The sequence below is a fragment of the Rissa tridactyla genome, chromosome 1 (genome assembly GCF_028500815.1).
Source record: "Rissa tridactyla isolate bRisTri1 chromosome 1, bRisTri1.patW.cur.20221130, whole genome shotgun sequence".
In the NCBI taxonomy this organism is placed as follows: Eukaryota; Metazoa; Chordata; class Aves; order Charadriiformes; family Laridae; genus Rissa; species Rissa tridactyla.
In genome coordinates, this window is record NC_071466.1 from 100,880,255 (window position 1) to 100,981,952 (window position 101,698).

At 42.6% G+C, this 101,698-nt stretch overlaps 5 protein-coding genes across 10 annotated transcripts; 2 read left to right on the top strand and 3 right to left on the bottom strand.

Moving 5' to 3' along the window:
• Nucleotides 1-3,147: 3,147 nt before the first annotated feature.
• Nucleotides 3,148-34,524, bottom strand: B3GALT5 (beta-1,3-galactosyltransferase 5). 6 transcript variants are annotated; one of them, XM_054188775.1, is made up of 4 exons: nt 34,398-34,524; nt 10,413-10,563; nt 8,351-8,540; nt 3,148-7,907 (listed from the first exon to the last, which is right to left on the bottom strand). In XM_054188775.1, exons 3-4 carry the CDS (start codon nt 8,441-8,443, stop codon nt 6,951-6,953), a joined length of 1,050 nt encoding a protein of 349 aa, XP_054044750.1. In that variant the 5' UTR covers nt 8,444-8,540; nt 10,413-10,563; nt 34,398-34,524; the 3' UTR covers nt 3,148-6,950. The 6 variants fall into 6 exon arrangements, with proteins under 6 accessions (XP_054044750.1, XP_054044753.1, XP_054044752.1 ...); XM_054188778.1 differs by having other exon boundaries at nt 34,401-34,497; XM_054188777.1 differs by lacking the exon at nt 34,398-34,524 and adding an exon at nt 16,309-16,436.
• A 2,737-nt stretch (nt 34,525-37,261) lies between these two features.
• Nucleotides 37,262-67,149, bottom strand: SH3BGR (SH3 domain binding glutamate rich protein). Its single transcript, XM_054208682.1, has 7 exons — nt 66,964-67,149; nt 60,947-61,132; nt 53,054-53,134; nt 45,740-45,853; nt 41,140-41,169; nt 39,031-39,138; nt 37,262-37,767 (listed from the first exon to the last, which is right to left on the bottom strand). Exons 1-6 carry the CDS (start codon nt 67,006-67,008, stop codon nt 39,073-39,075), a joined length of 522 nt encoding a protein of 173 aa, XP_054064657.1. The 5' UTR covers nt 67,009-67,149; the 3' UTR covers nt 37,262-37,767; nt 39,031-39,072.
• A 7,538-nt stretch (nt 67,150-74,687) lies between these two features.
• LCA5L (lebercilin LCA5 like) lies at nt 74,688-83,932 on the top strand. The gene is made up of 6 exons (XM_054208666.1): nt 74,688-75,134; nt 76,599-76,736; nt 77,531-77,624; nt 81,182-81,291; nt 81,570-81,702; nt 83,370-83,932. The coding sequence occupies exons 1-6, from the start codon at nt 74,688-74,690 to the stop codon at nt 83,930-83,932; spliced, it is 1,485 nt and encodes a 494-aa protein (XP_054064641.1).
• Nucleotides 83,933-85,574: 1,642 nt separating this feature from the next.
• On the bottom strand, nt 85,575-93,638 carry GET1 (guided entry of tail-anchored proteins factor 1). Its single transcript, XM_054208697.1, has 5 exons — nt 93,448-93,638; nt 91,229-91,394; nt 89,802-89,869; nt 88,843-88,957; nt 85,575-87,242 (listed from the first exon to the last, which is right to left on the bottom strand). The coding sequence occupies exons 1-5, from the start codon at nt 93,535-93,537 to the stop codon at nt 87,169-87,171; spliced, it is 513 nt and encodes a 170-aa protein (XP_054064672.1). The 5' UTR covers nt 93,538-93,638; the 3' UTR covers nt 85,575-87,168.
• A 96-nt stretch (nt 93,639-93,734) lies between these two features.
• HMGN1 (high mobility group nucleosome binding domain 1) lies at nt 93,735-101,296 on the top strand. The gene is made up of 6 exons (XM_054208712.1): nt 93,735-93,961; nt 94,366-94,398; nt 94,494-94,523; nt 94,634-94,684; nt 97,710-97,841; nt 100,398-101,296. The coding sequence occupies exons 1-6, from the start codon at nt 93,947-93,949 to the stop codon at nt 100,443-100,445; spliced, it is 309 nt and encodes a 102-aa protein (XP_054064687.1). The 5' UTR covers nt 93,735-93,946; the 3' UTR covers nt 100,446-101,296.
• The last annotated feature ends 402 nt before the right edge of the window (nt 101,297-101,698 follow it).

Below are 101,698 nucleotides of genomic sequence, written 5' to 3' on the forward strand. Positions count from 1 at the left end.
GTAGGCACTATATTGGAAAAGCTGTGGGTTTTTTGCATTTTCATGAAATGCATCCTTATGACTGACATCTTACTGCTCCCTTTGGGCATTCAGTTAAGATCACCGAGTAGAAATGGCAGGTGGTTTTTCTTAGAAATAAATGTCTCTTATGCTCTCTATCTGTGATACGGAGTCTGTGACTGAAAGCTGCCCTTTTGCAGTAAGGGAACCTAAGTCCCTGGCAGAGATGGTTTCAGATATTCAATTTCTCTTTATATAGCAGAGTGATGGAAGTGCTCATGAGCGCTGCTGCGTTTTGGCTTTCTCTTATAGAAGGGCAGTAAACTTTAGTTTTATATTCAGCCATTTCCTTTGCAACTCTTGTATACAAAATAAGATTCCTTAAAAGCTTAGAGAACTGGTGAGTACTGAAAAGATCTCAAGAATATAGTAAAGACTGATATGTTTATAAGCTAAAGTATCCAGTCCCCTCTTCTCCCTTTTTCATGCAGCACTTCCTTCAGCAAAGCTGGAGAAGGCAGTACTGCTCAGTTACTGTGGCCTCTGGCAGCAAACCTGCTGCCACTTGACTTATACCTGCAAGGCATGATGGGTCTGGCCTCAGCATAAGGGAATGGCATGCCCAAAATGGGGACACCCACATCCTCAGCACTGAGCTCTCCCTGCCAGCAGCAAGCGCTGCTGTTCTGCCACCTCCTCACTCCCGGCAGGAGCACGCTACACTACTCACGCACACCACAGCTCACTCCCACTCCTGCCTCACGGCTCAGCTCACTCTTCTTTTTAATTCCCTCGTTGAAACTTTACCAGCAGAAGCACATGTAAAAGCTTCAGGTCCCTTTATGTACTGGAGTCAAACATTTACTTACAACTGCTGTTCCAGCAATAACAATTAAATTAAACATGAAGGGAATAGAGCCGCCTGGAAGATCTACAAGCTGGAGGTGTAAATCACACCACATAACTAATTTATGACATTCTGTGCCCACAGCTGTACGCTGACGGCTTGTAAGTGTAAGGGCGGCTGTGATTTCTAAGTGCTTTTGATGACAGAAGAATAGGAAGCTGATTACATGGGCCTCTATCCCTGCACCCAACGTCATAAATTAAATGAGGTCAAGTTAGGTCAGTAGCTGAACACAAGGGATCTTGTGTATATGGTTCAGTTGGGAGGGACTTGGATTTTTTTTTTCCTCACAAAAATAATGTATTTTTGAATTTGTGAAACGTAAGGCAACAACAACATTATTTCTTAACCACTGAAATTGTCCAATTATATTTTTCAGTGAAAATGTACTTGAGTGGACTTTTTAGAAGGATGACCTTAAAACCACTTTATTACTAGGCTTTGGCAAAATCTCTATTTGGACAGCCAGAACGTGTGCAAATTCAAGTCTGCTTTTCAGACTGGATCTCCTATGTACTGCATATATCTAAGTCTCATGACTCAGATGCTTTCCTCTATCCAGTGTGACACTTCTGGAAATATATTGGTGGAATGAACTAATGAGTTTAAGTCCAGCTGCAAAGTGAAACAAGCAAAATACACCAGAAAGGTAAGCAAAGAAAAAAGATAAAACAAAAAATAAAGGTAGTAAGGGAAACCTTTTCTAGTTATGGTTTTCAATTCATAACTGCTTGTGTTTGGCAAACAATCTGATGGGCTTCAGTCATTTGACAGTTCCCTTTTAAGTGATAGGGGAACAGTACTGTGCTTCCAGGCCTCAAGGAGCAAGCCAGTCAGCCACAGTCAAACAGTGCTGGCTATGGTGACACAGGCAAAACCATTTCAGGATCTTCCAAAAGGTATCAATTGTGGTTAAAATTGCCTTTTATCCATTCCTTTGCTATGGTTTTAACAATCTTGCATTTGACACTCTTGTGATTTGTAAAAAACATTCTGAACTCAAATCACAGTGTGTTTATAAGGTTTTGGTTTAAGGTGTCTTTGACATAAAGGTATACCATGAGTAGACCGGTAAGGGCAAGAGTGGCTACTGTGGCAGGATTGCGTGCTTAATACTTGGGAAAGCACTCCCGTTCTTGATGTCTTTCTCTTTTATGGGAATTATGTATTTGCTTTAGGAAGAGGAATCAACCAGTCATTTGAGAAGGCATTTTAGAGAAGGGGAGAAAATTCAACAGATTCAGGTTCATCAAGGCCAAGTGCCAAGTTCTGCACTTGGGTGACAATAACCCCATGCAACGTACAGGCTTGAGCGAGAGTGGCTGGAAAGCTGCATGGCAGAAAAGGACCTGAGGGTGTTGGTCAACAGCTGCCTGACTATGAGCCAGTAGAGAGCCCAGGTGGCCAAGAAGGCCAACAGCATCCTGGCTTGTATCAGAACTAATATGGCCAGCAGGACGAGGGAAGTGATCGTCTACCTGTACTTGGCACTGGTGAAGTCACACCTTGAATACTGTGTTCAGTTTTTGGCCCCTCACTACAGGAAAGACACTGAGGTGCTGGAGCGGGTCCAGAGAACAGCAACAAAGCTCATGAAGGGTCTAGAGCACAAGTCTTATGAGGAGCATCTGAGGGAACTGGGGTTGTTTAGCCTGGAGGAGGCTGAGGGGAGACCTTATCGCTCTCTACACCTACCTGAAAGGAGGTTGTAGAGAGGTGGGGGTCAGTCTCTCCTCCCAAATGAAAAGTGATAGAACAAGAGGAAATGGCCTCAAGTTGCGCCAGGGGAGGTTTAGACTGGATATCTGGAAAAATTTCTTCACCGAAAGCGTTGTCAAGTGTTGGAACAGGCTGCCCAGGGAAGTGGTTGAGTCACCATCCCTGGAGGTATTTATAAGACATGTAGATGTGGTGCTTAGGGATATGGTTTAGTGGTGGACTTTGCAGTGTTAGGTTAACAGTTGCACTTGATGATCTTAAAGGTCTTTTCCAACCTAAATGAGTCTATGCTTCTACTATTCCATTCATTTTAACTGGAAAAAGAGCAAGCCTCATTACTTGACTACATCCCAAAGTGTTAACACACTCACAACCGAAAAGATAAGCGAACACACAAAACTGTGGTAACAAAATGCTTTACTAAAATATCATACATTGAATAGTTAGCTCAACGTTCTCATGTTCTACGCAAATAATGCAAACATTGTCACGCATTTTATCTTAACACTATATAGTAACCCGCAGAAATCCAAGAAGAGCGGTATTCCTGTCAGATCCATTACAGACAGTTAGCCCTTGTGTTCCGTTCGGCTTTTTCGTAAGGCAAGTGTTTCATTACAAAAATCTACTCTATATTCTCAAAAGTGCCTAGAAGGGTTATACCTCCTCAATAATACTGAATTAGATGAGATGTGTTACCAAATCCATCATGGACATTTTTGAAAATCCTAACCAAAACTAAGAATATGTTAGTTGATGAGTTAGAGTTGTGAAAAATTTATTCATTTTTCTGTATTCAAAAACTGATCTTGTGTTGGAAGAAACAGAGTATGCTGAAATGCACAGCCCTAACCACCTCTAAGACACTGTTAGCTCTGTTGACTTTTACATTACTTACTACTAAATGAGAAGCAATGGAGTAAATTTTCAGAGTAACTTTTCAAAGCCATTCATAAAAAAATGATTTAATGATCATCTTACCCCAAAAGCATAAAAATGTTAGGATAGTGCACTACTTTTACAGATAAACTGCTCCAAAATTGCCTAAATTCTTTTATTATCCTCTACAAAGTTTTAAAAATAAGTATATCTACAGTGCAGTATTGTATTTACAGATCTAGTTATATTTCTGATCTGTTTGTGATGGTCTTTCATAGGAAGATACAGATAATTTGGCAAAAGGGCTCCTAATACTGTTTTGATTGTGTTAAAAGTCATGAGGCCTAAGCTGCAAAAGTTAATTTCATTTAGCTGATACATATAAACTGACTAGCACAGTGGCTTTGTTTAAATAAATTAATTTGCCTTACATGCAATCGTCTACTTTTCTTAAATGACCTTTTCCAGCAGGATAATCTTATATTTTACGTAATTAATTATTCATTTTCTATATTCTTATTCAAAGTAGCCTACTGAATGGAGAGAATTATGAAATCAGTTTCTAAGTTATGTGAGCACAAAGGAAATATTTATGTGTTGTTTTTTATTATTTATTTAATTAATTATTTGATGTGCCGCAACCTAAAGCGTTCACTTGGGAAGCTAACTTGCAAAAAGGAGAGAAACAGGCTGTCTGAATCCCTAACATTTCAACCTGTACCCATTTTCTCCTTATCAGAGATTTAGCAGTGATAAGCCAAATGCTTCAGATAAGCAGGCCATTAGATGCTTAACAACATATATTCAGTGAGAACAAAATATTTTGAACACGGTACTGAAGAGAGGCATCTTACATGGGTCACTTGAAATTACAAATAGACTCCCTGGAAACAGTATCCAAAATGGGATGGTTTCTTAAAACATGACTAAAGACCTTATTCCCAATGGCACGGTAGCTATGAATTTAGCCCCAAAAATATAGTGGTAACATCTACAAATGTGATTAACAGAGAATAGCACCATCTTCCCAGGTAGTAGCTATATTCAAGTAATTAGGAATGCTAATGTTCAGGTAAGACATATTTTAATGCCACTCACAAGCAGCCATCATTCAGGGAAGCAACCCAAAATACTGTCTCCTAATGGGAGACTTCACCCTTTGGCCACAAACTCAACCTGACAGAAGCCCAGCAGCTGTACCATCCCAGAAGCCAGGTGCCACCGTACTTCTTGGATCTCAACACCTAGTGGAGGTGATCAAGTCAACAGATCCATATGTAAATGAATAGCTATTCTGCCGAGATACAGGCTCCCTGGGACTGCATGGTTGGACTGGCCCTGCCAGCTGGGATAAGGTTGGCACCAGGCACAGAGGTGGAAGCGAGACCCACAAGGGACTGCAGGATTAATTCCCTGCAAACAGGAAGAGGCCAGGATGAACTTAGGCTGCACTATGCTGTCCCAGCTCTCAGACCCTCCCCCTGACAAGACAGGGAACTAGGAGAGGCCAGGAAGCATTCCTTAATGCTCAATATTTTTCCATAAATTAAAGCAATAGCCAGCTCGCACCTTGTGTACAAGAGCAATGAATGGCAAAAAGACATTTCTGCAGGTTACATGGAAAGAATCGTGATTAAAATGCTGTTGCCAGGCTTTATCCGTCTGACCCATCGCACCTACTGAAGGCAACAGCAAAAGCAGATGTGCTACAGCAGAGCTTTAAATCCAAGGGCAAACACATCTGCAAAGTTGGGGTGGGAGGTGGAGAGATGCAGTTCAACCCAGAGGTGGGCTGCTCATCCCCTGGCACAGGGTTCGCACTAGGGAAAGGCAAACATCTCCTTGGTCACCCATCCGACCATCTGGATAGATACATCCCTGCAAACACCATATATGCAGCCATTTTCTGAATGGGAAACTTAAAGAAGATTTTTCTTCTACCAAACAGGTTAATATTATTTCTTTCATCATTAGTTGTCAAAAATAAGTGCATGAACTCAGGTTTCTGTACATCAGAAGAAAATAAATAATATAATATTACTGTTATGAAACACTTTTCAGGATGGGGCATATACCTGCTGAAAATATTTATCCTGCTCTTCAGACACGGGCAAGTAAAAAGAGACACTTGGACAGTCCTCACAAACTTCAATAAAAAGAAAAGAAACAATAAAAATAAATAATCCCAAAGTGATAAAATATCTTTCCCTGTCTTTCCTCCATGTTTTTTACCACACTCGGTCTACATCCCACTTTTACTGCTCTCTAAAAAAAAACTTTTCATACATAATATAGGCATTCAATACCACTTTGCTGGTAAACTGACCTTTTCTTTGCATGAAAGCACATCAAATAGGAGTATTGCATAAGGCATGTTTTTTATCAACTCCCTCCTCATAGCCCAAATGTATTTTTCACAGCATCTACTGTAAAGACTCAATTCCTTATCTCTGAAACCTACAAACATCTCAGTGGTTTCATAAGTCTTTTCTTAGTAATGAAACAAGAAATGAGTCTCCCAGCCTGAACGATTACTTGGGCACATTTTCGCACTAGGTCTTGATTAAATGAGAAAAATCCGCCTGTCTTCTCTGCCTTACACACCCAGTTCCTCATGGAAAAATGTCTAAATCAGATGTACTGTTTAGCTCACTGTAAGTAACTCTAGTTTAGCCTTGGCAAACCATTTACAGTGGCTTTCAAGCAATCAAAGCGAGACACAAATGTAAAAGATGTCTCCGGGTTCTATTTTAATAGAAAGACCGGGACACTCCCCACTGAGCGTGGATCCGGCTCTACCACATATCATTTTCAGCAGGAGGCATGTATAAGGAAACAGATGCGGTAGCCTTACACATTCACCACGTGACCTACAGTACCTGAGGTTGTCCCAAGAGCACTGCATGGGCAAATTCTTCCGCCTCTGCAAAAAATGTGCGCAGAGTGAAGGAGGGATCTGTGCCAGTATGCAGTTCTGCCCACACAGAGCTGGCTGCAAGGGCAGAGCTGCAGTTCCCTGGACCAGGAGGTGAACGTCCTGACAGCTACAAACACCTTTTCTTAAATGCCTGCACAGATGGGTGCAAGTGCAGTAACCTGTCAAAGGGCACCAGGAAGAAGGTGCGGATTTTCTTCCGTGAAAAAAAGTGCTTTGACTTTCGGTTTGGCACTGCAGAAACGTTCCCAGTCCTGTATCAGTAAGATTTGGAGGGCAGGTTTGCAGGCTGCGTCTTTCAGAAAAAAATAATACTTGCAGCTTGTGTAGAGAAGGGATGCAAAGAGGTAGGAGTGAATGGGAGAGAAAGAGGTTTGGGCAGAAATGGAGATTAAAATAACCATTAAAAAAATCTTTAACGTGACGGAGTTAATTGGGAGTTTTGCCAGAGTCAAGAGCAGCCCTGTAAATACGGAACATTTCAGTTTGTTAATTCGAGAAGGGAAGGTGCTAGAGCACTCCTCCACGATTTTCTGTCACTAAGTAATTCCAGTAGCTCAGCTGCTCATATGGGTCTACTTCATGGCACATCACGATTTTCTTAAGGAGAGAAACAGAGAACGTAATCCTTTCTGGAAAAAACGTCTGCTTTGAATGAAGCTCCTCCAGCCGAATTTTTAATTTGGCAAGGCACAGTCCTATGAACACATCCTCCAATTTAATGAATGAAACGCTCTCTGAAACATTATAGATCTGACTAGCAACGTCGGTGGATAAAACATAACCAGTCCCGGAACAAAACGGCGGGTAGGTCTTTCCCGGATACTCTTCTCTACTCACATACCACTTGCTCTCTCTTTTCCGTATGGGGTACTCGTGCAGTTTTAAAAAGCCTGTGAAGAATCTAGTGGTCCTCTTTTTCCTTAGAAGGAGCTCAGTGAGATAAAAAACATTAACAAACACATCTGTGTCGGTTTTCATCACAAAGCTGGACTGGTAACAAAATCGGTGAATCCATTCAATTCCCATCATGGTCTTCAAAGTCAAATTATAATACGTGTCTGTAAAATTCTTTTGAATAATGTCTTTGTACTTTTGGCTTTCAGCAGTGATATCAGCCTGCTGGCTGACATTCACAGTGGCTCCTAGGAGGAAATATGTCACCAGACGCTTGCCGGCAACTGTTCTCTCCTGCCCCCAGGTTTGCCGGATGGCCATCCTGGCTTCGATGTGGTGGTACGAGGATGTCACAAGCAGGACGAGAAAAGGCGGGTTCTTATGACAGTCTATATCTGGGAGCTGAGAGAAGTTTCCTCTGATTCTCCTGAAAGTCTCCACAGGAAATATGTAGTCTTGGCTGTTTTCACAGAATATACAGAATTCGGTCAAATTGTTGTAAAAAACCCAGAAGCTAAGACAGCTGAGGCCCACGAGGCCAACAAGCAGCCTGGGTTTTCTGAAATCCTTCTGAAAGAAACAAGAAGGAACAGTACATTAAAAAAACTAGTATCTAGTTCCTTTCAGCGCTGTATTCCAAACTCCCTGCATAGGGATTTAAAGCCAGGTCATCTCTAATTGAAATCTACCTATTTCAGGGCACTCACCCACACACATTTCTCTTAGTCTCATTCCCACAAGATGTTCTGCTGGCAATCAAATTCACACTCGTGCTTACTTGACTCTGCCCCCCCCAAACTAGCATATCCTCAGAAATCCACACAAGCATGTCCACTGATAGCAGCTTATCCTGGCTGAGGCTTCAGGGAATGCTCCTCCCCATTTTCAGCACCTTACAAAGCATGACTTAGACCCACCAGGACCCTCACAAGACAGAGAGTGGAGAAGCAAAGTAGCAGATAGGTGCCCATGCCAGATGAGAGAGAATAACAATAGTGTTTTTGTTTAAATACCATGTTTCTCCATTTGTTTGAAAAAAGCCTGTGTCCCAGAGCCCGCAAGTGCTGCCCAACTGGCAGACACAGCCAGGTTCCTCCCATCTTCATCTTCTTTGCGTCCTGTGGGACTCTTGCACCGGCGCAGAAACTGTTACCGATCTTTTTGCTGGAGAGGCCATGAGTCACGTATTTGACGTTGAGGCAGCTGCTCAGAAAAAAAACAACAGTGGGTCAGATTATTTGGATGTTTTACCTTTTGCAGCATACCTTAAACGGAAATACAAACCCTATACAGATATATAAACACACACTGCAAGCATTTGTAAATTTATGAAAATTGTAAAATATATTTTATAAATTTTGCAAATCACATATGCCCACACATATCATTTCACAGCAGGGCCCTGCCTACTGCCAACAGGTAGGCAGTGCCCTCGATAAGAAATGCACACTTCCCAGAGCAAAGTCTCCTTTGGTTCTTACTGCGTGAAAGATGGAAAATACTATCTTTTGTCATCGGTTTAATAAGCAAAAGCAAATTCTGATTTATCTGGAGCTGGTAGGAATGGTGTTCTTTTTTTCTCAAATCAAACATTTGCAATTACCCACAGATGTACTTGTGGAGGGGATTGGAGGGAGGGCTTGCAAGGACCTGTATTGCACCAGTAGCCCCTTGAGCTCTCCCAGTTTGGTGTCCCAGCTGTCTCTGCCTCCCCAGCCGCATATAGGAGGGAGCCATCCAGACAACATGCCCCAGCTGCAGCTCCCCACCACAACCCCCAGCCCTTCAGAGCCAGGCAAGCCCCCGGACCAGGTGCAGTGGAGGAATCAGCCTCTCTGTCCATACAAGGCTGCGCCCCATCTTCTGTTGCAATCCCATTTCTTCCCTGTTTCACTCTCTCAATAGTCTTTCCCCAGTACAGCACCAGTTCCCCAAACTGCCCTCTCCAGGTAAACTCAGCAAGCATGTGGGAGTGCACACAGGTGCCTCACCTGACAGCCCAGCCTTTAATTTTTCCCCCTTGGAACTCAAGAAGAGAAGAGTTGCCCCAGATGCCCCCGAGGCCAGTGGGAGCCCATGGTGCAATGGGGGAGGCTGTTGGAAAAGATGCATTTGCAGAGGTACTGCCTTGGTGTCCCAAGGACCCAAGCTTGGCAGTACGTTACAGGGTTGGCATTTACTGAAAGAACACCAAGGGAAAGGGTGACAACAGAGACAACCGACTTCTTCTCGCTGAGGCCATTTTTCTCTTAAAACCATCAATTTCCTTCTTGTTTTCAGGTGAATAGGGAAAATTTTGAAAGTTAAAACCCACTTTTTACTAACATAGGCAGGACGGTTCCTTGGGCTGCTTAAACTGGCATATCAAGGAATTAAATCACCCCGGTATTGGCTTCATCCCTCTGGGATGCTGAGCCCCTGTCCCATCCCTCACCCCACCTGCACACAGCAGGTTTAGCTTCCTGAGTGAAGCAAATGCTCTGTCTTCCCCTCTGCCTGGTATAACTGCTATATATGAAGAACGTATGGAAAACAATGGCTTCTATTATGTTTCAACAGGTCAACATGGCTGTGACTGCATCTAGCAAATCCACCACCATCCAACCTAAAGTGTCTTGCTCTACAGCAGAGATATGAGAATAGGTTAGGTGTGATAAAGCCTGTGGTTTCTAAATTATCCATCACTATATTTTTCCTCTGTTGCCTGCATCTGACAAACAATGCAGTCTGTGATTCAAGATTTCGAGCCTGCTTCCATATATCTCCATGGAACAGTCCTGGAGATGTTAGTATGAAGTGAACATTGGGTCTATCTACAGGAGGTGGTCCAGAAAGCAATGGAGACTTATTAGCAACCAATCTCTTTTCTAGAGGTCATTTTGAACAGCCTCCAGTATTTTAGTATCAAAACAAATCTTTCTGGTTTTATAAAAAATCCTTTTGCATGAAGTTATACTTGAGTTTTCTCTCTGATCTGAGTCAGAAAGTGCAGTTTGTAGCTATCTCAAAGCTTTTCCCATCTCCTATTGTTCCAACTGCAAAATATTTTGTGTAGGGTATGGCCAAAAAAATTACCTTCTTTGTGTCCCAGAGAGTGGTTTGTTTAAACTGACTGGTGCGGTGTTTCGTGGCTCTGCGCCGATCCAAACGAGGTTTGCACTAGAGCCTGGGACCCAAGCGATGTGGGCTACAGAAACCTGCAGCCCGGTGCTCTTCTAGCACATGCCTGAAACGAACACATGAAGAAAAAAAGGTAGTCAAGATCTATGATCCAAATCAGCAGAACTGCAGCCCTCTACTTCGCAAGTACCTGTTCCCACCAGTGGCATGAACTTCCTCCTGCGTTCTGCCGTGGTAAGCAGGTTGGCTATAGGGTCTCTCTGTTCGCACCACTGACCCTGGTGTAACTCCTTCGTGTTTCACAGTGACAGGACTGTGGTAACTCTTGTGACAAAGCCTAGCTGTTCCACCAAAATTAATCTGACACCTCCTTCAGGTGTGTTAATGAGTATAATTATCTAAACGGCACCAAGAGATCAAGACTATGTGCCATATAGGTCAAGAAAAGCAATCTGGCCCAAGGCAGAGACAGGTAAGTAGGTCTAGAGTCCCCCTGAGAAACAGATTCAAAATACCAATTTAAAGAAATAGTCATCTTAATTTTTCTGGGGCAAAGCTACAGTCATCCACTGAGTTCAGTGAACGATCGGCATTGGCTCTGCACTGAGGTCTCACACATCAGCCAGGGAACGACCCAAAGCTCAAATGACCAACGTGCTTTCGACCATCTGCAAGAGTCGCCGCTTCGTAAACAGAGACACAAGCAGCTGCGACAAGGCTGTCCCAAGAGCAGAGGCTTGATTTCAGTGCATAAACAGGAGTTACGACCTCAAATACTGCACAGTTAAAGTTGGCAGCAAAGTTCCCTTTTTTCTTTCCTAATAATCAAAAGTAACGTGTGCCCTGGTGTAAGTACTAATAATGCCTGCTAACTTTCGATTTTCCTCAGAATAAAGCCTCTAAATTGCTTTCTCAGAAGCTCAGCGGGACACGAAGAGGGATTAAACACGCATGGATAATAAGAAAATGTGAAGTACAGCAGGAAACTTCTTTTTTTTTTCCTAAATGCAAGCATTTCAGAGGAGCAGAGACCAACTTGGGGCTTTCAAAGACGACGTCTCTGGTGAGGCAGTGGGTTCAGCAGTGGCTGAGCCACTGTTTTTATGGAAAGACAGGTGGGTAGCCGGGTTTCCCCCTTAGCCCAAGCTCAGAAGTCAGGGAGGGGTGGCACAGTGCCTCTGGCCCAGCAGCTTTCAGTTGTCCCCCCGCTCCTGGAGCAGGACGCTGCCCGGTGCCTACCAGACCTTGTCAGGAGCAGCAGTGCACACTCAGGTCCCACACAGGACTACCGAAAACAGTGGTGGTGAACCTCTACTCGAAATAAAGGGTCTCAAGGGGACAGACTACCCTGCTTCATCCCCTGGGAGCCCTGGCTGGCTCCTCCTGCCCCATGCGCTCGGTCGCAGCATCCTGTGGAACCTCCCAAGCCGGTGGTCCTGTTTCCAACCAGAAGAACTGCACGCGAACAGCCACCAAAGCGATGAGGCTAAATGTCTCCTTCCTGGCACTTTAAAATGCCACTTTTCAGAGGGAGGTTTTTACGGCAACGTGTATTAACAATGTCCTCTCCCAAACCAAATGTCAAGACTGACAGGGAAGAAGGATGTAAACCTGAAAAGGGTACAGGACAAGGGAAAAACTTTTTCTGGTGCCCTCACACAGAAAACCTTTTTCCGTATGCTGCCTATCACCAGTCTCTGCTATCCTGATTCTCTCTCCTTGTCAGCCTGTCAGCAAGTCACAGCAAGACACTGTTCATCTATTTCATACGTGCCAGTTTCTATCATTTAAGCACTGAGTTGCTAGGCGCTTTATTTACAGCTAAATCCTCTTCCTTTTTTTTCGTTCCTTTTTTTTTTCTTTTTTTTTCCTTTCCTCTGTTTTCTTGGTGGTGGGTTTTTTTTTTTTTTTGGTCATTCTTTTATCTGTTTGATTTCTTTGTCTTTTTTTTTTTGCTCCTGGGGGAATTAGCTTTCTAGCTCCTCCCCAGGCACCTCTGCACTACCCCAGCCCTGTCATGACCGGGTGTGCATGGGGAGAGTGGCTCTGAGTGGGGGGGTACTTTTAATGCTTAAAATAAGCCTGTGGCTCTCCAGAAAGGCCTCGATGTTTTACGGTCGGGGAGCTGACTCTGGGGAGCGGGTGAGCCATCCACCTGCGGTGACAGACCCCCAGCAGGAGTCCCCATCTCCAAACCCGAAGCAATCAGTTAGGCAACAGACAGAAAAGGAGCATTATTGTTACTGATTTGCAAATCCTACCATGTTGCCTGGCTTATGCTCTGTCATTACATTACTAATACCCATTTAGCTGATTGACCCTGTAATTTTAACAGCAGATTGAATCTTCTTTGTGGAAGGTTGAGCTGGTTTTATTTACCATGTTGGATTTTAATAAGAAAAGAAAAAATAATAATAATTAAAAAAAAAAAAGATGAAGAGTAGAAACAAGTCAAGTTTTGAATTTAATCGTTGTAGAGGGAAAAATATTAGAGTGATATGTTAAATTCTAGATTAATATTAATCCCAATGAAGTGCCATGCATATATACATAACATAGGTGTATACAGATATATACATACAACCGTATTGTTTTTAGCAGTGTGACCAACACAGCCTAAACACCGGTATAGTTATAAAAAGCAAAGAAACTTTTTTCTCAGCAATCAAAGAAAAACCATGACAAAAAAAAAAGAGACTTTAAAATATAAAATTACTTGCAATCCAGTAACGGAGTAAGAGTTCCTTAAAGATTCACCTCCTTGCCCTAGATCTCCTGCCATCGTGCTACGACACAGATGGCTTGCTGAAGAGCCACCTGACCTGCTGTAACTCCTTATGCCTTCAAAGAAGAAATTCCACCATTTCCTCCTCCCAATCGTGTTTTCTGTACTACAGAGGGTAATGTACTGGTGGTTAACTACATAACCTTAACACGGCAGCTCCCTCAGAGTCAAAGCACAGGCACAGGAGGAGTTTTTCATGCAACATTCACCCGTTAAAAAGGTGTGTCTTTATTATTACAAGGGAAAGAACAAACATTTGCAGGTCTCATCCACTTGAAAACACAGTCTTTCTGGTTCAGATATGGAAGTGTCAGCTTAGGTGTGGAGATTTACGTTACTAAAATGGTTACAATGGTTGCGCAGCCTCTGGGTTCTGCCTCTGAGACTACCCAGGCAGCCAATGCCTAAAGGAGAATAAAGACCACAGCGAATGTATCCTGGCAGAGGGAAGGCATCTGTGGCACAGGGATCTTCTGAATCAGAGGTTGCACCTTCCTCTTTATTAAAAAATTCATCAAGAACCATTAGCTCTTGGTGCACCTTGATCTCATCCACCCAACCGTGACCACTTGCTCATGACATTCATTTGAAAAAGTCAAACAGCATCCTCAGACCAAAATGCAGTTTTGCTCTCAAAACCAGCAAAATGTTTGGCAGGATGTTCTCGTAATGTCACAGGAAAGATGTGCTGCATCTGAAGAGTCAAAAAGAAGTGTATTTCCAGGGACTTTAGCCAAGTCAAGAAAGCTTACTTCTACTTTAAAATATCATTTTGTTTTTCTAAGCTGCCTGCAAAATTCTCTTGATGAATCCTGGCCCTAAAAAGCCCACCAAAATGTCAGCTTGGGTATTTAGTAAGCCCAGATCCCTTTTCCAGGAAGGAGAAAGAGGTTGCAGTGGAGGCTGCAATATGGGCTGCTAGGCAACCTGTTGCAAAGTTCATACTATCAATGCAGAGAAACTGTACAGGACAGCCATTACAGCCCAGCCCCTGGTGCGGGTGCTCTTTGTCCTTTTTAGGAGCATATTCGTACGGTTTTGACTTATTCCACTTCTGCAGGCGATCCAAACACAGCTGGCACGCAACCAGCAAAGAGGCACCCACTCCCGCAAGTGGAGAAAACAGCAGTGTCTCTGGGGTGCTTCCTCCTTGTTCTCCCTGAAGGACCTTTTCTCATCTTGGTAGTCATGTTTTCCAAACATTCAGCTGAAAAATCTTCTCTTTCACTCTCTGTCTTCCCTTCATCCACTGTGTACCAAATATCCCTTTCCAAGTTTCTCTTCAATGCTAACAGATTTGCTTCTTCTAAGGCTCCCTCTATTCCTACAATCTTCCATTTATCACTGATGCTAATGAGCATATTTAACTTTCTTAAGAATTGCCTCATGAATCAGCAATTTTACTACAATTACTACTTAACTTGCTATATTCCAAACTCCAGAGCTCATCAAAGATAAGCAATTGTCCACGATGGGATGAATCAGAGCAGCCTTAACCAATATAAACGCATGTGGTTTGTTGTGTTGCACAGGAACAAAATCCAGCTCACAGCCACTCTCTTCATGAAGAAATCAAGCAATGAGAAAAATTGTTCTTTAAGCTCTTGCTGCCAATGCTATGACTCCAAAAGCCTGATTCTCTGAGCTATAGGAGCACTGTGCTTCAAAAATTGTATGTACGGTGTTTTTGTCCTCCAAAACAAATAATTTATTTTACCCTCATTTACAAGTAGTGCTAGAAGTTGGATTTTTCATCTTAAAAAAAAAAAAAAAGTCTTTCAGACAGGATGAGGGTCTTGCTCTCCCTTGCAAGCAATCGCAAGCTGCATGAAGGAAGCAGGAAAAGAGCACTGCAGAGAAGAAAGAGCTAAGGAGTTTGTACAAAAAAATGTTCAAAACAGGAAAAATTTCCAATGAAGACATTCCAACCTCGCTCTTAGACGTTTCATAAACGAGTGCTGCTCGGCCCTGCCAATATCACTGTAGGGTTAGGACTTACCAGGATGCTACCTTTCAGATGGTTGGTTTTTTCCCCTATTTTAAGCTGGGGCAGCACTTGCTCGGAGTAGGCGAGCCCGGCGCTCGTGTCGTTCTGTGCCCTTTCGTTTCATGCTGACTCTTGGCACAGTCGTTTTTTATTGCTTGGAGCTTTGCTCTTCCCCCATCGATACCTTGGTCGAACTAAGTCTTTACATTTACATGTCTATTAAAGAGGCAGTCTGGTACTTTTGGAGGGTAACGTTCCTGGGCATCCTTTAGTTTCCACCCAGGGCAGGGATAGCCCAGGAACAGCCATTCGGGCTCCCCTCCCCGCCCCAGCCCTGCGCCAAACACTCACCAGAAGGGACGGCGTCCAGCTCCTCTTCTGATTAGCAGAGATAAGGCAGAAAGCAGAGGAACAGAAATCCCACTGCGGGGCCTTAACGCTGGCAAACACTTCGTAAACAACTACTTGGCTCTAAAAGTGCTGATTATTCACAGTAATGTTTTCAGGATCCGGCCCAATGGCTGCTTTTTTAATTACTTACCTGTACCTCACAGATCTTCCTCTTTTTAGGCATTTTATCCAGGGTCTCAGCAAACACGCAGGACAGCGAGGAAAATATTGCCCTGCGTTTGTCCTAACTGATCCTGGTCTTTATCTGGGGACAGGCTCACAGGCTGCCAAAACATTTTCCCGTCTCAAAACACACACTACCTTCTTACCATCAAATGAGTATACTCCTCATGCCAATTAGCGTGATGCACCTCATCATCCCCTTTACCAGGATGGGCATTGCAGTCCAGAGACCTCGGCCGAGCCCCGGGCCACCATGGGGCCACACGCTGCTCAGCTCAGGCAAGTGGCTTCCCCGGGTAGGGAGGTCTGGACTTTGATCCCAGTCTTCGAAGCGGGTTTGCACCTGCCACCTCTCTTATCTTGCTCTCCTAACCCAGCTGCGGAGGTCAGAGAGTTTGGGAAAGTGGGTGACTCATGTCCAAGGACACATCCATAGGCAAACGGACTCTCCCACCCGTGGTCATACCTGCAGTTGGAGTTCAGGAAAGAAATGGGCAGCTCCTCACCTCAGACGCCTGCAGCACATCCTCCGGCGGCTCTGGCCATGTTGCTGCAGCGAGGGAAGAGCAGCTTCCTACTGGGAAGTGCTGGCTCCAGTTTGGGAAGTCTCCCCTGATCCCCCCGCAGCCCGGCCATCCCCGGCCAGGCGGTGCATGATCTGTCTGTGTCTCCGGAGCGAGAAGGCAGCGATGCGGCAGCGGCAGCGGTAACCTGAGCTCCCTGCCTGTCTCTTCCCTCTCTCCCTCCTCCTTCCCTCCCTCTCTCCCTCCCTCTCCCTGCCTCCCTCCCTCCCGCTCTCCCGTAGGTAGCAGACCAACTGTACAGCTGCAGCTCCATCGGCAGGGAAGGGAAAGTTAGGAACTGTCTACAGATGTTTTTATTTTGCATATTTTGGATGGGAGGGGGGAGGCGATGGCCTCCCAGGCGCCGGAGCGGTGCTCACGGAGCTGGAAATCATGTCAGAGCAGAGCCAGCCCGTGCCAGCGCTGGGAAAGTTCAGCTCCGCGCTCCCAATTAGGAGCGATACTGCCTTGATTTGCACAGTGGGAGAGAAATCTCCCTCTGCTAAAAAGGCTGCATTGAGGCACCTCAGAGTCACGGGATTTTCCCTGATGAGGAATGACAACCTGGTGAAAAGGGCAAAGGGGAGCAAACACCACCCTGCACGCACCCCCGGGCAGCATCAGTGGGGTGGCAGCACCCCGACTCGCAGTCCTCGGTCCCCACTCTCTGCCTGGTCGCTTCCTCACCCCTTTCCTCGGATCCCTGTGTTTGCTCGACCCCGACACTTTGCTGTTTGGGCACCAGTTCGGGTTCAGGGCAGCGCTCGGCCCCAGGCAGAGGCAAGCCTTTGCTCTAGGGCTTGGCCCAACTCCAGGGGAGACGTCTCACCCCCTTCCAGGGCCACTTTCAATACATCTTGATGCAAGTGGAGAAGTGCAGCATTTTTACCTTTGCCTATATGCAAACTGTCACCTGGTGATAGCAATCAATAACAGGAAGTTTCACATGACAACGATTATTGAAGAACATAGCTTCAAGGAACTACATTTCTCTCCTAAGTGCTGCAAGCTCAAGCAGGAAAGAGTACTTCCAAATAAATGTTATAGATAAAGCAGCCCATTTAATAGCAACACACCCGCTAACAATTTCAGGAGTTGGAATTTCTAGCAAGAAATATTTGCCTTGATTTGTCATTGTCATTTTTGAAACAGGTTGTTCTAGCGCAGCATGAAAAACGAGAGACGAATCAATCACTATGGGCTGCTGGCAGCTCCCTTTCTTCTCCCCCTCCGCTCCAAGGCTAGAGATGGATAGATGTCGTGAAGGAGACATAGTTTGCTTATTCTAGTTTGCAGGAGGAATACAAGAACAGAGGTTCAGATCCAATGCCAGATTTGCTGCAGAGAGGGCTGCTCCAAGAAGCATGAGGTTTTGCTTTTTTTTTTTTTTAAAGCAAAAAACCAAACCCAGGCAGCTTTAATTTCCTCTAAAAAGGAAGCATTAGCTAAGCCACCTAGAATGCCTGTGTCTCCTTCTGCATGCATGCCTATCTCTTTTGTGCTCCAAGTTCCTAAGAAAAATCCTTCCCTTTAGTTTTGGGAAACTGCTAACGCTTTCTTTGTCACAGTCTGACCTACAAAGTCCAAGAGACACGCCACACACAAAAGCTTCTGCAAGCAAATTTCCTACCCTCCGCCTGGACGAGGGACATTTTCCCATGGAAAATGGGAATCCGGCAGAGGGCTAGGGCTCACAGCTCTGCTCGCAGAGCTCCTGCACATCACATCGCTCCCCAGCTGCCCTCGGGGCTGGTCCTGTCCAAGGAGCTTTCTGAAAAGGGAATGCGTGTTTCATATCAAACCTGTTTCCATTCCCTTCAGCTATGGCCGTGACAGCTAGTGCTCCCAGCTCGCCACGTGTGTTTTAGCCGTTTGCCTCTCCGCGGCTTTTAACCTGCCCAGCTGTCGTTAAAGCCAGGGAGACTCGAGGGCGTTCGCTCTCTGGCAGGACTGCGCGCTGCTAAGTACACACTGCGCTCGGAGATTACACAGGGTAATGTCTGGGAGGGGCAGAAGAGGGAGAAAATTAAACTCTAAAATATCTAGTCTTTGCGCTGTGGGAAAAACCAACAAGCCAACAAGCAAAATCTACTTCTCTATACCTCTGATTCAGGATTGCGCTTGCTGTGTAAGTCCACCTCTACTCCAGGAAAGGATTTAAGCAGAGTAATGTAAACATATGCCTATATTTCATTACCAGTAAATTTAAGTCAACAATATGTCTACATGGAGTCAGGCCTCAGAGAGTGAGTCAGGGCTTAAATCAGTGTTGTAATTGAACTAAAATAATCTAAGCCTTCTCTAAAAGCACATAGCTTTAACCTGTCACATCAAATGAAAATTATATACTTAAACTATAATCTTCCTGTTCCCTTAGTCATCAAAAGAGGCTAGATCAAATTAAAAAACAAGAGAGCATGGATTACCGCTTAGCTGGGTGAGGAGGAGGTGGGGTTCATGGATATTCGGCTTGAACCAAGAGGTATTTCTGCCTTCCAAACCGGAGCCACCCCCAAACTCAGCTCCTCCAGCACCCCCATCCATATCGCTCCTTTCTCCTTCGAGCAGGAAACTGGCAGCCTGAAACCCCGATTGCGTTGGTGGCTCTATGTTGTCATCTCCCCTGACAAGTAACGTTTGTTGGACGTGGCCTTGCTAAGTGACAGTGCATATTTCCACATACGAGCTTGTTCAAGCGGAAGGCAGCAGGCAGAGATAAGGTCAGAACTGCAAACACCCTTCAGATGATGCCACTGTTTGGTTTGGGTTTAGGTTTGCTGGGCTTTGTTTTGCAGCAGTAAGAAAAATGTGAATAGGAGCTCTGTCCTTGGGTTTTTCTGAACGCTTGTGCTGATAAGACGGCTGTGAGTGCGGCAGAGAAGCACTTGCAGCTGAAGAGGGTAAGTGATTTACAGGGTGTATACTCCGTGTGGGTATGGGATGTTTCAACGGCTTTGTTACCTGACGGGAAGTTTCAAGGCTATTCACTTTAATGCAAAATTAAATCCAATTTTCGTATAGGAGTTTTCAAGATTTTTCCACACCGAATCTACACAGATTTACTTCAGTCGGGAGGAGGACTTTTGTGGAAACAACAGCATCATCCCTTCAATAAGCACAGTTTATGCTATAAAGGCATTAATAGCAGTGCAGATCAATCTAATATGCGGAAAATTGTTACCAATAAAACCTGCTTGTGTAGCAGCAAAATGGTGCCTACCCTCAGATTTACAGTATTATCATTCTACCGATGCAAAACCATACCTTGGGCAGACAGTGCAAGCGCTATTGGTAACCTAGGCACACCAGATACCTCACTACGCACGAAGCTTTATCTGTATGACAGCACCTCTGCTAGGGGGAAGGCGGGAACAGTGATCACTTCATTCTAACAAAATATGTAAAATTCTACAATAACATTGTCCTGGTCTGAGGTAAAACAGAACTAATTTGCTTTCACTAATTTTACTTTTCTGCTAAGCCTTTTCTAACTAACTGAACTCCCTGAAATTAACGGCATATTTTTCAGACAGTAGTGCGCTTCCAGAGCGATAAATCCTGATGTTTATAATTTACGCCAAGGAAAGGTACGCAGAGACGCTCCAGGTTGTACTTATTGCTATAACAACCAAGGTCAGCTCACTTTGTTAGTTGCCCCGTTGGAGGGTCAGAAGCGGAAAAGCATGTGGGGTCGCACCTGTGGGGAGGAGCAGACAGGACAGGTGACCCAAAACTCACTCTCGGGGTATTCCATCCCGTCTGCACCATGCTCAGTATAAAAGCTGAGGGATCAAAGGGTCAGTCTCTCTCTTCAATGGTCAGCATCAGAGGAGGACTCTGTCTGTTCATCTGCCTTCGATCCTGATCTATGTATTCCTGAATCCAGGTCCGAAATACAGTTCCCCTCCATTGCTGAGTCCAGCCTGGGATTTTCCCAGTGTCTGCTGGTGACACGATCATCATCCTGGGAACTTGCTACTGGTTTTGTGTATATTTAATTATTTTCTTTTGGGGTATTATTATATTTTCTTTTTATTATTAATATTTCATTGAAGTAGTTTAGTTTCTTTTAGACTCATAAGTCTCTTCCTCTCTCATCATTCTCTTCCCAAAGGGAGATGCTCTCCATTCTCTGAAGGGGAGAGAAGTAAAAGAGAGCATCTGCCATTCGTTTTAGTGGCCAGCCCGGCCCAAACAGCGACAAATGTGTACAAACAAGGCTTCAATACCTCCCAGCACCAGTAGCTATCAAAGTAAGTGGGTAGCTAGTGCTGTATGCCATTCCCCACAGCTGACTCCTGCACCAGTCAATGCTCCTGGGGCTGCATCTCACCCTACTTTAATCCTTCAGAGCACAGAGAGGTTTCTCCTGCTGACCTGCACCCACCCTGGGTCCCGTGTTTCCTCTTTTCCTTTCCCCTTCTTTTCCCCTTCCCTTTGAAACCTTACCTTGCCCTATCCTCTCTGTTGGGCTTAAATGAATCAGCAGGTGGGCTTTTAAGCTGTGTGCAGGTAAACTTATTAACATTTCTAAATCTAGGTATGCTTGTCTAACCGCTGCCTAAAGAGCAAAGGAAGCTGAATTTTTCTGTTTTCGCGTCCTGTTTCCACTCGCTTCTGCAGCACGGTGATGGGTACAGCTGCTGCTGGGTGCAGTCATGCGTGGTGGCACATGGAGAGGGTTGGGACAGGGACAGGGATGAGGTCAGGGAGGGAGAAGACTGTTTCCCTCCTTGGCAGGGCTGGGTTCAGTGCTATAGCAACAACAGCACTACCAGTCTACAGCACGCCAGTGAAAACAAGAAGTATTAAGGGCATTCTAAAGGAAGTTTACAGAGGGCAAGGCTCCCATTGAAAAAACTCATGCATACTGTTCATATGACTAAGTGTTATACTCATTCGGTGGCTTTGTAGTCTTTTGTACAGCAGATTGCGCCTGCTTGGTTCCGGTTGTAGCACGCTACATCCCAACAGGAAGCCACTCATGAAAAGGCTGGAGACCAAATACACACAAGACTCTTTAACAAAATAGTTTCGCGTTTGTAGGGAAAGATCTGAAGCTGCTTATAGCTGTTCACACCCTAACTTTGCATACATGAGTAAAGCTAATCAGTAAAAGGATATTAAAAAGTGGGTTAATGGAAATGCTTAAATATACTTATTGGGCTTTAAAAGTTTCTTTAACTGATCTTCACAAAGGATATGGAGTTCTTAATGTCAGTTTTGTTCGTGCATGCCTAATATCAGGTTCTACCCTTTATTTGTAAGAAAGCATGCTAGTAATACATGAAAAAAATTTTATTCAGAAATGAGAAGCAAAGTGTTCTGATTTCCTTTAACATACATCAGTAACGATTTTCTGCTAGCTAAGCCAAACTCTTACAGTCTAATTATTTCTGTATGTGACTATGAATAGGCCTTGCAAAGTATGAAGAAAAACTTCAGTGGGTCCAGGAGTGTCTCCACCTCCTGCTGAAGCTGTGAATTTATTTCTTAACCAATTACAGCACTGACTCAACGGAAGACCTTAGACGTGTGGAGTGTGACTTTTCATTTCATCCTGTACAAAAACTTCAATCTCTCCTCATCCTTTTGTCATTCTGGTCATTATTATTTCCACTGCTAATTACTAGTGGAGCCTGGAGCAATCCAATCTGCCGAGAAGAGCCGATGCTGCGCCTTACGGCGCGGTCTCCTGAGGATGGGAGCAGAAATGTGCTCATAGCATCTTCCTCAGTGAGTTGACGCTGCAGGCTGGGTGGATGCTGGCTGTGCCCGGTGCCATGCGGCCAGCTCTGGCTGTCACCCACCGTCCGGCTGGCACATGGCCCTGGGCACCATCCCACAGCTCTCACCAGCACTTGGTGGGGTTCGGCTGAACGGCAGTTTGCTTTTCAGAATGGAACCCCAGCTTGACTTAGGGCCTGTGAGCGACACAAAAACTTTGTGCTTCTACTGATAAGCTGCCTGAATAGCTAACCATTTGGACTGCAGGGGTGGTTTGCCTTATTTCTTGCTATGCTTTTGGTGTCCTGCCCAGGGGAGTCTGTCTCTCTGTCTCTCTGTCAGCAGACACAGATTGCTATCGAGCTGCCTTTTGAGTTTCTTATGAATAAGCTGGACAAAAATTTCCCTGCAGTTATCTTAAACTGCGAGTGAGTGAAGACAAGGCCCCCACATCTTCAGTGCCAGTGCAGCACAGGAGGCTGCCTGATGCTGACTGTGGCATGGTGGCTTTGGGAACCAGAGGTTTCCTCGCCGCTGCTGCGAGGACTCATTAGCCATAACCTCCATTAACACAGTGCTGCATTTGTCTCCTGTGCTTTTTCCATCACTCCCAGGTTTCTTCCTGAAGACCCTGAAGCCTTCTCTCCACCATGACCACTAGGTGAACCCCAGCTCCGCATGGCGCTCAGCCCTCTGTGCCCTCCAAGGATGGACCCAGCTCTGCCAGCCACAGCACTGTGGGGTTCGGCCACTGTTCCCTGCTGGCCTCACAGCTGGCCAGGGCTCAAAAGTTTCACCTACAAAGGTGACCTACATAGAGCTGCCGGCTCGCTCCTTGGTCCCCTCCTTGCTAGGCTGAGCGATCTGAGCTGATTACGTCCCTGTTTGCCGGGCTGTTTTGCAGGGTCTGGGCCCCGTTAACTCTTCCCATCACTTCCACATCCCTCCTTGAGCATGAGACCAGGGTCCGACAGAGTACCCTGGACAAAAAGGTACCACTGGTGCTCTCAAGTGCCACCGAACCTTCCCACATCCCTCCTGGTACAACATCTGGTAGCTGGGCTTCAAGCCATTTAGGCTTTAGCTAAGACACATGGCTTATTTCAGTGAATAGGGCAGGTTATGAAACGCTGGAGCCATCGGAAAGGTACAGCACAGCCTCCCCCTCCCTGCCTGTGCTGTTTCGGGTCTCTCCTGGACGGAGCCTTCAGCACATCTCTGTGAGGAGGAGTCTGGAGTGGCAAGGGCTGGACACTACCAGGCGTCACTACGTCTGCCCCAGGAACCAGTGGCTCCCCGAGCACCCCCCCCAAATGTCTTTTCTCACAGCAGGCACCGAGCACTGCCTTACGACCATGATGATAATCAAATCATATGCTCCAGGGCTTCGCCCTGCAGGAATAAGGAAAGCAGGGGGGTTGGCTACTGTCCACAGCACAATTAACTGGAAGTAAGCAGAGGCTTTTCATTCGTTTGTGTCTCTTTTCCTTGTCCTCCCTTTTCAAGAAACAAAAAAAAAAAAAAAAAAGAAAAACCCTCACAATTGGGTGCAGAACCCTGAGCCACAACAGCCGCAAAGCCATAAAGTGTGTGCCCGCTCGTATGCCCTCATTTCCCTTCAGGAAGGGGTTTCTGCCCCCAACCCCACGGCCTGACCTGGGGGCAGGGAACGGATGGGGCAGACACAAAAGATTTGCTTTTGTCCTGCACCATGGGTTATGTCTTGGCCACCTGACCTTCTGCGTGCCCATCACCTGCCTTCTGGCCCCATCTGCAGTGGTCCCATCCCGAGCAGCTCATTATTCCCCCCTTGCACAAGAAACCAAACAACAGCTTGCAGGGCACATCCACTCTATGGAGCCTTGCAAAAAGGCATGCACACAGGCTGGATGCTTAATGTCAACCTTTCTTCTCCCTGCGTGGCACCGTGTTATCTTCCACCTGTAGTAGCGAGGCAGTCATGGAAAGCCGAGGAGATGGACAGGAGTCACCATGGAGCTGTGTGAGTCCAAAGGAGGGAACCTGGCTGTTGGGATGCTCGTTGTAGGCTCAGCGCGGGGCAGCTGGTGCCTGGAAGCCCTCGTTGGATGAAAAGCATCTACAGTCTCCCCGTGGGGACGTGCTATGGATGAGGTGAGCGATGGCACAGATCACATCTCCTTCCCTCCTGAAGGAACGGCACCACCCAGACAAGGATGCAGTCCCTGGGAAATAACGGTTGAAAACCATGTTTAACATAACTCCCACTCCTCCCCTTCCAGCCTTATCTGCCTGCAAATATTTTCCCAGCATCTGAGTGTCGTTATCTGGTACGTAGCTTGAGATGAAGGTTTTGATGGAGCTTGACTGGAGTGCCAGAAAACTGCTCACTCAGTTATGGCTCTGACAAATGGATCCCTCTGAGCTGCTGAGTTTAATGTGTTGGTTTTTTTATTTATTATCAGTATGTTCCTGTTCTGGGCCGGTGAGAGAGCAAATGCCAAGGGGAAGGTATCCAAATAGTGTATTTTTGATCTGGCTCAAAACAAGGGCTGTTAACAGGAAAGTTGCAGGTCATTTGGGTTAAAACCACACCAAAGCTTCCAAATTCAAAAAACAAAGTACTATCTTCTCCTTATTTTGTCTCTTTGCTGCATTTAAAAGAAACACCAGTATTTGTCAGAGGGAAAATAGTTCCCAAAATAATTCCAGCACATTTCTAGAAAGCTCGCAGGATGCTTTTCACCAGAGCACCAGCAAAGGAGAGAGCCAGAACAACCGACCTGAATTTACCAGCGAGCGCTCAGCCGGGGTGCCACCTCTGCACGGCTAGTGAGGACCAGGGCAAGGGATGGTGACATGCCACCCTGCGTGGCAGCACGTGTCCGCAGCAGAGCTGCACCCCACCTCAGCAGGGCTCGGGCTGGCAGACGCACCATGAGGAGGAACGGGAGGTCCTGCTTGCAAACACAGCTGTTGGCAACAGCCTGGGAGGCGAGATGAGCCCGCGATCTCCTGGGCAATTGCCAACTCTACCCTGCCCGTGTCCTGATGAGTCCCGTAAAGAGCCCAGCAAAGGCACATAATGTTGTCCATCACGTTAAAATTTCACTGAGACATGAGGCGTGTTGTTAAATGCTCACCCTGATGGATGAAGCGGGGCTTTTGCCTTAGCAGACAGGTTTGACTCAAGCCTGGGGTTGCTCGTTGCCGCTATGAGGGACGGCCTGATTCCACCAGCCCTCGTGAGGCCACACCTGCCAGCAGAACTGCACCAACGCCACAGAAACTAAAATCAGGCCCAGTTTAAATCTTCAGACTTTTCACCCGGTGCTGAAGGCAGCAGAGCTGCATCAGCACAAGCGCATCATGGCTGATACGGGCTGTGGCTCTAGCCCGTACCCATGATTTCTAAAGAAGCACTTGGGGCACTACAACACCAGCAGGAACGGCTCCTACACCATTTTTTCCTGGAGCAGAAGGCTCCAAATCCCGCTGAACACAACAAGCCAATCTGCTGTCGGGCATGGCATTGGTATAAAATGGGACGCAAGGGAAATCTCACGCAATATTACTTTCAAAGAGGTTGAAAATTCAAAAAAACTTCTCAACAGAAATTAAATAATTTTTTACTTCATTCCTCTCTGCAATGTTTCCTCTTGGTTTCAAGATGAATTCCAAGGGGCAAAATACGTTTTTCACAAAAGGAAAAAAGGCTGGTCAGTGAACATTTATTTCGTTAAAAACCTGTAACTGATATATAATGCTTTGCCGTGTCAGCATCTGAAATAAAATGATAACAACTTTACCTTTTTTTTCTCAGGGAAACGTGGTTTATCAGTACAGTCCTCCATCCACCTGCCTGCAACCCTGCTCTACTCCACTACTTTCTGTTACCTAAGAGTATTATTTGCAATGATTTAGTAAATTGAGCAAAACCGCTGGTTCCACAAGTATTTATCAATGCCTTTTAAATATTTATACTTTAAAAAATGTACAGGTTTTTTTTCTGTGTTGGGTTTTTAGGTTGTTTTTTTTTTTTAAGGTGAGTGACAGTGAATATTGGTAGCCAGATGTCCATCTTCCCGTGATCTCCCAGGTACCTAATTCACACTTGACATTTCCTACATGGACAGCTTCCAACTTTTTTTTTTTTTTCTTTGTTGCTTGAGGGCTTGTCCAACACACGAAGCAGGGAAATCGTGGATGAGGACCCAGCCTGCGGAGCAGGGGGTGTGACTCCCTGCTCCCGGCCAGTGGGAGGCAGCTCCCCGGGGACCACCGGGAGCTCCAGTACTGAAGACCCCCATCCCAACGGGTGCCTTCGGTCTGTCCTTCACCTGCCACTAAAACATTCCTTTCTCCGAAGACATGCCCAGTTGGGGTGGGGATTTCCCTTATTTTTGTATGGTGGGCTGGCACTCACAGCACTTGCTCTTAATAAGAGGCACCCTCAGAGTATTTAAGAGTCACTAAATAGAATAAGTAGCTGCTGGGACAGGAAGCAGACCCTGCCGAGCTGAAAAGCCCTGATCTTTGTCCTCTGTCCTCTCGGCTGCCCGATGGCAGCCACGGAGCTCGGGCCTCTTCGCAGCCGGGGATGTCACGACTTGCGTGTTTAGCTTTAGCCCTCTTCCACTCTGCCCCATGAAAGACGAGCCTGAAGATGTGGACATCGTGGGAGTGTACACATGTCCAGCTGAGTATTTATATATTTATTTCTGATTGCTTGCTTGCCAGGTGACTTTTTATGAATGGCATTCTTTTAGTCACAAAAAAAAATTGCAGATATTTTCAACTTGCTTTTCTTATATGCATTTTGTCTTATCTCTAGTTTATATTCCCCTTCTCAACATTCCTTTCTCCAATAGAACGAAACCCTGATCTGCCCCGGATCAGGAAGTGTTGCATGTACCCAGACGCGGGGGTGTCAGCACCCCCCAGGAGCTCCTCTTTTGCATGAGTCAGGCCAGGAAAACTGGCTGCCCACAAGTTCAAAGCTTATTAATCTTTCATACAGTGCAGTAAAACATAGAAGAGCAATAAATGTACCTGTCCTTGTTTCCTCTTGCCCATTAAATCAACTCCCTGCTTTTCGGGATTCAGGAAATGGAATTGTAATTAAGAAAGGAAAAATTATTTCTGTCTGGAAGAAGTCCTCACGCTAACCACAGCAAAACACACCCCACAGCATTTTACGGAGAAAATTAACGTTGTCCAGTTGGTTCTGCCGCAGCTCCACAAAGGGCTGCTCAGCCCAAAGAGGGCATTCTCCCGCGCGCAGCCGCCGAGGGCACAGATCCCTTCTGCCAGTACGATTTAAAAGTCTCAGCATAATTAAGGATGCCAAACTCAAGTTTTCCTCTTCTGGTCCCCGGGATCAAATATTTGCCAGCCCTAGTGTTGCCACCAGCCTCCAGCACCCACTCGCGCACAGAAAAGCCGCAGAACCACAGCCGAACCCACACACGTGCCGGGATAACCCACAGCCTCGCTGCCTCCACGCCCCGGGGTCTGCCCAGTTGCCCCGGTTTGAGGTAGAACAGAACGAAAGCGCGACAGCAGTCCTCACAGAGAAATTAAAAACTAATAAAACGCAACAAAAACGTATGGCAGAGTAACAGTACGTGGTGGATGCCCAATAGAAATGGGTACCTCTGAATGAGCAGTATCGGACTGATTTCGCAAGACAAGGCAGCGTCTTGCGAAAACGAACCGTCACGAGCCCCCAGCTCCATCCTGCAAAAGGTATTTTAACCAAACAAAGGGGACAAGTCACTGTCAAAGCGTGAAGCCACCTCTCCGGTAAGTCATCTCTTAATGTCGCATTGCACCACTATTCCCAAGGCTGCTTCCTTCCACGCACACATCTGCAACAGTGCCTAATTGCAACAGGTGATGAACGAGCCGGCTTCCTTCCCGTTACACCCCATGACCCCTCACTGGGTAAACTATAGACAAATAAGCACAAAACCTTGGTTTATAGCAGTCACCGTTGACTTCTTGCTAGCAAGCAGAAGAGGGCTTTACACTCGCAGAGGCTCTCGCTGTTTCAGTGCAGGAGACTGAGAAAGGGACGTGGCAGCTCTTGCCCCTGGAGATGCTTCTCCCCCTTCCAGGGCAGGACCTGCTGCCCAGGTGCCACCCCACTGGGTGGTAGCACCAAGCCAGGAAGAAGCACTTGCTGCGTTTCTGCTGCAAGTTGGCTTCGCATCTAATTTGGAAATGAAAAATACAGCCTGACAGGCCACCCTTTAGAAGTCTCTGACCTTCACCCGTGGCATGTCGCTAAGCCCTGCTGCCGGCTTTTGGGACTGGGACGCACCCCGCGGGTGACCGTTGGGTGGGCCTGTCTGTAACCCAAAGAGGCTTTGTCACCCCCCGGGGGATTATCTCGGTGCACATTTCTGAGTCCTGCTTGCTGACGCCGACGGGGATCAAGTGTCCGCCAGGGTCTCGTGATGTTTGAATAGTAGCGGACAGGACTCCAACATGAACCCTTAAGATACCATGCACCAAAATTCCTGTGTTTGTAGCATGTGTCACTTGAGAAAAGATGTTGATGCTGACATTAGGAATAGTAACAGTCAGGCAAAGGTCACTAGAGGTTAAAAATGTCCTGCTAAGAACAGGAGCGCAGAACACTTTGCTAAGCATATATAGCACCGGTTGAATTCACTCTCTTCAGCTACCTCTTAGGTAGTCCAGGCATCCCTAGGTACCAGAATTCCACCAGTGAAATCCCGGTTGCTAACAGCAGCCAGTTTCTTTGCAAAGTCCTGCAAAGTCTCAGCTGTGTCACCACAGGGAAGAGCCACACAGGCGCGTGAAGGGCACCTGTCCTTCCCTGGCTCACCAGCTGCTTCCCCCCTTCAGGTGAGAGACGTTTCCAGATCCTGAAAGTATTCCTGCTGTGATCCCATTTCTCAGTGTGCCGGGCAGCCTGTCCTGTACGTTCAGGATATGCTGTTGTACAGTCAGAATTTCTCCTTGTTTCATTTTTCATGCAGTTTCTCATGATATATAACGTACGATGTGCAGCGTGCATCTGCTGAAGAGATTATTTCACCTTCCTCCGGAGTAAGTTTCTTCTCCAGATTTACATTATCTCTATTCCTGAGCACAAAACAACTTTCAATAGCCATCATTTTGGGGTATTCCAAATTTGAAAATTTTGAAATTTTGCTGGACTACATCAACCAAGGTCCTGTGGCCTCCTCTCATAAACTGGACAGGGCAAGACCTTGACACCTGAGACAGATAGATAGCTTTTCCCCAATCTCTCAGTGTGAATTTAGCCTTTTTGATTAGAGGTTCAAACATTACACAGTAGCTGCCTCAAAGGAGGTGCCACTGCAGTCCTTTGCAACGTTATTCGGTATTCCCTTCGCTTCTGAAAATAGCTCCTTAGTGCATCTACTTGTCACATTTCTCTTTGCCACCGCTGCATCACATTACAGCTCCCCGTGGCTTGGAGACGAACCTGTGCACAGAAACCTTTCTCCTCCTGTGCCAATCCCGGGAGGACAGGCTCCCAGCTTGCAGCAGACATTCTTATTTGCCTCCAAAGCACATGGTGCTGGTACTCCGTACCGCCAAATTTTATCTCGCTTCTGTACTTTGGGGTCTTTCACTTCTTTCTGTGCCACTGTCCTACTGGCAATGCTCCCCAGCCCCCCACCAGTGCCCAACTTCACCAGCACACGCACCCTGTGCTGGAGCCATTGGTTAAACACGGTGCCCAGGACCCATCCTTGGAGGTCTTCGCTACCTTGGGCACATCCCTGTCAGCCCACGGGTGTCTGTCCTTCCCCTCCTTCCCCACCGCCTCCTCCTCTCGCCGTGCTGGGCGTCAAGGTGGAGGTGCCCTCACCACCTCCAGCCACAGCTGGGAGATACATCACCCACCCCACCACAGATGGCATGGCTGGGTGACTCCCCATCCAGATTTTGGCCACTCAGGCCCCCAAGGTCCTGCCAGACCCCCTTCCTCCAGCTCCTGCGTCTGTCCACGATGGGCCACACCAGCAGCTGCTCTGAAACCAGCCCGAGGCTGGCCAGAAGCTGAGTATAATTTTCTTTTATTGCCTCTAGCTCGCATCAAAATCTGATTAGGAGCACATGGACGCCGGTATCAGACCCATTTAAGTTGAATGCAGCCAATATTAATGCAGCATGCCACATCATTAAAATACAGCAATGCTTTAATCCTTATGGAAAAGTACTGGAGGACATAGAAAGCCAAAACGCCTCTAAAAACTCCATGCTCCATTGTTGACTGCTGGGAATGGCTCACATGCAATGACCAAAAGATGTTCCCTGGATTTTCGCCCCCATTTTCTCTCTCATTTTTCCTGCTTTTCCTTCCCTCCACCCCAGACGAGGTGAGAAACATCACTGAGTTAGTGCCAAGCTTTCCCACCCGAGATGCTGCTGCTGAGTTAGCTATAGGGACTGCAGGAGCACCCTTTTTTGGGGGGAGCCCAGGAGAAGCAGCCATCAGCAGCCTGGCCCTTTCCAGCTGCCACCCCGCGGGGCTGCTGCGGCGGGGATTATGGACTAGGGTTTGGAACAAGATGATCTTTAAGGTCCCTTTCAACCCAAACCGTTCTATGATTCTATGATTATTGTCTCCCCAGCAAGAGGGATGCCGAAAGAAGATGCATCTGCTTTATTTATTTCTTTGGAGCTTATTGTGAAGGCAATTTACTTCCATTAAAATAAAAAGAAAGAAAGAAAAATCCCCACGGTGGGGCGGGGGGGGAGGGGAAACACAGGCTGGGCAGCAAGAAAAAAGGCGGCTCGTGTGCTTTGTGCTGCCCAGCAAACCCTGGGACTGCTAACTTTATCAGGGTAATGCAATTTTGAAGGCTAAAGCCGGCGATAGCAGGCGTCACCACTGCTCAGCAGCTGCTCTGGCTCTGAGCTTCGCCAGCCGCCTCTGCTCTGCCCCACCAGGGGCTGGGGGGGGTGCTGGGGGGTGGATTTAGTCGCACACTCACACACAAATGTTCCTCTGGCACAGTAAGCCACTAATTAAGAAAAACTATTTAAACTCTCTTCTAGCCTTTACTGGTCAAACTTCGTAAAGCTTGAAGGTCAAAAAAAAAAAAAAAAAAGAAGAAGAAAAAAATTCCCAGAAAGCTGGAAATTGGAACTGACAGAAAAATGGCCTCCATCCAGCATCCCGTCCTTAAAGTCAGGGGAGCAGAAGCCGCCGTGCTTTGCTACCAGCTCTGCAGCCATCGCTCCGCGTGGGCCACCAGCTGAGATTGCTCTGCCTGCTCTCACCCCCACCTCTATCCGCTCCCACCCCCAATGTGTCCCCGCACCTATCTTGAAGTCACCTCCTGTGCTCACCGGGACTCCCCTGCCACAGCTGCAGGACAGGCAGCACGTGATGGCAGCAGGAGAGATGAAGTCCTCCCAGCCCAAAGAGGAGAATGGCTCTCGAGTGCCCAGCTTGGGCCACCACCAACTCAGCTTAAACTACCGAGCGTTGCCGTCCAGAGCTGCTTGCAGCAGCGACAGGATAGTTTTTATCCTAACTCTGGAAGCAGCGTGCTTACCAGCTGCCAGCACGTCGTGTCCGCGATGGGAGGATGGTTTCCTCGGGCCACCCTCCAGCTGTGGGTACCTCCCAGCCGTCTGACGGGACCGAGGAGGTTGACCCTCCCCAGGGGTCCCTCTCTGCTGCGCCAAGGTGGGGACAGCAGAAGTGGGGGGTGCATGGGGACTTCCTCCATCTCGTCAGCTGGGCTCTGAGCTAGTGACTCGGGAGAGGGGAAAACACCCACAGCAGCACGCAGCTACGGGGCTTCTGCACGGGGTGTACCCCGGAGTGAGGTGGGTTGACGACAGGTTTCTCTTCAGTCTTTGATCTGCTGAGCCTCACGAGATGCTTTTCCACTCCTATCAGCAAAATCACAGCTAGCTAACAGGAAGGAACTCCGTGTGACATCCTTTCCTACATACATAAAAAAGTAGCTTCTGCAATTTCAGAAATACGTTCTAAACTTTTTCAGTGATGTAGGAAACCCAGATGAGTTCTGTTCAGCTTCAAAATGTACTGCTTAGTCAAGATGTAAGCCATATGAATCTGACTAGATTCAAACAACTATAAACAGATGCGTATTTTGGAGGACAGCTTGTGACATAGGTGTGTGTAGATACATGCTTGTTAAACTATGAGAGAATGGAGACACTGCCACACTTGGTATTTTCTAAGAGGAATCCCCAAAGAGCCTTTTTGCAGGTTCAATTCTGATCTAGGCCAGTGAGCAACAAAGAGAGAAAGGTGACCATTTCTTTCAGCCATTTCTTCTGCAGGCTGCTTAATAGAAGAGTTAGGTGAGAAAGCAGTGAAGATATAATGTAAAGGAGAAGGTGGTTTTGATAGTTGTCAAATATCAATACTATGGAAAAAAAAGTACAAATTAACATTTTTCATGTGGAATGGACAACTCAGAAGCAAAAAACCTTATCAAAGGAAGATGCAGTTATATTTTCATCTTTTGATCAGTGCATTGATTCTTCAATTTTATTCCCTTAAATATTCTACAAGTATTTTCTCACTTTCATAAGGAAAGTAAGGTGCAAGGAAGTTAACTGACTAGTCTGCGGTCAAAAATGGCTTTGGACAAGCTGGTATCAAAACTCAGCTTCTCTTAAACCTGGTGACAACTTTATTCCTCACAAATCAAACATCCTGAAAGAGAAAGGTATTGTTCCTTAAAGAAATTGTGATCAGTGTAAAGCAGTTCCAGGTGTTCTCAGAGGTTCAACCTTCATCACTCTGAGATAAGGATAGTTCTTTATCCCTGGAGGTATTCAAAAGACATGTAAATGTGGCGCTTCAGAACATGGTTTAGTGGTGGAATTGGCAGTGTTAGCTTTATGGTTGGACTCAATGAGTTTATGGTTTATGGTTGGGTCTTTTCCAACCTGAATGACTGAAAACATTCAGTGACAGAAAGTCATGGCCACATGCAAAACCATGGTTGGTATGGTCTGAAGCAGGGGAATGCACAGCAGGTACTTCCATGTCTAATTTGGACTCTAGTGCCCTTGATTTGTGATATTAAGCATGTCATCCCACCTCTGTACCTTATTTCCCCATGAGCAAAAGGGAGACAGTAACTCATTAAGAATGAGTCCCGGCTGGGAATTGTTGTTCCCTCTGTTTGCTTTATGCACGGCAATGACTTTGCAACTGGAGGAACGGCAAGCATTCTTCACGATATTTGACATCAAATCCCAAACTTCCAGCCTGCCTTCTGAAGAAATTACTATCTTGCATTTTCAGCTTCCCCGATTGCTTGTCAAGCGTATTTCCTACCTTCTGAAGTTGTCGAAGGATGCAGATAAACAGTCTTATCTCCTTTAACACTGATATTCTTGCAGTAAACAGCAAGTATTATTATTATTTGGAAGGCAGGTGAACAGATGTGGTTCTGGAAAGGTGGCCAGAAACACTGACTGGGGGCTAGTGCCGTACTGACAAAACTACTGAACAGTTTAATTTCTCTTCAATTAATTTCCCTTAGAGTTCTCTTCGAAGAAAACCTCTTACAAAATTTGTTGGCTCAAAAGTGCTCTCATGCAAGAGACAGCACGGCCCAGGTTGCCTTCAGGACCTGTTATTCAAAACCCTGTATTACTAGCAACAGAATGAAGCTCCTAAAACTTATTTTCCTAGAAAACAAACCATCGACTACCCCTGTCTACTTAGTTGCTTTGCGGTGATGCTTGTAGTCACTTCTTTTACACTTCAGCAGTCTGATAAACTTGACAATTGTTTTAAAGTGCAAACAGCCACCACCCTCTGACATACATGGATATGTAGGAAGCATAGCTTGAAGCCTTTCTAATTTTAGCTTGTTTTGGTATACGAGAAGTTTCTGGCATCAATCATCCAAGGAAAATACCCTACATACCATAGTGTCCCAAAAAGCAGTGTCCTGTTGTGTTTAACTGGGGGGCATCCCAGTTTGTGTTTAACTGGGGGATTTTGCATCCACGGTTTCCCGAAGCACGTGAAACACCAGGTACGGAGTGTGCCCTGTCAACCACCTGCAGTTGCTTTCTCGCAGTAAAATATAAATGATATAAAAATGCAGACGGTATGTTTTCAAATGCATTTTAGTCAATAGCTCACATCTTTGTGCCACAAATTTTTCATTCAGCTGTAGTTAGAAAAGACTTAATTCTTTGCCTGGTCGCACTAAATTACCGCAGAAAGTATTAAGCTTATGTAAGCAGAATTAGCGTTACAGCTAAAATCACCGAGCAGCAGTCAGCTTTCGGTTTATCCTTTGCATACTCACAACCTCCTTTCCGTCCGGCAGCCAACGACGATCAGCACGGGACAGAGAGCGTTATCCCACAGAAGGCACCACAGAGCTGTGCTGCGAGTACCACCCTCCGATGTCCCCTTTGCTCCCTCACCACACGCTGAGCCTAACCTCAGCCACAGGCTGAGGACCAAGGCAGTACGTCACTCCCGTACGGGAGGCTTAGCATTCCTCACGTTCCCTGACGGGCTTTCCAGATTAGACCCTCTCGAGAAGCTGGTTGCCATATTTCTGCCTTAACGAGCAATGCTTGATTATGCAAAGTGTGGTGGTTTTCTTCCAAAGCCTGTGGCTCTGCCTGATGGACCGAGTACACCCAGGCTCTTTGCTCTGCCCATCAGTGGGTGGAAAAGTGTAGCCCGTGGTTCACCAGCCGTGCAAAGCTCAGGCAGCCCAGGGACACGCCAAGGCTGCCAGGAACTCGCTGGCTGTTGCACAACATGCACTCACTGCCTTGGATTTACCACATTTCCAGAGAGAGATTTCTGTTTTCATTTTCTTTACCAAACCCCCAGAAGTCCAGCCTTTTGCTCAAAACTACTGCAGCAACGACTGGCACCCCAATTCGGCTACCGGCGAGATGGGGTACATTTTCCCCAGGAAGAGTAATCACCTCCGGGAACATAAGAAAAGGTCAGATCAGTGGCTCACTGTCACGGTTTCAGCTGGGACGGAGTTGACTTTCTTGATAGCAGCTGGTATAGTGCTATGTTTTGGATTTGGGATGAGAATAATGTTTTTAGTTGTTGCTGAGCAGTCCAGGCCTTTTCTGCTCCTCACACCGCCCCCCAGCAAGCAGGCTGGGAGGGCACAAAAAGTGTGGAGGGGACACAGTTGGGACAGCTGACCCCAGCTGACCAAAGGGATATTCCATACCATGTGACGTGATGCTCAGTACATAGAGCTGAGGGAAGAAGAAGGAAGGGGGACACATTCGCAGTGATGGCGTTTGTCTTCCCAAGTAACCATTACGCGTGATGGAGCCCTGCTTTCCTGGAGGCGGCTGAACACCTGCCCGTCGATAGGAAGCAGGGAATGAATTCCTTGTTTTATTTTGCTTGTGTGCGCAGCTTTTGCTCTACCTATTAAACTGCCATTATCTCAACCCACAAGTTTTCCTTATTTTTTCTGATTCTTCTCCCCATCCCACTGGCGAAGGGGAGAAGTGAGCGAGCGGCTGCGTGGTCCTAGCTGCCAGATGGGGTTAAACCACGACACTCAGCTAACCTGGTACTCAGTCTTTGAAAATGGAAATGGGCAATGCTATTTAGGCACAATGAGTCCACTGTATTCAATTTCTTCTGCCCTCGGTCCCCAGCATCCACGATTCATCGGATTAGGGATATTGGTGGACACATCCCAGGCTGCAGTATCCACTTATGAGCCTCCTGTTCCTGCCATTGCCCAATACCTTCTTGGGTCTGTTGACATTGTCAGACTCCATAACATCCCGTGACAACAAATTCCAGAAGTTCCCAACTCACTGCATGAAAAAGTACTCTCTTTTAAGCTGATCTACTAATTTCATTGTGTATATGAACTGTGTATACTAATTTTCATTATAGCATTGCAGGATCTTTTGACTAACAGTTCTGCATTCATCTTATTCACCGCCTTTATAATTTTTGTAAATGCCTTGGCTTCCTCTGCAAATTGAAGAGTCTTTTCAGTCTCCTCATGGAGCAGCTGTTGCATCCTCTCTAATTTTTGTGTTTTCTCTGTACCTCTTCTCACACTGCTACGTCTTCCCTGAAAGGCAGAGACCAGGCTGTACAAAGTGCTCAAGGTGTCGCCCCACCAAGGCCTTATATATGGCAGCAAAGTCATGCCGTCCTCCTGACAGTGCCCAGCATTTTCCTGGGTCCTGGCAGCTGCAGCACGTTGAGCTGATGATTATGGTGAGCTGTGAGAACTCCGAGGTCTTTCCCTCAGCTGGAGCTGCCGGCTCTGGACTCAGGATCACCTACGAGTGTAAGAGGAGCGCAGACAGGGAGCGCTGCTTCCCCACCCACCCCCTCCCAACAACTGCAACTTTTGATGTATCCTGAACACAAAAATGAACCCACTCGGGATATTCAGGAAACCTCCACAAATTTTTCGTCCATTTCATTTGTTCAGTCACTGTTCAAGCACTTGCAGTATAGGAGATCTCAGCTTGAAAACCAGCCTCTTCTTGATCAGAGATAAAACAAACTCAGGGTTCCTTTGGAGATTGTTTTTAAGCTTTGGGCTGCTTTGGCAATAAGCATTTCTCATCCCCTCCCTTCCTCTGTAAGCAGTTTTTATAAATCTCATAAAACGTAATTGGACAAGGGACCGAAATCCATGATCCCTCCTCCACAGTGAACTTCTAACCAACAGTTACAGCGTGAACATGGATCAATTTTCATTGCCTCCCTGGCCCCGTGAATAGAGATGAACCCAAGAAGACTGACAGGGCTTCAGTAGAAGGGACTGGGACATCTCTTTCCTTCAATGAAGACTGTGTATCCTTGTGGTTGGGGTCTTACACACAACACCAGAAACATCAGTGGGAACATAAGGCAAGGTGGAATCATAGACTCGCCTAGGTTGGAAGGGATCTTTCATATCATCTAGTCCAACCGTCAACCTAACTCTGACAGAAACCATCACTATACCCTATCTCTAAACACTATGTCTACCCGTCTTTTAAATACCTCCAGGGATGGTGCCTCAACCACTTCCCTGGGCAGCCAAGAAGAAGGGAGGAACTTTGCATCGCCTACAACCGTTAACAATGGAGAAAATGTAACTGTACAGATCTTAGCACAGCTTGCTAGGGTTAAGTTAACACTTTTGCAGACAAAGAACAGATATGACAGAAAACGCATTTATTTAAACTGCTGTACAATGGAAATCTCAATCATTTTCAAAAGCCAGCTGGGGGAGAAGTGACTCACATAGCTTGTATATAGGAAGCCTCTTTGCAGTTTTCAGTGCTGAAATTCATTTTCTCTGAATACGTCACTTGTGCGAGCGCAGTTATCTGCTGAGTGGCAGCAATGTGTTTGGCAGTATATAGACATGGAGAAAGACATGGTTCCTGCCCTGAGGAGCTTACAATCTAAAATGTGACATGGACAATACTATTCCAACATGTAACAATCAACTGAAATACCACCAGTCAGATATAAGAAGACCCATTTTAACAAGCAATTGGAATACCAAATATATATATAAAGGCCACAGGTAGGACAGAGCGGGTGTCTTTGTTCTGTTATGTATTCATATGTTCATAAGTCTACAGGCATGAAAGGTAGTGATGGCTTGCTTGAAAGAGTGATTTTATTTTCTTTGGCAGGGCTGCTCCAGCTTGTGCTTCCTGAACAAAAATAAGGAAAATTAGATTAGATTAGACCTTAGCACTCCTTCTGTGATTTTGTATGTCTGAACGCTGGACAACATTGGTATGAATTAATTCCCATGCAATAGAGGAACCCAGATTTGGGAGGGGTAGCGTGACAGAAGGGACGGATTTTTTGTCCTGTTGAGGCACTGGGTCTCCACACCGATGTCCAGTTGGTGAAACCTATGTCAACTACCCCACAGGCAGAGTTATGTGGGAATCCCACTAACTCTAGAAAGGGCATATCATGTTCTATGTCTCCAACCTCCCAAAGGCAAATCTGCTGGAAATTCCAACTTTCTTGTAGGTTAATGGTTTTTCCCTATTAAGTGATTGTCTGATCTTTATTTCTGTGCAGAGGAGAAGAGACAGTAGGAGGAAGAAGAAAACCTGAAAATTAAATTTGAAACCACATGCTGACAAAACTTAAGCAATGCTGAATGCTCATACATATATACAGGCATAAATTCTGCCTCCCAGATACTTCCTGTTTTGACGTTTTAAAGTCACATTTGGCCTAGTTTCTAAGGCAATCAGAGTAATTTTATAGTGTGTCATATTTCTGGTCAGGCTCCTCTCCCTTCCCTAGTAGTGGGTTTTTTTTTTAACATTTCAACTAAATTTGAGAGAGGGCTTCATTTGAGACACGAAGCTCCTAAAAGTTTCAGTGAAATCAGTAGCTGAGTAAGAGAGGAGAGGAATGAACTCTTATCCCAGATAAAAGAGAAGCTGCAATGAGACCAGCAATTAAATGTACTTTTGGCCCAGCGTTTGGGCCCTTCGTGCATATATACTGACTGCTCAAGCAGTACACACCTAGCACGCTGCACTTTGCATTGCTCATATTTAGGGGACACAGCAGAGAGATGGGGGTTACCGCAGGAAGATGCTAAGGAACATGCCCAAAGCAGATATCAGAAGCCTGGCCCGGAGGTGAAGGTTGTAAGAGCGATGGGGAATGGACCGAAGGGCCTGCAGTATTCGGTGATTATTAGGGATCACAGAGACAGCTGTGTAGAAAAGTCTGATTCATTGGTGCCACAGAAACGGCGAAAACAAACAGACTCATTAAGGGCAGTAGTTCTGACTAACTTACATGTCAAATGCATAATGCCCTTTTTGGTTTTGGTACGTTCTTTCCAGTCTTGTCATTGCATATAACAACATTATGTACAAATTTTTCAAGTTTATGTTACTTTAAGAACATTTAGAAACTGTGCTGGATATCGTAATAGTTACCTGAAAACCTGTTCAAGAAAGAATTTATCATAGGGAAGTGTACTAAGACTCTTCTTGCTCCTCCACCTCTTCTTTTTCTTCTCCCTCTTCCTGCTTTTCTTTTTCTTCCTTTTTTATAGAAAATAGTTGTAGTTATCATATAGGAATTGAAGGAAAAATAAACAGCCTTGAAATGCAGACCTCTGCTTCTGCAACTGTTCTGTTTCTAGTAAATGTAATATCATTTGAGCTTACAAAAATAGAACAGAGAAGTAATTTTTAATCTTAACATGCCAGGGCTTTAGCTTTGTGGAGTTAATAGGAAACTGCTGGAACACAAGAACCCCCTTCTTACAGAGGTTAGAACACAGTACATGGTTAAGCTGTAAATAAATGTTCACGATCAAAATGAGAATGTGAAATACATGTAAATATGACCAAAAGTTTTGTATTTTTAATTATATGCTTTCTTGGAGCAGTAAACAAGTCAAGATTCACAGTCAACTAGACTCCCAAATAATCTAAAAGTCATTCCGGGTCAGATAATACAGCCTTGTTTCTGTTTCCAAAGTTCTTATTTCTCTCTTTTATATAGGAGAAATAGCACAATTTAAAGGCAATAGCCCTTCGCTTCAGTCACCCAAACGAACAGTCATCTGAAAGCTAGCATTTATGTAAGACGGACAAAAATCTGTGTTTGTCGTCTTTTAAGAGCTAGTAAATGAAGCTTTAAAGTGGAGCCCTACTCTGAAAAACAACTGAGAATTGCATTGTAGGCTTCTCTGCTCCTTCTCTTCCAGCAAACTCTTGTTCAAAGGCACTCCTTCTGTGTGTATAAACAAGCTTTATCTCAAAATGTCATACCTTCATATATTACTTAGACTACAAAAATTATGGGAATTTCCTCCTGGCGTAATCAACCAATGAAAGAATACTCAATTAGTTTTCAGTCAGGACTGCGGGTAGCATATAAGCAGCACAGACCTTCGGTGTTCATCTCAGACACATACTGTCTGTAGGAAAGTCACATGTGAGTCGCTAAGTAAAATCCTGTTTAAACATGTGCTTGGGAATGGACCTGTTGTAATCAGATTCCTGGTCTGAATCACTGCATTTTAGGGAAAACCACTGCACTAAGGGATCATTCCAGTAAAACCAAAAACATAATATGAACATCCGCAAAGGTCAGCTGGATTAGAAGTTCTTGTGCCAAAGGAATATTGCCTCTTTCAGCATCTTCCCCCAGGAAAGGTGCCTTTCTCTTTGACACAGGGCCAGGCAAGCCCACAGACACGCAACATCTTTCAGATATTCACAACTTCAGTTCAAAATTCAAGTCAATTACCTTTTACAGAAAAAAAAATGGGTATTTTCCTTGCTTGACGCATTAGTTAGTGGTGCCAGGGTGCACTAACCAGCCTTAACAGCCCTTGCCAGCCCCACCAGGAGCCCCCGCACTTTGCCCATGGTCCCAGGAGCTCCATTTCAGCTGCCAGGGCCACAATGCATAACTCTTGACAGCGGGGACGTGGGAGTAACTATACACAAGTATACGTGCATGTACTGCAGTTTGGAAGTGGGAAGATGTGAAGGTGTGCTCTTATTAATTGCAGGTTTGTAGTGGAAAACAGCCTGAAGTAATCATTAGTTTTACCGAAATAAAGAAATATTCAAGGCATAAACGTGCAATGCTGGGCAAAACAGAAAAGTGTATAAGGATTTGCATCTGCGTCTTAGAAATTCTGTCAAGGAAAATATATCCTTTATAGGCAGAACTGCCTAAATTGTCAAAATGACTCTTTCACACTCACAGCACTGAAAATGTAATCAGCATGATGTCAGCTGGCAATTGTCAAAGATATAGTTGTCTTGGGAGTCCCTGGCAAATTTTATTAAAGAATCTGTGAAAGACAATTTCTCTCCTATTTACAGATTTTAATGATTAAAGGCCTATCTTTGTTCCCAAACAATAAGACTTTGATATGACCAATAATTATCTCTAGCAGAATATAATACTAGTATATTTAGTTTCATGAATAAGAATTTACTTTTGAGTGAAGCAATGGGACTGAAAAGGAATTAAATGCACACAAACAAAAGATGAAAGCAAAATGTCCAAATATACTATACCCCTGATGCTGCATGTTCTTCCTTGCTTTCCTAGATAAGAGACACAAAAGAAAATGTTTAAAAGATAGACCAAAGAAAGAATATCAGAGGTCATACAGACAAAACACAGCAGAAATTAAAAACTGAATTTAGGAAAATGATGTGGAATTCAGTGGATTTGCTTTGAGATAATGTCCTCCAGATTAACTCACAAAGCACATTTAAGCTAAGCTTTTACTTTGAAAAGGGGATATAAAAATCATTAAATACAGCTCCTTTTTTTCTCAGTTACTTCCAATCAAATCTGCTTCATTGACAAGCAAAGCATTAGAGCTGGGGTTTTGTTTGCTTTTTGAGGTGGGTTTGGTTTTGGTTTTTTTGGTAATTAGCTGGTCTTAAAAATGAAATTTAAATCAGAATTGTACAGAGTCTTATCTATGTTATATATCATCACTCAGAATCTGGCTTGCAATTCTGTTAACTGTTGTAGGCTGGAACAGATGCCTTGGCTCAACAGTACTGGGGAATAAAAATAATATAAGTTGGTTTTAGACTGCAGATAGAGCAAAAGTGATGAAGGGAAGAGAGATAAAAGAGAAAAAAATATAAATGTACAGTGAATAGAATTTAATTTTAGATACCAAGCTGGTTATTGGAGAGAAGAGCTAATCTTACGCAAAATCCCAAAGAGAAAGGGCAAATGGAACAGTACCATGCAGAAGGCATGAGGGGCTGATACGAGTTTGCATAGAATGAGTTGAGATAAGGAAGTGAGCTGCAGTGCCAGGGTTTATATATGACCTGGGGAATTGCTGAGACAGAATACAGACTTGCATTATAATATGATTTTTGAACATGTTTCTAAAATAATTCTGCCCTGAAGCGAGCCTAATCTGTACTGCAAACTGATTTAACTGGGACACCACTTAAAAAATATTCTAACACCCGAGCTAAAATCTAAAGTCAAAATCAGATAGTGAAAAGAAAGAAAAATTATTACCACCGCATCCAGTCACCAGCAAAGCCCTCGCTGTGCCATGCGCATAGGAGGTCACAGTCTTTTCCTCAAAAATTTAAAAAACCAAGGGACAGACAACACAAGAAAAAGGTAAACCATATCCAAACAAAATGGTTCCTCAACGTTCTCAATCAGAGGATGGGGATTAGGTATGAAAAAAAGATTAGGAAGAAGTCAAGGATAAGCTTGATGAAGTGATTAGGGAAGGAAAGTACACAATAGGTTTAAGGTGAAAAAAAATGTCATAATCTAAAGAAATCCTAGTGCAGCTGTCCCTTGGTGACCCAGGCTGAAAGCTCTTCCTCTTACTGCTGGGTCTGTGTAAGGTACTTTTTATTGCAACATCTGCTCCGGACTATCCTGGATGCTTGTGTGAAGGAGGGGCTGGAAGCCTTGGCAGTCTAACGTGAGGTGTGTGAAGAACAACCTGTCACACTGAGTACTTATCCCTGCCGCTTTCAGGAGGCAGCTGCTGACTCAAGAGTTTTGTTTTTCAGAGTACTGGGGTCTCTTGCTGGTTTCCTCAGGGTCACACCAGGCCTGAGATAAAAAGCTGGATCTTCTGGACTCCTGCATCTCCCAGCCAGGGCAGCAGAAGTAGTAGGGGAGGGCTGCAGCCTCCACACGTACCCACACTGAATGTCGGCTGCCATTCCTGTGACTGAGGCATTGGAGGAGCCTTCTGAAATCTGGGACCCTCCATGCAGCTCCACAGTTGAGACAGTCACAGCTTATTTTGTTATCTGTCTTATACTCATTGGCAAAAACTGAGATATCTTTACCTCACCGAGACTCTTCTAGAATTTTTCCATAGCACTGGCATTTCTCCTGCAAAGTCACTGGAGAAAAGCCAGCTGGGTTACACCCCGCATGAGAGAGGCATTTTTAAGCTGGTTCGAAACTGGGTGCTAAATCAGGCCAAAATGCCAATACTAGATCCCCAATGGTGTAATAATTCAGGAGCAGAACATAAAACTGCGATGTTTAAATTATGGCATTTTGATTTGAGCGTTTGTCAAAAGAGTAGGGTGACACTCTAAAAGGGATCTGACTACTGTTCAAAAGATGCAACTGTTTGGCTGCAAAACACGGTGCACTGCTGATAAAAAGGTCACCCTTTCAGAACTCAGTATACAGAGACCAGCTTTTAACAAGTGAGAAGGAAAAAAAGACACGGGTGGGGAGAGTACCTGGAAAACATCTATTCAGTGGGGTCAAGCAGTCAAACAAGATGTGCTGGGCTGCAGAATGAGAGGAAGAGAGGGAAATACTGAAAATACTGTGTTGATACTACATGTATCCTTCAGGACCTAACATCCAGCGAGGATATTCCAATGGTAATCTGACAGTCTTTAAATGTATTTAAGCTCATAAAACCCTGGCCAGGTAAGGAAATGTTATTCTAGCTTTCTTTTATAAGGGTAGAATGAGATACAGAGACAAAAGGCGGAATTCATCTCATTGTAGCTGCCTCAAAGTCATTCTTCTCATCTAAACTCGTCCTCTGTGTGCTGTCTGTAGTGAAAGAGAATACCAGAATTTCTACAGATGATTCATGCCATCCTAACAGAAGTGATAATTGGAATGAACTATGGCAAGGCGGACAGATGTCACGTCACTGAAGTGATTTGTCCAAGGTGACATGGGAAGCGGGTGGTGGAACAAACTGAAAAATGGGGTTTGTGTGTCCCCAGCAGGAACCCCTGGTATCTTGCTGCCTCCAGTGATGAGTACCCTCTCTAAAAGCGAGTGAGACAGGAACAGAAACAGTGCTTTTTTTCTTCCTCTAGGAGCTAATATACACCTGGCATGATGAAGGTGGGTATCAGAGTTGGGCAATTTCAGGAAGACTTTTCCTCCTCCTTATGTAAGAACATTTTGACACTGCCAAGACTGCACAGGTGAAAGGGGGGGATTTGTAAGACTAACCTTATTTCACGCCCTCATAACCACAGAAAGATCTGTTCAAACACACTCTCTCGCCTGGTGCTCTCTCCTCTGCCACTCCCCTCCCTGTAAAACTAAAGGAGAATATTTTTTCCACTTACAGCTCCAATCCACTCTGTGAGAAATGGAGCAAGGTGCTTGTTGTATAGGAGTGGTATTGCATTATGTCATTACAAAACCTCTCATACACAGCTGCTTGACACATTTGCAGACATGTTCCAGCATTCTGTTCCCATTTGAAAAACATTAGAGTAGACTGCCAGCCAGAATGGCAAGTAATCTAATCCAGCCAGGGGATGCACTGCAGTTTTATGCTGCACTTCCCTTAAGAGCTGAGGAAAAAGGTATTTGATAGCACTCATGTGCCATCTGAAATTCATAGAGACATAAAAAGTGCTTGGATATAATTTAAAGAGAAATTTCAGTTCCCACTGAGGACTGTCTCTCCTCATTGCCATTCTGAAATTTTAAATGGGACTTCCCAGGGCCCGAGACTTGCATGAGGCTGTGCAAAAGGGTGCTTTTCCGGACTAGCAATGACTGATTCAGTCACTGTTAAAAAGGGTAATGGGGAAAGGCTTACAGAGAGGTGCTTCCTCTGGAAAAACATTGCAGCTAGATGGAAAAAAAACAAAACACATTTGTTTTGGTCTTTAGTGAAAGAGACGATGCATTTGTGACAGATATTCCACTGGGACTGTCTGATCTCCAAACCACAAAAATACCCATCAAGTGTAAGTGCTTGATCCAGCAGTAGGGCTGCCTCTTTGGGAAGAGAGTCACCTGACACTGCAACATCAAAATAAACCCATCCTTAAATGCCAAACTGTCAGAGCAGCAAGAGAAATAAAGCAGCTGGATCCCCGTCTCCAGACACAGGATCCATTTCTGCTTAGTCTCCACTGGGTCTAGAACCTGGCCGGTACATAAACACTCCACTGAGGAAGACACAGGCACACAACAGAATGGTCCCTTTTTATGAGATTCATCTACCTTTCAACCACAAGTACTTTACTGACGTTAGCTAACTGCAGGATATTATACTAGGGAATTGAAGGAACTCAGATGGCTTCTCCAAGAACCCTTAGCACTCCCATTCGAGATCCGCCCATGTGACTGTAACATCAGACCCCGATGCAGGCAGAAAGGATAAAAACGGTCTCCATTTCTGCACTGCCCAGGGCTTTCTGCATGGCCTGGAGAAGACATTGTCAGATCTGGCTTGCTGCAACAGCAGTCAATGCTGGTACATGACAACAAGCATTAACAACTAGATTTACGAGCAGTGCAGATGCTGGCCATCGATAGCAGCAAATTTTTCCACACAGATAGGACTCAGATGTCTAGTCCTAAATTATTCTCCATAACCAGAGTCTGCTTCCAAATGAGCATTAAAAAAAAGCTGATGGTAACAAGAGGCAAAAGGAAACTGTTAAAGACAGATAACTGCTGTTATTCAAGACTCAGAGCAAAGTTACCAAGGGTTTGATCTAGTTTTCGTATCACCATGATGTCAAAGAAAATGCATCCAAAAGACAAGCAGGACCACTCTTCAATCTGTATTCCCACCCTGTGGCACACTAGGAAGGCCTGTGGATTTATGTTTCATGCACTTAGCACAGGTAAAACCCTCATATCACAAAAAGGAAAAATTACCTGTTGATCTTCTGATGGTGATTGAGCAGACTGAGCCTCTTCATGAGCCCCTTCATCTGCCTTGTCTTCCGTGTGTGCCTCAGTTTCATCCGTGGCATCAGGCTTTTCACTCTCCTGGCATCAGAGGAGAAGTAATTGTTAGCTTCAGGGCACAAAACCGACACTTCATTTCTATAAAACTCTTAACTTTACAGTTTTGCGAGGTGTTTTTCTAATTTTGTTTCAGCACTCGAATGAAAATATACCCTTTTGGACATTTTCCTGTGAAAGGAACACTTGTTGGCATGTTGATCTGTTGGTAAAGGCATGGGATTCATGTAGGGAAAACATCAATTCAAGCACTTCTTCCTCTTCAGAGCACAGGAGATTCTCTAACTTTTCTGTGGAAAGCTTAATAGAAACCAGTGCTCACCCTGATGACACATTCTAGCTTCAGAAAGAAAGCCTTTTTCACCAGCATGCATTACAATTAAACTTTACCAAGAAGCTACAGAAAACCACAAGTAATAAAGGATTTTGTATGCAGTCTCTTAACTTTCTTGTTTAAAATCATGAGGAAACTGTTCCTCCATTCACACACCAATCTATCAAATCTATTTATTCCAGCACCGTGAACAAGCACCTCCTAGAAGGCTCTTTATTTTATGTCCCGTTGTACTTGCAGCTAGGTAGCTGTGAAAGGTCACACTGGATCACACACTGTGTCAGATAAAAGGAGACCTGTATGGCCTCAAGTGGAACAACAGAAATAGAATGAAATGCAAGAGCATGAAGTGTAAAGTCACATTATTTGGAACAGGTAGTTCTGGGACAAAGATTAGAAACAGACATTTCTACTGCACTTTGGGAGCTTGTTAGCTGACGATCATCAAAGGAGAAAAAGATGGACGTATTTAAATAACCACAGAATGACTGAGACACAAATGTGATGCGATAGTGAAAGAGGTAATAAATGTGATTCTCAGCTGCAGGAGGCAAGGTATAGCTGGTGCAGCTGAAAGCGAATATTAATGTCATTGTGTAAGGCCAAGGCGAAAGCTCCTCTGGATCGCTCTGTACCATTCCAGTCCCTCAGGCTCAAGAAAGAGAAATTCAGACTGGAACAGGTGCAGAGGGGAGCTACAGAATATTTGAGGGAGTGGAGAGCCTGCCTCATGAAAGGGTGACAAAAAAAGCTTCATTACTTTAATCTATTGAAAGTAATGCTGTGAGGGGATATGATGGCTCTCTAAAAATAGATCAGAGTAAACATCAGGGAGGGACAGGATAAGGACGAGCACTGTGGAAGATGCAAAATGAGCACAACCCAGCTGTAAATAGCAATTCTAATTATCAGCAATGTGAAATTTTGGAAGAGCTTTGTAGTAGAGAGGCAGAGGCAAAGGACTTAATTCATTAAAAGGGAATTTGTCCACTTCTGAGAGGTGTATCTGGTGTGGTTGCTTCCAGCAACAGAGAACTGGACTCAGGGGAGGTCCTTTCCTGTGTCATCCTAAATCCTACACGCTTTGGGCAGAGCAGCATGTCCCTGATAGAAGACAAGTTCCATTCTCATCCTTGTGACCAAGCCCTTACAACTCATGCACCTGGTTGGTTTGGGTTTTCCTGGTTTCCCATAATTTCATTTGTCTCTACAGTTAAACAAAAGCCCCGAGTCACGATCCCTTGTTTTTAATCTTCACAAGTCCTCCTCCTGTGTCCCCATCACCTATGATTTCTTCAGCCAGTGTGCTTAACCTATAGAAGCATGACACTAGCACAGCTATCTGGCTTTTAGCCCCAGAGCATACTTGGGTGAGTGCTGACTTAGAGACCTTTGTCCCATGATGTGGTGTGCAACGTCAGACACGTCCTCCTGCTGAGATGCTCTGCTGGATGGGGACAAAAATGACAGAAAGGAGGTTAGGAATGTTTCAAGCAGATATGATGACAGAGTGAAGATGGACAAAATACTTCTGCAGTTTTATCTTTTTCCTGAAACTTCACTCTCTGTAACATTTGGTGCCCTTTTGGCAATTTTCTCCTCAATAATGGAAAATCTGTTTTATATGTAAGGGGCTTGTAATGAAAAGAGAGTAGGCACGTAGGCTCATAAGTTCCTTTTCCTCTCTGCCCAGAAAAAAAACGGCAGGAAAAAAAACCCTATCAGCAGCAAGCATCTCCCTCCCTGCAGTCCCTCCCAGCTCTGCACTGCCCCTGCCCTCCTGGCAGCAAAAAAGAGCCTTTCCAGGGCTGCATGGTGGTCTGGAGCAGGAGGCTGATCGAGATTAAAGCTTTAAAAAGAAAAATAATTCTATATCTCACACAATTTGCGCACTCCGTTACACAGCTGCATGAATGTTTTTGCCAGCCCGTGGGGGATGCTTGGGGAGAGGAATAAGCAGCTGGGAGCAAGCAGAAGGTGCCAGAGGAAGAAGGAATGAGAAAAGACTACTTCTTTTTCTAGCAATATTGTCTCATTTCAAGTACACATAAAACTGTGGGCTCACTACACTCTGATGCTGGTGGCATTGTTATTAAAAACAGATCTAGAGAGAAATTTGTTTGGCTTAATTTGCCTTTTGCTTTTCCCCCACAAGCTAAAATAATATTTGAAGATTAAAATATGTAGTAACACAGACATATATTTAAATTCTCTTGTGCAACACTGTGTTAATACATTGTTTTCTTAAGCAAATGATAACTTCCTTACAGATACTTTCTTTGTAGCAGTTCCTAAAATGAAAAACATAATGTTAATGAAAACTAAATTGATTAGAGATTTACTTTCAGCTTGTATATTAACATTTCATTTTAAAATATATGTACTCAGTGTTTTTTGGCAGATACATAAATACATAAAGACTAAAGATGGCATTCTAATTAAAATGAACTTATTGTGTAAAACTATCTCAGATGAATCATATACTTACTCAGAGCATAAGGCAAAAAAAAAGGTGTAACTGAAAGAACTGACCTCTAGAAGCAGCGTGCTATCAGCCACAACGCACGTGCATGCAGAGACACATACAGAGTTCTTGTTAATTATATGGAGAACTGTGATGTTTGGAATATCATTATTATACTAGCTCTCCATAGAAACACAAAATTTAATTTTTAACTAATTCAAAATGAAGTACCATTTATGAAGACTGGCTGACAGGTCATTTACTCTTTAAATAAAAAGCACATACTGTAAATTTGTAATTCAAAGCAGCCTTAGCAGGAATCTTCTTCAACTAAAAGACTAAAGCTCAAGTATCTACAGATTTTGGGATATCAAGATTATGGATATTAAAACCAAGAATACTAAGATTAAAGATTTAAGTATATACAAGATTTGAAAACAGACACTCAGCTCAAGTAAATCAGCTTCACTGAGTTCACAGGGCAATTGCAAACCTAAATGATCTTGCTACAAGCTGATGGCTCTCTGGACTTCTGGGAAATGTAATCAGTATTCCATGTCAGTTAATAAAGTTCTCAAAAAAACTGACTGTCCCTGAAAATAAAAAGCAATTAATTACCTGGAAGGTGTAGTAATAGAGCATACTGTTTGTCATCTTAGTTTAAGTAATAGGCGTCTCATTGACAAAACAATTCACCTGTGCCATTTTAGAAAACAAGCGGTGCAGCCAGAGCTTTTAATGGGCCGTTCACACATTAACAATATTTCAGAGCATTTTCAAGAATATTGAGAACAGTCTCAGACAAAGCATAAAAGTGATTGGCCTTTAAAAAGAAACATACCCAACTTTGAGGGCAGCTGAGACTGACACACCTGACCCCAGACATACAAACCACATTGATTACAGCTCAAATGTACACAAGTATACTATTGGCACATCACTGTGCATGCCAGTAATCCAAGATTAAATGGGAACATCCAGAAATCTATCACTAACTTGAGTGATCTTTGGGTCGGACGTAAAGCACAGCTGTCCTCTAAATGCCAGTCTGCCATGAAACGTGTTTTCAAATTAGAAGTATTCTAGACCAGGTATTTCCTTCAAATGAGAAAGTATTTCATATTAATAGACTAAGGAACTTATTAACACAAATACTATGTCTGCTTCTTCTCTTAGGCACACAAAACTGTGCTACTCATCCCTGTTAAATGATGCTTTAGATAACAGGACAACCAGTGTGATGGGGAGGCAACAGGAGAGAGAGGATGATGTGAGCTAATTGATCCTTTTTGAAGTACCAAACCCATGTATTGATTTCCTGTAATGTCACTGAGTTTTATGACCACATAGCACACTTTAAGGATAAAGATGTACTTGATATATAGGAAAAAAAAGTGTGAAGATCTTTGCCTGACTCCCACAGTGATCTAAGCAAATAGCATTTAGAGCTTCGGCCTTTCCACCAAGATGTGCAGAAGTTTCCATGTGCCATCCAGGTATTAAATGCTTCATTGTACTGGATCCAGAAACACAATGACGGACACAGCAACTGGCCATTTGTACAGTGGTACCTGACCAGAACCCTTAGTAGAGGTCTGAAGACGGCTGGCTGCAGGGAGGGGTAGGTGCCTACTTAAGGCTGTTTTCCAGCCAGTCTGGTTAACTTTGATGTTGATTTGCTATTTCCTACTGAAACAATTGCAGTTATTTTTGTAAGTAAGAGGATACTTAAATAAACAAGTGTGTAAAGACTCCTTTGCATGTGTGCTGCAGATCTGAGAAGGATCTCCTTTATGTCTGTGTGTATTCAGAGCTTCTTTACATGTGTCTTAGAGTCAATCTACACCTTGGTGACAACTTTGATGTGTCCTAGACATATCAGACTCACCCTGTAAGTGTAGATCAGCTTGCACATTAGGCTCTGGCACCATCACAGCTCCAATACCTAGCAGTAACAGTTCAATGTAGACACTGGACAAGTAGGTCTGGTGCCAAGTTGTAGCCACCTACGCCAGAGAGAAGTCAGGGCTACAAAAATGAGAATCTGCAGAACTGGAACATGTATTTTGCATTCAGCAGGCTGACATGGCAACTAATTTAACTACAAGTATTTTGTTGGGAAGTTACAATTTATTGAGGAAGTAGCAAAAAGTTCCTCTGCTTCCTCAAGGAAATAGGCTCAAAACAGTCCTGGGTCAGGATTCTAGTGGACTATGCTGTAAAATGGCATCAAGGTCATTAAAGAGCTTCCCTGCTGCCGGTGCAATAGGAGAAAAAAGATGGATGGAAAAGCAAAGAGAATCTTCTGAGGCAAGATTATAAAATGTGTATGAGCTTCACATTAATCATTGTAATGTCTCAGTGAGGTCAAAACCCCTAGAAAGCAAATGCTAACTGACTGTTTTGTGATGTTTCCATGCTTTATAGTTTGCTTCTTTTATAACTTATCACCATATTCCAGAAAAAAAAACACAATTATTTAAGAAGGGATTAGTAGGAAACACTGTCATATGTGTCATCATCGCCTTCTCTTCCACACCTGACTTATTATTCCAGATTCATGCTGCTGGAAATCAATGTCATGAGCCATCCACTGTACTTCATGCTAAGGTTGAATTGACAGCTTAATGAAAGGAAAGTAGAAGCAGTGCAGTAAGGTTATTTGTATGACAAAGCACAGCCAGACTGTCATGCGGTGAAGGTGCTGAGAAACATCTCTGCAATAAATGCTAAAACGCTTGTATATGTCTCTCTCAAATTCAGGAACAGATTCTAAAAGGGAGACAATGTAAATATACTTCCACTCTTTACATGGATTTTTTAAAAACACTTCTCACTTATTTCCACTCTCTGGACTGAAACAATCACCACCACCACCAATGCAGCAATTAATCAGCGTAAACCATACGTGCTTGCTATCAATAGCACTAACACTTATCTGCCCAGCAGAACATACCGAACATATTATTTTCAACATTTACAAGGTTGTCACAAAGTAAAAACTGTAATACCCTCTGATGACACCTGGGAATGAATGAATTCTAAGAAATTGTTACTTAGCTTCACAGACATGCTATCTAACAGAACCTTGCATGAAGGCGCAGATAATATATGAAGTGGCAAGATGGAAAAATTTTATTTACCTCATTGATTCTCCAAGTATCTTTTATAATGATTATAATATGTAATACCTGCAGTCCTTTAAGCCTTTCATGCCTTTGTGGATATTAATTAAATGAATTCTCACAAGACCCTTGTGAAGTAGGCAAGTAATTTTTATTTCCCTTGATGGGAGATGGCACAGCTAAAGCAGAAAGTTTAAATCACTTGCTCCTTATCACACAGGGACTCAGTGTCAAAGACATTTATAGCAACTGTGGCACTCCCCTGGGTATCTCCTCATCTGTAGTTCTCAAAGCACTTAGCAAAGGCTTATTTTTCTCTCTGATTTTACAGAAGTGGAAAACCAGGGACATTTACAACAGCGTTTCACTCAGAGCTGCTACACAATTGGCAGCAGAGTTGGACCAGAAAGCAGATCTCATGCTCCAGGGCAGTTAGTTCTTCAGCCAGGCCACCATAATGCAGCAGAGTTCTCTGCTATCACTCTGGCTCATCACTCTCTTGATTCATTTCTTTCGTTGAATCATCCATGTTAAAGATGGCAACATTTGATTATCATCTAACACGATCTTAGGATAAGAGAGCTGTAATGCTCTCAGTTATAAAACTTATAATTAGAAGAAGGCTCTGTGAAAGATAAAACACATTGCTTTTTGTAAAAAGGAAAAAAAAAAAAAGGAAAGAAACCCAACGAAACATCTTTTTCTTTTTCCAGAAATAAATTAGAACATTTTCAAAACACAGTGGATGGAGAACAAAGGGTAGACTTGCCAGAGTGACTTCATAAAGTCCTGGGTGAGACTATAAGTTACCTCCTCAAGGCAGAGGGAGCGAACCTCATAGTGCCAGCCTGTGTGTACACACAGAGGATGGAATGGGTCCACAGCCCAGCCCCTCTGTGGGGCCAGCACAAACCCTGTTTGCTCAAGGTCTGATGCAGTCAGGGGGAAGTGAAGGTTTCTTGTAATTAACACAACCTGTAAATTGCATTAGGGAATTCTGCATCGTTGAAAAGCTGGACATGATAAAATACTGCTTTGTGTTAACAACAACAACAACAACAAAAAAAATCATCAGCTGGAGGCATGGTAACAAGCCTTCAGTGAAAGAAGGGAAGAGAGAAGTATTTTCTGTTATTTACTGAAGCAGCGACTTTTTTTTTTTGCCTTAGTAACAGTTTTCTGCACTAGCATCTAATGTAGTGTTTGTGACTGTCCCTTATTTGACATGCTGAGTCACTGACTACCTTCATCTTTTATTAAAATCAAATAAATGTCCCCTGTGGAAGGACAGCAGTGCATACCTTTGTGCCTGGAGGAGGAGCAAGACCCAGGAATGAATAAATAATGTTTTCTTCTTTAGCAGAAAAAAAGGATTCAAAATCCTAAAAAAGGAAGAAACAAACAACAGAGAATTGGTAACAAAAATCAAACAAAACGCACAGGAGGAAGAGACTAGACCAGGTAAATCTTTCTTATATTGATGAGAATGACTATGCATTTGTACAAGAGCCTGCATTATCTAAGCACCAGGAAGAAAACTCAGATAAAGGGAGTTTCACGCTGGCTGACAAAATGAACAAATGGGCAAATGTCTCCAGAGACTTACACTTTAATTATATCACATTTATGTCAGAATCAGATAAAATTAAGTGTCTCGTTTTAATGTGCCTCAGCTGTACACACCAAAGCAAAGCTATTCCCATTTAAATGTTAAAATAAAACTTGCTGAGAGTAAGAACACAAAATAGGCCCTCAAAACCCTGGACAGCTTTATGGCAAATAAAAGGCAACAGTCAACATAATAGCATGAGTGAAATGATAATGAGGAAACTGTTTATTTTAAAGAAAGGCATTCTGGTTAGAAAATGCAGTTACTTTTCAAACAAATTTAGCAAAGGACCGTGTTGTTCCCTCTGACATATATGGGCCAGCCAATATGTCTTGTCCACATGTGAAGTGAAGTTATAAATCATTATGCTAAATGCCTGTTTCCTCTTCAGTGCTGATATAACTGCGAAGACTTGAGGGATGGCTCCTATCCTACCATCTAGAACTTGCATGGTCTTTACTGTACTCACTTGCACAACTTTCCTATCAATTAAGGAAGCTCTACTATCACTAGGTTGTTACTGGGAAGTTCGTAACTCACATCTGACACAGGTAAAAATCAACATGTATTTAAGATCACAACAGAAACTCTGGTCGTAAGTGACCGGCCCACAATCACATCACAGCTCTGTGCAGGACAGGGGACTGAACTGAGCATGTCTGCTGAGTCCTAGACTACTGCCTTGACCATGTTATCATCCTCTCTCTCATCCCAAATAACTCTAAAAATAGAAGTCTGTAAATAATAAGGTGCTGACTCATCATTGAGACTTGTTTGTAAAGCTAAGTTAGAACCTGACTTTTTTTACTGGGTTTTTTAGTATTTCCAGAGACTAAATTATTGGCCAAGAGTAATTCTAGGGTAAGGCTGGAGTGGATGGTTTAGAAGTCACCTTAATGTCAACAAGACTGGAATCAATGACATTTCAATCCACTTTGGAAGAGGCAACATAGCTTAACAGACAGGATACATGACAGCCCATTTCACTGATTTATCTAAGGGACAGATGAGCTCTCACACAGACCAAGCTACAAGCAGCGGGAACCGCCCAGTCTGAGGAGGCCCCAGGGCACATTTTGCCCTGAACAGGCAGAATATGCGCTGCTGCTCCAGGCCATACATTTCTCAAACCATCTCTTTGCAGTTTTCATGTTGTTGTGGGGTTGTCCTTCTTATCTAACCCAAGTCTGGCCAAAGTATTTAAGAAAGCCAGTGTCTGAAGTCTAACCCAAAAAGCTTAGGAACAACACAGCAAACAAAACCACGAAAATTTTCTGCAATTCAAAAGGCTGGAATTTGACTTGGCCCTTTGACAGGCCATACAAACCCAGGAAACTTGCGTTTTCCTGCATACCACATACTCATAAAATACACTAAGCAAACTATGGCACAGTATGTCAACAGCTGGGAAACAAAGAGAAGCCTATAACAAGGAAGGGCCATGAAGTGGACTTGATATTTCATATGTCGTGTTAGCTCCTTCCCAGAAGAAAAGCAGCAGATGGCAAGTGTACTAAGCGTACCAGAGACACATAACCTTGTAGATAACCAGACCTGAAGGCACAAGCAAGACCTGTGAATGGCCAGATGAACTCCCTGTCAGAAGAGGATACAACCTTCTATCATATCAGGTATTCTTTCGCAACTGGTAGTGAACAATGACATCCCCCAGAAATGTGGCATCTCACAGTAAATGGAAGGTCACTTAACCTTGCTTACACTGAGGAGCAAGCTATTATGTGTTTAGCGTGGGGTAAAAGCATGACTACAGTGATCATGGAATAGCTTTTGTATTGTACATTTGCACTCTTACTTTCCTAACAGTGACTTGTTTGCATCTCCATTCACTGAATGACCAAAGATAAATGTTCCCGAGGCAGGCAGTAAGAAAAATGAGCAGTAACAATTTATTTCAGGTAAGCAATAGCATTATAGCTGTATGAGAAGACATAAATGGTCTAGGCAGAGGGTAGCAATGTCATTTGTCTTTGGAACTAGTCTTTGAAAAATAGTTAAATGTATTTTTTTTTTTAAAAAAAACACAAAACTCCATGAGTTTTTCTTTATGATATGAGAGCATATACACATATACACTCTACGCTATCATCCTTTGCATGACCACTGTGGAAAAGCCAGATAGCAAAACAGCAAACTCCAATGGGACGTCAGCAGAAAGTTCTTCCCCATGAGTGGTACAGCACCAGGTGAGGGCACACAGAGAGGGCATGGAAATGCCATCCTTGGAGACTTCTGAAACCCAGATGGCCAAAGCCCAAAGTAACATAAGCTAACTTTAAAGCTATCCCTGCTTTGAGCAGCAGGCTGGACTACATACCTACAGAGGGCCCTATGATTTCCATATATTTGACTTTAGCGGTTATATGAAGCACCAAATAAAAGTCTTACCTAATAATTCAGAGATTCTTTAAAAAAAAAAAGATGTACATGGGTATTTTGTTCTATGGATTTCAGTTTACAGAGAAAAGCATAGATTTCAGTTTGCAGAGAAAACCAGAAGTTTTCATTCCATTTCTTTCCTAGTTTTCTAGGGTTTTTTGTTAAGCAAATCAAAGACAAGAGCAACAGAGTGCTCAATATATTTAGAAAGTGACACAGATGCAGGCGTCTGTCTAGACATGAGCAAAGAAGCAGCTTAAGAAAAAGATCAAATAAGAACATAATTGCCAACACTGATGGATTAGAATGGATACTTGAAATTGGTGCTATAGCCAGGCATACAAAATGAATCAATTTCTAATCTGTTTCTTCAAGTGGCAATACCAAAGATCTGAAAGAAAAATAAGATTCAAACTATTTATAAAACAGTCTTAAGCTTCTCTAACCTCGCAGAAAAGCTGCTCACAGCTGGTGCATCTGTAAGAAACCTCCATTTTACAGTACAAGTGAAAACAAAAGAGAAAAAGAAGTGAAGCAGCTCTTCAGGGTCAGTCAGAAGATGACTTTTACGTATCAGCTGAAAAGGATATTAGCAACGGGATTGCATTTACTCGTTCATTATGTCAGTCTATTCCAGCATGTAAAGAAAGTCTCCTCGCCTGTCCCCAGTACCCTCTCTTTCCTCACCCCCACCCCCAAAATGTCACTGAACTGCACAAGACAAGATTGGAGATCTCAAAGGACCATTTCTCCAAGGCAGGAAGCACTATGCTATTCCTGATAGGTGTTTCTCCAATCCATTGGTAATGACCTTTAATGAGATAATGAGACAATCATCTCATGAAAAATACTTTTTTTTTTTTTCTGATGTCTGACTTAAACTTTCTTTCCTGCATTTTTTGGTCATTACATCTTGTCCCACCTCCAGTGAGTGTGGAGCAGAATATATTTTACAAAATCCTAGAACCACACAATAATTCTGGTGGGAAAAGACCTCAGGAGACCATCTAGTCCAACCTCCTGCTCAAAGTAGCGTCAATACTGGATTCAGACCAATAATTAATTCCTTTTTGCTGCAGCCCATAAAATATTCAAAGTTTGTCATGTCTCTCTCCAAATCCCTCTTTCTCAGGGTGAGGAGGGAAATCTTATCTTGAATTTCCATCTCCCATGGCCAGTGCTCCCAGGCCAGCATGCTGCTCATGTGTGAATGGGAACCAAATATACAGGACAATCGATAGGAAGGGAAGTGAGGGAAAAGACTGATCTCAGAAAGGAGAATGAGCAGAAATGAAATGTAACATGTTTGGCCTAAAAACAAAGGACTACCTGGGAAAGAGGAAAGAAAAATATTAATAGGAAGGAGAAAGAGAAAAAGAAAATGTCTTACAAAAAAAAAAAGAGGTGTAAAGAGCTTGATTTGTTTAGCATAGCAAAATGAAGATTAATCAAGGATATCATTCCCATTTACAAATACATTGGACTAGAGCTGTTTAAGCTAAAGCGTGGCTTTGGCATACCAGCAAATGGGTATATACCTAGGCTACAGATTTGAAGGTTTCTAGATGCCACAAGACTGAGGCCCTTGAAGACTGTACTAACAAGAGCAACATATTTTAAAGGGACTTTCGTGAGTTCAGGATACTGGACTGGAGTCCATGACTCAGACAGACCTTTGCAATTCTCAGACCTGTTTTTAATAAAGCAGCTGAGGACAAAGGACATGGGACACAGGGGAAGAGTTAAGATATACCATGTAAACCTCAAACAGTGTAAACCAGTTCTGAATTTCAGAATGATGGGTCTGTTGGCCCTGCACACGTTATAGAATCATAGAATCATTTAGGTTGGAAAAGACCCTTGGGATCATCGAGTCCAACCATCAACCCCACTCTACAAAGTTCTCCCTTACACCATATCCCTTAACACCACATCTAAACGAGTCTTAAACACATCCAGGGATGGTGACTCCACCAGCTCCCTGGGCAGCCTATTCCAGTGTCTGACCACGCTTTCCATGAAGAATTTTTTCCTAATGTCCAGCCTAAACCTACCGTGCTGCAGCTTGAACCCATTCCCTCTTGTTCTATTGCTAATTACCTGTGAGAAGAGACCAGCACCAACCTCTCTACAATGTCCTTTCAAGTAGTTGTAGAGAGTGATGAGGTCTCCCCTCAGCCTCCTCTTCCTCAAACTAAATAGTCCCAGCTCCTTCAATCGCTCCTCATAAGATTTATTCTCCAGGCCCTTCACCAGCTTCGTTGCCCTCCTCTGCACTCGCTCCAGCACCTCGATATCTCTCTCATATTGAGGTGCCCAGAACTGGACACAATACTCAAGGTGTGGCCTCACCAGTGCTGAGTACAGGGGGACAATCACCTCCCTCCTTCTGCTGGTCACACTATTTCTGATACAAGCCAGGATGCCATTGGCTTTCTTGGCCACCTGGGCACACTGCTGGCTCATGTTCAGCCGCTTATCAATTAGAACCCCCAGGTCCTTTTCTGCCAGGCGGCTCTCCAGCCACACTTCCCCAAGCCTGTAGCGCTGCATGGGGTTGTTGTGGCCCAAGTGCAGGACCCGGCACTTGGCCTTGTTGAAGCACATTCCATTAGCATTGGCCCATCGGTCCAATGTAATCCAAGTCTCTCTGTAGAGCCTCCCTATCCTCATGGAGATCAACACTCCCGCTTAGCTTCGTGTCATCTGCAAACTTACTGATGATACACTCTATGTCCTTATCAAGGTCATCAATAAAGATGTTAAACAGAAATGGTCCCAACACCGAGCCCTGAGGGACACCACTTGTGACCAGCCGCCAGCTGGATTTAACTCCACTGACCACCACTCTTTGGGACCGCCCATCCAGCCAGTGCTTGATCCAGCAGATCGCATGCTCATCCAGGCCATGAGCTGCCAGTTTTTCCATGAGAATTCTATGGGGGACAGTGTCAAATGCTTTTCGAAAGTCTAGGTAGACAATGTCCACAGCCTTTCCCTCATCCAATAATCGGGTCATCTTGTCATAGAAGGAAATCAGGTTCGTCAGGCAGGACCTACCTTTCATAAACCCATGCTGACTAGGCCTGCTCCCCTGGTTGTCCATTATATGACTTGTAATGGCACTCAAGATGATCTGCTCCATGACCTTCCCTGCTACCGAGGTCAGACTGACAGGCCTATAGTTTCCTGGATCCTCCTTTCTGCCTTTTTTGTAGATGGGTGCTACATTTGCTACCCTCCAGTCCATTGGGACCTCCCCAGTTAGCCATGACTTCAGGTAGATAATGGAAAGTGGCTTGGCAAGCACGTCTGCAGGGAAACAGAATGCAAATCCCCTGGCAACATAATCCCACTTCACATTCACTTTTCAGCTCCCTTAAGGTACCTTCCACTGAAGAGAAGGGTAACACTCATGTACTGATACGGATCTCCTCACCTTATTTATTTGGAAATAATGATGCTATAAATTAATCTTTGTTATGAACCCACTGAGATCATTATCTATAAGCTTTGAGAGCTGGGTACATTAGAACTCTGGAGATTTTTAGACTAATTGTAAACTTGATTTAGTTTCTAAATCAGTAGCTGCAACTGCTTTCTGGACTCCTTTCCATGTGGGGGTGTCTTTGCAAAGGACTCTTTCTTAAATTTATTTCAGGATGTAGATTATTTGGCTTCCTGAAATAGCTTCAGAGATGGAGTAAAAACTGTATATTTAACATTTACTGGTAAGGCTGACCAGCTGCAACACTTTGTAAGGCAATTACTCTTTAATTCACTGTATAACCTCTCCAGGGAATATCAGAAATATTGCAACATTGGCTGCCACAAAATCCAGAGTAAGATATATCAAATTATAATTTTAGTGGTGCAGATTGGATGTTGAAATGCACATGAAGTTTAACCTACCAAGTTCTCTTTTAAGATTCCTACGAGAAGACGAAGAAACAACTGCTCTGAGAGCACTGAAATTAATTCTGAAAACTTAGTGGCATGTAAATCCCTTCTCTCTCAAAACAACCTTTGCAATAGTTCACACTGGATTTGTGGAGTAACTTAAAACTGGGCTCACTATGTGATTTGCGTTTCAGAGTACTTTGCAAGTTCATCTCAGCGATCACATCAGAGTACTTTCCAGACTATGTACTTCCACCCAGACTATGAGAAAAAAACTGTCTCAGATATTTCTTTTGATTCACGATCCTAATATTCATGCTAGTACAGTATTATCTATCACTGATTTGAACAAACTCTCTCAAGAGAAATAACCTGTTACAAGCAGATATGAAAACAGAAAAGCACCTGATGAGCGTTACAATTCCTGTTATGAAGAGTTGGATACTTATTGAATAAGCAATATAATTTCAATAATTCAAACCACATACTAGTACTATTCCAGTCAACTATATTTCCTATTTATTTGCATAATACAATGGAAAAGAAAGATTCCTGTTCACTGCCCCTGGTGCCTCAGAGATCTCTTGACTTCCTAGCAGCCCAGATGAATCTGTGTCCAACAAACAACATATCAACACTCACCATTCAAAATTACCTGAAAGTCCAAGAAGCAAAGTACAATACAGCTAGAGATACCAGATCAGCCTTGCTATGAACCCCACTAGTCTTGAGTAGCTCGGAATTGTCAAAGCACATAATTGAGCATTTACTACTCCAAGTGCACCTGAGCTGTCCTCATGGTCTACATTTAGTTATCCTGAGATATTACGCAAAGAAGCCATAGTATCACCTAGACAGTACTGCTTTTGGTCTTCAGGAGCTGAAGTGAGGGTGCAGGCAGAGAGACAACAGCAGGAGAACTTGTGAGTGAGCTACACAGCAGGAGGCAGGAAAACACAGAGCTCCTCATAGGCGGCAAGCTCCACGCCTTGCAGTGAGCTCTGGGTCCTGCACAAGCTCTGGGTCTGCAGGCAATAATCCATACAGTCTGTTAAGCAGAGCTTCTCTAGTCAGTTTTCCCTCTGTGTGTATTTTTCTCTTAAAAAGGAATAATCTCTTGTTTCACTGCTTTTCTGTGCCTAAAAAAGGCTTTCTAAGAATTGTTCTTTCAAAGGGAATCTCAAATTGCCTTAAGGAGTTTGTTTGACACTTCTTACTAATGGAAAAGAGTCATTTTCTATGAAAGAAGACTCTCTGAAGGTATTTAAATTTCCAAACAGCTTCTTACCCCACAGTACCGCTCCTCGTTGAAGATCTGTGGAGGGAGGGGAATTCCATTTTGAGGCTTTTTTTCACCCGGGACATTCTCTCTCATCCATTTCCTGTTGTCTTCATCACCTGCTATGTCCATTTGCTGAAAGTCAATCTTGTTGGCCTCTAAAAAGCCCACTACTTCTTGCTGTTTCTTTTTGATCTGGTTAGGAAAGAGGAAAAACAAAATTCCTTCTTTAAAAAGAAAACTGTTTTCTAAAAGCAATCGCTATTGCAAGCAGAACTAATGCAAGTATGTCAAGTTGGATCCACTACTCCAGTAGCCCCCAAACTTTTTGAAGCTGAGATTCAAGACTGCTTCTCAGCACCCAGAGCACTACCATTACTTACCTATCCTCACCCCTGATTCTTTCTTTCCTCCCTGGAAGCAGTGGTAACTCAATCTAAGAAACAAGGCTCAGCAGGAAGCCTCCTACTCTGTTCTCAGATCTGTGAACGTGGTGTACAGATACCTAAACTAATCCTGCCTAAAGTCACCACAGGTCCGAGAATGGACACATTCTCCTCAACATGTAACAGTCTCCTTTTTCCTACTCATTACACATGACATTTAGCTTTCCATGAGCCACACGTTTCTCTCCGTCCCTGTTCCTTAATGCTAGGAATAATTAAATATGAGTGAAAACTCAATGAAAATCCAGTACAGCTTAACTCCTGTGCTTGAGTATTTCCCACATTACAGAATGATGTTCTAGTTGGACCATGAAGAACATATTACATACAAATAAAGCACGTTATACGCAGCTTCTGTGCCACCTAAAATTCAATTATGTCCCTTATTGCCTTTGAAGCTAGTTCTGTGTAGACCTAGGATGCTTATAACAAGCTTATAACCTATCCCTTCACTTTGAAGGTGTAATACTCACTATACTTCTCTACTAAAGGCATGCTACTCCTAAGTAACATTTAAAGAACTTCCCCATTTTGTACGTGTCCAACTTGTCTTAAGAGCTGCAAGGCCAAACTTTAGCCCTACAAGTACTGCAGCATTTGAAGCAAGCACTGCTTGGACTGATCTGTACACTTTCTCTTGAGCTGCTCTTCTGTCATAGACAACTAAATTACTATCTAGCACAATCACCTTCCAGACGTGAGTCTCTTCTCCTCCCAGTTATGCTACTCCACGCAGCAAGTTATTGTCCTATGTAGATGGTAGCTAGAATGATGTATCAAGGTAATTTTTACCTACGAGCCATTGTACGATTTGAAACCATGTCGTCCACAAGTCAGACATCTGAAGAACTGAATTTAAAGTGACACCAAGCTAGTCTAAATCAGTCTGAGACAGGCAATGAGATGAGAAATAATTCATGGATTATGTATTTCTATAATCTAATAAACCTGAAAAGCTGAAGTAGAGTGATAGACTATTATATTGGAAGAAGGAATTTTCATGATTAGGGATAAAATGTCTTTTTCTTGTTTAAATAAGAAAGTATCTATCTATACAGCTATGCTTGCTTATAAAAAAATAGCAAACATAAAATGCTGTACATTTTTATGGCAAAACCAGAGGTTTATGGTGAGCTTAAAAAAGTACATCCCTTTGAATGGCAATACTAATCCAAAGTGTTCAAAAGCCATACAGTTGACAGATCTCAAAGCTGCTTATTTATATTCTTATTTTTACTTTTTAAACAGAGGTCATTTTGTTAATGGCTATTTAGCTGCACTGTTATTTACAGAACACATTCAGGAAGCAGAAAGGATTGCTTGAGGGACACTTCATTGGAGGAAGTGGCAGGATAATGTCTGTACAAATGGTTAATAAAATCTGCATGAGCCAGTACTAAGAGTTTCACCACATGCTCTGAAAGCCAGCGTACTCAAGTGCTGTCAGCTGCAATTTCAGGGTCAGCTTGTCTCTTTGGACATAGGCACTGAAGTAGATATGGCTCCTGGAATAGCTAGTGCCCCAGACGGATAGTGCCTCTGAGGAGATAATGGACCTGAGATACAGATTCTGCGCTCCCTTGCTTATGCCTGTAGCTACAATTTTTAGAATTAAACCTGGATAAACAATTTTTCTTAAGCTCGACGTTCATAATACACAGGAGGTTCAAACAGCACCAGGATCGAAAGCAAAAATTAAGAGAGGGCTGTGTGAAAATGAATGCTGAGGAAAAATAAAATATTACATGCAATTATGCCTGCATAAGGAAAAGGCAAGATGTTTCTCATTATGATAACAACAATAAACTATGAGGAAGATCTACTATGTCTTAAGGCTTACAATTACTAGGGTTTAGGCAGAGCAAAAGACACACACTAAGTATGAAACCATAAAGCAGCCTCCGCTGTGGCTGACATTAGGTAGCTGGGCAACCAAAAGAATCTCTCCAGCAAACACCACTCAGAGAGAGAAATCTTCCACGATGTAACAACACAGAGGACATGCAAAAGTTTTTCACTGAATGGATGAGATTGCAGGAGCTTGTTTGTGCCCTCCCTTGTATCTGATGCATGGGAAGAATTCAGATTACTTGGGCATAGATTCCCTGGAAACTGGTGGTGAGCAGGACATTGTTTCATCAATGTCATTTTCCCTTTCAAGAAAGCTTAGGTTGCACCATCCCTAGCTGCTAGTCCTTTAAAATAAGGAAAAAATGTTTTAAATAAATACTACCTAGCCAGAGCGTAAGAGCTATAATATTGTTTCACCTGATGCATAATTAAATATTATAATCTATATCCTCACAATCCAGAGCATTCATGTTGACCAGCGCCTATGGCAGAAAAAAATGGTACGTAGTCAACAACTTACAGCAAGAGGAACATTAATGTTGGTAGGCAGAGTTGCTGCCGCTTCTGGTTCTAATACCACATGGACAACTTATTCCTGATAGTTATTCTTATTTATCACACTCTAACCTCTGATTTGACTTGAAATTGAACTGAAATTTGAGCTCAGGTTTATAAATGGTTAGATTCACAGCCACGGATAGCAAATCCCCTACCTTGTTTTTTAGAGGACATAATTCAAATAGTTTACATATTCCTTAGTCTTTTTGAGACCTACAGATTTGGGTAGAAGGTGGGCAAGTTCATAAAATGTCACCAAAACTGCTGGGAATAAACGGATTTAGAGGTCTCCCAACCATGAGCAGCAGTAAGCAAGACTTTGGAAGACTTTCTCCGTGTAAGACACAAACCCCCTTTCTCCCATGATTTGTGGTACCTTAAAACCTTGCAGAATATTACCCATTTCTAAACACCTCTGTGGCTAGTAACAAAACTGTTTTGGTTTTTTTACTGCTTGCTTCAATCCAAGCATTTAGTACTTTTTAGAGCTATAAATAAGCGTCTCCACTTCTGCTTGCCTTAACGAATAGTTCAATATCAGCTAAGTTTGGAACAGAAAAATAATAAAGCTGAAGTTATTTAAAATAAATTCCTGAATCATTGAGGTGAAAAATACAGACTGCAGATTTGCTCTAAAGCCACACTGAGCTATATCATTCAAGCATCTGATCCAGAGCACCAGAACGTTACTGGATTCACTGCATTCACTTTTTAAAAGTATTTATTAACACAAAAACCAGTTAGTAGTGTGACTGTGTAGTACATAGAATAGACATGTTTTTCATTCTTTACCAATGATCCTCTGCTTTACAGAGCAGATCCTCTGCTCTGATTTACATCAGAGGAGGCTGGCCCCATCTCATTTTGACATTCAAAATGAACAACACGCATTTGATGGAGATCAGCCACATTGAGGAGTGCACCAGTGCCACCAGGACTAGACTTCCAATTTAAGCTCTTCAGGGATTAAATTCATTCTTCTCAGGAAAAGTTGTACGAGGCTGATACAAAATTTGTTTTTAATAGGATTTTGGTGTTATACTGGGGTTTGTGCTGGCTCCTTGCATGAGTGAGATTTATTTTATATATACCAGAACTCATTAAAGAAAGGTTCATTGAAAGGATACCTTCCACCCGTTTTAATCAGTAAATGGGGAAAACTATTCCAGCTGAATATTGTGTTTACTTGGCATTACAATTAAGTATCAGTAATGTGAACACATGCTGCCTTCTGAGATTGCTGCAGCTATACATACACCCAGCACACCAGAAAGGAGGAAATACAGAGGCAGCGTAAAGATGCCATACTCTTCCTTCCAAAATATGTCTGGGATTTCACTAACAGCCTTTTGGGCAGCTAACATACAGTGGAGATTGGCATTAATAAGCCTAAAACCTATTGCAGTTCACTGGCATTAGCCATCATTCTTAGTAGTAATAAACCTCAGTAGCAATGCTTAACAGCTCAAAAAGGCTGGATAAATCTTGCGTGTTGCTCAGCGTTTGGTGTAGCACACACATCCCTGCACTGCAGACCAAGAGGGTTAGTTACTGCTGCTGGCTGAGAGGAGATACAAGGAACGTGTATAGCAGAGGAAAGATCTTGGTTCAGCTAGTGCTCAATATACGATACACTTAGTTTTAATTGCGTAAGTGATCTCTGAATGTCAGTGTTTAACCCAAAATGCTCAGTCTTGCTGAACTACAGCCCCAACCCCACAGCAGGAGTGGGCTCAGTTGGTGCCTGAGGCACACACGGTGATGATGGCCCCAACACGCACATACTGAATGTCTGCACAGGGATTTCCGTCACAGCCACAACTTTCCCCAGAAAATGGACGAGCGGCAAAGAAGGTAGGGACAACTCTTTGGTTCAACCTAAGGGGACCAAAACATGAGACCAAACAGGGGCGAGATGACTGCCAATGCACAGCGTATGGCAATTTATAACACTATTTGAGCAATAACTGCTAGATTACAAATTATCAAACCCGCAGTTTTCAATGCCCTCTTCTTTTTTTCCCTTGCATCTGAGATTTCTCATTTAAAAAAAAAAAAAAAAAAAGAATGCTAAAATGTCAATAGTAAATTTAGAGTATCAGGCTTAGCGATAGGATGGTGAGACAAGCTGACGAGAAAACTGCAAACTTCCTCAGCCATATTCCAATTTGAATTTTAGTGAATGACCGCCCCCCGTTCATTTTCTAGAGATGATGACCCCATGAACAGGGGGTGGTTTTTGGAGCTTTCCAACTCTGGAAGCTTCTTAAAGACATGGAGCTGGTGAGAGAGATGTAGTTACAGCTATGTGCAAGCACCAGCCAGTTTGTTTAGCCATGTCACCGGGAGTGAGTGACTGCCAAAGGAAAGCTGCAATCTGAGCTGATCTGGGAATTGGATATAAAAGGAAACAGTCCTTTCCCGGTTCCCACCTCCCACGGACTTCCAAGCTCCCTACTATTCACATGCCCTTCCCTTCAGCTGATACACTATGCTGACAGCTACAGCAGTAGATCTCAATACTAAAAATCATCAGTATAGCATTTCAAGAGACACACACACACACATACACAAAAAAACCCCAACAAACCCAAACACGAAAACCCAAAACAATCTACAAAAGACCCAAAACCCAAGGAAAACAAAACAAAACAAAACAAAACCAAACCACAAAAATCTAGGGAAAGGAAGGGAGGTGGGGAAGCATTATTTTCTGCATAATTGCATTCAGCTTACTTTGGCTCCAAGCTCGCTCTTACACTGAGTTCCCCTTTTTCAGGAGCAGTGTCCTAAATTCTCTTTTAAAAACTAATATATTAATTTCTACTGTAAACAATCTACCTTAGCTTTTGTGCAAATACAATATCCACTTCTTCCTTCTTCAGAGAATATATATTGTATACACTTTTTCAAACAGAAGTAAACCTATTAAATGACCGATAATTTATATGTAAATGTTATACCTGTAGTAAAACCTCGCATGCAAGCAAGCCTGCATTAATAGGAATCCTCTACATCTTGAGTAGCTTTCAAGAATAAGGTGCGCAATGCAGACTAGAAGAAATTCAGTGTTTTGTTCTCCATGCAAATTCAGGTTGTCCCAGGATCTGCTAGGCTGATTTACCAACCTGATCCCAGCAGAAAGAAGAGTATGTTAAATGAGACACCTACCGCTGTAGACCCTGAAGATGTGGCTACAAAGACTTTGATCACCATGTTGACAGTGATGAAGATGAATCAGCAGAGCACGCCTGCTATCCACAAGTCACCACAGTCCCAAGAGGAATCCAAGCGTTCGGCAGCTCCTGGGCTAACCCAGGTCCTTAATGGATGCCCCCCCTCCCAGCAATCCAGCAGCTTTGGCCTCTCCCTCTCCCCGGGGTCCCGGGTTTTCCCACGCCATTGGCTCTTAGGTATTTTGGAACAAGGGGCCAGTAGAGGATTGGTTAGTAAGAGAAGCCATAGCAAGGGGTTTGCACCTGCCCCTGGCCTTATTGCATTAGATTGACAGGGTGGCAGTCCAAAAAAGGCAAAGGAGAGTAGTGCACCAATGAGACAGGGCTGGAGAAATATTTGGGAGAGGGGGAAGGGACAAGCGAGAAGGGAGAAGGGACAGGGAGCAGGCAACTTAGTGCTGGGGGCGATCGCAAAGCTGTCGGGTAATGTTTAACGTTGCATGGGCACTGTCACAGCTACCTCCTGCATAAAAGGGCTTGTGCCCTCTCCTTGACCACAACAAGGAGGCTTTGGAGTTGTAGCTGCAAATTGTACGTTATAAAAGGGAATGGAGGAAGGGGAGGGCAAGGGGAGCATAGATGCAAAAGTAATTATAGCAGAGATCATATTGAAATAAGCCTCAGTTACAAATGCTCTCAGCTTTAAAGAATTCAGATCATCATCCGCACTTCAGGGCTCAGGGACTTCTCTGAAATAAATGTGTCAGTACACTTCCTAATACTGAGGAGGGTGATGTGGCTGATTGTATGTTTCTGGAACCTACTGTTGTAAAGAGGAGGTCCAGAATACCTGGTAAAAAAATATCCCATTCTACTTATCCAGGATGCTCTTTTTCCTTCTGGTTGTCGCCTTCTACCCCCGAGATGGTCACAATTCAGCGTCTGCCTGCGCGTATTTGCTTAAGGAGGTCTCTGAGCATGAGAGGTATTTTAAGAATGTTAAATGGCAACAGACTACTTTCAAATTTTAAGGGCCAAGTTTGTTTCTGCTGTAAGTGAGCAACATGCCACTGAGCTCAGTAAAGCTGACCCTATGTGAAAGGTGAAACTGGCTTGGTTTTAGAAAGTGCTTACACACATTTCAAATGTTAAGACTGAATATAGCAATGTCCAACCCTGAAAATACTTAAAACGGAATATAATACTTTCTTTCCAGGATTCATTAGGTAGGACTGAACGCACAATAGTAAAGATGCTCTTGAAAATAAGTTTTTTGTCTGTGCAAACCATTATGTGAAGCTGGAAATGCAGTACTGCATGTATGGAACAGGGATCCTGAAAAACCTCACTGAAAACTAAAAATAACAGTATGGATACTTTGCACTGTTTACTGTGGCTCACCATCTGTCATTTCTTCCTTCTTTTGAGATGCAATAGGAGGTCCAGCAAAAAGAAAAGCTTGTTAGAATCAGGTATTTTCAGAGTGTTTTCCTGTAAAATAAAAAAACCCACACCTTAATGCAAAACCATAAATTATTGCCAGAAGTTATTACACATGCTTGTTTCTCAGGAGATTTTGCATGTAAGTCTAGCCTGGTAAATTCAATGGAAATGACTGGCCGTTTGGAACATATCGGTTCCAAATTAATTTATTTGGTTACTAGTGCTCTGAAGAAGTACAAACAAAGGATGCACTGGTCATTGGCTTCGAAGCATACTGATAAGCCTTGCAAGTATAGCGATACTGATAATTAATACTCAAAGCGGCAAATATTTGCACCACCAAATGTCCATGGTCAGGACGGGGACAAAAATCATAGAATCACAGAGTCACAGAATGGTTTGGGTTGGAAGGGTCCTTAAAGATCATCTAGTTCCAACCCCCCTGCCATGGGCAGGGACACCTCCCACTAGACCAGGCTGCTCAAAGCCCCATCCAGCCTGGCCTTGAACACCTCCAGGGATGGGGCATCCACAGCTGCTCTGGGCAACCTGTTCGAGTGCCTAACCACCCTCACAGTAAAGAATTTCTTCCTAATATCCAATCTAAATCTACCCTCTTTCAGTTTAAAACCGTTACCCCTCGTCTTATCATTACACTCCCTGATAAAGAGTCCCTCCCCATCTCTCCTGTAGGCCCCCTTCAGATACTGGAAGGCTGCTATAATGTCTCCCTGGAGCCTTCTCTTCCAGGGCGAACAGCCCAACTCTCTCAGCCTGTCTTCATAGGAGGTGCTCCAGCCCTCTCATCATCTTCGTGGCCCTCCACTAGACCCGTTCCAACAGGTCCAAGTCCTTCTTGTGCTAAGGACTCCAGCGCTGGATGCAGTACTCCAGGTGAGGTCTCTTGAGGATGGAGTAGAGGGGTAGAACAACCTCCCTCAACCAGGTGGCCACGCTTCTTTTGATGCAATTTAATTGCCAATTAATGCTCTCTCCTGCTCTACTTCACACCTGAAATGCCCACTGAACTACACAGGGAAAAACCAGGAGGTGTCCCAAAGCCTCTGCCCACCTGGGGCCTGGCAGGTGAGGACTTTGGGACACGATTCCCATTGTGTGCAGCCTCAAAGAAAAATACTGCTCCGGCTGCTTTCACTCCTATGGCATTTCCCCCCCTTTTTCAGCCTAAAAATTTTTCGTGCAAACCCAAACCCTGCATTTGGAGCCTGTTGGGTTTGGCCTGTGCGCACCACAGCACGCCACATGACATGACAGGACACAACATGAGGTGCCTCCACGGCCACCATGAGGCCCCGCGTCCTACACCTCATGGCGCCGAGGGACACGCTGCCGGTGCAGAGGCATCCTCTGCCTGCACACGGCGTTGTCAAATTCCCATTAAGACCCCGGTTGGGTACAAAAACACGCGGCTGGCAACCTACAGGCAACCATAGGAAGGGGGCGAGGCAGGAGGCGGTGCCGGCGGGGGGAGGCCGCCGCGCTGGCTGGACTACAGCTCCCAGGGTGCCCCGCGGCCGCCGCCCGTCCCTATGGCAACGGTGACGCGGACGCGCCTGTCGGCCGAGGAGGCCGGTAATGGCGGCGAGGGCGGGGGAGACGCCCGGGAGGGCGAGGGGCCAACGGGGCAGGGCGGAGGTGATGGAGGAGATTTCTTGAGAGGGCAGAGGGGAAGGTGGGATCCCCTGCCTGGGCGGGGCAGGGGTGCCCCGTCGTGAGAGGCCACCCTCCCGTTCTGGGTAGGCGTCAGGCCTGGTGGCAGGGCGTGGGGCTGAGTGCCAGGGCCTCGAGTTGGCTGTCAGGGCATGGTGCTGGGTGTTGAGGTGGCTGTCGGGGCGGGTAATGACTGTCATGGCATTGGAGGGGAACTGCCAGGGCATCAAAGGGGGCTGCAGGGCTTTGAGGCCTCTCAGGCGGCTGGGGAGAGCGGGGTGGAGGTTGGACCCTACCAGCACCCCGGGGAACCCTGCACCTGTGAGGGTGATAGAGGAGCTCTGGCTTGTGGTGACCGCTCCAGGGAGCTGTCTGGGGCCTTTGGAGGAGCCCAGAGGCAGGTCTGAGGGCCCTGGATGAGCCCTTGGCCTCTCTCCATGAGCAGGTGAACCCTGGCACCCAGCTTGGGTCCCCTGGGGCTCAGGTCTCGGCTGTGAGGCTGGGGGACTGCTGCACCATGCTGGTTTGGGAAGTCAGACAGTGTTCTGCAGGACTCCTCCTTCATTTATTTACTCTGCTTTTGCACACAGACGACAACTAATGCTTCCCCATGACAGTTTTGCAGTTTCTGGACATTTGAAATGACATTTTCATCTTTGACAGATAGATTTGGCCCTAATTATTTTTGTTCCTGCATCTCTTCCTTCAACATACATTCTCCTAGTGTTTGTCCATTTCAGTCCCCCTTCAGCTACTGCTTTTTTCCTTCATTTCTATAGTAATATCTTTCATTTAATTTTTCTGTTTCTTGTCCTTCACCTTTTTTTTTTTCTGTCTTCTCCTTTTCCTTTTTGTTTACTTCTCAACACCTGCTCTTGAAGCTGGATGGTGAGGTTCAGCCCACACTTCTTGTCAAAACAAATTAAAGCAGTAGCTTTAAGTTTAATTTAAGCTAATTTGATTTAAAAACAATTTGGCCAGAAAGTGTTGACAGTGCCAAATTAAATTTAAACAGAAATACAAATCTATGTACAAAGCTGCTGTATGCATAATCCTCATCTTAAAACACGCGTTCTCATCTCTTAGGGATTATTGCACTGGCTCAAATTTAGTAGGACCCTGGGCATTCCTCAGTCTTCCACATGGAAGAGTTGTTCATGTAAGGGAGTGAAGAGTAATGAAACTGTTTTTGATTCAACCTAGAACATTCTGGACAATCCTAAATTACACTTTTAAATTTTCTTTGGGAGTTATGTGATTCCCCTCTCCCCTTTAAGAAATTTAATTTAATTTAAAATAAAATACTACCACAAAGCAAAAACGTCAACAAAGGAGTTAGAATGTTCTAAAAATATTTTCTCCTTTTTTTAGTGAAGGCTACTTGTTAAAATCCATCTGAACTAAAATACCATTTTAACCCGCATCAAATTTCTTTTACATAATTGCTATGCCCCTTTTAAACCCCCCCTCAAATATACAATTTACTCTACTACCGGGTAGAATTCTGCATCTATAAAACTGTGGTCTGAGTAATCTTCATGTTATATTTAAAAAATTAAATGGATTAAACCATATCCCAAGAAATAATTTTTAGCAGATCCACAGTGTTTAAATAATCCTTCCAGGAGTATAAAGTACTCTGTTCTTCTACTCATGTTTCAAACACTAGGAAGGGGAAGGAAGAAAGATAGAGATTCCCTATTGTGTTATCCCACAACACTCAGCAATCCAAAGGCAGAATAATCACCTAAGTTGTGGGAGCACCTTTGCAATCCTTATTCCTCAGTTTTAATCTGAGGACTTGAAAATGGCTCTCTCACATATACTGCAATTTCTGGTTTTGACCGTGCATCACATGATGAGTCTGAAAAAGCTTTTCCTGAGGAAAGTTACTCAAGAATTATATGTCCGCACAAAAGCATCAGTTTTGACAAAAAAGCCATGTTTTGTCCAGCTTAGTCATGGTATATCATCTAAAATTAAGCTTGTGCTTCAATGGAATGACCATATAGCACAAATATATTCCCTTTACATAGATGTTAACAGTGAAGAATCTTTTCATGGCTGCATGTTTTCATATCTAGATCCATACTTTCTTAAATCCCACCATGCCACGTCAAAACATGAGCATAAAATCAATGACTCTCTTCCTGCTGAGCTTCAAAATTTCTTCTAGATCTACCAAATCTACAAGGTGCAAATCAACCCCCAAAAGAGAGAGGAACCACTGATTGTCTCTTCTATTGTATAAGTTATATGCTGCTGTCAAGAAGTCATACTAGCATGAAACTAGCAGGCCAGAAAGAATAACCACATTTTTAAAATCTATTTAGCAGAAGAATCATTATTGGGTACTAGCTGCGTTGGATATTTTAAGTGGTTATGGCTACTTGAAATGATCAATTTCCCAGGAACACAATAATAACCTACATTTTCACCCTGTATAGACTTTTATAGATTTTACAATATTTTTGTCAGCTTTTACAGGAAGATACTGTCCCATTTTTTTTTACATCCTCTCATTCCATTCTGGCAAAATAAAATAGTAATGTAATGGTTGTTCTCATTTTGCAAATATTTGTGTGACAACATCTGTGGTCATTGTGTATGCTTCCTGCAGTGGAATCCTATTACAGAGAACATGCAGGTGTGATGCTTGCGTACCTTCCATTTGCTTTGGTTTTTACCTCTGGTGAGTTTTTCTCACAGAATCTCTTAATTTTGCTCACCGCAAAAGGTCTTGAACATGGCTGACCTCAGCTGACTGCTAGAATTTCTTCTCTGTTTACATGAACCTCCGTGATAGTCCTTCTTAATCCATTTAATACATATGTTAAAAAAAAAATAACTGCCCTGCCCAAATCACAGTCTCTCCTCCTTTTGATTCCTAATTTAAGATTCTTTCTATCCTTTCCTTTTGCTATCACGTTGAATTTGATTGTCTGTTGTCCCCGTGTAGCTCTGTATGAGTGAGGTCCCACCAGCTTGCCCCCACTTTCTCTCCTCTATCAGCAGGGCCACCAGAACACAGACCATCCGGTTTGTATCCCAAAAGAGTGGCGTGGATCAGCTATTTCAGGAATAAGAGCAAAGGACAGACGGAATTGTATAACTGACCCCCTTCATACTTTCCCTGAACTCACTGCCTCGCACGCCAGGCACACGGGTGTCAGGCCCAGGCCCTGCCATGGGAAGGTGGGGAGCAGAGCTGGTCTGAAGCTGTGGAGAACAGGAAAGCTAGGGCGGCTGCTGCCAACAGGGAAGGAGAGAGAGAGCAATAGGTGCTGCTGCTGCGGGGAAGAGCCCTTTCCCTGCTGAAGCCACTGCCCCACACCTCTCTGACTTCCTAGATAACTCTTTCCGTAGCTTTCCTCTGTTCTGGCTTTGGTCATGGAAGCAGCGAGTCCATGGCATGGTGGTGCCCTAAGCAGTGCCCTATCACTGATTTGATGTTGTGTCCCATCTGTGTTCTGGGTGGGGCCTGCTCCTGTAAAAAGTTTGTGTGCAGAACACCCATTGGATTCAGCAGAAGTACTTGAAAAGATCTGGCCTTTTCCTCTGGTGTTTTTTAGGTTAGGACCTTGCCTATTTTATCCATAAAATGTTATGTGATCTATAAATTTATTATAATAAACTTCTAGCAAAATACTGCTTGAAATGTCTTGAGAGCTATAGTGAAATTGAATATATGCCTGAAAAGGGAAACACACTCAGATCTACACTTGACTATTTTCAAATTCAAATTATGTTTCAGGAAAGGCAAATGGCAGCAATCCACTCAGAGTGCGGGCCATAAAGAAAGGCAAATAGCAGTAATACACTCCGAAGGTTAGCCCATAAAGATATTTTTTTCCAATTGCTGTATAGAAACGGTGCACACAACTGCATAACTGTTCTATACTAATAAGCATGGAAGGTTTAAAAATGTAGTTCAATTCAAAGCTGACTTCAAAATTCTGCAGCTGCAGAGAGATGCAATGATGTGCTATTTTGATCACCTTGGGTTTTGAGTTCTTACAGACCTGTAGCTTACTATGTTGTTTTCTTTTCTATCACACCCCTATTCAAGGTGTAGGTCCTCCCTCCGGGGAATCTTTCTAGATGGGTTGAATTTGGTTCATCAGTCCCCAGGTCACGCCTACATTAGTGAACTGCATGATTTACAGAGAGAAAATCTATTTCCATTTATACTGGAGTCATGTGTTGACATAAACATACTTTACTAGTTATTCCCAGAGTATTATTGCTGTTTGCCTCAGAAGACACCACCTGTGTAGGTATTCTTATTAATGGAAAGGGAGCGCAATGGCTGTTTTGAATGAAAATGGCTTCAGAGAATGAAAGGAGGGAATTATCTGTGAAATACTTGAACATTTGGTCTTAGTATAGATCTTGGGCATTTTTTCAAATATACCACAGTTAAGTAGCTCGGATGGGCAGTATATAACCTCATGTGAGCAGTAAAGACATACAGTGATTTTGCTGTCTCAAATCATTGCTATGAATCAATGCCAGCTTACTTTTGTCTGAATGCAGGAGGAAAAAGAATTGCCAGCTGAGAAGATACCACATCAGAATTCTTCATTTTTAAGCCTGCAGAGTAGTATGATTTCCCAGAAAAAAAATGCAGTGGCTCAGCGAATATCATCAGCAAGGCTTCACGAAATTAAAGAGCTGAAAAATGAAATATTTTATGTACAACACCAATTAGAAGCATTAAGCTTAGAAAACCACGTTTTGAAACAGCTTCACGGTCGACACTCGAAAGCAATAGGTAGATATGAAAATTCAGAAAGTAACTTGCCAGATCTTTTAGCAAGTCATTATAATGAGGTGAGAACGTTAAGGCAACTCCTGAGGATGTCTCAGGAAGACGAGAGAAATACATCCAGGAAGCTCAGAAAAGTTGAAGCAGAGCTGCTGAGAGCTAAAGATGCTTTGCAGACCTTGCTTATGCTTTCAGAAGACAAAGCTCTTGTGGAGAGAGAGGAACTTGATTACAGATTATCAGTCCTTACAGAAAAAATAAAAGTGAACGATAAGAGAATACAGGTAATGTGCGCATATTACTGTATTTGTGGAACACTAATAGCAGAGTTTTCTGTGCAAGAAGAGTGGAAAGTTTTTAGCTGCTTCTTGTTAGATTAATGATTCTGATACAGTCCTGTAACATTGAACATTCTTTTCAATCGGTGCTGTCCTGAGTGTAAGGTGCTAAAAATGGCAGTAGTACCCCCTTCCACTATTTTAAAATCTGGCATAAATGTATGAGTAGATTAAGTTTGCCAATAGACATCTTCTAGGAATTAAGGCGTATGCCTTAATCCTGGAGAGCAATTTTCAGCAGTGTCTACGCTGCTCCCTGCCAGTGGCCTGGGGTACCCAGGCTTGCTTGGGCTCCCTCGCCACAATAGCACGGACCCAAATTTACCTTGGCAAAGCACAGGATTAGTCATACATGGATGCCACCAGGCTGCTGCTGATCTGCTTCCTTGAAGAACCAAAGCTGGTTTATCTGGAACTAGCACTGTTATTTTTACATGGTGCTGGTGGGCAGTGTGGACATCCCTACATCTCCTATTTGCTAATTACTGTCGATCACTAGTCAGCTGTAGGGTGGGTGCTGAATTAAGCAGTAGTCAGGTGTCTTAGATTTTAGGGTTGGTTCTACTGTTGATTTATTATGCAACTGCAGCAAAAGCCTCATGGGACTTTAAGAGGAGGTAATTCATCTTCTTTTAATACCTCATGCTTCTTTTCTCTCATTGGACCTTTCACAAAAAGACAGGAATACAGTTTTTGAGTGAAACTTTCATTGTCCTCCAAGAATGAATTTCTATTTTCTATGGGGTATATTATGCATAGAATTAAATAAAGAGCCAGGTAATCGTAGAGGCATTTCACCACCTGAACAGCTAGCTCTGAAGTGAATTTATTACAGGAAAGAAAATGAAAATATAAACAGCTGAATTCAAACTCTTTTTTGAAAACTTTCTGTTTACAGAAGTCCTAGTGAGAAGCTATAAAAAGCATGCAGGTTTGGGTGTACACCTCACAGTTTTATTAACTATAAATCAGTGCAAGGCACTGGGTTCTGATGATAAAGTATTCGGTGAAGTACTCAATAAATTACCTAGTTTTCATTTACACTAAGCCTCCTTATGCTGCTGCAGTTAATAGATCTCAGTGTGCATAGAAACATCTTAACATTTCTCAAAGATTATTGTATTCATTAATCCATCAGAAAGGTAATGCACAGCCTTATTTTTTATGTTTGAATGCCAAATATACTTTTTTTGTTTAGTAAAATTGGGTTTTAAACAAGTTTTTGCTCATTTTAAAGTAATTTTTCAGATACTTCATCATAATTTCATGCATCATTTATAATAGAATATAATTATTAGAAGCTTACTTTTCATTATATTAGCATGCTTATTTTTTAAATCTGGTATGAACTGAAATTTTTCAACAGTAATACTGAGTACATCCATATGTAAAATATATAATTTTTTTAAGAGCCTAGAAAAGCAGCTGAAGTTGAACAATAGCACCTTTAGTCGTCAGCTGGCAAATGAGAACAAAAATGCTGTGGAAGCTGGGATAATTACAAAGAACTTGAAAATGGAAATTAACTCTCTTCACAAAAAAATTAAGGTATTCAAGATTTTAAACAGGTTTCTGTTCCTACAAGAAAATTCAAGCATTTAGTGTTACCTGTTTCTTTTGCCTCTTTTATATTATTTAGTAATGGAATTTCTGTTTCCGTGTTGAATCTGTATCTACCAAAAAATGTCAAAATTCCAAATGATGAAATTATTGTAGTGTCTATTTGTCAGAAGTTCAAAGTAGTTCAATAACTAATTGAAACAGAAATTAATGCCTGACAATTTAAACAAATAATCCACCCCAACTTGTTACCATTTTGATAAATATAGGTCAATATATTCATCTACTAAATTTGAATGAGGTCACAAACAGAAACACTGTCAAATCAAAATGAGGCAAATATTACAATCTGCAAAACTGGAGTTTAACAAAAAGGCTTATGTAAATGTTTCAATAATTTGTTTAAATTCCAGCTTTGTTTTTAGACAAATATTTTGGGGACAAATATGTTCTTTTTTAAAAAAAGGAACTAAAGCAAAAAATTACTTAGTCAAAATAACAACAGATGAAAAAATCATTAGAGAAGACTTCATCTTCTGAACATTGTGTTATGAAGAAGGTCATGTAGGTGTACAGATGTGTTCTTAGCTTAAAAAGGGAGAAATTTGATTTGGCTCATGAAAGAAAATGACAGATTCCTATTTATGTAAATGACAAAGTCACTACATGGCCTGGCACATAGCAAAATGCCTGACAGTTTTCTCCCAACGTGGGAAAATAAAGTTGGTAAAAAGTAAATCCTAATGCATATTAGATGTTTTATAGTGTTTATTTCTTCGTAGGAAAAGGATCGGCAACTTCATGTAAAAAATATCTATGCCAATCGGATGTCTAAAATCCTAAAAGACAAAAGTGATTCAGTACCTCATGAAAAAAGTACGTGTATACTCATTTTCCTTTGTTGTTTAGTTATGTGACACTTACATTGTTTTATAACTGGGGCATATATTCCAAAATAAAAGCCAATATAGTACCTATACATGGGCTAAAAATATTCTGTCACATGTAATTTAAAGAGAAATGCTTGGTTTTGTGCTCGTGACCTGTTTTTAATATTTAACCCAACTTTCATCATGAATAGTGTTTAGCATACATAGGTTTAGTATACTAACAGTGACACTGAAGTAGTGCTGCTATTTTAGGTGTCTATTTGCATCAAGAGCTGTTTGCCTATTTGCTTTTTAACATGGTGAAGCTATCAGTCCACAAAGCTTTTGAAGACTAATTTTTATTCAGGCTGTTCCCTTTGACTTGGCCTGGAGAAGTGGCCACACCTGGAATTCCCCCAACATGGCTCACCAACTCAAAGCACCTCACGAACAACCCTCCTGTAGCAAGTTGCTAGTTTTAGTACAGACTTTCAGAGTGCTTTTGTAGGAGCAAAAATAATGAATTTAATTGGGTCTTTAAAAAACGTTTTCTCGTATTTAAAATCCTTAGACCCTGTAACTTACAAATAGGAGAGATGCTTCAGTGTGCATTATTGAAGCTCCTGCAACTTGCATTTTATTGGGGTGAAAGGAGAGGCAAGGTTTTCAGATACAAGGTTTAGGAACTTTAAAGGCCAGTCTGATGATCATGTGGTCAGCTTAGCTGAGAGAAGAGAATGTTTATCCTTAGTAAGTAGCCCTTTGGTTTTTAGCGTAAGTAAATTTAAATTTACATATTACAGAGATTGTAATAACCCAGTTATTGTATAGCCTCTCAATTAATTCTATCCACAGAATTGATGTTATTTAGAAGAATATAGTAGAATGATAGAAAAGAACAATAGAAAGTTAATTCTAGAATGATAGAAAAGAACAATAGAAAGTTAATTCTATCAAGGAAGAAGGAGCTCTTTAATAAAGAGTATTTCTTTCACATGGATGCTCAGATGGGTCTTGGAGAGAAATGTCTGTTATATGCAATCTTGTCTATCAGACATTCCAAGAGCAGCTACCTTGTGTGAGATTCAACTGCCTAATTATAGACATCCAGTGCCATTTGAGATGTCCTAGCACATTCTGCTTGGCCCTGTAGTTGTTGTTCCAGAAGGACACGGGTGTCCCATCAGTCCTGTGTAATATTGGCCAGACTTATGTGGATACCTTGAATACTCGAGGGCATCTCAAATAGCGTGAGGCGCCTGTGTTCAGACAAGTGGATCCCACCCCTTGAACTGAAGGAGCAACAGCTAAAAACAATTACAAATCATACAAGTTAAGAAAGCTTATGTTGCCCATGTGCTCACTATATTCATCAAAGACAAAAATGTTGAAGAAGATAGTTTTCTTGAAGCACTTATAGATTTCTAATTGCCATATGCTTTAGATGTAGTATCTAGAATTTACTAATAAATGTGTTTTATACAAAAACTGGTAAACAGATTTCAAATACTTTCCCCACATTGAAAGTAATATTTTGCCTCCTACTCAGGATCATAAATATTCTGTCAATATCCTAAAGGAGAGCTTTCTGCACAAACTTGCACCCTTAATTTTGGATAATGATCTGAACATTGGCTTTCCTGAATTAAGCATCTCTTTAAAATACTAGTTAGATATTCCTGCTCCTAAACTCAAGGAGGAATTGCAACTTTCTTCATGTGGGTACGAAAAGCACTTAAAATTTACATAGTAGCAAACATATCTGCTGGAAATATTGCACATGCCCACAGAATTCTTCAAATTCTGGTATCAGTACAAAGACTTACTGCATTCAGTAGCTTATTTCTTTCCTCTTCGTTGTCTTTGCAAATCCGTTACTCCGCCTTAACTACAAGTGAACTACAGGGAGAAGGTTGGTGATTCAAGTTGTGAAATTAAGAAACACAAATTCCTACTTCTCATTCCAAGTCAGACATGTTTTTTTCTGAAGCTCTGAATTCCAGTTTTAGTTACGTCACATAACCAGCAGTGTTTTGTTTTTTTTTAATTTTACTCACATATGGACTTGTATGATATTGTTACTTAAATTTCAGTACTTAAGTCACTGTTTACCTGACATTTCGTAATGACAAGGTTCCAAGCAAAGTTGTCTGATCTTTTGGTATTTTTGGCTGATAAAGTTTTCATTCTGTGCCAGTTAATAGAAACAGATGATTTTGAAATATAGAACTGGAATTACTGACAATTTTTTTTCCTTTTCACTGCTGACTTGAATTTTCCTATAACAGACTTAAAAAGAGCTACTTCTTCAAGTAGTTATTTTCTATTCTGCATTTACAAAAATTTTTACCCATCAGGAAAGAAAAAAAGAAACGCAGGGATGCATTTTTTAACAATGCTGATAAATAGCTGAAGGTATGCTTGCTTAAGTTATCGGGAAGCTCTAGGTACATAAATACAACTGATTTATTGAATGAAGCCATTAATTTCATAAGCTCTCCACCAGAGCAAAGTTTGCTCAGTTGTGGGAAGGTCCCATCAGCTCATCTAGAGGTACAGCTCCCCCTAGTTCTGAATCTGAGGAACGCTCCGCTGATTTCGGTTGGAAAAGCTGCTGGAGTAACTACTTGCTGGTTGCCTTTCGAAAGGGAAAACTAATTCCCTCCACATCATCAGAGCCATTCCTTCAAGAGGAATCCTCAAATTGGTTATCAACATCCTTTTTACCACCAAACGGCAAACATTTTGAAAATCACCATTTTTATGGAGGGTCTTCCTCTGATTTCAGTGATCGAAACTGGGAGTAAGGCCGAATGTTGATGTAGGTAAGATCGCGTTTCTGCTGCTGTGCTAGCAACTTTCTCAGCTACTGCACTCATGTCAAAATTATTCTAAAGGTAGAATAAAAGAACAATATACTCACCTTCCCCATCCCATCCTTATTCAGCCATTTCTTTAAATGCCTCAGTCAGTCACTCCCTTGCAATCTCTTTTCAAAGACCATAGATGTTTCAAACAGTGTTAAACATTTCCTCTGAAGAGTTTGGTTCTATAAAGCCTTACATAAGTGCTTAACGTTGAGAAAGGTGAGTAACCAGGAAGGCATAAAAGCATGTATGTTTATTATACTCTGCAAGATCCGAATTTAGCAACCTGAAAGCTGAAGCCTCATACCAGACCTCTTAAATTTACATTAGAATGTTCCCACACAAATTAAGCCCACGTGGGCTCTAGGGTGTAGACACATTTGTCTGACTTTGCGTGTTCTATCTGAACAGGACTTTGTAAATCTAAAAGCTAAGTGTATTTATGATGTACTGATGTACAGATGAAAATGCCCCAAGGTCCAGGCAGCTATGTTTGTGTACCAGTTTCAGCATTTATAGATCAAGCAGAACAAAGATTTTTTTTTATTAAAGGGCATTAAGACATGCAGAAAAAATAATATTTAAATCCTAGGCCATGTACCAGCCTATGTATCAACCATCAAAGATATCTTATGTTTATACCAACAATGTAATTCTAGAAACTACTGTATTACTAACAATTGTCCTTTTTCAATAGGTCTTAGTAAAAACAGATCAGTACAAGTAGATAAACAGAGTTTTAGATCACTGCTGCTGTCACCGTATCAAACTCAGGAAACAGAAAAAAGTCCAGTTCAGCTAACAAAGGTATGAAAGATCTGGATCCAGTCCCTTGTTTAAACTCTCAGCTAAGCTGTATATTGTTCCTTCAGTAATATGCCTGAATAGCCTGATCCATCAACCTTCTAGGATGCGGATTTTGTGTGAATATAATTATATTACAGAAAATATGTAGGGCAAATGTTGTGATGCATAATAATAGTAATAGAAATTAGTAATCTTTTTATAAACATTGCACTGTGTACTTTTAAAAGTCACTAAACAAGTATTCCCTCCTTATTTTTGCTTTTAATTGCCAATTATAGGAGAAAAAGTCTTCAGAAGATGAAAATCAAAAAGCTAAAGCAAATGAAGCAAATACAGATGCCCAATGTAGAACAGAAAAGCAATCAACCAAGAAAATACCAAAGCCAGAAAGTTTTAATAGAACACGTAGAGGTATATTTTAACATTTTTCTCAGAAACTCATTTGGTGTATTTAAAAGTTGACTGAACCGACGGTACTGGTAATTTACATGGGTCTGACAGCTGTTAGCTGGCACCTGACTGACAGGAACTAGTTGAACAAAATAATATATTAAGCGTCACTGAAATCCAGCTGCCATCGGTGCTGCACTGCCAGCGGAGCAGCTCCGCAGTATAAGGCGTCTTTGCACTGCGCTGCTTCTAAAGGGAGTTCCTGCTCACGGTGGTAAAAAGTCAGTGCTTTAGCAGTGAAAGCATACTTCAGTCATAGTTTGTTAATTCCACGCTAATCACATACTGATCTCAAAATGTTGGTTGTGAATCTTTATCATAGCTGATGTCAACATAGATTTCTGGCTCAGGATCTATTGCTGAGAAAGGAAAAGGACTTCTTCAAGGGCTGGGGGTATCTCCTCATTACAGCGATCACTGTGAATAGATTTTATGTAAATCTTAGCCATTGACTGTGTTCTCATATAATGGTCATATGCAAGGGACTCATCGATAAACACCTTTACTTTGAAGAGGTTCTATAGAACAGAAGAAACCAATGGATCTATTCCTTTATCTGAGTTTTTCTTTCTAAAAATATTCATGTTATTTTCATTATAGTGAGTCTTGTAGACAGCACCAAGATCTGAATACCATGATGCCAAATACTTCACAAATGGTAGGAGACATTATGCATTCACAGAGGTGAAACAGGTTGCTGAGGTCACTTACTAGATGAGTAACAGAGCTAGTGGTCTGGAATGCGTTAACGCCTGTGTTTTGTACCCTGCCTTTTCAGCCTACAGCCTTTCCAGTCCCCACCAGATAACTGCAGCCACCGTTTGCCTTTGAAATCCCCTTTTAAAATTGACAGAAAACACAGGTCTTCTGAATCTGCCTGTGAATCTCCCTCCTCACTGTTTGCCAGACTCTCTTCTGGCTTTCTGCCACTGCCGATGCTAGGCTTATTTATTGAAGTCTTATTTAGCTATTTTAATTATTGCAACTTCATACTTCTCCTTTAAGCTTGGACTCTATCTCATTTTGGAGGTACTCTGAGTCTCTCCAAAGCACAGAACCTATTATAGTTTGACCCCTGAGCAGACGAATGTATTTACTGTAGGCATTCAGTATACGTATACCTTTTTCTACTACATGGAGCCAACTCATTTACAGGTTAGAGAGTTGCAGTGTATTCTGCTCCACGCAACAAGCACCTGTATTGTCAGTTAAGGGAGAGAAAATCCTACATATATTTAAGTTCCATTTAAAAGCAAAAAAATTAACAATTAGAGTTTAGATCCCATGTGGTTTCTCTGTTGTATCATACATGACTTTTCTGGCCGTATATTTAGTCATTACTGATTATATTTGCATGCTACTTCACATAATAAGATTACACATAATTAAAAAGGTAAAAGTATTTACCTGGATTCAATGGCACAATGATCTTGTTTAAATCTTTCCCCATCCTGTTGTATTTATTAGTACACAGTATTATCATAACCCTCAAGACTGAAATACCATCAATAATAGCAACTTCAGCAATGAAATAAGGAAGTAAAACTTGCTCTCATTAATGCTTCACAGCTCTTTAAGTTCATAGGAAATTTAAGAACATTCCTAAAAAACACAATATTTCATTGTAGAGTATTTACGGGAAGGCAGACTACTGATGGAAGAATATGCTTGTTTGGAATTTATGAAAGAAGAAGAGACAGATTTGCTTAAACAGGAGCTGAAAAAACTGATGAAAACTGAACAAACTCCTCTAAGTGACAGCATAAAAGAGAACAAGCAAGAGGAAGAATACGAAAAAGAAGAAAAAAAGCCAGATGAACGGCTAAATAACAGTGAGAAGGCGAGGAGTAAATGTGTAACTCCAGGTCCAAGAAACAAAACACCCATTAGGCTGAAAAAAAAATACATCTTCTCAGAAGCCACTAAGAATTTGCACCATGGACTTCCTACATCAGGTACAAAATCCAAAAAAGGCAGCCTTTGCAACCATAGGTGTGCAGGTCAGGACTGCAGTGAGACAGCTGAATCAAAAGTGGAAAATTCCTTTGGGCTATATGAACCGTCTTTTGGTAAAGTTACCAAAACAAGGCCGAAGGACAGTTCCACTGAAGCAGAAAGCTGCGCTCATACGACATTTGCTGAAAGCAAAAACACTCTTATGAAAGAACTCTTTGGGCCGGGCGGCGTTTGAAGAGACAGACATTCAAGTTCTAACATGAGAGGAATGAAGAACGAGAAGTGAAAGGATGCGGGATTACACAAGGCAAGGTTCAAACCCCCGCTACTAGTTCATAATGTGAAGCATCTAACAGTAATGAAATCGTTATGAATAACCTCATGAGAATACACAAACTAGTTACTTTATTTGACATTTAGTTAGGTACATCAACTTATCTTTAGAAATACGGATAATTTAAAACATTTTTTTAAAAAACAATGTTTTTACCTTGATTAAATGCATATAAAATCTTACACGTACTGAGGATTTCTTTCAATGATTTTTCCAAAATGACAGTCAAATCAGTTGTCACAAAAGAACATTCTTCTTTTCTTGGTCCATGCGCATGCATACACATCTTAGTAAGAGTGCCTTAACAATTACAACATTTTTACCCGTTATCAGGTGTTCAAGTTAGTCTTTGGTTTGTAATTTCCAGTTTTCTGCATTCTCTGTGCAGTTTGAATTTTGAAGCTGATTATTTTTTAGCTAGCCGAAGTGAGCAATCTGCTTTCAAAAGGTTTATTATTGGGTTAGTACCAACAATGCAATAAAAGAAAATAATTTTTTAATTTTCTTCACTCCTGAAATGGCTTCCAGAATTCACACATAATAAAAATAATTTGCTATTACATTGTTTTCACTAGCATTATAAAGCTCTAAAGCTTCATTCTTTTCCAGTGTTAGAACTTATCAAAGCAGTTTGCCTGGTAACTTCCACAGCTGACATCCAAAGATGAATGCGCAAGAGTAAACTATTGTTTTGGAGAAATCAGGCATATCCAGTTCTCAAAAAGCCTTTAAAAATCCTGTGTTTAAGGTTATGTAAGCGAGGGTAGGAGGATTATGTTTTGTTCCTCATAGTAATTCATTAAACGTTTGCTAAAATGTGAAGTTAGGGAAAATTACATGTATTCTATTAATTTTAAAAGGCAGTAGCACCTAAAAAAAAATCATACCGCAAAAGCTTTTAAAGGCAATTAAGACATTTAGATCTGAACCTATGTGCAGCATATTTCCTTTCAAAATTTCCAAGGTTTTTCCTGAAGTGGCACTTAAAATTGATTTTGTGCAGTCAAAAGAGGTGTTTCTCCTCTGTGAACTATTAATACTTCCACAATGCCTTTACTGCTGCGCCAAAGTTAAGAGCAAACACGCGTACATAATCCAACACTCCTCTTTGTACTCGCTAGGTGACCAAAAGCCTTTTTGCCTTTACTCACCAAATGTTTGACTAGAGCAGCAAACAAACTGCGGGTTTGATGACCCCACGCTAAGGGCGGATGAACAGCAAATGCCACTGTGAAGATTTTCAATGATGCTGCTTTTCTTGACTTCGCTGTGTTAAACTCCCTAACAAGCTGAGCAGAAATAGCATTAGCCACATCTTCAGATTCAGAAATATGTCAATGTCATAGTGAAATAATCTGTCCCAAATACTTTTAAAAAGATATAATAAAAAAAATAAATAGGCCTGTTGAATCCAGCAGTATTTCCTTATGCAAGAACATGGTGGGGGTGTTGTTGGTTTGGGGTTTTTTGGGGTTTTTTTTTGTTGTTTTTTTTTTTTTAGGAAAACTAATTAACATTGAAAAATGAAGTAGAAAACCTGAGATGGGTTGAAAAGCTTTATTTTGTTAACAAAAACATGATTATGCATAACATTCAGTCACGGCATTTTTTTCTTGATGATAATGCATCCACTTTCATGTTGGCTAAATGGAACACTTAATATAAAAGCAATTTTTTTTTAAATTAACATTAAAAAAAACCCCAACATTTCATACATATATACACACAATGTATCATGACCTTCTAAAGGCAGTGCTAACTATGGAGGGGCCCTAGTCCCTTCTTTCATTCCTGCAGGAAGGCAAAGGACCTGAGATAACATAACAAATACATCCCACTGTACAGAGTGGGAAGCAGAACCAGAATCGCCAAAGCCCAGCAGAAGAGGGAAAGGTGTCCCCTACAGCTTTGTTCAGGCTCAGGTCAAAAAAAGAGCTGATGTGGAACAAGAACTTTATAAACCCACTCATTTGCTTTATGGGGCAGCAATGACAGGGTTGCAGATATCACTGTAGCATGGAAAATAATCTAACTGTCACTGGTCTACAGGCACGGTACTAGGAAGAATTCTGTCCGCTTTTAAATTCAAAATACTGTGCCTGTTTCCTGTACTTAAATACAGCAAGAAGGATTTAGGCCAAAACAGAAAATTGTTTTCCCTCTTCTTCCTGCTTGCTACCGTTCTGTTACTATTTCAGACATTTAAATCACTAATTTGCCTTTTTACATTTACACAGCTGTTTTGGGCTATCCTGGACTGTCATTAATGTATGCTAAAGCCCTAGGAATGTTGTCCTCTGAAGGAACAGCACTGTCTTCTACTTCCTCTTTCTTAATGTGGAGCTTGAGAAGGATGGCCAGACCTTTCCTCCCAAAACATGGAAGGAAATAGTTTCAGTGATCCTCATTCAGTTTGTGAAGCAGAGAAAATATCAAGGAAGGAAAGGCCAGTTATCAATAAAAGCAGGAAAAAAAAATCAAGTGTTCAATGAATTTTAAAAGTCAGGGAAGAAAAAGTATCCAGCCATCCTTTATTTGGCAATCGAGTGAGTCTCTTAAGAGATAAAAGGTTCATTCTGCATATATATCAATAATGCATTTTCTAAGACAGCCCAAGAATATACCAATTCTAGTGTAAAAAAATAATAAGGAAGAAACAAATTCTCTTTAAGCCAAACAAAACACCTACCTCTGTCCTCTAGAACCACTTGTCACCAAATATAATCCCACCTTCGGGTGAGACTTCCATATTATACAGCAAAGAAACAGCAAAGCTCACAAAAATTCCTAATGCCAGTGCATTTCCAACTTAAAAACGCAAATCCAGCACTTTTAGATTTTGGTGACTATGCCTTGCGGTTCTGCCATGAATCGGTGTTCATACTTGTCAAAATAGACACAAAATAAAGTTCTGAAACAGCAATGCTATTCTTTGAAAACTGACCACCAAACTGAAATACAAATGAAGGAAAAATAATATAAATCAAAAGGAATACTGACTGATATCCAAATGAAGTAACAAATATTATCTCGGACCTAGTCTCATGGAAGACAACTGTTCCTTTTTTTGTTTTTATTTGTTTAAAACAGTGATAACAAAAATGTATTTGAGGACTCCACGGATGACTGGGATTCCTTCAGCTGAAAGGGTGTAGCATGATAGCTACAACTTTATTACAAACCACAAGCCAACACGTAATTCCAACACCACCTGAAAGAGATATAAAACATGATTTAAGTCATTGCATCAATAACCCTGAAGCACACAAGCATCTGAAAACAATTTTATGAGGTGAACAGGAACAAAACGTCTTCCTTTTTATATACAAATGTCTCTCTTCAAGGGATGGCAGCTAGTCCTGCGAAACCATGCTGGTCCTGGGAAAACCTGAAGACTGTCTGGGGAAAACAGTACCAAATAACACAAATATGAGACAAAATGTGGTATATACAACTCTCAGCTAAAAACATTTGCTATGTATCTAGCAGAAAATGTCTAAGGTGCTGACGTTAAAGGCTTGGCATGTAACAGAATACTTTACTAGAACCTAAACTCAAGATTTGAGAGAGGTAAAAAGTAAACTTCTGAAATTTAAATCTATCTTTTTAAAAGTATTAAATCCATACTTCTCTCCCCCTGCTCCCCATACAGTTATATAGAAAAACGCTACAGGGACTGTTGCTTGCTGCTGACACATATGCCTTGCGCTGCTTTTTTAAAGCATCCCATCCTTCCAACTAGCAGCACAGAAATTTGCATTGGTATGATGGAATAGACTGTAATACACAGCACATCCATATTGCAGACTACATAGAATCATACTACCTAGTATCACAGAACACATAGCTGTTCATAGCACACACATGAAGAAACGACCTCTTTGGTGATTTTTAGACATTTTTGTGTTTACCACCTAGAATTCAAAGGCGATCTCCACAGTAAAGTGATTATCAGCCAAGACAAAAAAGGAGATTTGAAGGCAGACATGGATGTGAACGTTTTTAAATCCCTTCAAATCCTGTTTAAATAAATGTCTTCCAAGGACTATTCCCCCACCCTGCACAGAAGCAGACTCTTCTCTTGTCCAGTAAGCATGCTGGATAAAAATCATTCCCTATACAGTGATTAAAGATACAACAACATATGATTCCAACAACATATTTTGGAATTCCTTCTAAGGCAGTTGGGACTTACAAGCCTAACATGAAGATTCACCAGCAGCATTTTAGCTTGATGAATTTCCACACATTATCCTGTCATTCTGCCTGCCTACTTATCTCGTTAGCATAGAGCCAGCACACTTTTCACTCAGAAATAGTTATCTACAAGCTATGATGTCCTTCTGATCATTAATTCATTAAACTACCTAAAAGAAAAGGATTCAAGTAAAAATGCAACAGAAGTCCAATGGGAAAATGGGTGGGAACAGACAAGGCAAAATACCAAGAGAAAGTATACCTAAATCACTCTGGAGTTACACTACTATGAAACCCCAGCAGTTTGTAAGAAACACATGTAACTGATATGGACCTATGAAGCATTTGCCCATTTTTAAACCCATTTCTACTATTTTAGTGGGCTCCTTAATATAAAAGTATTCCTGACCTGAAATCTTCTCCAGGATCTATTCCATACTGAGATAAATCTGCGCTGTTTGAGAAGAAATAAAAATGAAACTCCTCTCTGTGCTAAAGGAGTTAGAAGAAACATACAGAAGCAGCGCTTTTAAGCCATGTATGCTCCTCATCGCAACACTGTTAGCATCTGCATGGGCTCGGGAAATGTATTTTTTCCACTGTAGAGTGCTTACCTGCCACCCCCGTAGGAAAGGCTACCAGGCGCTCCAGCGGAGCAAGCCATTTGCTTGGAAGCACTGTAACTGGCTCAGAATAGTACTTCCAAATCAGAGAGATCATCAACGCCGCCTAGAATTGGAATTTTTATTAGCTTGGATAATAACACACCAAAGTACATTTCCGCCGCTATTTTGAAGGAGTAAATCATAAATTCTAATTAAAGAAAATAGTTTCTTTGTTATTTTACATTGTTCTTAAACAAGTTCAAAAATATTTTTAAACTTAGTATAACCTCAACTTTATACACAATATTAAGAGGTAGCAGGGAGAAATGGAAAATACTGCTTTCTTTTGAGACCCTGGCTCAAGTCTAGTATACACAAACATATTAACAGTAACTGTTAAATTCTGATGACTGCTTTTAGACATAATCCTTGTTCGCTATGAATCCAACTAGCTTTAACATTACCCTAAAGATATCTGCAGGTTGACCACTGTCATCCTTTGGCATTAAGTCTGAACTACAGAGACAACGTGATGGGGCACCGTGGTGAAATGTGTGGCAGCTGTAAGTGGAGATTTGCATCCTCATCAAAAGCATATTTTGTTTTCAAAAACATAGGCAAAAATCTATTTACAGGTATCAGAACTTTCCTGGGTCCAGTGTCATACGTAAATGAAAAAAAACCACTTAGTGATGACAGAGCTAAGACAAACTCCTATCTTTTCATCTCCAAACCAGAAATACAGAGCTAAAACAAAACTCAAAACTCCTTCCATCCACAACTACCAGACCTTATCAGCAACACCTCTCCCTTCTGTTTCAAGAAACTCTTTCAGTTTGGCATGCACTGTATCACTGGAATGTCAAACACCTGCATGACTAATCATCAGCCAACTGATGCATGACAGAATTCTAACACTACTGAGGATTTGGTTAGTAATTTGTATTTATAATAAAATATTTACTTACTTGTAAGATGTAGAATACAATATTTATAACCCACTTTATTTTGGCTAATTGGGCAGTTCGTGCTTTCACTGTTGAAAGAAAAAAAAAATTACTCTGCATTATTTATAATAGAGAATGATACTTACATAAAACTAGTAATTTATTAATATTTCACTCTTCAAATCAGGACTTTACACTGTTTTAAAAATCTCTTTCCAAATGACTTATAGCTATATTCAAAGCTAGGGACGTATCACACTGTAGTTTCTTATTAACGCTACTATGAAAAGTTGCAAAACACTGATATTCTAGACAGAGAAATGTCACACACAAACAAGAACACTATTCCCAAATGCAAACAGTTGCTGTGGTTACAAATTTAAGAACCTGCTTCAGATGAAGCATAAAGTAAATTTTTCCCTTTCCTAAAAGGGGCTTTAGCAGATGCACTTTTTGCCCTATTTCATTCAGGAACACAGTTAAGACTATTCCTTCACTGAATAAATTTTCGTCAGGTTCAGTTTTAAAAACTCCTCTTGCCTATTGTTCTGCTCTTACTGTAGCTCAGACCAATATAAAGAAGCCCAGTGAAGACAGCACATCTTCAAACATAACGGTGGCTTAAAGTTCTCTAAAACAACATTGTTGGTTGCTAAGTGAACTACTCAAATCTAGTTTTACTGAACTTATTTGGTTAAGAATAATACTACTAAAAGCAATACAATACTGCCAGTTGTAAATATAGTCCTCTTTCCAAGCAAGGAGCCTATAAACATCCATCCATTCTGCACAGGGGAGGCAGATAAAGCAAGTTTTCTCCTACCCTGTTAAGATCAGTTAGTGAGTTTGAGTAAAGACAAGAGCAAAGGCTCTGGTGCCAAAGGTTTACGTGTACTTTCTACCATGAGATGATGGATTATACGAATATAAAATCCTAATTGAGACAAAACACTACAGCTTTATCACAAAATCTGCTGCATAAGGTCAGACAGAATTGCAAAAGGACAGGAAAGTCTCATCTGGTTACCTTATAGATCAACGCTGTCTCCCTAGCATTCTGTAGTACACCAAATAAAAAGCCCCAACCAAGCAAAGCATCCTTTTGCAGTGAAGATACGCAGCCTTACTGTGTTACTTCTTTTGTTAATGGCAAAGAACCTCCTCGACTTATTCAAAATATGAGTCAGTGATGAGCATCGCTGAGAAAAAGTAAATAATTACACAGTGAAGTCCCTTATAAGTGTATGCAGAACTATGCACAATTGAAAGACAAGAGCAAGGTCTACAGAAAAATTAAAGGAAAAAAAAGAAAGAAAAAAAGAAGGGAACACTGGAAACAGGTAAGAGGGGAAGGGAAAAAGTTGAAGGATAAGTATACTTAAAATTGAAAACTTTCTTGGAAAAATGTTTTTCAGAAACTAGAAAAGGGAGTAAACATTGCACTCTACCATGAGTTTTAAGCTTGTCAGTCATTTTGTTAATTTTTCTTTCCAGACGGGCATATCTAGCAAACTCATCCATCATACTAATGGTTGAGAGTTCTTGTTTCATGTTCTGAATTTCAGCTCTCATTTGGGACTCCTGCTCTGCATCCTTTTGTAACAATCTGGATATCTAAAAAGTAAAGAAAGAGTATCAGTTATTTATCCAGAGTTCCACCGATTTTCTTTAATATGTATAAAGTATGATATCGTGTTTGTTACATACTCAAAAGCCTCTCATGAAAAAAGCACCTTTTATCAAGTCACCGAAAAACCTTGGCTTAACATCTGCAACACATTCAAAAAGCCAAAGAATTTTTACTTTCTTGTTCTGACTGAGAAGCAAATCAAAAAGGGCTGAAAATTGTTCCTGTAGAGCACCGATTCTCAACCTTTCTACTATGGTTAACTGCCTTTTCCTTCTCTATTTCTGCCTTCATCTCCTCATCTCCCCACTCTTGATGACGCTGCCTTCTAAGACCTTTCAAACCTCCCAGGCCCTGCCTGCCACTGCATCCTGATCTGAACTGCTGTCCTCCCTCCTCGCAATTCTCATCACCCACTGCTTGGATGACAAGCACCTGATACGTGCAGGAGAGGAAGGACCGGGAAGCACTCCTTTTCCACCACTTCTCTTTCCAGCTCCAGCAATGCCCCTTACTCGTTCATCGTTCCCATTTCCAGCTTCAGCAGCCTCAGCAAGGGCCTAAACTCATTAACATGGAAACTTTATTCACTGAAGCCCGGTTTTAGACTTTGACAATAATGCATGGCTCACCAACCAGGAATCACTCCTCTAGATTACAGATTGCCTAGTCCAGGCTGTTAGAAACACAGGAATTGCTGTACAGCCAAGAGATGTGATCCATCCAGTGCAGTATCTTACCACTGCCTCAAAACCAGAAACACAAATTTGCATTTGTTATTTTTCTTACATGTGTTTAAATGTGGTTTTCTTATAACATCTTATTGGTTTCTTGGCTAAAATTATTTCCTACTGACAGAAACGTAAAAGTGTAATCACATGTCGTGTTAGCAAACGCTTTCTCCCCTTTTACTTTCCCACTTTCTTTTCATGAGGCACCACCTGCTTGCTGGTTCATGTACTCCTTTTACCTTTGAAATGAAAATACAAAAAGCATAAAATCTTTTTCTTGCTGTTCCTTAGCAAATCTTTGTAGCTTCCTCAAGACACATGTAATTTTTTCCCCACATATGACGTTCTCAGTACTGTACTCAATGAGAATATTACACTACTTTCTGTCACAAACCACAGCAGAAAGTTGAGTGGAGGTTTTCATTAGTCATCTCACAGTAACACCGTGTTCAGCTTCCTAAATTGCTAAGAGCAATTTACCTTTTAAAGGATTTTTATCCATTAGCAAACAGTGCTCACTGATCTGTGTGAGCGTGAAGTTATTTACGTGAAAGCGCAGAACGGTAGGTATTTTAGCATGCTTGCTCACACGTAAGCTTCTTTGTCAGCCACAGAGTTTATCAGTCCGTAATTCTGTTATCCACGCTTCCACAGAAACGCTTGAGATCAGGCCATGGGGCATCCTGACCAGTGACTGCGACTGAAGGTTTCCTCCTATGACACCGAACTCCTGGATCCCCGTATCCCCCCCATCTCCCTTCTCAGCAAGGGACACGTCCCTCTGCCGAAGGCGGGGACGGCTGGGCAACGCTGCCCTTTGCATTCCCTGCAGTGCCCCGAGGGCTGCGGCCTCAGGGGTACCGTTGGAGGCACCGGTAACTCATTCCCCGTTACTTTGCTTTGAAGACGCTGCTTAACCGAGGCTACCGGAGCCACAGTGGCACCCTGTCACAGTGGCACCCTGTCACGGCCTGCGGTTTCACCACCGCCCAGCTCTTCCCAGTATCAGCCCCCTCCTCCCTCCTCAGGCGAGGCGCAGGGCCGGGCCGCGCTCCGCCTCACCTCACCCCTCAGCTGTCAGACGGAGGCGACGCCATGACATCGCCGTAACGCCCTGCCCCGCGGCCTCGCCCCTCCTCAGCCGCCCCTGCTTTGTCCGGCGGCGGGGCCCGGGCGGGCAGAGGCGAGGTCCCGCCCGCAGCCGGGGGGAAGGGGGGTGGGGATGGAGGCGGGCAGGCGAGGGGGGAGCCCGGCCGTGAGGTAACGGCCGCCGGCAGGGGGGCGGGGCGGGCACGGTGAGGCCACTTACGATGGAGGAGCAGGAGGGCAGGAGGATCTTGAGCGCGTTGCAGAGGAAGACAGAGCTCAGCACCAGCAGCCAGGCGCCGCTCTCCGCCATGCCGCACCCCTCCGAGGGCGGGCGGGCACGTCCGTCCCCCCCCACCTCCCCGGCCCCGGCACTAAAGCCCCTCCCGCCGAGCGGCGCTGTGAGAGGGGAAACGGGGACAGGTGCGGCCACGTGACGAGGGCTGGCCAATCGTGAGGCCCCGCCCCGCGCCGGGGCCGCCCCCGCGAGGGCGCCCCGGGGGCGGGTGGGGAGCGCCCCCCCCCCCGCCAATCCGGCTGGATCCTGTTGCGGTGCCGCTGGCGCTGCTGGGATGGATGGGGGGGGGCGGTTTCCCTGCGCGGCGAGGCTGGCTGGCAGTGGCCGGCCGTGAGGCACCCAGCAGCTGGGCGGGAGGAGCCGCCGCAGAAGCAGCAGCAGCACCGGGGGTCGCAGGCGGGAGGCGCCGCCGCGCAGCCTGGCCATGCCGAAGAGAAAGGTGAAGCGGGGCTCGAGGAGAGGAGCGGGGCCGCCCGCGGGTGAACCGCGGCCGCCGCACCGCAGGGAAGGACCAGGCGGGCTCGGAGGGAAGCGGACACTCCGCGGGCACAGCCGCGGCGCTGAGGGGGGCCGGCGCCTTCCCCTTAGCAGCCAGCCCCGCACCCCCCGACGGGGGGCCCCGCTGAGGGGAGGTGGGGGGGGTGGTGTCTGGAAGGTTCGGCGGGGGCTCGCCGGGGATCGAAATCCGAAAGCGGCGGCGGGAAGGCGCGGGTGGCGGGGGGGCGGCGGGGGCGCGGGCGGGCACATGATGACGACGACGACGCTCGCCCGCCCCCCCCTCCGCCCCCCCTTCCTCCCCCCGAGGCGCCTGCGCTGCCTGACGCGGCCCGTTTGTGTTGGCAGGTGGCGGTGGCGGACGGGGAGGCCGCTCAGGAGGTAGGTGACCGGGGGGCGGGGGTGGGCCCGGGAGGGGCGGGCGTCTCAGCCCGGTCGCTCACCCCGTTTCTGTTTTTTTTTTCCCCCGTCTGTAGCCGAAGAGGCGGTCGGCGCGGCTGTCGGCTGTGAGTAGGGGAGCGGGAGGGGGGGTGTCCTTGTGTGTGCGCGCCTCCCTGTGCCGAAGAGGGCCATTCCCGAGGGCTGAACGTCTGCCTGACTTGTTCTTTCTCCTCAGAAACCCGCTCCTGCCAAAGCAGAGCCGAAACCAAAAAAGTTAGCGGCAAAGGTGAGAGTGGCCGGGAAAGGGGGGGGGGGGGGGAGGAGGCAGTGGAGGTGCCCGGTGGCATCCCATGCACGGCCTCTGATTGGTTTTAATCATCTCCACCTGTTCCTTGTGGGAAGGCTTATTTAGCCAAAGTATCATTTTTGGATCCTTCTGCCGGTAGCTCTGTGTGCATTCCACCACCGTTTGGGTATATCCTCGCTAAAAACTCAAAAGTATCGCCTGGAACTGTGGGCACAGATTTGTGTTTGGTACTTGAATGTCGAAGCAACTGTATGTAGGATTGTATTTCATCACTAACAAAGAGGGATAAAATATGCTCACAACTTAAAGCAGTGTGTTAGGAAAAAAAACACTATTTGAATTATTTAGGTAGCCACTGAAAAAGATCTGAGTTTCCATTCATGCAGTCTAGCTTTCAGGTGTGTATGTGTAAGTAAGCTTGGTTTAGTATGATCTTTCTGTTTTTTAGTATAGCCTTCACTGTGATAATAACTGAAGTGCAAAATCTCTGTTCTTGGGAGATGTAAAAGAGGCTGTGTATCTGTTGGCTTGTTGGTGTATGTGTTTTTAAGTGTTCCTTTGTGATTATAAGCTTTTCTTTTTAATGCATGGATTAAGAGCAATTCAGATACACTAATATAGAGCTCTGCTTTGCAGACTTTTTGATGTTTTCATTTTATTAATCCTACTGAACAGTTACTTATCCCCTTCATTCCAATGGTTTGGATATCAGTGCATTCCCATTCTCGAGGTTGTAAGCCTAAATAATTTGGGGAATCTTTCCAATTTTACTTCAGTTCTGATTTTCTTTTTTTCCAGCATCTTTGTGGTGCATCTAATTCTTAATGCTGCTAGTTGATGCTAACTGATACGCATGATACTACTGACTTGCTGCCTATAACTAATTTAGTTCTAGGAAGAAATGTTTCCACAGTTTACATTCATGTAAACCAAGCCCATCACAAGCAATTGTTGTCTTAGAATATTAAGTAGAACATCTTGCATGAGGCCCCCATGGAATGCTGCTGTAACGTGAATATGTGAACAATCATTTTCTCTTTTTTTTAACCACTGTTACCATTGGCAATTCAAATAAATGTATAACTTGTTTTACGTTTGATCCTCTTTGTTCTGGAACGCATGCTGTCACTAAAATCTTTTGTCACTTGGAAGCTTTCTCATTGTTATTGTAAAAAATCTCTTTTGTTCTGATTGTGTTTTACTTCTCCATCTTCAGTACTTTCTCATTTTAGCTGTCTCTGGACTTTTTAAAACAGGTTGCAGAAATATTTCACTGTTACATACCAGTCAAATGATAGATATTTTTTGTTTGTTTTTTTTTTAAACTATTATCTTTTTTTCTGTATCAATATATCAAAAGTTGCTTTGCATCAACTTTGTAACTTTTAAAACCTTCTCTGGCAGTATTACTTGTAGTTGGGAGAAGTTTGCTCATTATGAGTAACTTGGTTTTTTTTAAATAAATATTAATGAAGAAAAATATTTTGACAATCAAAACACAGAAGTCTACATGTTCTAAAGTTGTCTGTTACCTGAATTTGTGTTACTGAGTTTAGCTTTTATAACTTTTTAAAAGGACTCATTTTTTCCCACTAGCATTTTCAACTGTTTTCTCTGTGCTTTTGAGGATTTAAAAAATTGTCTTTTCTAAAAAATAGCAAAGAATTTCTAAAGTTTTGTGGATGTTGATGATTTCATTACCTGACATAACATGCTTCAGCACTGAATTTTATTTTATTTTTTTAACCTTGCATCTCTTTTATGTGGAATGTAACACTGCATGTTTGTATCCACTGGTGTAAAACACTTAGAACTTTTGCTCAATAGTTGCAAGTGGTTGACAAAACTGTGTTTTCATGAAGACAGTATTTTATATGAGCGTTCATGTAAAATACGAAATGTATTCACGTAGCTATTAAAAAGTTGCGTGTGTGAAGTAAGGAGGTTGCATGGTTTTTATAAGGAAGAATGAATGCTTGGAGTGAAGATAGTATGGAATACTTCTGATCAAATGGTTTCTAATAGTGATCTGACTGGTAAACACATTTCTACAGTACTTAAAATACAGAAAAATGAGAGCTTTATTTCTTGGAGTGAATTTTAGGTCAGAGACAACAAATTAGGACACAATATGAAGAATATACTTATGAAATGCACACAATATTTCTAATGAGATTAGACACATTTTAAGGCATATCAGTGTACTGCTCCTCTGCTTAGAGGTATAAATGCATTACGTTCTCTTATCATTTATTCACATTCTACCTACCCAGAAAAAGTGTTACAGTTTGTCATTTATTGAACATTTTTGTTAGTATCATTAAGTAATGTTTGACGGATGATGTCAAAATCAGTGCATTTATGTAATTCTGAATTGATAGAATAAATTTGTAAGTAGGGGGATCAGCTGGAGGACAAGCAAACTTTAGCATTTGGTTGCTGTAAGGAATGCCTGGGAGGATGTACTACATATTCATATGAAAGTATCTCTTGAACAAATAGTTTTCCCCTGCCCATTTAACAGGAATCATTTGGGTACAGAGGATGTGACTGAAATACTAGCACAGGAGCACCGAAAATGTTACTTCTAGGTGATACGTTTATTTAGGTTGTTATTGAAATTCCCACCTATCAATAGAAGAGGAAAAAGACAGTTTGAAGTGTTTTGTATTTACAAAGTGGAAGGACTGCATTATTATTTTTTTTATGTGCCACAAGGTTAAATCATGTATTACAAATTTCTCTGTCTAGGCACTAGAATCTAGTTACCTTCTTATCCCAGTTTGATTCTCTCATTTTGAGACGCTATCTGAAACTGATTGTTTGCCTATATGTAATTTGGAAAACTTTTTTGGTAGTTGAACTATGTATTAGCTCATTGATTGTTGGTAGTAGCTCTTGCTGTTTATCAAGTCCACCTTGGGTTTTGTGTGGGTTTTATTATTTTATAAGTTTACCTAATATGTCATAGGAATTCGCTTACTGGAAATTTATTTCATTGTAGGATAAATCTGAGGACAAGAAAGCTCAATCAAAGGGGAAAAGGGGGCCTAAAGGAAAACAGACAGAAGAGACAAACCAAGAACAGACAAAGGACAACGTTCCTGCAGAAAATGGGGAAGCTAAAAGTGAGGAGGTAAAGTTGTCTGTATTCCTTGGGGCAAAGCAGCTAGATAACTTACTGTACCGGACTATCCAAATATCTATCAGAAACATAAGCAGTACTTATAATAGAATCTATTTCTGCCAAAAGAAGGATGTAGGCTATTGAAATGTTAGTAGATGTACCTGGAAAATTCTAGTTGCGCCGAAAAGAATTTCAGTGATGTGATAACAATCCCTGAAAATAAGGAAACAGGTGAGAATTTTACCAAAGTTCCGATACAGGATAATGTCCTTCAGAGAGGGGCTGTCTTCCCTGCGGGTAGGTCTTGGCAAAATAATACATATAGGGTGTACAGAAGCGATATTGCTCTGGGTGTCAGGGGGATGTGTCTGCCTTCGGAGGGTTTGGTTTGGGTTTTAGTCTGCTGTTACTGGAAGAGAGGTTCCTTCTTGCTGCAAAAGTTTTTTGACAAATGCAATACTAATTTTCATGGGACTGCAAACAGTTTTCACTGAAAACCCAAAGTTGAAATGACTTAACCAAAGCTGAGATGGCATTTATAGGAATCATAGTCTACCCCCTGGTAGAAGGGACAGGCTGGTGCAGGGATGGAAGAGAAAGTGCAAGAATTACTAACAGTTGTTGTTGCTGAAGAAGTGAAGGTACCAAATCAGTCTTGGCTGTAATACTGTGCTAAAATGGTTGTGTTGATGAAGTTTTTGGAGTCACTGATCATCCAGCTTAAAACATTCTCCACACCGTATTCTTTTTCTGGGATGTGGACATAATTAATTTTTAAATTTAGGACAAGATCTGTAGGGAGAAGCAGTGCCTCTTACTAGGGCAGGTGTGAACAACTGGATGAAACGCAAGTTTTCACGTGGTAGCAGGCCCAGAATTAATCTCAGGTTTCTGCAATATTGAATGCCTCACTCATTTTAATTAGTTCAGCGGAGTTTGCTGATCAGATAGTCAGATGATTTTTTAATTTAAATGTGATTCATGCTTCCTGTCTGGTTGTTGCATTCAAAAGTAATTTTTTTTGAGATAGAAAAAAAAGTCTGTCTGAATTCTATCACACTCATCTATCAGTGTGCAGGTAGATCTTCAAGTAGAGGAAAAGAGTATTTGGTTTTTAGGTAGATAATGGGTTTTTGTGGGTGAGGAAGATACAAGATACACTTCAGTGTACAAGACAACTTACTTTGGAGTAATGTTTTTTTCATTTGCAAGATTACAGTGTGATCTTTGTGAAAAAGTTGTGCTAGAACCAGGAATTCTTTAGTTGGCTTAACTTTCCAATCAGTTTCTTAACTTTTTATCGCATAATTTGGTCTTTTAATTTGTGCATGTAGTATTTCATCGATGGCAGTGAAAGTTAAGTTTGGCAATATTTCTCAGCTGGGTCTATTTAGTACACTAGTGCAGGGATGATGTAAATTCACGAGGAATGGATGATGACTGCTGTGGCACATCTTCATAATGGTCTCATGTTGGTCACGCCAGCCAAAATTGCGCGTTTAATGTCACACCTCAGTCTGGAAAAGGCAGAGGTATAGTCTGTCCTGTTGGACATTACTGTTTTCCATCATGACGGTAGCGTCAGGGATGCCTTTGTTAATCTATGATCTGGTGAAAGTGTAGTGAGGACTTCTGGTGACACTCGCTGAGACTTAATGCCTGCGAATGGAAATGGCATCCCTCCTTCAAAAGCTTCCCCCAGGTGGCGGTAAAGACTGAACGGGTGTTGGGGTTCCTGTTTGGGTACTGCTGAGATTAAACCATCTGTTCTGCTCGTGCTGCTGCAAAGCTTTGGAATAATTAAGGATATTTTTTATGTTAATACGTATGTTATTCCTTGTTATACGTATGTTCCTTGTTTTAACCTGCCTTGCAAATGCAGGGAGTTTTCCGATACAAGTGGAGTTGCGATTTTAATCAATTAAGTTTGTATGAACTTTTTCTGAAGTTGAGGTACAGCATATAGAGACTTGACTTGAAAAACAGTACAGCTCTGCTGCTACAGTTCAGTTTCACTGGATGTATTTTTACAAAATTATGTTTAATTTAATGCAGCACTGTGTTTCTAAGTCTTGGTTACTTTAAAACATGGTAAGATTTGAGAATATGTTAACAGTGTTGCGCTGAAATTTAAATGCATGAAGTACGTCTATAGTGTCTTTTCTAAACACCCTATATGCAGGGATTTTAACTTAGTAGGTTAAAAAGCTCCCTTTTCCTGTCGTAAAGTCAGTAGTCATTGAAATGGGCTTTGTTCTTAAAAAAAATGAATCTTTGCAGTGTGTACAGAGAAGGAACAACAGCAACATTCTGAAATTCATATGGATGCATCTGGGGAGATAGAAGCCTTTTCAAGACAGCTTGGTTTTAGTAGGTCATTATCCAAGAGAAATAAGCAGATCATGACACCAATTTATTAAGACTGTAAAGCATGGTGTGTAGAAACAAGTAATGGTTGTTCTGTATGTCAACTAAGTTGTGCATTAAAAATACTACAAACTAAGAGGCTGAGTCACTTAGAAACTTTCTGCATTGAAGTGTTCTGGTTTTGTCTCTCCTTTTCAGACCCCAGCATCTGATGCAGCAGTAGAGAAAGAAGCTAAGTCTGAGTAACATCTGGTACGAAGTCTTTAATTGGTGGTCCTTATACCTTTCTTCTTGTACAATTCAGAGGAATATTTTTTATCAACTATTTTGTAAATGCAAGTTTTTTAGTAGTTCTAGAAAACACATTTTTAAAAAGGAGAGAATCCCAACCCAACCCATTTTTTTACATATTTAGATAAGTGTAAATGCTTTTTTAAAGTGGTAAAATCATGTACTGGTTGTCTGTTTTCTATGAAACCAGAAATTAATGGCATGTTACATTAAGGAGAGGGCTTTGAAGCCTTGATTAGGCTTCACGTTCCATAGACTGTGAGGGACGGTTTTTTCTATCCTATTAAATGAAGCATAACACAGATCAGACTTTGGAATTCATAATGATATGTTGAGAATGTCTTAACATTTTTAGTTATTTATCTTTATCTATGGTTGTACCATCAGTAGAATTGCTTATCTAATAAAACTGCTCCCTAGTGTTGGATTTCTCGCTGGGTGATGTATATCTGTGACAAAGTTATTTTTGGTAGTTGCAGCTTTATTTTTTTCCAACAACTTTGTAGCTGTGATGCAAAAGATTGGAAGCTTTTATTATATCTTTAAATACTGACTTAAGCAAAAGTTTCTGCGTGGCAGATGTAACTTATTATGTCAGTATTTGAGATACTGGAACTTCACATCCAGTTTTAAAGGACAGCTTGTCTGCAGAGATCAAACGGAAAATATTTGAAATGGTCTTAGAGAAAAACCCAGAATTATAGTTTTTAGATTTAAAAAAATGTGTGAATAAAAACAATTGTAAAATTGTTTATAGTGTCTGTGATCACCAAACAAAAGCCAAATAAATCTTGATTTTGAAAGGATGTTTCTGTAGCTCCTGTATTGACTATGACAACTCACGATCACTCATGATCTAAGTGGTCTAGTTTCTGATTTTTAATCATGTTCTTAATATTGTTAAAAACGTACTTTTTTCAAGAAAATGGTGGTAATGCAGGGAGTAGCAAGTAGAACACTCTGGTTGCAGTCTTGATCAGGACTTCCCGTTTGAAAGCTGATAGCTTAGTACTGCTTCTGTTACCTTAAACAAAAAAAGTCAATACTTAGTAAACATCGGATGTTTTCATCTGTTCGGCATCTAAGAGTTTGCATATGCACTCGTGTGTAAATAACTGCTTTAAGGAAGATGCACAGAGCAATCCTCTTGAATGTTAACTGACCGGATGGTGTTGGCTGTTGTGTTGGAACCACACTGGAATTTCCCC

Bases quoted from the DNA above. Each gene is read 5' to 3' on its own strand.
- B3GALT5 (XM_054188775.1), bottom strand. From the start codon at position 8,443: ATGAAGATGGGAGGAACCTGGCTGTGTCTGCCAGTTGGGCAGCACTTG. The intron at 7,908-8,350 runs GTATTTAAACAA...TGTTTCTTTCAG, and splicing joins CAAACAAATGGAGAAACATG to AAGGATTTCAGAAAACCCAG.
- SH3BGR (XM_054208682.1), bottom strand. From the start codon at position 67,008: ATGGTGATCAAAGTCTTTGTAGCCACATCTTCAGGGTCTACAGCG. The intron at 45,854-53,053 runs GTATGCACTGCT...CTCTGATGCCAG, and splicing joins CTCCTCCTCCAGGCACAAAG to GAGAGTGAAAAGCCTGATGC. The intron at 39,139-41,139 runs GTATAGTATATT...TCTATAAAAAAG, and splicing joins AAGAACATGCAGCATCAGGG to GAAGAAAAAGAAAAGCAGGA.
- LCA5L (XM_054208666.1), top strand. From the start codon at position 74,688: ATGATTTCCCAGAAAAAAAATGCAGTGGCTCAGCGAATATCATCAGCA. The intron at 77,625-81,181 runs GTACGTGTATAC...CTTTTTCAATAG, and splicing joins TTCAGTACCTCATGAAAAAA to GTCTTAGTAAAAACAGATCA. The intron at 81,703-83,369 runs GTATATTTTAAC...ATTTCATTGTAG, and splicing joins TTTTAATAGAACACGTAGAG to AGTATTTACGGGAAGGCAGA.
- GET1 (XM_054208697.1), bottom strand. From the start codon at position 93,537: ATGGCGGAGAGCGGCGCCTGGCTGCTGGTGCTGAGCTCTGTCTTCCTC. The intron at 91,395-93,447 runs GTAAGTGGCCTC...TTTACTTTTTAG, and splicing joins TGCCCTCCTGCTCCTCCATC to ATATCCAGATTGTTACAAAA. The intron at 87,243-88,842 runs GTAAGCACTCTA...TATCTCTTTCAG, and splicing joins CTTTCCTACGGGGGTGGCAG to GTGGTGTTGGAATTACGTGT.
- HMGN1 (XM_054208712.1), top strand. The intron at 94,399-94,493 runs GTAGGTGACCGG...CCCCGTCTGTAG, and splicing joins ACGGGGAGGCCGCTCAGGAG to CCGAAGAGGCGGTCGGCGCG. The intron at 94,685-97,709 runs GTGAGAGTGGCC...ATTTCATTGTAG, and splicing joins CAAAAAAGTTAGCGGCAAAG to GATAAATCTGAGGACAAGAA.